Source organism: Medicago truncatula, chromosome 2 (assembly GCF_003473485.1).
Source record: "Medicago truncatula cultivar Jemalong A17 chromosome 2, MtrunA17r5.0-ANR, whole genome shotgun sequence".
Classification (NCBI taxonomy): domain Eukaryota; kingdom Viridiplantae; phylum Streptophyta; class Magnoliopsida; order Fabales; family Fabaceae; genus Medicago; species Medicago truncatula.
The window spans coordinates 1,887,601-1,996,949 of NC_053043.1; the positions used below are offsets into that span (position 1 = coordinate 1,887,601).

General features: G+C 32.0%; 12 protein-coding genes, 1 long non-coding RNA gene and 1 other non-coding gene across 16 annotated transcripts in view; 6 read left to right on the plus strand and 8 right to left on the minus strand.

The window, feature by feature from the left end:
- LOC11420638 (pyruvate decarboxylase 1) overlaps positions 1–2,099 on the plus strand; it is a 3,269-nt gene extending 1,170 nt beyond the window's left edge. The window contains exons 3-6 of the mRNA XM_003593196.4: positions 108–758; positions 836–953; positions 1,441–1,629; positions 1,714–2,099. Of these exons, the coding sequence (XP_003593244.2) occupies positions 108–758; positions 836–953; positions 1,441–1,629; positions 1,714–1,884 (1,129 nt within the window). The 3' untranslated portion in view covers positions 1,885–2,099. The remainder of the gene's footprint in view (positions 1–107; positions 759–835; positions 954–1,440; positions 1,630–1,713) is intronic.
- Positions 2,100–4,717: 2,618 nt separating this feature from the next.
- LOC11428537 (root phototropism protein 3) lies at positions 4,718–8,298 on the plus strand. The gene is made up of 4 exons (XM_003593197.4): positions 4,718–5,165; positions 5,276–5,345; positions 5,650–6,957; positions 7,582–8,298. The coding sequence occupies exons 1-4, from the start codon at positions 5,053–5,055 to the stop codon at positions 8,146–8,148; spliced, it is 2,058 nt and encodes a 685-aa protein (XP_003593245.1). The 5' UTR covers positions 4,718–5,052; the 3' UTR covers positions 8,149–8,298.
- A 3,448-nt stretch (positions 8,299–11,746) lies between these two features.
- LOC11430352 (transcription factor bHLH143) lies at positions 11,747–15,440 on the minus strand. Its single transcript, XM_024776254.2, has 3 exons — positions 15,300–15,440; positions 14,070–14,403; positions 11,747–13,869 (listed from the first exon to the last, which is right to left on the minus strand). Exon 3 carries the CDS (start codon positions 13,665–13,667, stop codon positions 12,633–12,635), a length of 1,035 nt encoding a protein of 344 aa, XP_024632022.1. The 5' UTR covers positions 13,668–13,869; positions 14,070–14,403; positions 15,300–15,440; the 3' UTR covers positions 11,747–12,632.
- Positions 15,441–20,838: 5,398 nt separating this feature from the next.
- On the minus strand, positions 20,839–22,999 carry LOC11430753 (peptidyl-prolyl cis-trans isomerase FKBP12). Its single transcript, XM_003593202.4, has 5 exons — positions 22,813–22,999; positions 22,617–22,650; positions 22,311–22,372; positions 21,757–21,809; positions 20,839–21,154 (listed from the first exon to the last, which is right to left on the minus strand). Exons 1-5 carry the CDS (start codon positions 22,898–22,900, stop codon positions 21,053–21,055), a joined length of 339 nt encoding a protein of 112 aa, XP_003593250.1. The 5' UTR covers positions 22,901–22,999; the 3' UTR covers positions 20,839–21,052.
- Positions 23,000–26,825: 3,826 nt separating this feature from the next.
- On the plus strand, positions 26,826–26,897 carry TRNAH-GUG (transfer RNA histidin (anticodon GUG)). The gene has a single exon. It is a non-coding gene; the product is annotated as a tRNA-His (tRNA).
- Positions 26,898–36,974: 10,077 nt separating this feature from the next.
- Positions 36,975–37,253, minus strand: LOC11421172 (proline-rich receptor-like protein kinase PERK2). The gene has a single exon (XM_003593208.3). The coding sequence runs from the start codon at positions 37,251–37,253 to the stop codon at positions 36,975–36,977; it is 279 nt and encodes a 92-aa protein (XP_003593256.1).
- Positions 37,254–41,344: 4,091 nt separating this feature from the next.
- On the minus strand, positions 41,345–46,395 carry LOC112419082 (uncharacterized). Of its 3 annotated transcripts, XR_005644041.1 has the most exons (9): positions 46,061–46,395; positions 45,336–45,407; positions 44,807–44,901; positions 44,613–44,711; positions 43,799–43,933; positions 43,018–43,288; positions 42,722–42,804; positions 41,821–41,891; positions 41,345–41,619 (listed from the first exon to the last, which is right to left on the minus strand). It is a non-coding gene; the product is annotated as an uncharacterized lncRNA (long non-coding RNA). The 3 variants fall into 3 exon arrangements; XR_005644042.1 differs by having other exon boundaries at positions 42,722–43,288; positions 45,340–45,407; XR_003009130.2 differs by having other exon boundaries at positions 42,722–43,288.
- Positions 46,396–51,020: 4,625 nt separating this feature from the next.
- LOC11434820 (protein PELPK1) lies at positions 51,021–51,656 on the minus strand. The gene has a single exon (XM_003593210.4). It carries the CDS (start codon positions 51,569–51,571, stop codon positions 51,287–51,289), a length of 285 nt encoding a protein of 94 aa, XP_003593258.1. The 5' UTR covers positions 51,572–51,656; the 3' UTR covers positions 51,021–51,286.
- A 7,539-nt stretch (positions 51,657–59,195) lies between these two features.
- On the minus strand, positions 59,196–62,780 carry LOC11433869 (beta carbonic anhydrase 5, chloroplastic). The gene is made up of 9 exons (XM_003593212.4): positions 62,504–62,780; positions 62,364–62,422; positions 61,564–61,728; positions 61,422–61,470; positions 61,150–61,263; positions 60,700–60,753; positions 60,172–60,254; positions 59,978–60,080; positions 59,196–59,625 (listed from the first exon to the last, which is right to left on the minus strand). The coding sequence occupies exons 1-9, from the start codon at positions 62,582–62,584 to the stop codon at positions 59,425–59,427; spliced, it is 909 nt and encodes a 302-aa protein (XP_003593260.1). The 5' UTR covers positions 62,585–62,780; the 3' UTR covers positions 59,196–59,424.
- A 7,384-nt stretch (positions 62,781–70,164) lies between these two features.
- LOC11433870 (uncharacterized) lies at positions 70,165–72,330 on the minus strand. Its single transcript, XM_003593214.4, has 2 exons — positions 70,741–72,330; positions 70,165–70,377 (listed from the first exon to the last, which is right to left on the minus strand). Exons 1-2 carry the CDS (start codon positions 72,328–72,330, stop codon positions 70,165–70,167), a joined length of 1,803 nt encoding a protein of 600 aa, XP_003593262.3.
- Positions 72,331–86,200: 13,870 nt separating this feature from the next.
- LOC11424218 (probable ubiquitin-like-specific protease 2A) lies at positions 86,201–96,367 on the plus strand. Its single transcript, XM_003593219.4, has 17 exons — positions 86,201–86,449; positions 86,543–86,590; positions 86,689–86,996; positions 87,102–87,210; positions 87,321–87,370; positions 88,177–88,374; positions 88,444–88,519; positions 89,068–89,176; positions 90,304–90,381; positions 91,185–91,316; positions 91,607–91,807; positions 91,912–91,967; positions 92,060–92,153; positions 93,108–93,198; positions 93,285–93,404; positions 94,051–94,449; positions 95,248–96,367. The coding sequence occupies exons 1-17, from the start codon at positions 86,290–86,292 to the stop codon at positions 95,890–95,892; spliced, it is 2,874 nt and encodes a 957-aa protein (XP_003593267.2). The 5' UTR covers positions 86,201–86,289; the 3' UTR covers positions 95,893–96,367.
- Positions 96,368–97,532: 1,165 nt separating this feature from the next.
- On the plus strand, positions 97,533–99,429 carry LOC11425139 (magnesium-dependent phosphatase 1). The gene is made up of 3 exons (XM_003593221.4): positions 97,533–97,862; positions 97,948–98,064; positions 99,002–99,429. Exons 1-3 carry the CDS (start codon positions 97,575–97,577, stop codon positions 99,188–99,190), a joined length of 594 nt encoding a protein of 197 aa, XP_003593269.1. The 5' UTR covers positions 97,533–97,574; the 3' UTR covers positions 99,191–99,429.
- Positions 99,430–100,607: 1,178 nt separating this feature from the next.
- On the plus strand, positions 100,608–101,524 carry LOC112419235 (uncharacterized). Its single transcript, XM_024776414.1, has 2 exons — positions 100,608–100,948; positions 101,002–101,524. The coding sequence occupies exons 1-2, from the start codon at positions 100,608–100,610 to the stop codon at positions 101,522–101,524; spliced, it is 864 nt and encodes a 287-aa protein (XP_024632182.1).
- A 1,876-nt stretch (positions 101,525–103,400) lies between these two features.
- LOC11419789 (uncharacterized protein At4g38062) lies at positions 103,401–107,641 on the minus strand. Its single transcript, XM_024776551.2, has 3 exons — positions 107,470–107,641; positions 104,232–107,019; positions 103,401–103,667 (listed from the first exon to the last, which is right to left on the minus strand). The coding sequence occupies exon 2, from the start codon at positions 107,003–107,005 to the stop codon at positions 104,276–104,278; it is 2,730 nt and encodes a 909-aa protein (XP_024632319.1). The 5' UTR covers positions 107,006–107,019; positions 107,470–107,641; the 3' UTR covers positions 103,401–103,667; positions 104,232–104,275.
- Between the last annotated feature and the right edge of the window lie 1,708 nt (positions 107,642–109,349).

Below are 109,349 nucleotides of genomic sequence, written 5' to 3' on the forward strand. Positions count from 1 at the left end.
TGACAACAATTTAGATGATTACCGCAATTCAAATACTTGATTACTACGTTCCCCGGATGGTTAATAATAATAATAATTAATGAGCCCACTTTCGGTTTTTTCGTCAGAGTGACTAATCAAATGAGTTTGGAAATTGCTGTGGAAGCAACAACAAAATTGTTAAACAAAGCAACCAAACCAGTAATGGTAGGTGGTCCAATGATGCGTATATCGAAAGCTAGTGAAGCTTTCATGGAAGTAGCAGATGCATCAGGTTATGCAATAGCAGTCTTACCTTCAGCAAAAGGTATGGTATCAGAAAATCACCCTCACTTCATTGGCACCTATTGGGGTGTAGCTAGCACTTCTTTCTGTGCAGAAATTGTTGAATCTGCTGATGCATACTTATTTGCTGGTCCATTATTCAATGATGTTATCACAATGGGACACTCACTACTAATCAAAAAGGAAAAGGCCATTACAGTACTTCCTAATAGAGTTGTTATTGGAAATGGACCTACTTTTGGAAATATTTCAATGAAGGAATTTTTTAAAGCGCTTACGAAAAGACTCGAACGCAACGCGACTGCTATTGAGAACTACAAAAGAATTTTCATACCAGATGGTTTTCCAGTTCAATGTAATCCTAAGGAGGCTTTAAGAATCAATGTTTTGTTCAGACACATAGAAAAAATGTTGTCATGTGACAGTGCTGTGATTGCTGAATGTGGTGATGCTTGGTTTAACAGTCAGAAGTTGAAACTTCCACAAGGATGCGGGTAAGAAAATTGTTTAGAACAAATTTAAGAATATAATAAAATTGTGACTAGTAACATTTGGCTTTATATTATTATAGGTATGAATGTCAATTGCAATATGCATCATTAGGCTGGTCAATTGGTGCAACTCTTGGATATGCAAAATCTAATCCCCAAAAGAGAGTCATTGCATGTATTGGTGATGGTTGTTTCCAGGTGATTAATTTTTACTCTTTGATTTGATCATACTTTAGTTTATGATTTGATTCATCCAAGTCTCACCGTGTAAAAAATAGAAGGCGTGAAAAGTCTTAAAATTTGGGTCATGGTCCAACTCAAGCCTACAAAATCAATTTCTAAGATGAGGATTGTTGACCACTTATAAACATAGTTTTCGGTCATGGTTCATCTAATTTCAGACTTTTTAACACACCCTTCACGTCTAGGATTGAACATCTAAAGTCTGACCTGAGTGACCCGACAACGGTTGGGTCTAACAGATCTTGGAAAGACTCTGATACAACCTAGAATTTGGGATGAGCCTAACTAAACTCAAGAAAACTACCTTGTGAAGTATGGATTGTCCGCCACTTATAAATACATTTTCACATCATATTTCTCAATAAAAAGAATTTATGAAAAATCTAGAAACACCATCAACAGTTTAAATGATTAACCTACTAAACTTTGAATTATCTTGCAGGTGGCTGGACAGGAAGTCTCAACAATGTTGCGATGGGGACAAAATGTCATCATCTTTCTAATCAACAATGGTGGTTACACAACTGAGGCAGAAATTCATGATGGGCCTTACAATGTGATAAAAAATTGGAACTATGCTGGACTAATTGAAACAATAGACAATGGTGAAGGAAAGTGTTTTACTGCCAAGGTGAGACAATCTTAAAAAACACTTGTAAACATCAATTAAGAATATCAAATTCATAAGCTTTTAACATTAATGCTCTACTTGAAGGTGCATTGTGAGGAAGAGCTAATAGAAGCAATAAATACAACAATGGAGAGTAAAAAGAATTGTCTATGTTTCATTGAAGTGGTTATGCACAAAGATGACACAAGTAAGGAACTGCTTCAGTTGGGAAATAGGCTAGCTGCTCTCAATGGACGTTTGCCTCAACATAACTAAAGATCATAAATAATATAGTCTTGTCGAAATAATAATGGTGCACCGTACTTCTGAAAAATTCGCGGTCAATCCAAACATGCATTTAAGTTCTTCCGTAGGAATAATATGTTCGGCTATATGTTATTTAGCAGGAAGAGAGTTCCCTGCATGGTTTCACATTAATTCTTATTCAATTGCTAATAAGAAAATGTTTCATTTTTTTTTTCATCTCTCAATTCTGTTTTAACTTTCCAATTATAGATGATGTTCTAACCTTTTATTATTGTGACAATTTCTTTGTATATTTTCATTGCCTAGCACCTTTTGTTTTGTCAGAACTTTTAATTTTGTTCTTTCTCTCAAATTTTAGTTGTAATGTTGGTGAGAATTGAGATCATAAAAGTTACACGTATACTCCTTCAAAATAAGTTACACGTATACTATTTTTTGGGTGAATATTTGTATTTTGTGATATGACCTCAGTGACTTCTTACATGATGTTGAGTCTTACATTTCTTAAGAATCCAATTAGATTTCTTTTGTTCAAAAGATTTAATTAAAAAAAGATTTTAAGTCTTACATAAATAAGGTTTTGTGTCCAAAGTTATTTTGTCAAGATAGTTGTTTTTAGACACCTCAAATTTGCTCCCAATCTAATTTTGTTTTATTTTGAAATTCCTTCTAATTTTTTTTAGAAAATGTTCCATGAATGTGTAAATATTATTTTTGATTTTTTTTATAATGTTTTTCGAGTTCTTACTAATTTTGATCTTTTTACCCATATTTCCTAAGTCACTCAATTCATACTATTATTCTTGCAGTAAATTTCGTCGAAATACGGCGATTAAAAAGTTGTACAGTACATACTAGTCTTATAATTTTATCACGTGAGAATAAATAAATTAAGTCATTTATGGTAGTAGTTCAGATTACTAGGGCCTGGTATTTCAACTTTTAACATCCTAAATTTCAAATACTATTCATTAACATTTTTTATTTTATTTATCTCTTTGTTCTTACAATATTTACATCTATCACATTATTATTTCTATCTCTTTCTTTTTCAAGATGTTAAATGGTTTTGAGTGTATTTTATCTTTTCCCGAACATATTTTCTGCATGGCAAAACCAAAACCATCCATTTGAGAGGGGACATTAAAAGAGACAAATTCGTACACTCTGCCACGTCTTGAAGTTGAAACTTAAAAATTTAGTACACAAATGATTCCACTTGCTTGTTTTACACTAAAAACTTGATATAATTTAAACATGTGGTTTAATATGTTCAGATAAACTTGCTCAACACAATTTATATGGTCTGATATTCTGACACAAATTCGACAGCAAAATTCTACGATAATTTATATGCTCAACACAATACAAATATGTGGTTAGTTATTTTCAATTACAATGATGTCTCATAACACATTAGCCATTCATTGAATATAATTAATTACAATTTAAAAGAGTTTTGTTATCTGATGCAGTCCTACTCGACTCAAGATATTAGTGTTTGCAGTTGCGTGCATTCACACAAAAAATTAATCACGACATTTAATGTCATTAATCATGATTTTTCAAATATTCACATATATATGATATTCATTAATCACAATTTGTGTGTATAATTATTCTTAATCCAAATTTTAGGTAGCCTGGTATACAACCATGAATTTGTTTACAATAAAACAGTTTTAGTGTACTACTACGTACGTAATCCTCCAATCATTCATGTGTAATTCTTCAAATAGTATAAAAGAACATTTATTTATTTATTACCACATTTGTGGAGATTGGTATAACCAATTAATATAAGGTTGTAAAAACTCAAATTGTCGATTTTGGTGTACAAGTAGGACGAAACATCTAACCACACAAGTCACATTCACTTTGCTTCCCATCCCATCATCCACCGCCTCTTTGTTTTTCCTTTTTTACTACTCACTCATTCTCTTTTGTTTACACCATAAATATACTACCACCTTTTATATTTATTAGATGATTAATTTAAATACTAACGTTGAAATTTGTTAACCATCATTTTGAGAAGTTTAACTATAGATAGAACTGAAAGCTTGAAAATTTGTGGTAAATGAGCTTTAATACTATCATTTAGCGAAGTTTGGTAGTTGAACCGATTTAAGCTAAAGATTTAAGGAGTTGGAAGTTGCGGGTTCAAGTTGAGACCGATGAAAAAAAAATATTAATCTTACAATTAATTACTAACATTGATCACTTAAAAAAGATACCTTGATCATTTACTAACATGATTAATAAATTAACTAAACTCTCCATTTAGATTATTTTCGCGAAATATGTTCAATTTTGATCGTTCAAATAACAAAACCATTTTTCATGTTAGCCCTTTTGTTCGGTTAACAACTACTCCATCCGTTCCAAATCATAAGTTACTTCGACCATTTCACACAAATTAAGAAATATAATTAATTTTGCATAGGAAAAAAGTTATGGATTTTTACAAAATTATCTTTCTTTGATTGTATGAGAGATAAGTTAAAGAATTTTAAGAAGATAAAATAAGAAATAGTTAATTGTATAATATAAAAAATAACATTCATCAGTATTGCTAAAACCAATTGCAATTTGTGACACCTTTCTTTTTTTCTAAAACAATCTATAATTTGGAACGAAGAAAATATTAGAGGTTGTCCATACTTTCACTCTCATTATTAATTAGTAATGAACTAAACCTATATAAGGCCAAGTGGCATATTTTTAATCATAAGAGGAATGTTTTTGTGACATAACAATATTGAATAACCAACTAAAAGAATAAAAAAAAGTGAGCTGAAAATGAAAAGACATGTATGGTGAGGCATAAAGACACTGAAACTGGCATTGTCCTTACTTATACAGTTATACATACATTTCTATCATCCAATCCAAATCTAATATACTCATAACTTCATTCACTGTTTAACTCATTAGCATTACTACTATATGCCCATTTCATCACAGCCTGTAACACCTCCAACAATTTTTTGTTCTATGTTTTAACAAGAAACCGACAATTCTTTAAGATAACTTAAAATACTTCCAACCATTCCATTCCATGTGTTTCTTCCTATTTTCACTCAATTTTATATATTTTTGGTTTTGATTCTTAGTTAAAGCTACTTTCCTTTTAGAACAGTACATTCTGTGTGAATCTAGTTTTATCCATCCAACATGTGGGAATCTGAGAGTGATTCAACTGCAAGACACAAATATGGAGATGGAATTCTCACTTCAAACAAACATGGTGTCAAGACTGAAGGATTTCTTCAAAGAGGTCACTCTTGGTATGTTTATTAAAATAGTTTAGTATTCTTTGAAATGATTTTAAGAATCTAGTATTTTTGAATGATGTCATTTAATATATGCTTAAAAATCTAGTATTATTTTAATGCAGGTATGTTGCAACTGATGTTCCAAGTGATTTTCTTGTTCAAATTGGTGAAGCTAACTTCCACTTGCATAAGGTACCTATCTAAATTTTGTTTCCTATAGTTTTCAATTTTTTCAAATTTCAATCTATGATTTTATAATTTATGGAGTTAAATATATTTTTAGTCTCTACAAAATTCACGATCTTTCAAGTTTATTCCCTGCAAAAAATTGTTGCATTTTAGCCTTTACAAAATTTTGTTGCATTTTAGCCTCTACAAAATTTTGTATGGATTAAAAACATATTTAATCATGTTTTTTATACTAAGAGATTAGGCACTAGTTAATTTGTACTACTGATGAATTATTTGTGTTCATTCTTTCCCTTTGTTGTGAAAGTATCCTCTTATATCTCGAAGTGGAAAGCTGAGTAGAATCATATACGAATCACGCGAACCGGATGTGAATAAGATAGTTATGGATGATATCCCTGGTGGATTTGAGGCATTTGAACTTGCAGCTAAATTCTGCTATGGAATTGCTGTTGATTTAACAGCGGGGAACATTTCTGGACTAAGATGTGCTGCTGAGTATCTAGAAATGACAGAAGATTTAGAAGAAGGGAATCTTATATTCAAAACAGAAGCATTTCTTAGCTATGTTGTTTTATCATCTTGGAGAGACTCTATAGTAGTGTTGAAAAGCTGTGAGAAGCTTTCACCGTGGTCGGAGAATCTTCAAATAGTTCGAAGATGCAGCGAGTCTATAGCTTGGAAAGCTTGTGCTAATCCAAAAGGGATAAAATGGTCCTACACTGGAAGAACATCATCAAAAATTTCAAGTCCAAGATGGAATAATAATGATATGAAAGATACAAGTCCAAGTAGGAATCAACTAGTTCCTCCTGATTGGTGGTTTGAAGATGTTTCAATCCTTCGGATTGATCACTTTGTTAGAGTCATTACTGCTATTAAGGTAAAGGGAATGAGATTTGAGTTAATTGGTGCTGCAATAATGCATTATGCAACTAAATGGCTACAAGAGTTGGTTAGTGAAACATCAATCACATTCGATGAAACGAGCAATTGCGGTAATAGTAATAGTAGTAGTAGTGGTAGCGGTAGCTGGATTAAAGGCGGCGGTGGACTTCACATGATTGTAGCAGGTGGAACTAGAGACGAAACTTCAAGTCTTCAAGCTAAAGAACAAAGGATGATAATTGAGAGTCTTATAAGCATTATTCCTCCTCAGAAGGATACTGTTTCGTGTACTTTCCTTCTTAGGCTTCTGAGAATGGCAATTATGTTAAAGGTTGCACCTGCATTGGTTACTGAATTAGAGAAAAGGGTTGGAATGCAATTTGAGCAAGCTACACTTGCTGATCTATTAATTCCTTGTTATAATAAAGGAGAGACAATGATGTATGATGTTGATCTTGTTATGAGGCTGCTTGAGCATTTTCTTGTACAAGAAGTGACTGAAAATTCTAGTCCGAAAAGACAGTCATTTTCTGAGAAACATATGGGATTGGGATGTAACCTTAATGCTAAAGCAAGAGTAGCAAGACTTGTTGACAGTTATCTTACAGAGGTTTCAAGAGATAGAAACCTTTCATTGACAAAGTTTCAGGTACTTGCTGAAGCTTTGCCTGAATCAGCTAGAACCTGTGATGATGGACTTTATAGAGCTATTGATTCCTATCTTAAGGTAATTACTTTCTGTTTCTAGGATTTGCTTATTTACCTTTGGCTTTTCAATGGTTTTATGTCATCTAGAGTTACACATTTGGTTTGGTAAAAAAAATGGTTGATCTTATTTTAAGTAGATAAATATACATAGAAAGTTAACTCATAGTCACATAATTTACTGCGGCCAAACGTGAATTGGTTTGCGAGTAGCAATTTGCAGTACTTTTTCAAATTGGTTCGCACTTAATATCCATTATATGGAAATGAGTAGATGAAAAGCAAAGAGTGAAATACCAATTTGCCTTTGCAATTGTAGAGATCGGACAATTTAGTTTTTGAAATTTGATGGAATTTCAAAATAATTCTTGAAATTGGAGATTCTCGATGAAATTAATTTCTGTTGAGTAATTTTAGTAACTAAATTGACCGACTCAAAAGGAATAATGTGGTCGAGGATTCTCAATTCAAAGACTATTTTATAGACTAAGTTGACAATATCGTATTATTTTAGGGACAACTTTGGTGATTCACTCAAATATTAGGATCAAAAGTATATTGATGATGAATGTATGGTAGCTCAGCTTAAATTTTATTACATTAGATTTCTGCTGCTGGATTTCTTATCAGTGAAGTAAACTAACAGGCACATCCAACACTTTCTGAGCATGAAAGGAAGCGACTCTGCCGCGTAATGGATTGCCAGAAACTCTCAATTGATGCATGCATGCATGCTGCACAAAATGAAAGGCTTCCATTGAGGGTAGTTGTGCAAGTCCTATTTGCAGAACAGGTAAAGATAAGTACTGCACTATCCAACCCTTCTTTGAAAGATGTTGAATCCTTTACTCAACCAATGGTTACAAACCGAAAAACACTTCTCGAGGCGACACCACAATCATTCCAAGAAGGATGGACAACTGCTAAAAAAGATGTCAACACACTAAAGTTTGAGCTGGAGAGTGTGAAAGCTAAGTACTTAGAGCTTCAAAATGATATGGAAAATTTGCAGAAACAATTTGATAAGATGTTAAAGCAGAAGCATACTTCAGCTTGGAGTAGTGGATGGAAGAAACTGAGCAAACTTACAAAGATAACAAATGTACAAAATGTACAAAATCATGATCATGATAATTCACCTCATAGCAATATTCCAGCTGCTCCAGAACAGAACAGAAAAACTACTAGAAGATGGAGAAATTCAATATCTTGATTCCTATAAGATAAGAAAATCTTAATTGATTCTAGCTAAATTGTAATTTGTTATCAAGTCAATCACTTTTTTCAAGTATGAATTTTATTGACACTTCAATCATTAAATTGATTTTGATATATTATATGTAATCTTTTAAATGTCTCTTAATTTTATCTTCGTTGTTTTCATTTCTAAGTAACAGATTCAACTAGTGAAAAGGGAGAACAGTAACAAAATATTTATAGATGATGTCTTTTATTCTGAGTCCAAAGAGCAAAGAAAGAAACATGATTTGATATTTCAACATAAAATCATGTGACCATGCATAAATAAATAGATAGTGATACAGTTGTCATGTGACATGATAAGAGCCTTCTATACTAGTAATTACATTGAATTATGTAAATTTTTCAAATTATTAACTGTGTTGGTGTCCATGTCGTATCCAGTGTCCGTGTCTGTATCCGTGCTTCATAGCATACCACACATTACAACATTTTATGCTAGTATTCATGTTTTTCCGTATTGCTGATATTATCACTCAGCTGACACTTGATAGATATATGACTTTATTTGTTCAAGGGAATATGAAAGATTTTGTTAATTTTTTGATAATGTGAATATGAATGATTTGTAGGCCTTCAAATTAATAAGATACTAGTGATGATGAGCTTCCAGAAGCTGTCACTGCAGTGTTTATGGTCATCTCAATGTCAAATGCTTAATAATTGCAAGTTGTGTTTGCTAAGGAGACGACATGAACTTAATTTTTGGTATTGTTTATTCTTAATTCAATTTCTCCAAAAATTACCAAAACAAAGTTCGAATATATGCCGTGAATGAAAGTTGGTTCAGATGATAAGAAGTTAGTTTATATTCCGCAAAAAAATAGATTTAACTTGTATCACGGCATGAGAATCTATTTAATAAATGATCTATAAATATTTTAGCCAATGATATTTAAACATTGAATGTCTCCTTTTCCAGACTCAACTTACCTAACTTTTTTTTCTATATAAAATAAAAATGAATATATGCCTAAAACATCATTGTAGACTAGACTTGTAGTGCCCCCAATTAATAGCATATTTAGTTCAGATCCGCTATGTATGTTTTTCTTGGATTTTATTTTATATAAAGGTATTTTCTCTGGATTATAATATATAGTCACAGATGGTATTTTTCTCTTTAACTTGTCATAAAATTAATTCAAAAAGTACGATACTATTTTCTCCTTTCGAAATTGTGGATGTTAATAAAGCTGGAAGAGATGAAAAAAGTTCTTTAAAAAATAAAAAAATTCTCCTCTTCACCCAACACATTTCGCTCGAGCCTTGCACATTTTTCAAATATGATCTTGCGTGAGTTAAGTCACGCAACGTCACTTAACACACGCACCTCACAAGCTCTGCGTGACTTAAGTCACGCCCAACTGATCATATGCGCGAGTTAACTTGCGCAAGTTGCCCGGTGGTAAAAACTGAAGCACAAACGTTTCTTGGACGGTAGTCAATGGTTTTGATTGATTTTTACACGTTTTTCTTAAGTTTTTCACACGTTTTTGGACCTCATTAAGTGCTATATACCTTATACCACCTATAAAAACCCTCACATACTTCCTCTTTTCCTCACATTTTCTCATCCCACTCTCTCCCCCTCTTTCTCTTCTTCTTCTTCTTCTTTGTTTCTATAGTCTCTATGGTCTTTATACCCCTTTAGATAAATACCGGTGACTTTTGGGGGAAGTAGTGGTCCGTTAGGTTGGGAAAAAAGACATCATCCCTTGAGGTAAAATTAGGTTTGCTTCCTTTTACTTCCAAAATCTTTTTACCGTGGGTAAAAAGAATCATCATGGGGTATAAAAGGAACCAAATTTAAATTTAACTCAAGGGGTCTTGATGTCATTTTCTCCAACAGGACGGATCACTATTTTCCCCAACAGAAGGGTAAAATATATGTATTATATATTGTAATGTTTGAATCATATTAATAAAATGAGAATTATATTTATTAATTTTATTTTTTATTTGTATTTATTTTCGCATTTATTTTATGCTTATGCTTATGTATTGAATAAATAAATATTGAATAAATAAAATCGAATTTATTTTCTAATTTTGTATTTAATGAATAAATAAATTAGAATGAAAATTGAATTAGTATAAAATTGAATTTATTTTAAGTGCATAAATAAATTAGAATAAAGTGACTAAATAATTTAGAATAAAATAAAATGAAATAGAATTTATGTTTAGACTTTGCGCCATATTGAATAAATAAAATAATTTATTGAATCATATTGAATAAATAAAATATTTTAGACTTTGCGCTATATTGAATAAAGTAAATAAAATAATTTATTGAATCATATTAAATAAATAAAAAAAAGTAGGCACTTTGCGCCATTTAACGTTCGCACTGGTTTACACTTGCGCCACTTAACATGCGCTACACTATTTAACTTGCGCACAAGTTTACACTTGCGCTAATTAACTAGTGTATGTGCATGATTGCAAGATGCGCTGGGTGAAGAGCAAAATTCAAAAAATAAAGTCTGCTACTATTCACGCTTTAAATTCGGTGTTTAATACCGTTGCTTTTTGTCAACAAATGAGCAAAATGTGGACATAAAATAAAAGAGAAATGATATTTGTACAACCACTTTCTGACAATTTTTTGACAACTTTCTCTCTCATACTCACATTATACTCTTATTCTCTCTCTTCCTTTTTCTCTCACCATTGTTTTTGACCAATGAAAAGAGAGAAAAAAGAAGTTGTCACATAAATTGTCTCATTTGATTGTTCAAATAACATTACTCAAAATAAAAAGTTAGCTAGAAGGCCAAAGTTGCCTACATCAGAATTGTTAATATCAACTATGAGGGGCCTTAATTAAATAAATTAATATTTTCATAAAAATACATTTCACTTTCGAAATGATGGAGGCTAATCTAAGCAAATGCCACACATCACAAATTTTGTTCAACAATAATTTTTACAGGCACCACTTACTTTTATATTTGAAGTGTCGACAACATGACAATGAAAATGAACAACCCTTTTTATTTTGGTGCAAAAATGAACAATCCTTTATTTCCCTTCTTTTTTTGTTAAATAAAGGTTTACCAATGCTTGAATGAAAGAGTTAATTTACATGTAAATGTTGTTAATTATCTTTCAAAAAAAAATGTAAATGTTGTTAATTAGTTATTCACAATAATTTTTTTATCAGTAGGAATCGAATGTTGAAGTTAGTCCATTTTCAAAATTCATAATTATCATGTATCTTCATTAGAAAGCTTAGCACGTAATGTCATTCATTCACAACATTCTCTATAAAGTCACGCCCTTGTTTTGTCACTCTTAATCACCTTTATGTTTCTACGAGAATGATCAACACAAGTCATTAGCGCATCCTTAAAATCATCTCTTGCAAAACTTTGTCCAATTCTCATTTATAATCAATCATATTTTTAGGCAACTTAAACATCGGATACTTAGATTTTGTTATGTAACATCCGGTAATAGAATGACTAATGTTCAATATTTGAGAAAGATAAGGAACGAAAACGAATAAAAAAAATAAATGACCAAAATAAATATTTGGTAAAAGATAAAAGACGAAAAATATATTTAAGCCAAAATGTAAACTTGAGTCGTCAAAATAGTACACAATCACACAATGAAAGCTAGAATAGACCACCATCCCAACATGGACACTCCAATTATTCACACAATCAGATCACTCATCCAACAAAAAACATACATAATAACATCATGAAAATGAAACCTGAAATAGATTACTCAACAGACAAACACACCTCTCAATGACAACGTAGAAAATGGAATTGCCTATGATTCCACCCACAACACGTAAAACAAAGTAACCTTAAACTATAAATAAATGTCATATTCAACAAAAGGGTCCCATCAACTCATGATGAAATCAAACACCACGCTCCACATTCAACCTCAAGCACTAGCCAACATCAGAAACTTTCTTGTGCCACTTTAGAGTCTACTCCAATATGTGATTTGCGTGCAAACTTTGATTGAAGAGAGGACAAAAGCATACAATCCAGAATGAAAAGGAGGGTGGAAAGTGGGACCCCAGGTTACCTAACGCGCATGCATATAATCACAAACAAATTTCAACATTTGTTTAGGGAAATTAAAGTAAGTGTCATCATTTACAGCACACCCATCCACTAACCACTCTTCTGTCTATTCAATCTTTGCCCTTTAATATCCCAAAGCTAAAAGATATAAAGTTTTGGTCAACAATTTGAAATCCCAAATCCAATTTTTCTTCATTTGCATTTTACTACAGTGCCAAAGTACAGTACTTGCAGTACTGATATATTTTACCACTTTATTTCTAAAACATAAATATACCTTGAGAATGAGGATAACAGAAGAAAGCATCCTAAGTTCAGACTTACCATGCAACAAAGTTAACAACACAACACAACCAATACCACCTTTTCGATGGCATATTATTTAGTGATATTTCACCCCAAGCATGCCGGTTTGGGACATCAAAGATTTTAAGTAATCAATAGTTTCATCGATGACTAGCAGTGGATGCTTTCCTTTTGCTCCAGGAGTTAACTTCTCGAGAATTCTCAATGTTTCACGGATTTTATCCTTTTTCAATTGAATATCACCAACTGCTGCTGAATTATCTTCAGTTTGTCTGGCAAAATACATTTGGCCATCAGAATGCTTTGATTCGGCATCCCTGACACATTCACACGGTTCATTTAGTCTTACTGAACTAGCACTGTCTACGAGTGGTGATAATTTTGTGTACCCACCATCAATCAACTTGTGCCTTTTGTTTGGCCAATCAGAGCTAGCAGTATCCTCCTCTGTGTCCTCGATTTGTTCTTGTATCAAATAAGTCCTTTCATCAGCCAATGGAGAATGGCCTGTACTTGTTACCTCATCATCGTCATCAGAGTCATAATCATCAGAACACAGCAATGCATTGATTTCTTCTGTGTCTTCATGCATTTCACTTTCTTCGTTAACAACATGATCCTGCTCTGACTCTTCAGGCAAACTGTATTTCGGTAAATGTTTTTGACCGAAATTAGTTGCATGTCTTTCCTGATTTACATCATAAGCTTGAGTGAATTGTGTGGTAGTAACAATTGGACTCTGAACAAGTGGGAAGACAGGGCTATAAAACAACCTTGTCTTCTTATCAGACCGGTCAAAGATAATAAATTTCTTCTGCAAAAATGCAGGATTCGCATTTTGCATAGCCATGTTATTTGCTTTCAAACATGGTTCTGTTTTGGGATCCTGAAGGAACCCTTGCTCTTCATTGGTCTGATCAGTCAGCAGGCTTGGGGTAGCAGGAGCTGTGAATCCTGGAAATGCACCGACATCGGGAAAAGTGCATGTACTAGGAGTAGGATATGCCGAATAACCACACAAACTGGGATCCGACATGCGGGCGCCATTGGAATAAAGTGACGGCCAGGCCACAGGCTGTGGGCAAGGCCAAGACTCGTGGGCCTTAACCATCCAACCAGAAAGAAAAAAAGATCCTAAAGAACAATATATCAATCGCTCAACGCTTTGGTTCTTTGATATGGGATCTTCAATAACTTGCTTCTTCTCTTCGTAACAAATGACAGAAAAAGAAAACTACAAATTCCAGCTTTAAGAAAAAATGAATGCAGAACAGTTAAGTGATAGGCTTAAGCAATTGACGGAAGTACTCAGCCTGCAAAGAGTTCGAAGATAACATTCATCATACATGAGCTCATAAAATTATCACACTGACACAACTGTTAACAAACAACCTTTAGAAAAATTATACATGAATAAAAACTTTCATTAAACAGCTACCTTAATAATCATGTCAAGAATTATTAAAAAAAACAAAAATTGGAAAATACCAAGTATTAGCAACACATTACTAACCTGACAATCTTGCAAAGGTTGAAAGCATGCTATCACTCTAACAATTATTGTTGGTTCACCTTCAATGCCATTACAATGTTTTAATGCCCGAAATCCTTTTTGGCTTGCTGCTCGGCCTACCATAACTTTTGATTCTTACCAAACTACTCGGTTAATCTAAACGCGATGGACACACCACGAGAATGATGATCTAGAGAATAACTTTACAGTATAAATTCAAGCGTACAACTTGGCGGAATACATCAACTAAAAGACCCAACCAACGCATGCTGATTTGTTCTTGTGTTCGTTGAGATGTCCAGAATCACTTATGTTATGCCCTCCACAAGTTTTTCTGAAACAAGATTAAATAATCCAAATGAAAATTCATTTCTGCAGATAATAATGATAAAGAAAGTGTAATGCTAATAGAAACCAAAATCCCTCAAAATTAAAGTAAAACATTTTGAATAAGAAAATACTAATAACTAATGTAACAAACAAGGCTTTAAATCCGCAATTGCGTAAAATTGCAGTCAAATACAACTGCAGCCACAATTGTGGTCGCGGAAACAAAAAACATCGCAGCTGCAGACCAAATTTTAAAACCTTGGTGACAATACAAAAACTCATTGCAGCATCCAACACAACCATTCATTTTTTTTTTCTTCCAAAAAAACCTGCAGAAGAAGCCTCACCTTTTTTCTAATTTTCTTATTCAAATTGAAGAGAAGCTCATTTTGGCTTAACAAGGGCCACTGTAAGATATCTAAAGAGAAAGCTCACATAGGGCCTGTTTGGATTGGCATATTTGAGTTTATCATAAGCACTTGTAGACTGTTTGAGAAAACTTATGACATGTACATAAGTTATTTTCAGCTTATTTTCACAAGTTCTCCAAGATAGCTTCCGAAAACAGCTTATAGCTTTTACGAAATAATTTAACTTTTGCTATCAAAATAGCTTATATATAAGCACTTATCAAGCTATAAGCTGCAGATTAAGCAGTTTATCCAAACAGGACATAAACCCAGTAAGATTATTGCTCAGTTTCTTAATTTAGTTCCTGAAATTCCTAATATTTTGTAATTAATATTAAATTAATCTAGAATTGTGAAATTCCATGGAAACCAAACAATAAAAAAGATAAAAGAATAAAAATAATAACATGAAATCATCTTCTATTACCTTGCAATTTGAAAAATTGAGAAAGCGAAAAAAAAAAGATGAATGAGTTATGAAAAGACTTACAGATGGAATGGAAAGAGAGAGAGTGAGGAAGTGCGCGTGCTTGCGAGAAGAATGAATAATTTAGAAAATGTCCAAAAGAGGTACTGCTAATTCAGCATGCTCACATTATATACACAACCAAATCTCCCTTTTACCCTTCATTTCCACCTAAAATACTTGTAAACAATAATCATCTACTACTACTATAATATTATTCCCTCAAAAATATAAAAAAAATCGTCTATTATTCTTCATTTATATATAAATAAATCAACTGCTCATCGTATCATTCCAAATTTTAAATGAGTTTTTGTATAAAATATTCATAATATTACAATAATCTCTTAAAAAATAAATTAGAATTTTGTAATAAAGCATAAATTGAATATGAATTTTTATATTTTTGACGTTTAAAATTTTATATTTAGTGCAAAAATTATCTTTTTTTTTTTTGGAGATTCTTATGATATTCTTTTTTGGCTTTAACTGGTTCCTAGAAAAAGAATCTTAATTATGGTATTCTTTTTCGACGTTAGTTATGTAAAGTTTAACAAAAAAATATTTCCATCACGAATTGAACTTGATCATTATGTTAATCACGAATATTTATAATGTAAAAAGTGGTTAACGATACGTTAATGATGAATATTTATAATTTTATTTAAAGTTTGTCATTAATATACTGTCAACCTCTCATTTCTCTCATGTTTCTTTTCTTAATATTTAGTTTCACTTTTGTGTTAATCTTATCGATATGGGGCTTGTGTTTTGAAAGGAAATGTCAAACACAATAAGGGGAAAAAAACTTTTGTTGTCAATGTTTTCTCATATACAAGACCATATAGTAATATCATTGTTTAACTTAAAATATTGATTTTGTTCAAAATGAACTTAAAACATTAATAAATGGGTAATTTGGAAACAATCACACATAAAAATTACACCGAAAATGATAAAATAAGTGACAGAGCTAGTATTATCTGTTTTCCTCAAGTGTTATTTTAGGCATCGCCTATTTAGTTTGGACAATATATAAAAAAAGAGTTAGTAATATACACTCATATATTAAATATTTTTATGGAAAAAGCTAAAATAGAATTTATTAAGATAGCAATGAATTTTAACCAGCACAAGGAGTGTTAGGCTAGGAGTCTTACGGTAGCAACAAACAAAGGATGATGGGAATGGAGAATCCATACACCCGTGAAAATAAAGAAAAATCCAAAAACTTATAGAAAACGTCTCCTAACAAAGAGCTATCTTCGAAATCAATAAATAGAAACATCAAAACAAAGCTAACACCACGTTCAACGAAACAACATAAAAAAAAATCCTCAAGCATCGTCACAACTGCCACAAAAACAACTTCTACCACCCACATTCCGTTGCTCACACACAACCTCTGAACACCAACTTAAAAACCTACACCACAACCAATAACCTTTGAAAAACAGCCGGGAAAAAACCCTAAACACCACCATTAGCTCTCCTAAGCACCTTCATCCAAAACAAACCTCATAAACAACCGCAAAAGCCAACCAAAAATCCTTGTACCATCACCAAAAAGCACTACAAACACCACCACAAAAATCAACACCATCACCATCACCAAAACTACCATTGAACACCACAAAAATCACCATTAACCCTCACCTAAAAGCAACATCAGCCACCACACGTAGCACCACCCAAAACCGCCATAAGCATCACCACCAAAAACCACCACGAGCCCCGCCACAAAAGACCCAAAATCAATACCACCAAGAAAACCACCATGAAGTACCACAAACCAACACAACCAAAGATCCATCGAAACCATATAAGTTCATAAGCGAACCTAGATATGACTCATCACCACCATCATGACCGATCAATCACCACCTATGTTGCGAGCAGACATAACCTCCACCACAACCAAGAGAGAAAAGAAATCAAATAGTCTGAGACCCACAAAAACCAAACAACCACCGACAAGCATCCAACGACACACCACAAAATCCACCAACGTCTCAGCCAAACGAAACAAATAAAAAACACCAAAAACACAAACCAACCTTTACGACGATAGAGAGCAACCGCACGTCGGAAAGGTATGGTGAAGTGGCGGATTTGAAATTTGTGTGAGGAAGAAAGGAGTACGCCGGTTCTAGGTTTACCAAAAAATATACACTCATATAAATAAATATATCAAATTTATTTCCTATTATGAATTTATAACAACCTTGATTAACAACACACAAAGTTGCTTTTGAAAAGAATGGACCAATGTCCTCATTCATTCTCAATCTTATGCGCAGACAAGGAAAAAAAAAGAGTTTGCTTGAAAATGAATTGATGTTTTATTACTGAAAAAGATAAATTGATATTTTGTGGCCCTGATTAATTAATGTGACTATCAAAGCATGAGGATACTTATCATACAGTTGAATTATTCATAATTATAATTGATGATAAATTGATAATAACATTTTTTTTCTTTTTTGAAGGAATGATGATAATAACATTGGTGAAACAGAAGTATCAGTTAAGAGACATATACATGTGCAATTTACTCACACAGATACTCATTAGCAACCTAATTTGTTCTTAATTAGCACAGTAGCAATTGAAATTCAACCAACTTAAGGGCCCAATTGCCCCCACTTAAAGTAAGTACATTAGCACGAGGTACATGGAATGAATCATGTAATACATCTGACAAATAAAAATAAAGAGAGAATTATGCAAAATGCTACATCCATCAATTGCAACACCCATTTTAAACCCACTAACTACAATCATACAGTCTAATATATTACACCCGTGCATTTGTTCAAAAGCTAAAAGAAGGATATAAAGACTTGAAAATTTAAAAGAGAGCAATAATTTATGTATAATATGTGAATTATATGCATATGGTGCTATGCTACACCATTTTGCTTGGAGTGGAAGAGGACACAAACACCAAATACCATAAATGTATGATGAGGTCTTCCCTTTCGGTTACAACTATACCAAAGTGCGGTTGGATTTCAGAGACTAAAATGCTTGAATTCAGGGATTCCCTTTAACCCTTTTATCATCAATATTCACTAAAGAACATTATGGACTTGATTGCTTTCTGATTTTTTTTTTCTTTTTTAAAGACAAAGGTAAATTAAATGCATGCCCTTTTGCCTCCTCTACATTTTCTCCTTTGAATGAGCTTTATCAGAAGCACCAAGAGTAGTAGTTGGCCACAAAATAGATTTGTGAGCAAACTATATGATGACTATTATACTATACAAGATCTTCTTTGTTCTGAAATATACACTGCCTTAAACCCAAATTTTAGATATGTATTCAAGTTCAAACAAACTCTTGCCAAAAATATAAATCCGGGCGGTATACATAAATGAATTGTCAAAAATGGTTATTCTATAGAAAAGATGTGAGCCTTTTGTGATGCATAAGTTAGCTTAATTAATCCCTAAAAAAAGTTATAGATTAAAGGTTTTTTTCTAGATTACCTTTAAAGAATGGTGGATAATTTAACTGCACTTTTTTTTTTTCAGGAAAAAACCTAGTCCCTATTTTCAATAATGGAAGAAAAACTATGAATGAGATTTTTTCTCAGGCAACTAAATTAACTCGATTCATTTATCAAATAGTCATAAGACAAAATGGAATATTATAGACAATTTGACAAATAGCATAGGACAATGTCACTCTAGTTCACAAATGAGTTATATTGTTTGCTTGCCTTCGGATAAAAGTTATAGTAAAGTTTGGAAAACAACGAATAACAGTTTTAAAACCACATAAAATAGCATCAAACTCTAACTTAAGACTAGGATACCCACTATGTCATCCAACAACTACCAAATTCATAAGCAAGAGAAGAGCTTGCATTAAACCCCATGCTTCAGCCTTTTGAAAATTTGGTTGACCAGTTTTCCATGTTGTCTCCGCACATATGAATTTGTCTTTGTCATCTCTAACACAGATTTTATCTTTGAAGATTGTTGCGCCCAAATTACATTTTACTTCCCCTAGCATCAGAACAATGTTGTAGTTCCTCAGACGTGACCCTCTCGGCTTGTTGCACGATTTCTGCTTACTGCACTCGTTTTAGCCTCATTAATTAGCACATAATCTTCACGGGCAGCCTGGACATTCAGACCGCACGCATGACTTCCTCCACCTGCAAATTTCTGCTATCGCACACACGCCGTGTATGGTAAAAAACCTCTAGAGTGTTTATGTAACATTTCTATCATTATGCCCAAGGTTTATATAACTAAAAAATACGGGAGCTAGAGATTTATATAGGCAATTATGAATTAGAATTTTTTGTATTTGGTTATTGTTAACATTTTATATAGTATTTTCACTAATACTTATATGTTATTTATTACTAACTATATTGTACATATTATATATAACAAACTACCTATATATTATATGTATGAAGTTTTATATTTATAAAAATGATAATTCTTCTCCGTGCGTTGGTGTTGCACGGTTGTTAAAACTAGTAAACAACATACAAAAGAGTTATTTCATATCTAGCTTGAAGCTTATACTTTTAGCATTGTCATCTGAAGAGAGTTGGTGTAACATCAAACCTCTAGTACAATTTGATACCTTTTGTAACTCAAGGATTACACAACAATGTATACTGCTCCACTATATGTATACCTTTTGTAAACTACTCCACTGCTTTGTTCATTCCATTTAGAATCTAGGAGTTCATCATATTAAGTTATTATGGACTTCTTTTCTCGAATTTTTAGGATAATTTGTTTCTTGCTATGGTCTTAACCATCATAATTACTGACCAAAAAGTTTATTAAAAATAAACCATTAACATTGTTTTGTTTCACATCAAAATAGAAACTATGGATAAATAAGAGACTTATCAACCATCAAAGTAAAGAACTTCGTGAGACAAAATATCAACGTCTGAAATAAAACCGTGTCAAAATGGCAAACTCTTATGTGAGAATTGCATGACAAATTGACAACTAAGCCTAGATACAAGACAAGGTGCTGAGGTTTCCCACAACAATAAGCCCTTCATATATGTACAAGGGGTGTTTGGGTAGTTTACTTTCTAGTTTTTGCCTTTTAGAAAAGCTCCTTAAAGAGCTTAAACAAAACCTTATTCCAAGAACTTCTTTATAGTAGCAAAATAGATCTATTCTATATGGATAATTTGAGTATAGAACAAATAGATGTATTAAACTCATATACATATTGGATGGTTCCTTATATAGTAGCGCTCTCAAAAGAGCTTATGAGCAGGTATCATCCAAACACACTAAGCTTATCAAAATGCAACTTTTCACATAATAATTTCTAGGAAAAATATATTTTCTTGTACGCTCTTCTACATAATCTTCATCCAATATAGACTTCAGTAATAATTCTATTAATTAACAAATATGGGGACAAGATAATTAAGTTGGGATTATTGACCAAGAAATAAAAAAATATATATATAATATCTTTAGGATCCACAAAAACGATATAAACTGAAGACTTTTACTCGGAAGCAGAAACCAAGACCATGCATTGCCAAATAATATTGATCAACAAATTGATAAAGAAACAGGGAAGATATATAGTAAACACTACAAAATATTAATATTGGAGAGTTTGAGATCAGTGGAATTTTATTAAGTATTCAAGTTCAACATATCAACCACTGCAGATATCACTCAAAGTGCAGGGGTAGCATTATACATGTCCACAGAAATGTAGGATACTCAACTCATAATAATAATTTACCGAATGACAAACTAAAGAGGTTTTCATTCTGCACTCAAGACCTCAATCTCAAACTCCAAGACAGAGTTGGGTTGTATTCCCCAAGCAGGAAAGCCACTAGCACCATAAGCATAATCAGGAGAGCACTGCAAGAATATCAACATGGTCAATAACAGGGATTAATCAAACTGGCAACTATTTAACAAAGTATCGACTAGCTTTTAAAATTGCAAAAATTTATAAACTAGACATGCTCAATAATAAGTGGATAGAATTGAGTTAACAATTGAGTTGATAGAATTTAATACAATTCGAATAACTGAATAAGTGGATTTTCACCTTGTATGTGTGTGAGTAAAAACAAACAGCAAAGGAAATTCGCCATATTAAGGTCATGTTTGGATGCGCAGTTCAATTAAGGGATATACCATAAACACTTATCACAGAAATGCTTATGTATAAGCGATTTCTATAATAAAGTATAAAATAAAGTCATTATTTTCTTATAAGCTATAAGTTGTTTTCATAAAAAGTCAAATTGTTTTCGTATAAGCTATAAAATGTTTTCATAAACTATTCTAAAGAGTTTATAAAAATAAGCTAAAAGAGTTTATGGACATGAATGTGATAAACTATTTTCACAAACTCTCTCAAACATTATCACAAATGTTTATGTTAGTATCCAATTCAATCAAGCCCTAAGAGGCAACAAGTTATAAAAAGTAAGAGCAGAGAATAGATATTATACCCGAAGACGAGCAACTTCTCCGATTTGCATGCCAATGACACCTTCATCCCATCCTAAACAGACAGATGGTTGGAATAAATCATATAGTGAATGAGTTGTCAACACGTCTAAATGTACATTGCAGCATTATCATGTGTAAAGAAACTAGGAATAAAGTAAAAGTACTAATATTAACACTAATTAGTTATCATAATAATAATAATGTACAAGTATAATTTTCATGCATTGTTAGTGTGAACAGTTTTACCCTGTCAACAATCATACTTGTGAGATTTAGAAGTAGTTATGATAAAAGTCAAATGTTTCTATTGATCAAGACAGTTATGATTAACCGATAGTGTAAAAACTCTACACTGATAGTAGTGTGTATGTATTAAAATTGAACCATAATGTTATAAGGGTTATGTTAACAAGTGCCCTAGTTAAAATTCAAAAAAGGAAAAATTGTTAAATTTCATGTAGAATGCACAATTTCTAAGATAAAATTACTACTTTAAGCTTCTTATCAAGTGTCCTTAGGGCACTTGTTAACATAACCCAGGTTATAATAGTACCTTTGATGACAGAACCTTTGCCGATTTTGAAAGTGAATGGATTCTGGCCAGGATCTTTTGTACTGTAAGAAAGTAAATGAATGAACACAATATTATTATAGAAAAGTAACAAAATATAAAATAAAAAAAGTGGAAGGAGTCTACAAGTTCCAACTCAATTGACAAAAATGCCGAAGCTGGACATCACGACCGGGGGTTTGAACCCCGGCTCCTCCATTTGTAATTGTGTGTGCAATTTCAATGTTTATTTGTCATTTTGTCTATCTATCTAAAAATATGAAGGAAAATGGTAAACGTGTAACTAACCTCCAGAACTTCTGAGAAAGGTCACGGTTTTTCCCTGTTCATCATCATCACAATCAAAAACAATTAGCGCATGAATCAATAAATCAAAGCCAAACAAAGAACGAGTGGATCTAATTAAATTAAATTATAAAGGGTAATTAAAATGAAAAATAAGAAATGGGGTTTTTGGTTTTTAGGGTTTAGAGAGAGTGCGCACCGTATCCGGTGCAGTGGACAGTAACGTTTTGACCAGGAGTTGGCTTAGGACCGTTTCCAGGTCGAACGATTTGCTTCTCAACTCCCATCTTTCTTCTTCTTCTTCTTCTTCCTTCTTTCACTCGATTGATCTTATGCAGCTACTTCTACTCTGATCTGATTTCTTTTCTATTCACTTATAAACGAAAAAGAAGTAATATTTATTTTCTTTTTAAGGAGAAAAAGGAGTAATACTCATTTTGATCTTAAATGTGAATATAAGACATTCGATTGATACTCATTTTTAAAAATAGTTTTACGTGTAATAGATGTGATCATGAGTTTAACTCAGTTAGTATGAACAATGCATAAAATATATATGGAGTTCAAACTGCGGCCACCAAAAAAAAAATACTATAGTTAAAATAGTCAATGACATTAAATCACTTTATTAATATTGTCATATTAATTTTTCAATATATTTATTTATTGTCATATCAATCTTTATAAGTACTAACTTGTCCACAGATTCATGCTCGACGAATTGTGGGAGTTGTGGTTCTGATTATGAGGATTTAAATCATTTGTTGTTTGAGTGCCGATTTGCTATTCAAGTTTGGAATTTTGCTGGTGTGTGGTATGATGTTCAACATGCTGCCATATCCACATATTTTGCTCTCAATTCCATCTTCCATATGCTTCAGAACCTGCCTCCGAACATTCAACAACGCATTGCAGTAATCTGTTGGAGCTTGTGGAAGCATCGAAACCTCAAGATTCTGGACCTTTTGTTTTAGCTAAAGTGATGCCTTTTGATCGGGTATCTGGTAGGTGTTGGCGAAGTTTTGGGTCTTTATCATGCCATTCAATAGATGCAAGACATGCAATTCGACAACATAGATTTCGAGCTTGATTCTAAAATAACGAGAGATGCTTTCCACTCCTGTATGACATATATCACAGAATTTGGCAATATTATTGATGAGTGAGTGTCGAGAGCAATTTTCCCTTCCTTCACAAACTCTAGGGTCGAGTTTATTAGGCGACAAACGAATATGGCAGCTCATGCCTTAGCAAGAGAAGTCATTTCCTTAACTAGTCCCACTATTTATTATGCATCCCACAATGTACTGAATCTATTATTATTATTATTATTATTATTATTATTAATGAAATGCTATAAGCATCTTTTCTTAAAAAAAAAAAAAAAAAAGTACTAACTTGTCATTTTAATCCCTATACAAAAAGAGTAATGCACAGTTATATACTATTTTAAAATTTAGATACATTGTGAAACTATTGTGACTATTTCTTACACATTTACGGATCAATATGACTATTACTCAGAAACATATATGTACAACTATTGACACCAACTTTTTTTTTCATACTCACGATTTTACTTTTTCTCTTTATTATTTTTATTTTCGTATTCATACTTTTTTTTTGTAAGATTATCACATAAGTTGTGGTACAAATGGTCATTCAGATAACACACTTCTACAAAAAAAATATCATTTGTACAAGTACAGCAAAGATAAAAAAAAAGTTGTACACTTCTTAATTCTATTAAATTGACTATCAATCCCTAAACTATCACCCTTTGATCTCTAAAATCAACTATAATGTCCTTAAATTATACCTGTAATTTGGTCTTTGCGAAAGCATTTAATTCAAGACGAAAGTACTCCTTAATTTAAGAACTTTTTAGTAGATTTTAATAATTTAAAATCAAATTGACTAAAGAATGATAATTTATAGGGTTAATAGGTCTTTACCCCCCTGTAATATAGGGCACTTTTGGTTTTGCCCCCTGTAAAATTTTTTTTTTAGATTCCGTCCTTGTAAAATGAAGATTCTTCAAGATTGCCCCCTGAGCCCTGTGACTCAGCAGAATCTATGATGTGGCGCCTACATGGCTTTTTCTTTTTCTTTTTTATTTTTTTTTGCTTGCCACGTGTAACAAATAGTTTACACGTCATTTTTATTTAAAAAAATTAAAATAAAAAATAAAATTTAAAAAACCAAAAATCATATTTTAAAAAATCTGAAAATTAATTTCCAAAATTTTAAAAAATCTGAAAAAATTCAAACTATTTTTTTAAATCGAAAAAAAATTAAATTTTTTTTCCAAAAATTAAAAAACATTTAGATTTTTTTTTCTGAAATAGAAAATTGTCTTATCTTTTTCGAAATTAAAAAACATTCAGATTTTTTTCGAAATAAAAATGTTTTTTTAATTTTTTCTACAAAGAATGAAAATTCTGGAAAATATTTTAATTTTTAAAAATTTGGATATAAATGTTTTTAAATTCCAACTATTTAATCTGGAAAAAAAAATTGATTTTATTTAAATTTTTAAAATCTTAACTTCAGATATTTTCGAAAATTTTAAATTTAGAAAAAATTCTGATTTGTTTTTGAAATTTTTTATAAAATTCAGTTTTTTTTTTTAAAAATACTTCCTAATTTCAGAAAAAAAAATGATTTTTTTTTTAAATAAAAAATAAATTCGTAAAAATTCAGGAATATATTTTTTTAATTTTTTTCAAAATGCTAACTTAATATATTTCCCATCAATGACAGGAAAACCCATATGGTATACCGTTTCCATTCTCGAACTTAATATATTTTCAAATTTTCCAAAAAATTTATACTAAATTTAAAAAAAAAATCCGAATTAAATTAAAATGATTCAATTTGGAAAAAAAGTATTATCTAATTTTTTTGAATTTGTAAAAAATATTTGAATTTTTTTCTAATTATTTAATTTCAAAAAAGAATTTATAAAATTTCTGGAATAAAGATTTTGAAATATATTTTTTTTTTTATTTTAAAAATTAAATTAAAAAAATCTGAATGTTTTTTCTGATTTTAACAAATATCCGGAACTTAATTTTTTTTAAAAATCTGAATTTTTAAATTTTTTTCGATTTTTTAAAAAGAATTAGGAAGTATTTTAAAAAAAATCTGGAACTTTATTTTAAAAAAAAATTTCAATTTTTTAAATTTTTGAAAAAAAATTTCTATTTTTTTTCTGATTTTTAAATTATTTTTCGTTTTTTAAAAAAAATAGATTTTTTTTAAATTTAAATGACATGTAAATTATTTTTTACACTTGGCATCCAAAAAAAAATGCCATGTAGGTGCCACATCATAGATTCTGCTGAGTCATAGGGCTCAGGGGGCAATCTTGAAGAATCTTCATTTTACAAGGACGGAATCTAAAAATTTTTTTTCACAGGGGGCAAAACCAAAAGTGCCCTATATTACAGGGGGGTAAAGACCTATTAACCCTAATTTATACGCTAAATTGACTGTTTAATCGTTCTCTTTATTTTATTTTTTTTGGTAAAATGACAAAAGAAAAAGAAAAAAGCAAAAAAAAAAAACCCTAAAAACAGGGCTAAGCCTAGGGCATCAAGCCTCAAGACTGACTTCAATTTCGATGGGGAGCATGCCAAAAAAGTCACACCTGATCTTGAAGAGCGCCCAAGCTTGGCCAAGAAATCTACGCAATGGTTGCCCTCTCAAAGCACATGTTGGAAAGAAATGTTACGAATATGCTCCTTTATCCAAAAAATATTCACCAATAAATAGGCGTACACATGCATATGAGGTGATCTGGATCTTGAAGAAGACGGAAGACTTCTAAAGAATATGTTTCGCAAATAACTCGTTGAATAAAGTTGCTGACTATAAAAAAGCCCTTTATTTAATTCGCACTCAATCACGTTTTCTATTTTGATTTTGTAATAATTAAGACTAATTTTAATCCTCACAACTTTTTTATAGTCAATTCATTTTTGAAAAAAAAAAATATCAAATTAGAAATTACATTGGTCTATTTGTTAGTTGAATTGAAGGGTTAATTTATCTTTGTTTTTTAAAATTGATTTGAATAGTTTAGGGAATAGTGATGTAATTTTTTTATTTTTTTTTCTAGTGGCAAAAATAAAATAAAAATAAAAAACGTATAGAGTGTATTTGTAATCTTCTAATTATATAATATATGTTAGCAACCATTGACATGAAGTGGCTGTAGTTTAGTGGTAAGAATTCCACGTTGTGGCCGTGGAGACCTGGGCTCGAATCCCAGCAGCCACACACTTCTCTTTTTTACCTTTTTTATTCATCGCTTGTTATATTCAGTTATGATTAGTATTATTGTTTCCGCATTGCATTTTGATTCTGTTATTTTAATGATAGGTAGATTTGATTGCCACCTGGAAGAAGAAGAAGAAAAAGATGATTGATGATGAAGGAAGGCTTGGGATTCATGGCCAAACTATCTTGGCATCTTCATTTTTGCGTTGGTTGTCGCATATCACTTGGTCATAGCTGACCCCAAATATGAAGCCAATAATTAGATACTATGAAAAAAAGGTAGTAAAGGTACTAGATGGCTCATTCCCCCAATCAAAGGATTAAGGATAGCTAAAACGCAAGTAAATTAATGCTTGTTCCCGGACCAATATTTTACTACAAGAATTCTGGAAATACATGCAGTACATTATGATTTATGCTTAATTTGTCTTCTGTGAAGCATACTTGAACCAAATTATCCATGAGGGTTGGTGGTTCACCGTGGGAAAGGGAGGAAAGATCAGGTGATGAAAGTCGTTCAGCTCGAAGTGTGTATGTCGATGCACCACGGCCACGGGTTATGAAACGTGAGTTTCCTATGATCCAATAGAATTTTGATTTCTTCCTTAAAATTGATTTTGATTTATTCCTATGAAACTTGGACTATATGTGATGAAAGTTTGAAAATTGTGTTTTACATCAAATTTGTTTTATGTAAAAACATCCTAACATGAATGACTTTATTTCAGTCATTTTTAACCAAATTAATTTTATATATTGATTTCATTCACTCATAATTGATAGACACTCAGAAAAGGAACTATCATATTTATGACATTTTCATACACAACAACACCAACTATGTAATGTGTAAAGCATGAAAGGTTGGAATAACACATTTCTGGTTTAAGTGGTAAGAAGTTTAGTTTTCTTTTAACATTAACGTTAAATTTTCTAAAGTAGAAGCATACATCAAAACACACACAGAGAAGGAACAAAGAATACTGGAACCTGAAAATCGAAAGAAGTGCTTTTTAAATCGGTGATGAGAGAGAGAGAAAGAATTTTGAACAACTTCTTGAATCAAATACTCTCTGAATTGGGAAATTGAAGAGGCACCCATTCATTTCTCAACAATGACTTAGAGACCATATTTCCAGGTTCAATTAAATAGTTGAAAAACGTGGAATTGGAAAATTGAAAAGGAAATGAATTATGAAGATTGTTTGTCTTTCCTTTGGTATGGAACTCGAAATGAATGGGTGCATCCGAAGAGAACGGAAAGAGAATTGAATAGACACATTTTTATCTTCCATGTAGCATTGAAATTATAACTAAAATTTTAGACAATTAAGGAAACATTAATTTGATTTATTATAGGCTTAAATATACAATGTCCATGTAATTTGGACGCGTTTTGATTTTCCTTCTTGTAAAAAAAATAATTTAAAAACATCCTACAATTTTTTTTTTTGTTTTAAAAAGGTCCTTGGCCCCACTTTTTTGCTGACATGGGATGACTTTGGCCACGTGGCAGTTGCTGACTGTGCAACTTTTGCAACGTGGGCCTGACGTGACAATCCACGTCATTATAAAATTATTTTTTTAAATCTGAAAATTATTTTTTAAAATTACAAAAACTGAAAATAAATTAAAAAATCATAAAAAAATTCCAATTTTTTTTTTTTAAATATGAAGAAAAAAATTGGAAATTAGTGTTTTTAAAATCTAGAAGTAAAATTTTTGAAAAATAAAATTAAAAATTATATAATCTCAAAATTTATAACTTTTGAAAATATAATTTAATTTTCAGAATTAAAAAAAAATGAATTTTCGAAAATTTAATTTTCAGAATTTTGAAAAAAAAAATTTTTAACTAAAAATCGAAAATTTAATTTTCAGATTTTTTTATGATTTTTAATTTAAAAAAATGAATTTTCAGAATTTTGAAGAAAAAATTAATTTTTAATTTTTTTTATGATTTTTATATTTATTTTCGGATTTTTAATTTAAAAAATGAATTTTTTAGAATTTTGAAAAAAATAAACAAAAATTAATTATGTGGCATGCCACGTGGCAAAAGTTGCACAGTCAGCAACTGCCACGTGGCAAAAGTTGCACAGTCAGCAACTGCCACGTGGCCAAAACCATGCCACTTCAACTGAATTGTGGGGCTAGGGACCTTTTTAAAACAAAAAAAAATATTTACAGGGATGTTTTTAATTATTTTTTTTACAAGGACGAAAATCAAAACGCATTCAAATTATAGAGACAGATTGCATATTTAAGCCTTTATTATATTGTATGAAATATTTTTGTTGATCTACAAGGTTTGAAACCTTCCTGTCAAATCGTTATGGCTGGGAACATTGTTTTTGTCATGTAATATGTAATAGAGTTGTGTTATTTGAACAATCATTTAGATGACAACTTGTATGACAACCATAAATTTACAAAGAAAAAGCGGAATTGACACAAAAATCAAAACAATAGAGAGAGAAAGTAAAAACATAATATAAATATGAGAGATAAAGTTGTCACAAAAATTATTAAAAAATAGTTGTACAAATATTATTTCTCTATGTAATATGTGTTGCCCAAGACACCAAGAAAATGGTTTGTTTGATGAATGTGTTCCTACACACATTCATAAGAAATGCATTGCTACTTATATAATCATTCCTTGTGAGTGGGGTGTAACTATTCCCATGCAACAAAAAACTTGCTAGAAAACTCGATAGCATAGTTAATAATCTCCATCACGATCAAGTCAAGTATTTTATAATGTGTTGTGGGGTGATTTCGATGTATCATTCCTTCCACCAATTCAAGCATACTTTTTCCGACGACACTTTAAATCCAATAGGTTTTTTCAGATGACGCCTTTGTCGTGTCCTTGTTTCGTTGAGTGACGCCGACATTTTTTGTCCCTTTGCCACCGCTTAAGGCTTTTTTCCCTTTACTTTCTCCATGAGAGCATTCCCTTCATTTTGTTTCCCCTTTTGTAGTCGTTGTTTCGTCGATTAGTGTCTCCCCTTTGTTGCCGCTTATTTCCTTTTCCTTTCTCGGCAGAGCCTTTCCTTTCATCTATCTAGAACTTACTAACTTTTTAACAGCTCATGAATAGAAATGGATATATGATTGCTATGTAATACTCCCTCCGTCCCAATTTAACTGAGTTAGTTTAAATTTTCACACAGATTAAAAAAAATGTACTATAAATGAAATAGAGAGAAAAATGGTTTTGAGTGTCTTTTGCAAGTATTAGTGCATTCTTCTTTATCATAAATGTAAAGTAGAATATATTGAATTGGAAGTGGTGAAAATAATATTAATTAGAGTTATAATTGAAAAAAAGTAATTAATGTTGTATTGAAAATTGAAATGGATCAAGATTCCTAGAACAATATTTTTTTACAAATGGTTCAGTTATCACAGAACGGAGGGAGTAGTAATAATGAGAAGTTATATGAGTATTGATTTTGTATTATTACTAGAAAGCAAGGGTGTTCGTGGGGTAGTTTATAATTATTTTAAAGCAAAAAACTACTGAATCCAAAGATAAAATCACATGCATTTTGGTTTGGTTTGGATTACTTATTTAAAAATAACTAATTTGATCTAATTAAATGTCAACTTTGGGACAACCAAACTACAAGTGTAAGAAGTTATACCAATACTAATATTATAAAGACACAAAATCAATTCGTTTTAATATACTAAAATTACTATTACAAAATAACAATGATCGAATTATGTTTGAAATATATGTAATAATAAAAACATATTAAATTAAGCTAATAAGTATTATTAAAAAGAAAACAAATAAATACATAGATTTATGAAATATATCATACTAATAACATAAATTATTAAAATTTAGGTATGCGACATAGTTTTAAAAAAGTGATATGAATAAAAAATTTGTGTGTGTTTTATTTTTTTAGACCTAATTATAGTTTTAATTTAGATCGGTTTAAATATGATCACCTCTACTAATAAGATAATGTGCGTTCACACAAGTATTTTTATTTTTACGCATGTGTGTAAAAAGAAGAAAATACAAAATAATTGATGAATAAAAATGAAAGATCAAATAAATAAATAATTGATGATGTTCCTCATTCACATTCATAGAGGTCGCTTATGAAATCTATAATTTTACCATAAGACAATGGAACATATTATAAAATTTATGCAATTATATAAAAAAATTGTTTGATAGAAAATCGATGAATATAGTACATAAAGGTATGTAAGGGTTAAGTTTACACTAACTTTATACAACTATAACATATATAGTATTCATTCGCATATGAGATGCATGACTTCAAAAGCCGTATCTAATACATGAAGAATGAGGGAGGGAGATAAAATTATGGTGTGATAACATGTAGTTGGTGGTGTTTTAGGTGATTAGCATGCATAACTCCAATAGTGATATTTACTATGATTTTACATGAAAAATATGGTTGATATATGTCGGCGGAGTGGGCCATGTAGTTGATGGTGTTGGTGATTAATATGTACGACTCCAATAATCAAATTTAGTTCAATGAAGGAGAATAATTTACTATTTAATTTAGAAAGATTTATTAATTTTTTTAAAGATATTAATTATGTTTTTATCTTTTTCCTTAATATTAATATATAACACTTAAATTTATAAATTAAAAAGTAAAATTCTCAATTTTAGATTAAGTTCAATAATTTAGTAAAGTATCCATGTTTTAACTCTAATTTTAACAATACTTTGTTGATTTTACTTACTTCGCAGCTATATTTTAAATTTTACCAGTCTCTTTCTCGGTGAACCCTCTTTCTCTTAATAATTTGAGGGATAAGAGGGAACGTTAAATTGCTATACTACTTTCAAAATTTAAATATTATCATCCTAACTTTCAAAAGAATTAACAAAAAGTTAAAGATAAAAAGTTCAAAAAATGAAATATAAACAAAAAATAAAAAATATTCTACGGAAATAACAAAAAAAAAGAATATCAACCATATGAACGAATTAGAGGTAAAAGTATTCAAACTAAATTCCAATCTTAAAGTCTCTTGATCTCTTTAAAATGTCTTAATATTTCTAACTCTTTTTTTTTTTTTTTTAAGGATTAATATTTCTAACTCTCTTTAATCTTTTTTTGACTACTTAATCATCATCAATAAAATAATCTCATTGTACTTGTTCCGTCAATTTTGTTTTTGTGTCATTCTCTATCCATTATAGCAAAAAAAAAAAAAAAAAAATACTTTAATCATTTTTTTTTAATAAAACATTGAGTTTGCCGAGGACTCTTTTTACTATCGGTTTATAAAAAAAGACATTAGTATTGATGTAACTATAGAACTAGTAAACTATTTGATTAAGTCGTTGAAAAAACTGTAAAATTGATTGTACCTTATTTTTTTGATAATGGAAGTTTTTGTCCCATGGTTTTTTATTCTCCAACCTTGAGATGGGTTTTCAAGGCTAAAAATTGTGGCGACCTTATTTACAACTTTGACACTTTTTATTGTTGTTAATGTTGATATGTTCCATCAAGAGTTGTAGCTCAAGTAGCAAAAATGTTAAAATTATTAGGCCGGATGTTATGACCGGGGTTCGAACTCCGATATCTCAATTTGTGTGTGTGAATTTATAATGACTTTGCCATTTTGTCTATCTACCAAAAAAAATGTTGATATGTTCATTTTGTTGATTAGATTAATTCCGCAGGAAAGAAATATCTAACGATTCTGTATATTTGAGAGGAGTTTTCCACATCAAAATTGAGGTGTCCTTATTTATAGCTTTATGAATTGGTATAGTTTGTGTTGGTTGTATCTCGTAATTTTGTAATATTGTTGATAAAAAAAGAGATAATTTAACTATTGGTATATTCCGTTGTAATTAAATAGCCTTTCTTTGATATCTAGCAAAATGATTTTTAAAAAATATTAATTATATAAATAGATTATTAGTGATCTTGTAATAAAAAATGCAAGGATGCAAGCTATGGGTTGAACCACCAGATTCCATGGTTAGCAATTTCATAATCCATCATCTTGTTATATTATTATTACTCACAAAAGAATGAAATTAGAGGTCATAGCATCATACGTGTATTAAGACGTTAGAAGAATTGAGAGAATGAGACATCCCAAGTGTATAATATAGAATAATCAATCACAAACCATAAATTAGTTGCTACATTTTTTTTCTCCATAATACTTGCTACATTTATTTATATATTTATTTTATCATCATTTCTCATGCAACATATGGGTTCCATTATTACATATAACCGGTGCATTGCACCGGTATATAACTAGTATTAATATAAGAAAGTAATCAAACTATATATATATATATATATATATATATATTGCATGCATTCCACGTACTAATTAAACACACACTGTGTAACCTTGTAGAGTACAAAAGTCAAAGGAAGATGAACAAGTGAAAGTGTGTTTAAGGACTGGTGGTGGAAGGTGGTGGGGTGAGGAATGGGAAAATGGTTGAAAATTTGGGGATGGAGGGAATGTTTGGGAATGGAGGACAATCTGGCTTAGGCAGTGGTGGAAATGAAAATGAAGGCAATGGTGGAAAGCCTGGGAAATTTGTTAAAGCTTGTTCAGTAGTACTTGCTTGCAAAAGATTTCTAGCTGCTAGGCTCAAGCTCATGTTTGAGAAGCTTAAAGCAAAAAAGAAAATTATGATGAAGGATTTCTTTGAGGCCATGGTTAAGAATGAAGAGGAATGTTGCAAAATATGCAAATGGGAGATATGGTTTGAAATTGTATGTGAGGCTAAAGGGGAATGTTTGGTAAATATATATAGAGTTAGAGTGAAACTAATTTAGTGAACAAAAAAAAAAGTCTTAGCAATTTTTGTTAGCTCACCTTTGATAAGCACTAATGAGATGGGGTTGTTATTAAGTTTGTAGCCCCCAACTATTCAAATGTAGGATGGTCACTGAAGATATTTACTTTTCGAAGCATTAAATCTTCAGTAATTAAAATCACTATAAATACAAATGTGACTCAACAAATTCTGGTAACCGAATGAGAGAATAAATATTTTGGCGGTTCACTGCGACGGGGGTAAGACACATAGCAATTTTTACAAAAAAAAAGACAGATTTTTCTCGACTTAATTGACTTGTTGGTTTGATCCATGTTATATGTGTAACACCCACGGTTGACGAGGACAAGGGAGTGATCGCCAGTGCACAAGGTACGACAATGAGCGGCTCTCAACAGCTTTTAGAGGAACTGAATCACATCGGAATGAGAGGGATCCTGAGGTTATGTAGGTATGAGACTACATGGTTGAAAGTAGATTTATAAGAATTGTTTGGTACTACCTATATCAACAAGATGCATCTTCTTTTGGTAGCCCATTCCATAAGAACTCCACAGTTAAGCGTGATTGACTTGGAGTACTCTTTGGATGGGTTACCTACCGGGAAGTTTCTCGGTAAGCGTGCGAGTGAGGACAAAACACGTTGAAAAGACTCGTGTTGGTTTGTAGAGTCAGTCGGCAATGCTTAAAGTCGTCTGGGATGTTACAATATGTACTTCGGGTCTTATTTATAAGAAATATTTGAGTCAAAAAAAGTTGATATATCTATTTAAAAAATTAGACTAGATACATCAACTTTTGTTGTTCCAAATATTTCTTATAAATAATAGTCTTGTTTAAATGTGGTTCAGTTTCAAACGGATTCAAATTAAAATCACAAATTTATCAACAATTATTTTTTTGAAAAATCAACAAAACTAAATATTATTAGATGTATTTGAGCATCTTTTTGTGAACATCGTTCGGCTGGTAGATGGATGATGGTTTCTTGATAGTATTTATCGTGTTTGTGGGTATTCCTCTTTGTTTTGAAAGGATCCATGGGTGGATACAACAACTCTTTGTGTTAGATTCAGACGGCTTTATGATTTATCTCAATATAAATTGACGACAGTAGATGAGATGTATTCTTTAGGATGAGGGTTGAGTGGGGAGGTGCGAAGGTGGCGGGGGAGGTTGTTTGCTTGGGAGGGGAAGTTGGTAGGGGAGTGCGTTGAACTGTTATCTTTAGTTGTTTTGCAGGTTAGCGTGGAGGACCGATGGATTTGGAAGATACATTTTCTTCCCATCGTTATATTGTGAGTAGAGCTTATAATATTTTGACAGTGGTGGATCGTGATAATTATTCTGAGAATAGTCCAGCTTTGTGGCTAAAAGCGGTGCCTTTAAAAGTTTCTCTTTTTGCTTGGTGTTTGCTTCTCAACCGTGTGCACAAAGGAGGATAACTTGGTCCATCGTAGGGTTATTTCTAATAATGATCAAATATGTTGTGGAGCTTGTGGCATGAATGAAGATAGCGACCACTTATTTTTTAAATGCGATTTTTATGGTACACTTTGGTCCTTGGTCTCAGGTTGGTTAGGTTTCTCAACAGTTTTTCAAGGTCATTTACGTTATCATATTGTTTAGTAATTTGGTGGCTTGGGAGGGTCGTCCAAACATGTTTGGATGTCTCTTCATATTATTTGGCTAGCGTGTGGATTATTTAAAAAGAGAGGAATAGACATGTCTTTCAACGAAAGAAGGAGCAGCTTCAGTCGTTAAGTGAAAAGGTTAAACTTCTCCCTTTTTAACGGTTGATATCGAAATATGTCATGTTCGATTTTCATTACCAAATTTGGAGGTTTTACTCCATTTTCCGTTGCAGAATTGTTTCTTAGTTTTTTTGTTTACTCTTTTTGATATTGTCCAATGTAATTGTTGATATTTCGTTAAGTTCTCTATCATACCTTGTAGGGGACTTGTTTTTTTTTTGAGGAAATTGTAGGGGAGTTATTGTTCACTTAGTAATAATATATTTCATTTTGCCCTTTAAAATAAAAAAAATATTTAAAAAAATATTAAACCTTAGCGCATTTTTTTTTTTTTGGTAAGAAACCTTAGCGCATGATACATCATATTGTATGAAGTAATATGATATGTCATGGCTATGTATAGAATGAACATATAAAAAAAATTGGTCTATCACCAAACATTTTTTTTTATCTCTTACCGCCGTTAGACTAGATGATCGAACAAATTTGAATATAGTCTAGTCTATCCACACAAAACTTAACTCACCAACTCCATCCTTCTCATTTCATGCTCTTTCAGTTCCCAAACAGTCAAAAAATATAACATTATTCTTCGTCAAAACAAATATAAAATAATATCATTTATTAATTTTTGCTTCATATATGTGTAAAATTTTGAGACATATTTGAGACAAAATATATAAGCTTGTTTATCACGTTATATTTAGTTTTGTTCAAAATGTGTGTGAAATATTGGGATAGATTTTTTTATAAAATATGCAAATTTCATGCATTTTTTTTTTTTTTATGTTAAATTTTTTCCAAAGGTGTTTCAAACTTTGAAACAGAGTTGGGACGATATATAATATAATTTTCTGATTTTTTTTTTTTATGAAATTTATCCTAAATTTGTGCAAAACTTTGAAATAGATTTGAGACAAAATATGTAAGTTTCTTTATCATTTTATATTCGGACCTGTACTCTAAAACAAGTGCAAATATTCAGACAAATTTCGAACCAAATATTTTTTTTCTTACATGGAAAAAGAAAAGAAAAACAAGGAAAGAAACTATTTCCTAAAAAAGGACACAACTGGTAGACAGTAATCAAAACATGATGTGGTAGACAGTTTGGTTAAAAATTCGTATGTGATTGGGTATAGATTGTCACATAAAGCACCAAGATCAATTAATTTAATCTTGTAATAAGTCCACTCAAATTATGTCAAGTTCGAAATGCAAATAATAAAATTTCCGTATAACTTAGCAATAACATAGGAAAATAAGCATGTACGTACATTATGAAATAAAACTTTTATTTATTATCATATAGTGTACCTATTACAACATATCTCCAAGTACATAAAATAATGAAAAAAAGAAAGGGAATATATAACATCCCATGCACGCAAGTCTGAAGAAAAATGAAGGCGATATATGACACACACCCAACAACTAATGAACAATGTATAATATGATAAATATATCTATAAAACACACTTGACATGAACTTCAAGGGTTGGTTTTTGAAGGTGGTGGAGAAAAGAAAGGGAATATTGTCGGCAAAGTGTTTGGAAGTGGTGGAAGAGTGAACTGGGGAATAGATGGCTGAGTAGGTTTTGGCAATGCTGCAGGGATTGTTGGCAAAGGTGGCAGCAATGTTGGTTTTGGAAGTGTAGGTGTAGTTGGATTTGTTGTCTGAAGAAGATTGCGAGCTGCTAGGGTAATGTCCATGTTTGAGAAGGAAATAGCAATGAAAATTGCCAAAATGAAGGAATTATAGGAAGCCATGGCAAAATTAGGGCTTTGTGATGAATGTTTAGTAGATTTTGCTATGAGTTAGTTAACTAGCTTGTGTTGTGTGCATATTCATGGGACTAGTGGAAGGCCTTTTATGGACAAAACCTTTTGAGTGTTTTTCCATGTTGGTTTAGCTAATTAACCTTTCCTTTGGTGGTGGTGGTTGCCGTTGGATACTATAAACATATTAGAGTCTCAAAAGTTGTTGGACATCAAACTTTTTGATTGGTTTTGAAAGAGATGAAAATAGATGATTAATTACTTGTTTGTGGGTTTACAATGTGTTTGGTAATCCAACAATGACATAACTTATGGAAAAATTATATAAGCATGTATTCATATATATATATTGAGAAGCAGTTTCAAACCATAAATAGTTTCACTAAATAAAAAGAAATCTATAAATAGCAGCTGTTAAAAAAAAAACCGTTAAAAATCGTTAATAAGTTTTCATATTAGTTTGCAACTTCATGCTAGTGTGCAATTTTCATATTAATAACTTCACTAGACAACAATGCTATTGCTAGAACAATTCATTCACTTGCTACATTATCAAGATATTTTTGTTTTCAAATCTTAGTGTAACATACTACTAGTACAAACACCGGTTCTTGTCGAATTTAAAAAAAAAAAAAAAATATACACTTTTTATGTAGAGGAAAAAATATATACTACATGTACAAACAGAAATTCATAAAACTTAATCAATAATTTATTTTTTTTCTAAAGCCTAACAAGAAACTCACACACACTAGGTGTTTAAAAGTTAAAATAATGTAGATTTAAATTCGCGCCCTAACATATCAAATGTTTTTGCAGGTTTTTAATAAAAAAGTTAATCGTAAATTTACTATTCATACCTAAAGGAAGGTGCATAACTATGTCTGATTATTTGTAATTAGACCATTGACCCGTGCTAACGCACGGGTCATTTTAAGAAGTTAATATTCACTGTAAAAATAAAACAATGTAGTTCGCTTGAATGTAAAAATTATCGTGAATCAAAGAATAATGTCAATTACCATAGACTTTGTTATTGTTCCATAATTCTAAGACGCAGTTCCTGTTACTTTAACATAACATATAATTTTAAAAGGGAAACTGAAGTTCGTTGACATGCAAATAGTTTCAATAAGTAAGAAAATGAATAGTACACAAAAAAGTCCTACATATTATGGAAAACTTCTATGTAGACCACATTTGATGCAACATTGGTATCATCGTTGTCCTCGTCATTAATCAATAACTTTAAACCACCACTTGAGCAATACGTGTGAGTAGGATATGATGGTTGAGCAATAAAGAACATTACTTATCACGATAAGCACAAAATAGTGGAACAAAATTAGGAATGCCCAACATTTTAGGATAAAGATTAATATGAATAAAATGAAATTAATATTTTTGATGGGACATTTTTTTTTACTTAAGAATTGGCATGTAAATAGGGAGGGCGCAGAACAAATGGATGCACTTGAAGTGGAATAAATTTAGGAAATGCCCAACATTTTAGGATAAAGATAAATACAAATAATATGAAATTAATATTCTTGATGGGGCAGTGTGTTTGACTTAAGAATTGGCTTGTAAATAGGGTTTAGGGGCGCAGAACAAATGATTAGGATAATTGACTCGGGCGAAATGTAGTAGTTACTTGAATGAGAGAAATTGGGATTTTACTTTGTTTCCATCCAAAATATACTTTAGAGATGTTGATGAAATCTCTTAGTTACTTGAATGAGAGAAATTAGGATTAGGATTTTAGTTTGTTTCCACCCAAAACATACTTTAGAGATGTGGATAAATCTCTTACTTATTTGAACGAAAGAAATTAGGATTTTAGTATATTTCCACCCAAAAGATATTTTAGAGATGTGGATGTTATTTCTTAACTACTTGAATGAGAGAAATTAGGCTTCAATTTATTATTGTCACAAAAAAAAAAAAAAAAGGAAGGGCGCATACCCCTTAAAGGAAGAAAAAAATCTGCCATTGGTGGAAAAGGTTTGCAATACATTTTTAAAGGATTCTAATGTTGACTAAAAATTCCCATTTTAAGTTTAACATATTACAAATAAGACAATTAATTATTTGAAAATATGCTCTTTCAGGAATGTTACTAAAATGAAATAATTGTCACCAAAAGGTAGTAATTGTTAGTAATAATGTTACTAAAAGTGTCACCAAAAGGTAGTAATTGTTACTAATAATGTTACCAAAAGCCATGTTACTAAAATGTTTCAGTAACACAGCCATGCTACTAAATTGATTCAGCAACACAAAAACATACACACACATATAAGTTTCCCTTGTTAGCAAAATTCACGTTACTGAATTGTTTGAGCAGCACAAACACAAATATATAAATCAAAAAGCAAAGCAAGCAAGGCTAAATTATTTATGAAATTCAAGGGACATTTGCTAAATTCGAAGACAAAAAAATTAGAAGCTTCCAATACTCTAAGAAACTAAAACTTAAAATTCAAACTGGAAAGGTCTTGCACAATTTATCTAAACATGGACTAATTGTAAATAACATCAAGGTAAATGGTATCATGTGACCCAACCATCGGAGCACCCCCTCTAATCTTCACACCTTCATGGAGCCTGCGAGCTTCCACAAACCTTTTCCAACGCCATCCTATCTTGAAGTGTTCATAAGGAATAGTTGCAAAAGTTAGCTCACACATCCATATGTTACCGCAATCGTCAATAATGTTCACAGTTGTTAAGAGTGTATCAAGCATCTGCGGAACATTGCCGGTGTAAAGTAGAATCTGCAAAATTAGAAATCCATGTAACTTATATCAACTAAACGGAAAAGGAACAAAAAAAGTTAAGGTGGACACGAAAAGTGTATCATACCATGCAACCTTTAGTAACATCATACTCAGTTAATTTTTTTTTCGAAATAAAGAACCATGTCACTGATATTGTGACGATAAGCGAGAAAAGATGTTATTGGGGGGAGATAGTCATCGAAAGTTGCATGCAAATTCATCTTGTCAAGAAGGAAATGCATAGGGGGGTCAAAAATCGGGTAGAGGATACTCTTGTGAAACCTGTCAGTCAACCGTATATCAAATTGTCCGTCACCCACAAAAACCAAGGTAATCCAGGCACCAAGACCGATTCCGTAAAAGTCACGAATCGCTTTCCATCCCTTTGTGAGAAAAAAATACTCCATTTACTTTGTCGAACAAATACTTCAAACTTGTTGGACTTAGGATCAGTCAAGATTACATAGCGTCCAATTTGATCTCCGAAATCACCGCCAAACATGTTTGGCAAGCACACTGCACCCTAAAAAAACAACAAACAAAAACATCACAAACATTGATAAAATAGAATGCAAATAATTAAGAATATGTATATTTCGCAGCAAACACATACAACATCAATGTCATATTCAACGATATATGATCTGTATTTCAGTCTCAGCTTGTTGATTACTTTGTCAAGATCGAAAACAAGGTTTTTCACCAACGGACCTACAAAAGATTGAAAGGGATTGAAAGAATGATTTATACTTTAAACAAGTGAGGAGTAAGTGCAAAAGTTTTGATAATTTATATACACTACAACATTTTCATCTTACGACAACGCCAAAAAAACGTAGCAAAATGTGAAAAAACTGTTGCTGTTGTCTACCAGAACGCTTTTCTGTCTGTGGCAAACTGAGGCGTTGTCTTATCCTTCCAGCACGGTTTTCTTCACAAAGGGTAACGATGTGGGATTAACCGTAGTTTTAGTGTTTAAAAGAAAACGGGTTTCAAAGGTAAAAACAACAACGTTATTTTTCCGTTATGAAGAACAAAAGCGTAGCAATAGGTATCCTTTGGAAACGCTTTTCTAGGGGATGTCGCTATGCCTCTCACCGTTGCTATTGCTGAAACCGTTCTGAAGACCTTTATCTAATTGCCTTTATATAAGTACGCCCAACAGTCAAAAAGTGTTGCAAAACACTTTTTTTTCAAAAAAAAAATTATCTCGTAAATAAATTAAAAAAGAAAATAAAGTCTGAAAAAAGCAATAACATAGATAAAAAAAGAACTTTATTAATATAAAATTGTAATCTCATACTAAATAAATATATTACAGAAAATGAAATAGCTGTCGATCATCATTGATCACAATGAAAGTAACATTTACACAATTACATACGTAATAATATTTTTGGATTTCTAATGAATACCCTTGGAGATAATGACAATTATCATTAATCACATTCAATATAACATCTTCAAAGTGACCACCAATATCCATCAGGAAAACAAAAAAACAAGCACCAAATTTATATATCTTCATCTTGTTCTTTCAAATCTTGAAATTCTTCGTCCATATCATCAATATTCTTCTAGAATAAAATGAAAATGTTCAATAAGTTATGTGTACAAAAATTCCCTTGGACAATACAAATTCCAAACATGGTAATAGCAAATAGAGGCAAAGAACCATACACGGGTAAACTAAAATGTTATATTTGAGCACATAAGATTATTACTTTTCTATATCATAAGAAACTTAAACAGATCAAAACAAAGAGAGAGATGAAAACCTTATTTATTTTTTGCTTTAGATGTATCAACTTGTCGAGCCTCATTGAAGGCTACAAAATTGATGATTAACCTGCCAATAATAATAATAAATCAGTGAGAAAACACAAATGCAACAAAATAATTAAGGCAATATCGGTGAGATAGCACAAATACAGCAATATAGGAAACCAATTGAGATATACAGGACACCGACTTAGATTTTCAATGTAAATCTCTTGACGTTCAGGTGTCACTCCTTTTCCATTTTCATCTAAAAACCAAAGAAACAAGTTATATGTTTATTTTTATGAGGTTTGAAAGGAACTTATGCAGCTTGAGAATAAATTTGAAAGCAGGTAAACAATTTTTAAACAAGTGACTATCCAACACTCAAAATCACCCAACACCCATGTTTGTTCACACACAACATATCAATTCAACTCAACCCATCACAATCAAAAGAATATATCTTATATGTCAAAGTCAGAAAAATATAAAACCAGTATCACAGCAACATAATATATGATAAAAAGAAGTAGCTCAATTAACATATTCATTCCCCCTTATAGCTGCAATTCAAAAAGAATTTGCCACTGAAAAAGAAACATCTCACATACAGTTTAAAAATATATATATATATATTACAATTCTATAGTTTCCAATTAACCAAATTATAAAATATTATTAAAAACCAAGTAAGCAAATGAGAAAAGTCACGACCTCCAAAATTTAGTTATGGAACAAGAACATGTTAGTGCTTCAATTATATGGCATGTTAGCAAGGTACTTAAATTCACTCTAACTATCACATGTTTGTTCTATAATAACAGCACCATAAACTTTTCAAACTAGTATCAATTAGAGATTGCTCCATTGTTTCAAAGATAGTCATAAACTAGTTGTGATAGAGACACGTCACACCTGGCAAGACACACCACAAACTCAACTCTGAATATCCATATACTTCTTGGTAAATTGCACACATCAACAATGAAATGAAGTTCCTATGACATCATAAAAAATTAACACCAATAACTTTGTATTTAAGCTGATCAAAATTTTCATCCGTGAAGAATACTAGCAAATATGTGTATAATATATTATAAAATTCACTAAACTTAATTTGATTTAATTTTAGTTGCAGGCCTTTGAAGTAAAATACACAATTTGTACAAGGGGTGAATACTAAATAATGATTACATAGTTAAGATTTTTACCTGCATGCCACATGTTGGTTTAACATCAAAGCTCGTCAAATACCTTCAAAAGCTTATAAGACATTGAGTGTATATGAGTAGTCCATGAATATGTATTCCACTCTTTTCAAACTTCAAAATTACATGTTCTTTCTTGGCAGGAAAAATATGAAGAGACGTATTAACATCAACTTTTTGTTAATGTTCCTGATGAAGATAAAAACAAAGCTCGTAGAAACAAATACCCGTTGGATGCTCTCATGTGACATTTCCTCAACCAACAAGCATATACCTACGAAGAAGCAATTAAAAAATGAATATGCCAGAATCAAATATCAGAAAACACCATGAATAACACAAATTTTAGCAAACCAATAACCATAAAATACCCAAATCAGAACTTTAACACAAGCAAAATCATTCTAAAAAAAAAAAAAGGCATTAGATCTCATATTAGAAGACAAATGTGAATATTAAGGTTTTCAAAAATGGGGATTTTGGGTTTCTACAAAATCTCTCCCGATATGTGAAGAGGAAAAACGACAACAAGGAAGGAAGGAGATGACGGTGGCTCTCTCACATGACAGCAAAGGAAACGGAAGGATACTATTTTCAACTCCTAAGCATAAGCAAGTATATCTTTTTTAATTCTTTTCAGCAACGTGTAGACTCCATCTACTTTGAATTAATTCTATTGACTTATATATGGTACAAATATCAAACTTATTTGGGCCAGGAAAAAAGAGGAAGAACATAAAATAAGCAATCTACAAGAAAAAAATGAAAGCTGGTTATGTAGTACCCTATGTTTGGAACCTAATTTCTTGTAATCACCAGGATCTAATCCCTTGCAGTCAATCTTCACAAAACGACTTCGTCCAAAAGCATCTCCAGCATCCTTTACAACTTACAAGCATTATGTATACTCCATTTTTGACTGCAACAAGACAGAAGTAAATGAGATGTTTAAATAAAGAAATAAAATCTATAACCAATGTCTTAGAAAATATGAACGAACACCAAAGAAATTGAAATCAACAAAAACTTTGCAGACAATATTCAAATAAGCTTGAAATAAGCTTGGCACCCACCATTTACTCTACTAATCAAGAGTGTGCTAAAACAGTCAACAAATAAGATTGAAATAAGATAACATATTTCCCTAGCAAACAGTATTACTGCTACACCAGCTTCCAACACAAGTTGTCGTTCCTTTATTTGCAATTTTGGAAACTTCTTTCTCTACAATTTATCAAGAATTCTTCCCACTACTAGAAGTCAATTTTTTCTTATTGTTGTTCCTTGGTCCTATTATAAAGTGGATTCCCATCATAATGACTACTGACTGATAAATGCATAAAAATATGTATATCAGGGAAATGCAATTATCTAAAATCTAGAACTAGAATTCTATCTATGACATTCCAAGGTTGATGGGAGCTAAGTCTTAGTGTCATTGGTTACATAAATCTATCCAAAAGCATTTAAAAGTGAAAACTTAAAATAACAAAAATCATCATCATTTTATAATTCAAGCCAATTTTCAATTGCCTCAAAAACAACCTATTACAGTTATACAATCAATGAAAATCAAGAATAAACGAAAAGGAACTGACCCAAAATTTCCATTTCAAATCAGCATTAGCTGCTTGTAGAAACCGACTCTTCTTTTCAAAAATCAAAAACATCTTCACCTACTGAGAGTTGAAAAAACACTGAAATAAACCATCACAAAGTTAGGGATTTGACAAAAAAAAAAACTTCGTAAGAAACAAAAAATTGAAAAGGAAACAAGCTCAGAATAACTCACAAAGGGCTCTTTTAATAGTGATTTTGGTGTTGGTAATGGCGCTCCATCACCGTCGAGGTCGTGTCCTTCTATGTCATAAATACGTTTTTCGGCAACTTCAAAAGAGGCGAGAGAGGAAGAAGAGACCATAAAGGAAGAAGAGAAGAAGATCAAGATTTGTATGTGGATATCAAATATAGCCATAGATCTAACACTAGAATCATCACTAAGTTGTACATAATTGTTTTCACTATTCTTAATCCCAATTTTTCATTGAAATCAAAAGCACCAAATCTAACATTCTCACAAATCAACATCTAACAATGAAAAACATAACATTCTCAAATTTTCAGCATAAAATCCCAACAAAAATAAAATAAATGAATCAAAAAATAGTTATCACGCAACTTATACAAAAAATAGTTATCATGCAATTTACACAAGTTTCTATTGATTTGTCTATTGTTAAGAGATCTAAGACCTCTTTTCTTTTCTAGTAGTCTATCTGTTTCACCATAAAACAAGTAAGTAAATTTTTTTCAAGTAGTACCTACAAGAGTACTTGAACAACATGCTTTTCATTGGTGTGATGAACTCAAAATGCATGCTTAGCTATCTCACTCTGTAAAATCAAAACCCCCAAAAGTTATGAAACTAAAACAGTAAATCAACTGAAACAACACAAATTGGATGAAATAAATTGGATCATTATGTAACTCTACAAGAAATAACCATACATGTATATATCCCTCATCATATCTAACACAACAAGCAAATTTTAAACCAAGAAAAACAAAGCATACTATAAAAAAAAGGAGAAAACTTAGGTACAATTTCTTAGGTGCTTTTCGTATGGTTCTTAACTAAATTCACCATGATTTCCTCGAATCCATAATTTTCTCAAAGTTTGTTATATCCAAAAAAATATGTATTTTTAGTTAAGAACCATACGAAAAACACCTAAGGAATTGTACCTAAGTTTTCTCCTAAAAAAAATACCCAATACCTCAAATTTCTTAGAGAATCTCCTCAAAGTCACAATAAATTTAAGATTTAATGAACAGGAGAAAAACCAAAACCTAACAAAAATAAAAATCTAAGTATGAGTTTTTTTAGAACGAAATAATAGAGATTTTGCGGTTTTTACATATGTGATGTATACATATTGTTGTTTTTGGGGGTTTTAGAACATAAATACAACAATTGTCGAAAATCAGTACAATTGTTGATAACACACCGAGCCAGCAAAAGGGTTTTGAATCAAAGAAGACTTACCGTGATAAGGTCGGGAAGAATACAGAAACATGTGCGAGCAATCAAAAGGGTTTCAAATGGGTTGAGGATTCAAATGGTTTCTGCATGAGTTTCAAAGGGGTTCTGAGATTCGAATTGGTTCGAATCGGTTGAAGCTTTTGAGATTTTCGAATGGGTTGAAGAATTATGATTTTCAGGTGGGTTGAAGATTTCGGAGTTTCGAAAGTTCGCAGAAGATTAAGGGTTCCAACGGATTGAATCTTTTGAGATTTTCGTTTGGCTTATGAGGTTCTAATGGGTTGAGCGTTTGAAGGGAAAGTGAGCTTCTGAGAATAGCTTATGCGTTTGGTTTTGGTTTTTATTGATTAATTGAGTTTTTTTTTTTTTTTGACAAAAATGTTTTTTTCTTTTAAGAGGAAATTGTTTGTTTTTTTTTTTTTTTTTGACTAGAGGGCTGTTGGGTATTTTTTGAGGAAAATTATCTTTCATCAAAAATAGCGCTAATTATTAGTTTTTTAAAATAGTAATTTTTTTTGTTATATTAAAATTTTTTTGTTATAATTTTTAAGAACGGTATTTAACAAAGTAGTTACTCATACTTTTATTAAAAATAATTAAAAATTATACTAGAACGGTTAATACGTGTTGACGAAAATAACAAACAAAAATCTGTTCTCGTTTCTTATACCACAACGCTTTCGAGTTGTTACGAATAAATTGAAAAAATATTATACCCTATTACAACAGAATCAGAAAATCGTTGTTCATGGGACTCTACCAAAACGGTTTTTTTACCTTCCAAAATTTAGGCGTTGTCGTAGGGCCAAAATGTTGTAGTGATAAGTGCAAAAGTTTCAAGTTTCAAGTTGATTACTAGTGAGGGAGTGGTATGACAGCAAAGTCTCAATGTTTCTGGAAGCCATGTTGATTAAGAAATTTCAGTTTAAGAGAAAGGTATGGGTTTTGAAAAGAGATTTCGGTTTTGATAAGTGTTAAATGCAGAAGTTGTTTAAGATCAAGGAGAAAGAGTAGGAAGTTGATAAGGGTTAAACCAGAAAGAAAGAAAGAAAAAAGTACAATTTAGTATGAGATTTATCATGGTTAGGGTTTGGAGAAGGGGAATTAGGAAATATGGTTAGGTTTTGAAGGAGAGAAAAGTGGCTACAATTTTTTAGGTAAAAAATATGGAAAAAGAAAATATGGAAATCAATTAGGTAGGTTTTAGGAGGAGGGAAATTAGGAAATAATGGTTAGGGTTTGGAGGAGGGGAATTATGAAATATGGTTAGGTTTTGAAGGAGGGAAAAGTATCTACAATTTTTTAGGTTAAATATTAGGTGGAATTAGGGCAACAGTGTTAGGTTTATAAATAAAAGATTTACTCTTTGATTTTGTTACATCAATTAACTGATTCCATCTTAAGCTGGCCTTCTAATTGATTATGTTTTTTCTACTAGGCTGGGTTAACTCTCTAATGGCCTTCTACTTACTAGATTGGGTTAACTCTCAAATGACCTTCTAATTAATTATTTATTTAATTTTTTTTCTTTCATTTATTGCTAGTATTTTACTATTTTAGTTAAAATTTGTTGGTGTTGATGACTTACATTTGAATCTGATTTGTTGACGCCATCTGAAATTTCATAATTAAACTAAGATCAGTATTATACATCTTGATTGCCAAACAACACGCAAGTTCCTCATCGATAAAATTTGTTTTAGTGGAGGTTTTTTTTTTTATTGGTCATGAAAATCAATGCTAGGGCACTGGTTGAGGAAGCAAAAAAAGAAAATTTTAAATAAAAAATGAAACTTTTTAAATTTTTAATGCATTGATTACGCAGTTTTTAATGCAAAATATTATTAAATTAAACTTCTTAACCAATGTCCTGGGTGCCTCAAGGCACTGATTAGCATTTCCCTTTTTTTATTATTAGAGATAGATAAAAAGATATTGTTTCTATCAAATATGATTTTAATTGAGTTGACAATATGACTCTTCGTCGGAAGAAGAATGTGTGTATTAAAAATCGTGGTTGAGCCTAACACAATCCTACAAAACCGATTTGTGAGGTGAGGATTACCCCCACTTATAAATAAATTGTCTAACCAACTCTTAACCAATGTGGGACTCTTAACATTGTGTTTGATTTGTGTAGTCATTTATTTGGGAGTTAACCGAGCCATATATGTAATAAACAAAAACAAACATATCACGGTACTAAAAAAAAAAACAAATGTATCATTGTCAACTTGATGATTAGTCAAACTCAGAGGGCCTAGGGATAAAGATACCTTCAGGTGTTTAATGAGGTTTAAAGATCCTAATTATTGTCTAATAAGGTTGCAAAATTGTTACTTTTACGTAACAGCTAAAACTCATACACACGATAAGATTTTGAGTTCAAATATAAATGAAGATGTTCAATTTAACAATATCGACATTATCACTCTCGTTTAAAATAGGAATATGTGAAGTCGGCATCAATTCTAAAATTATAATATAACACCTACGGATTCCAATCACAAAATTGATTAAAGTTTACGGTTCCCAACCAATCTTTTCTCTCCAGCTAATTTAAGAGATAAAACATTGTCTCATATTGAAGATTGAATCCACATCCACATAAAGAGATTGGTATTGAATAATGTAATCATCACGTGAACATGAAAATATAATCTTGTCCCTCTACGGACAATTACAAAATATATGTGGCTTTTTGTAGAGGTTGGCCATGTGATAAAATATTTTGTGAGCAACAAATCAATTATGCTTGGCACACATACTCACATAAAAAAGTTTAAGTGAGAAATTATTTAGTTATATCATTTAATTCTTTCAATTTTTTTATTTGTGTCCAAATGTTTTTTATTTGAAGTTGTGATTAAACTGTATTTCTCATATTTTCTTATGTTAAGCAACTAGATTTATGTTGAATTATTTTTTACTACTTCTTATTTTAAGTACTTTTAAAGGTCGTTAGATTAATCTACACATGTGATAAAGGATCGAGTGACTATGCAATTTTGTTGTTGATTTGAACAATCAATTAGATTAGACATTTGTGGAAGGTCAACAGCCTTGCTAGGAAATTCTAAAATATCTCGTTAACTGACCCGTCTTTCATTGTAAAGGAGCAGTGTTGATGCAACACAACAGAAGTGTATGATGCTTATTTTTTAAAGAAGTTAAAATGAATTTGATTACTATTCTTAAGCATTAGGTGTGTTAGATAAAAATCAAAAGGTCATAAGGTTAAGTTATAACATAAACAGACTCCACAAAAAATAACCTGAAAAATAACATAATTAACCTATGTTTGTGCACAATAAAGGGTTAAACCACCACCATTTATGATAATAAAAAATAAGGTTTCTAAAATTTTGCTTTTAATCACAAAAATAGAAAAAAAGTTTAACGCTCTCAATAAGCTGTAGCGTGAAAAGTTATGCTATTTCCGTCCTTCCAAATAAAAGTTGAATTTTTTTTAAGGAGTAAAATTAAAATTCTGAATATTTGCATGGGTCATTTACTTAAATAACGTGAAAATTTATTTATATAATAAATTGGACATAATATTTAGGATATATGGTTATTTTCAAATGAAAAAATAGAAGAAAAAAATTGCTTTAAAACTCAATACAGATAAAGTATGATACCAACTTAAGGAATTAATGTAGCTAAATTGTGAACTATTCGGGAAATTGTTCTCGCGATATCAAGCATTTCCATAAAGAAATAACATCAGGTGATATGGAGACGTGATACTTTCTTTCTAAAGAGGTGGCACTGATGTGGTTGACTCCACATCAAGTGTCACATATTTATTTAATGGGACACATCATGTTCTTTAGCGATTGAATTTAACAAATAAATCTTTTTTATTGACATGTTACAATTTTAGGGACAAAATTGATAATTCGTAAAAGTCCATGACTATTTTTGTTAGTAACCATGTTTGTACAGTGTCTCGAACGACGTTGTCAATGGTTAATCTTCGTTGAATAACTTGATTGACCATATTTAGTGAGATATTCTCTACCAACCATATTTTTTCCCATCAACAAGGCTCGAATCAGAAACCTCAAGGAATTCAAATTCATAGCTCTACCCTGACCAATATAATGTTGGTCTTAGTAGCCAAGAACTAATTTGACAGACGTCTATGCTTAGAATCTCAGTCTAAAAGATTAGTAAAATTTCAATAATTTTTATGTATGCCATAAAAATAATCGTTGCATTAAGTTCTCTAATGCTTTGTTTGCGGGTTGAGTTTCGGAGGGGAGGGGTGGGAAAGGAAAGGCTTATGGAAAGGTAAACTCTTGTTTGGGAGTTTTAAAAAAATAGAGAAAGGTTTTGAGGGATTTTGAAGGGCTTCATTTGTCCAATTTTAAAGTTCCCCCAAATTAGGGGGTTAAACATACAAATTGACAATTTTGTCCTCATAATAACTCAAAATTCCAATTATAATTTACAAGATAAATTACAAAGTATAAAATAATGTATTGATTTTAAGAGAAAAAAAATAGTAAAATAGTAAAATTATCATCACATAAGTCCTCTATCTCCTTTCCTTGTTGGTTTCTTTAACTCCCGAACAAGGGAAAGATTTTCCCTCCTTTCTCCCTTCCCTTCCCCTCCTAAGTCTTTCCTTCCCCTTCTCTCAAAACTCGCAAACAAAACCTAAAGAAACAGATATTGTCTCTTAATCAGTTCAGTTGTCTTCCATTTTATTTTAGTCATAAATAAGTATAAAGAAACATCAAATCGCTACAATTCTACCACTATATTTTAAATCATTTCAAATAATCAGTCCTTGAAAAGCAAAATTGATGGCATTAATTATCCAATTTGTTTGATGAATAAGGGACCAATGCGATGAGTATATATATCTCTAATTTGGAAGACCAAAATAAATATTTACCCTTAGATGATGAGAAAAGATGTAACCAAAAAAAAAAAAATATGATGAGAAAAGATATATGAAATTGAATATATAATAACAATAGCTGAATTAGGCCACATTAATCGGATAAATACAAGTTACACAGTACACACTACATAATATGTAGTAGTGATAAAATATACCCAAATAACATAAAAATTGAACCCAACATATGCTTCAATTTGGTACATAGTCATAAAGTACAAATGAAACCCCCAACAGAAACATCCTCGAATAACATAAACAAATTTTAACAAACACATAAACAGTTCAGATTACTAGAACTCATGAACTTTAGGTACTTATGGTTTAGGCACACCAGGCACACCAGGAATCTGAGGAATTTGTGGCACACCAGGAACAGTAGGAATCTGAGGAATTTGAGGTACAGTTGGTACTTGAGGCAAAGTTGGAACACCTAAGTTTGGAATTGTTGGCAATTGTGGCTGTGTTATCGGCAATGGCACTGGCAGATTAGGTAGTGGTGGCAACTCAACAAGGTTACGTGCTCCTTCAATACTTGTCATTGATGAAAATGTTATGAGTAAAAGTGATAAAATGAATGACCAGAAATTGATGGAAGCCATTTTTTTGTTTGGAGCTAGAGAACTTAGTATTAGTCTTTACTAATAGTTGTGGTATGCTTGAGTTGAGGTAATGGTCTATGTGTGTTGTGGGCTTTTATAGACAAAGATGTGCATCATGTGATTGTGAAGATTGGTATTGTATGGTTTGAGAATTTTTTAAGGTAAAATCAAACATATCTTGAATATGATTAGTTTAATTTCTTACATGTACATTATGTTAATGTAAATATAATTCATTAATATAGTTCTAAAAAAATATATCCTTTCATTTTAATAGGAAGAGCATATCATATACAAATATATATTCAAAATCGTTAAAAAAATGAAAATGTTGAATTTGCGAACAAAATCACAACATTCAAATTAATAGCATAAAACAGTCAAATGTCTACAAATAAATTATATGATAAAATTAAAGTGATTAGAATATCAATGTCTTTGAATCTCCAATGCTGACGACATAGTCATTAGTTGAATTAGTAATTGATGGAAGTTAATATGTTGATCTAAACCAAACGAATATCACACTAAAACGGAAAACCAAACGAACACCCAACTAAGACAGAAAATCAAACAATAACATTTAAAACGACGAAATAAAAAAAAAAAATAATAATAACTTGATCAATATGAAGACTACTAATTTAGATTAATGTAGGAGAAAATAGCTCCAGAGTGTATTCACTTGTAATTGCAACTTTTGGTAGAGAAATGATATAACACACATTTTTCAAGACACTCTTTTTGATTGGTTAAAATTCACATATGTTCCATCAAATTATGTGGGTCCCATATAAATTTGGTAGGTCTCGTGTAACTTTTAGCCAATCAAAAAAGTGTGTTGAAAAGTATTGGAATGTGTGTTGCTAGCATTTCTCTTTTTATATTGTGACTCAACCTCATATGCTGACTTAAAACTCTTTTTTTTTAAGGAATGCCGACTTAAAACCTTGTATAACACTTAGTCAAATCACACTTTTAACATCATTGGGGTCCCCAACCTTAGACAAGTCCAAAATCAACTGCAATTACTCACATCACCTTGTTCATTTAGAATGGACATCTAAAATACGTAAAACGTAACTCAACTAATAATATTGAAATTGTTTGGACATTTTCTTCTAAATTTAAATCTAAAGTCTTTCTTCCACGGTTGATAGGAACGATGCATAATGTATGCAAGGTTTGGGGTTCGGGGTTCAAATCCCAAAAAAAAAAAATCAAAAGCCTCTCAATTGTTTGTGTGAAAGTTCTATCGATGTTTACCACTTCCTTTGTAAACCAAAAATATATATGGATTATTGAGGAAAATATTTTCCATAAAGCTGGCACGGCATATAATTAATAATTATTGTGGATTGTCATTAAAATAAGGTCTTGATGTTCCTTCATATATTAAAATCAGAATGAATTTCTTCTTAGTAGTTTAAACAAGCCACCGCCTTTCTATCTATGGACGTTTTCCTTTTCAAGTATGGAGCAAAGATGAATCCAGCATTCTGATATACTATAAAATTCAAATAGGGATTCCTTTTCTCCTCAAGAGAAATCTTCTTACAACAAGAAAATAATTAACTAAGAATTATGAAGCAATGATTTCATTGATCAAATTGGCTTGTTTTATTTTATTATAGATTAAAATAAAAATGATTTTGTTCGTAAAATTTAGCTCAACTGACAATGTCAAAATTAAATTAAGTTTGACGCCTTTAATCAAGTTTGAACTTAGGATCTTACATTGTGTGTGAGTTTCAATGGTGTTTACCACTTCGTCTACCTATAAAAAAAATGATTTTGATATAAATAATTTAGATATTTTTAAGAATAGGCATGATCAAAATTATAAGAAGGAATTTTATATTTCTCTCTTTGAAAAAAAAAATCTTCAAAAACTAATCAAATTACCTTTCCATTTTTAACATTGGAAGGGTTTTTATATTTCTCTCCCTCTATACATAAGAAGAAAAAAACTTATATTAACGGCAATTTTTTTGCTTTTATATCATTCATTTATTTATTTAAAAATTCATTAAGCTAAATAACATGCATGTTTTTTTTTTTGTGGTGAAATAACATCCATGTTTAGTTTCACTTTTGAGAGAATGTGATGTGATTTTATGACCATAGAACTTATTTTCATATATGTTTTTTGTGTATTAAAAAAGAAATGTTTTTTCTTTTAGTTTTTGGCTTAAATATTTGTTCAACTCAATTTAAAATAAATGTATTCAAACATAAATGATTTAACAATAATTCAGTTCTTAAAAAGTTCTCCTCAAAAAACAATAATTCAGATTTAATGAAAATGAATTTTCATCGTCATATAATCACACACAAGATTCCAACATACCCAGCTAATATTTTCAATTTCAATCATGTGATTGAAGCAAGTGGTGCCCATCTTACAACTATTAATGTCATTTGTTTTTATCAAATTGTTTACAATGAAGTGTAAGCACTTGAGTGGAGGAATGGAAAACTGAATTGATAGAGGATGAACCTCTAACATCAACAATGAACTTATACCTTAAAAACTTAGGCCAGTTGGTAACAATAAGGCAATAGAGATAAGAACATGTTTGGCTATAGTATCTCTTTTACCCGTGAAATATTTTGTCATATTTGAGACAAGAATAACAGAATGATGCTGGTATGTAAAAACCACAAGAATAAGGTAAGATGAGTTGTGGCCTGTGTACAAGTTATTATCATGATAAACTATTTTAAACTTACATAGAACCACATGTAAACCAGCCTATCAGACTCTCTTCTTTCTATCCATAGCTGCATTTGTTGACCAAGTACATTTACTATCAATTACTCTTCAATTTAATACTATGTGATAAGAAACATAACTGGTTGAGAGAATTTGTGCTAAGGTATGTGGCTTTAAATAGAACTCCGTTAATGAACGGTGAGATTGATCGCCTTTTAGATTAATCGGATGTCAAAAAATATATAACTACAACAAAAAATTCCACATAAAACTGAAATGTCGCGGATGGATAGGTTGACACGTGGTCTAACCTGGATAATTTAAATGTGTTTTATTAATAGTATAATAATTATTAGTACTGGTTCATACAAATGTCGTTCCTATTAATTATACTATTGCAGTTTAGCATCAGCAGTCACATAAATATTCTCACATGAGATAAATACTTGATTTGATTTCCATCACCAATGGTCTCCAAGTGAATATTTCAACACTCCATTATTAATTAGAAGAAATAAATTTCAGTCCTCAAAGGCCTTGTCTCCTGTACCTAACATCAACTTGTTGTACTAATCAAACTTCTTGGTTTTTGCTGAAATGACACACTTGTTCGTGTAGGGCTGTGGTTCTTGAAATTCTGGGATCAAAATTATTCATGGTAACTAGTGACCTCAAATGAGGATGATGAAATTACAGAAACTTTTTAATGGAATGGCAATATAATTACATGTATTAAACAGGACTAGTTAATAGTGCAAAATACTAGATTAAGTAGTATAGCAGCTGGGTTGGTTGGGATTAGAATTATCAGGAAATTTAGCCACTTCGGCAATGTTATAATTTCCAACATGCAATTTTATATCCAATGTAGCTGCAAGACTAAAATGATAATAAAATTATGAGTGCTATATGAAGCACAAAATTACAGAACTTGTTCAATATAAAAATGAATTAACTTGTTCAATCAAGAAACTTCGAGAAGAACTTTATGTTTTTCTTACCATGTCATAATAGCATTTTATGTGATAACATCTTTTGCCATACCGAAGAAGATAACCCCTGGCCGATATGTCATCGCTACATTTTGCATACAGACACAAAGTCATGCAGCACCTATATAGCAGTCAAGAGCTTTGGAAGAAAACTAAAACAGGTAAATCTCAAGGTTTATATTTTTAAGAGTAGCTAACTGTTATGTCTCTGTAATATGTGATGTGTAGTAACTGAGAAAGTTCCACTATTTCTACAAAATTTGTTGTAAGAGTATTTCCACTTGGGAGTTTAACTTGCAATGGATCTGTTGGAACATTGATGTGATGTTGGATGAAAAATTGAAAGATTAAACACCAAGTAATTATACTTTGATCTAATGTTGTGTGAATTGAAAAAATAGAGTGGGGAGGTCCCACATAAAATAGAACACACTTGTGGTATTTAATTTTAAATACTTGATAGTGATAAAAATAATAGTAATTATTATTTTATTAGAGAATATCACTTTCCATAAATTTAGCTTATGGTGGTTGTGATAAGAATAATAATTTAATTATTATTATATTTTCTTCATTCAAATCCAATAGTTTGGTTCCTCCACTTTTGTGGATTTGTTTCTTTTGATCCTATCCATAAGTGTTGTTGAACTGATTAATGGATAAACTTCATTTTAATCTTATCCACTAGAGTAACTGTTGTCGCAATTTTTGCTAAAACAGTTACAGAATCTCTATATAAATAGAGGACTCCACTCAGTTCAAAAAAACACACCAAAGAGTTTCATTGAGTTGTCGGGAACTCTTTCTCTCTTCTCCCTTTCTTGACTTGTGTTGACGAGTCTTTCTTCTCTTCATCTCCTTTTTCTGTCCCTTCGGATTTAAGAGTGTTCTTAAGACCATAGTCGCTTTTCGGTTTCATGTCCCTTCGGAATTAAGAATGGTCTTAAAAACATAGTCCCTTCGATAAATGTCCCTTCAGAATAAAGAATACTTTTAAGATCATAGTCCCTATTTGGAAGAACAATGTCCCGTCGGAATTAAGAATGATCTTAACGGTATATATAAAAAGTATTTCAATATTTTTTATTTGAGGAGAAATGGTGGTATCACCATATATGAGTGATCGTAGTACCATATTGATAGTTTGGAGAACTTAAAGTTAGAATGGTATGAACACCATATTTGAGTGGTCTCAGAACCTTAACAGAGTGGTAACAATACCATATTAAAGTGGTTTCAGTATTAAAGAGTGGTCTTAGTACCATATTTGAGGGTGTAATTCTCGAACGGTTTTCTACAGTGCATTAGTTAACCGCACAGTTGCAGCTGGGCTTGTTTTATCCTGGAGGCGGCGTGGTTGATAGTCTGTCTTGCACAATTTTGGGCAGTGCCACGAAACGTCTTAAAGAGAGCGACCTGGTCGTGACTCAACCTAGTAACAACTTCGGTAGATAATAGAATTTGGAAATCCAAATACAACAGTTTGAAAATTCAAAAACAACAGGATCTATCCTTATTTATGAAGTGAACCAAACCATAGATGTCATGCTAGACAGAATCAAGTTTGAGTTACTTCGTGGCCATTTTCACCAATTAGAGTTGCGACGTGAGGCTAGCTGGATGAATCCACTGATGCATGCTGAATCAGTTTTAACAATCTGACATAGTGCTCCTGAGCAAAGATGGTTTGACTTGAGGCATCTGATTACTTCAAAGAACTATGATCATTACCAAATTTTCAGCTGCATTGATCAAGACTTTTTGGTTTGTCTGAAAATTCTGCACACGTTTTGTTGTTCCTGCGTTAAATGGCGGGAGCCGAGAGTGGCTCCATGAGTTATATCTGTGAATGCACCCTAATGAATCCCATAATTGATGATGAAACAACAGTGACTTGCTCATGGCCAAACATGCATGTGGTACTCCACACATGCATTATAGAATTGGCCTACAGCGTTTCCAATTCTTCCCACAAGGTTTTGAATTCAGTAAAATATCCAATAACGTATACCTGTAAATTAATAGTTTCACGGCAACCGCAGTTAGACTCTCATTTGGACATAGTATGAGCTTGCCAACTTAGAACTTACACTAGAAATGTGGTTTGTCACCATAGAGATAAGACCAGTGCGCAGAAGAGCTCGTGTAAAAGAGCTCTAATATCACCTATGGACAGAAAGAATGAGCTCATAGAGATGAAAAGAAGCTCTACTCATCCACCTATCTGTGCAGTGTAAAGTCATGTATATGTACAAGCTGATGAAAGCACATGAATGGTGGCTTATCTGCTAACAGATCATTAACTAACATTCTTAAGCTAATTGGTGTTGTTGAGAGGTCTGGAGTTTACGGTTGATTCCACGCTCTCATCTCCGCATGTAGTGTCATGCGTCCGCAGGTTGAGCAAGCTCATGCTTATGAAAAAAAAAATTAGGGGAAAATATGAAAGGAGTCATATAAAAGTTAGAAAAACCCTACCTGTTACAGGAATGTTGGACACGGTTGGCATATATAGTTTTAAATTTTAAAAATTAAAACAACTAGAGAGAAACAGCCATGCTGTCATTTCTGTCATAGTTAGACTGCGTGTGATTCAGGAGTTCATTGTTCTGTCATAAAATTCATCAGGATGTTGCTATAACGTTTAAGGAACCAATATATGAGATTAGTTGCACGACATTGATTTAGCGAAAATTGTCTGCCGTATCTAATAAAATATTGCAATTTGTATATGTTTTGTACTAGGCTTTTAGATTTTCACGTCAATATGTGGCTGGTTTCACTTCCTGTTACATGCTGCATGACAGACACACACACACACACACACTTCTGCAATAAACACAAACACAATCTTGGTGCTTTCTGTTAGTAGTAAGGTTAAACTCACGTTTTTACTGTAATAAGGACATCACATAAATGCTTAGTGCCTAAAAATATTCTCTGCAACTAGTAGTCTCAGAATTGTTATGTAAATATGTCGTTAAGAAACAAACCACCGATCATATGAATACAAGAATCAACAATTATAAACTCAAAAATATTGCTGATTGAACACAGTTCTAGGTTCATGTTAAGCATTGCCTCCCTTGGTGCAGCAGCGAGGCCATAAAATTTGGGAGTAACTCGGTCTGATTTTTAAGCCCAAGGCCTGCATTTTATCAAGCTTATTTGGGCTGACCCATTTTGCCAAATCACAACAACTATAGATGGACTCTCATTTGGACAGGCAGTATAAGCTTGCCAGATTTGAGGTCAGATCTTTGCACTATTATGAACTCAGAACTTCCACCAAAAATCTGAGTTTCTGTTAGGACTTAGAAAAAAAGCCTCAAGTGCAAGGCCGTCATCTTTATTATAAACCTTTTGTATCTTCTTTCAATCCTTATTATCCCCATTCAATTGACAGTAACAGAAAGATATTCAAAGAACTCTTCGTTTCTCAATTTTGTTGATCAATCTTTATTCTAGTTAGAACCGTTCTCTTGTTTATTCACTTCTGCCCAGTTTAGGAAATTATTTCAACATACCAAAAGAAAGGTTCCCAACAGTTTCTCGCCATATACATAAGACCCGTGTAAAGCAGAGCTCTTGTGAAACAAAGAATGAACTCATAGAGATGAAAAGAAATTATATTCTGTCATCCATCACGTGCATGGTAAAGGCGTGTGTGTGTGCCGCTAACTGTTCCTTAACTAACATTTTTAAGCTAAATGATACTATTGAGATACCTTTGAGTTTGCAGTTGATTCCATGCTCTCATCTCCGCATGTAGTGTCATGTGTCAGAAGGTTGAGCCAGCTTGAACTCAATGTCATGAGTTTATGGGTGAAAGAAATTAGAAAGGAAAAAAATTGCAAGAAAGGAATCATATAGTAAATAGATAGATAGCAAAATCCTACCTGATGGAATCAATAGAATATGTAAAGGAAAAATTTCATCACGGACTAAAATATCTGTTGTACATTATTCATTAAGTACAAATCTACAGACACGTGAAATGGTTGGGGTTTGCTCAAATAACTTAGGTTACAATATTTTGTAATTATTGTACAAAAAAACATTATTCAATCTATGCTTTTAGTCCCAGAGGTATAAATTTTAGACACACGAATTGGTACATCGATCAAGGAAATAGAAGTAAAAACTCAGGACCAAAATACTTTATTTTTTGTAACAATTCTGCCATTTTCCTCCAGCTTGGTTCCCCTATAGTCCAATGTCCATTTCTCAAACGAACAATTAACAAAGTCATAGTAACCACCATGAATAGAGAGTTCTTCGTTCTCCACCTTTTCTTTGATCCAAGGGTAACTAAGTAGGTTTACTAAGGAATGGTTAATTGATTCCTGTAATATAAAAACAATTTAAAGCATTAAAATCGTGAAAGTATTTACATAATCAAGTTCTTATTGGATTAACATTTGTATGACTCCTACTAGTTCATATCATTCAATTTTGGGTTAATAGTGTTTTATCCCCCTGTAATATAGGTAATCTCCAGTTTTACCCCTGTAAAATATTTTTTTTGCATTCAATTAAGCCTTCAACTTACAAGGATGAAATTCAAAAAAAAATATTTTACAGGGGGGAAACCGGAAATGACCCATGTTACAGGGGGTAAAACACTATTAATCCTTCAATTTTTCAAAACCTCAACAGTGAATTTATACATTAAAATCTAAAAATATAAAATATCACCTTCTCGCAATGCGTACACTGGTGATCAAAGTCGAGGTTGGAAGCAGAAACCTTGGTTTTCACTTTTGCATTTTTTCCATGAATAACCCAACTTTTGATAAAGCTACACAGAAAAAGAAAATATTCAATTGAGAAGTGTATAGAACATTTTTATCAAAGAAAGAAAAGGAAAACCAATAACTAGAATTATGTACCTTGTACTGCCATCATCTTGCATACCCATAAGGGCGCGTATACCCCCACAGCAGCTGTGGCCAACAACTAAGATGTTCTCAACCTGCAGGAAAAAATAATATGTATGTCCTTAACAAGAAGTAAATAACTCGCAGTTTTCTGACCAATATTAAGAAAGCTAATAGAGTATTTTACACTTTTAGCAGCTGTGTACAAATATTTCTTGATAGCACTAACTTTTAGTAGTTATGTCATGACCTTATCATATTGGTTGATTTCACTTGCGCCTATGGTTAATAAGCATTTTACAATATACATAATAATGCTGAAACGAAGAAAAAAAATCCCTCAAGCTTAATTTTCCATACTCCACTCTTTAAATTCCACCTTTCTAAGGAAATTGTTGTAGTTATCATGAGATTTGATGTTATTGTAAATTTGTAACCAATATTCTTTTATAATTGTAACATATAAATGAATAGAAGCGTTATAAAGAAGATAAATCATGCCTTGCAGTCTTGCACTATGTAGGTAAAACAAATTCTTACCAGAAGAGTGTTCACTGCAAATTCTAATGCAGCATTTGTTTCGGAGGGTCCACTCTGTATCAGGAAAAGAGAATTAGAAGAAGCAATTAGGGTGTCTTTTCTATTCACAGCATAGCAATGATTATAAACTGGTGACTACAAACAACTAAATAAGTCGATAGAAGTGAAACTTCGGGCCTGTTTGGAATAACTTGTTCAAGCTTATCTACTGACATGAACATTCTGTTTTAGAGAGATTGTAATAACAACTTATGACATGTCCATAAGCTGTTTTCAACTTATTTCCATAAGCTCTCCAGTATAGCTTATGAAAACAGTTATAGCTCAATATGAAAATAGTTTCACTTTATTTTATCTTTTGTTATAGAAATAACTTATATATGCGCTTATAAAATAATTGTTTATGCTATGAGCACTTAACGAAGTTGTTTATTCAAACGAGGCATATACCTCAAAGGTAGGAACCAAATTAGCAACATTGCGGATTGTGAATGCGTCTCCTGGTTGAAATCCCAAAATATTGGAGGGGCATACCCTGGAATCTGCACAGGCAATAACCATGAACTGTTCTTGGAAAAGTTAGCATAGATTACTAATTTCTGTAATATTTTAGTACAAAATTGAAGAAGGAACTTAATGGAATAAGCAACAAACAATAAATCAACAAACAGCTAAAGGCTTAGCCAGAAGGTTAATAATAGAGAGTAAGACTAAACAATTACCTTTGGCGTTTGAACCTTGGCAAGACTTTCAAACTGTTCAGGATTTTCCCTGACAATAAAACAGGACTAACATTAATTAAGTTGCTTCTTTAATTCAGACACAAGAAATAATGTTTCTGACCATGGATTTTCTGAAGCTTACATGTATACATTCTTCTTAAAACTTAAAAATCTATCCTTCAGATCATTAAATATATCATCACGTCCGTCTTTAACTTCTGCTAAAGTATCTAACTTGCTGTTATTGAGTTGCTGAGTAAATCCTGGAGATCCCATAGAAGCCTTTAAAGAAGAACACTGACTTCTCCTGCAAACATTAGAACTTTGTTTAGAAAGCAGAAGCCACATAAAGAAAGAAAAAAGAGATTTCATATTTCTTACTTTAAAAGAATAGATGCAAAAAATGGAAATTAATCAAAAATATTAAAACCAGTGCCAACACATTTAGATCACAAAGAATGAAAACCATAGCCACAGACTCTATTTGATTTGATCAAAAAAATATTCATCACTCTCATTTATAGAATAGTACTTCATAGATTTGAAGTTATCAAACAATTAAATTACAAACTTGACCAATAAGATAGTGTTATACCATGCAAAAATTTGTTTTTCACCATTGGATCAATAAGTCTCGGACTTAGATCAAGTGAGATATGGTGAGACTTATTGATCCAATGATGAAAAACAAACTTGTGTATAGTGCAACACCTACCTCACATGTGCACCATAGGACTAGCCTGAATTACAATATCAGTATGCAATTACTCAAAATCTCAACTTTTTCCTCAAGATTCAAACATTTTTTTTTTAAACTCGGTATCCAGACCGTCGATACGGTGAAGATTCAAACTTAATAACCACTAAAAACACCTCAATTAACATTAAATAAGCAAATTCAACAGCAATCAAACAGAAAAGAACAAAAATTTGGACACACACCTTAATGCCGTCAAATGGGTCTGCTCAATTTTAGCCGTAATTTGCGCAGGAACAGAGATCTGTCACAACAATGTCACTTCAATTAGCTCATTAACACAAAAATAAGAAAACAGAGTAAAAACAGAGGAATGAATGCATACCCTTGATGGGTTATAACTGGAAGAAGATAAAGGTAGAAACTTTGAAGCAAATGGATCAGAGATTGAAGAAGGAATTGCCATTGAAGAACTCAAATGAAAATAGTGAAATGAATGAAAGAGTTATAAACATAGTTGGTAATTGTGATCAATTCATTAATTAATTGATTAATTAATCAAAAATTATAAAGAGTGTGTGTGTGTGTGGATAAAGTTAGTAATGTTGGTAAACAACATGGAATAGGTTTTCTCCAAGAAAGACGGAGAAACCAAGGTTTAAGGATTATTATATAGTGTTTTGTTTTTTACAGTAGAATAAAAGGACCACGATTTTTACCTCATTAATCATTATTATTCTGTCATGGTTGAGAGTTTTTGACTTTGCTACTTTTTTGTTTGTTAGCATTTTGCTTTAATGGACATTTGTGGAATAGCTGGTGAGAGTGGAAAGTCCATAAAGGGAGTGAAAATAGTGGTTTACAAATAAAGGCATATTAAAGTAAAGGGATAGATCAAAGATGTATCACATCAATCAACTATAGGCCATTACCATTATTTGTTTTTCTTGAAAGATAGAATTTATTTTAATTCACTAATGGAAGGTTGGATTTGTTGGAAAGGACTATGTTATAGTTGAAACGATAATTGAATTTAGATTAAGAAAGGTACTCAATCATATCATATTATATAATGATAAGCTCCAGATAAAATTATCTCTTATTAAGAGATGAATCAACAAAAATATTCATTTCATTCAACGAAAAATTATAGGTATTTACTTTTCTTGCACCGTGTATTTCTTGTGCTCCTAATATTTGTCGAAAATGTTTTTGTGTATTATCAAATTATATAATCGAAACCTAAGTTTTTCCCTATATTTAGGTGAAAAATGAGTTTTCACCGATTCGGATTACAAAATCCGAATAAGTAAGTAGTTCGGATTTTGTAATACGAACACCCAATAATAGGGCGTTCCTTAGCATATAAGGAACAAATGGTTTAACTGTTTGAAATATATTGAGAGTATTAATTTCATGGTGTCCCACATATATAGGGAGGGGGAGGGGAATGTTTGTGCAGATAGGTTAACTCATATAGGTTTATCACTAACCTCTTTTCAGTATTTTTACACTTTGCCTTTGGAAGCTAGAGAAGCTTATGTTCACAGCAGACTAGGGTTGCCTGGTTACATATTTTCTTTTGGTTGAGAAGGTCAGGCATAACCCCCCCTTCTCTTTTTGTAACAATCTTATTTTGGTATATATTTTGGTGAGTGTGCTCCCTGCACCTCACTAGTTTAAAAAAAAATAGGGCTTTCCTTGTTTTTTTGGATTGTAAGATCCGAACCACCCTTATAACTCCTCTTGTGCCAAGAATTTAAGGGAAAACAAGTTCGGATTATATGATTCAAATTGTATCAACACAGAGACTGATTCTATTTTTGACAAGAATAGCCCGTTTAAGAATCATATTAACCATCTTAACACCATAATTTTGTTTTAGGTCGTTGTTAGTTGTTCCAATCGTGTCGTAAACGAAAATCCAATTTTCAAGCTATTTGAACGGATCACTCCGAAATTTGCCTAGAAAAGCAAGAAAAAAAATCAAAGAACAAGACTCTCGTTTAAGGAACTTCTTACAGGATTCCACCTTCAAAATCCAAAATTCATCATTTAGACCCATTTTTTTCATTATTCTCGGAAAAATCCGGAAATAAAAAAAGATCGTATTAGCTTTATTTGATTTTTAGAATTTTGTAGTATTTGTAAATTTTATTTGATAGATTTTATCATGTTTACTTTATTGTTTGATTGTGTTTAAAATCGAAATTTGCAAGTGCTTAAATGGAATGAATTTTTATTGTTGTTTATATATAAGCATATTTTGGATTATATAATTCGAACAAATGATATTTTCGTAAAAATAAATAAATAAGAAGTGTGAGAAACACAGGGTGGAAAAAGTAAATCATGGAAACGTCTTACAAACCTTGTTGGGTTCAGTAAGGGCAAGGCCCAAAAAATAAATCGGTCAAAAGAATCATTTATCTACTCACACCGACAAACTTAACAGAATATAAGAGGAAAAACCTAAAGGTTTAAGCCAATGTTCCACTCTTAACCTCATATGAGATCTAGGGCACAATTGCGGACATGCGCCTTCATTGCCCTTTTCAACCCATATCTCGAGCTTTAGATCTACCACCTCAATCATGTTTGCATGATCGAGATTTGACATCTCTGCTTCATGCGAGATCTAGGGTAAAACTGCGAGACCTGCACCTCCACCCTCAAAAATCACAATTTCAAGCACATTGTCCTTGTCAAACCATATCTCGAGCTTCAAATCTATCACATTGATCATATTCGCATCATCAAAATTGGACGTCTCTCATATAATCGACCGCTGCTATCTACCCTCGATCGCCTCAAATCACCCCATCTTCCTTCGATCAAAATGGTAAACATCAACATTAATTTTGAAAAAAGAAATTGGAAAAGGACATTGAATTACTTAGATTTCAATTAACACGTTTTTTTGTTTTTACAGATCTTACACTTTGCTACTCATCTAGGACTGTTGCGGGTATGAAAATAATGCGTGCAACAGGTACCACAATCCCTTCAAAAACATTTATTATGAGCATAACCGAAAGTCATAAAATAATAATTGTTCTTGTATTTTAATTCTGTACTCGCTCCGTCCCCTAATTATAAGACCCTTTTGAGAATTTTTTTTGTCTCTTTTTATAAGACCCCTTTGTTATTTCCAACTACATTAATTATTTCTTTACATACATGTCCCTATTTATTATACATCTTTTTCTTCAATCAACAATAAATAACATGTTGAAAACATAAACTAACCATCTTTCTTAAAGGATAAAATTGTAAAAACAATAGTGATTACAAACAACTTTAATACAAATATCCACTATCTTAATTCACGTGATTTTGACAAAAGGGTTTTATATATAGGGACGGAGGGATTAGCATTTTTTAGAGTTAAATAAGTTTTTCGTCCTTATAAATATAATAGATTTTAATTTTAGTCCTTATAAAATAGAACGAGGTGTTTTCTTCCTCACAAATTTTTTTGTTTTGTTTTTGGTCTTTAACGAAAATAATGTTGACGTGTTCTTAACATTTTTTTAACATAATATGAACATACAAAAGTTGAACATAATACACGGACATAACATGAACACATTTTGAACATAAAAGACTCATAATTTTGACATTCATATTAACATAAATTGGCCATTAGGGACTAAAAACAAAATAAAAAAAATTGTGAGGATGAAAATATCATGTTTAATTTTTTAGAGACTAAAATCAAAATTCGCTACCTTATTTAACCCTATATTTTATGGTTATTGAAATTGATTCTCAAAAAGAACCTCAAGCCACTAAATGCGATGAGTTTTTTTTACATTGAACTTCAATTTCCTGAAAATAAAAAATGTCAATAACTTTTCATTACAATTTTTGTTAGAACAAAACTTAGATATCGATCTCGATGTGTGTTTTTTTTCATTTGTGATTTTCCTTAATTACATTTTTTTTTAGAAGAAATTTTCCTTTTTAACAAAAAAATATATGGAAAAACACACTTTAATAGCGCTGCAAATGGTGAATCGTGTTAATTGAGATACTCCCTCTGATCCTATTTACAAAAGAAAGTTGACTTTTTAGATACATTGAATAATGTATGTATCTAGTCAAGAACCTAAACCAAATTCATATATTATTTAATGTATCTAAAAAGTAACTTGTCTCTTGTAAATATGACTGGAGGGAGTAGTTTACAATAGATAATTTTAGGGAAATGTTAACAGGTGTTGTAAGGACACTTGATAAAAGTTTAAAATGAAAATTTGTCTTGGAATTTGTGTATTCAATACATTGAAACATTAAAAAGTAATTTTTTCTGTATAAAAGTTATCAATTGTTTATATTTTTGGAATCTTTAACAAATACCTAAGAGGCACTTGTTAACAAGACCCATAATTTTATTCACGGGAGTAAGATGATTTTAGTTTTGAAGCAAACAATTAATTGTAGACCATATTGGTGAGTAGTGTTACCCATTATAGAAATTTATGTAGACTAAGTGTGTGTTTGGTATGGCGGCGGGGAGAATTGATTTTGATAGAATTGAGTTTGAGAGAATTGATTTTGGTTAAAAGTGAGTTGAATGTGAATTGATTTATGTTTGGATACACTTTATTAAAAGTGATTCATGTGGGTTGATGTTGTTTGGATAGTTTGAATCAAAATTGATTTGACGCAGAAGCTTAAACTTGTAGCTTCTGATAAACCTGCGTTTGGGACTGTTTTCACGGTTGGCAAAATTGCTTTTGCAGGTATCCAAACACCAAACTTTTTGGTGAAACTGTGTTTTAAAAAGTAAACCCACGTTTGAGGGTTTCAAACGCAATACCAAACAGAGGTTAAGTCTTACATGTTGGCTTTTGAAGAAGCAAAAGGTCAATTGATCCATAGGAGTTGAGTTATTTTTGGATAGCACTTGGATGATATAAAGTTGGGTGACATTGGTGATATTGGTCAATTACAATGTGCTTGTGAAAGAGAGAAAAACTTAAGCATTGTAATATTGTGATTGGTTAATGTCACTAATATCACCCAATTGCTATCCGTTATTTTCTACCCTGAATCAAGTTGCAAATTAAAGCCAACTGTCACATATACATATTGTTCGATTGAGTCTCTCAAGTTTATTTGTTCATCCAATTTCCATGTGTACTCATAGGCATATGTAGTTTAAGTTCTTGGGTTGCGAGATTATGTTGTTGAGAACGCAGCAAAAAAAAAAAAAAAAAACATGTGTCACGAAATAATGAATCTCATTTTAAGAAAAAAAAAATTATTAAAAACTTGATTCATGACGAACAGAGACCGGTAACCAAGATTACAAAATAAATGTGTCATATATAGGCGAACACCCAAAAGAAATACCATAAAAGACACAATACAACCATCACCTAACCAAAACCTACTTTCAACACTCAAACGAACAACAACCACCAAAACTCCACTTCACCACCTAAATCAAACTCTCCATCATAAAACGGCCACTAAAAAACGAAATCCAGCGAGGGAAGGGGGTTTATGGATTTCGTTTTTTAGTGGCCGTTTTATGATGGAGTTTGATTTAGGTGGTGAAGTGGAGTTTTGGTGGTTGTTGTTCGCTTGGATGTTGAAGGTAGGTTTTGGTTAGGTGATGATTGTATTGTGTCTTTTATGATATTTCTTTTGGATGTTCCATCTATATACAACGTCTTTGTTTTTGTTTTGTAATCTTGGATGCCAATTTTTGTTTGTCTTTGGCAGGGATCCAGTTTTTAATAAATTGTTTCTTTAAAAAAAAAAAAAAAGACAAGCAACTACTCTTACAAGGAAGGTGTGGGAACGTATCAAAAAAGAGTTGAAAACTAAATTTAATAAGCATTGCAACATGGAACAATTCAAAAACAAGTTCAATTCGTTGAGAGCTAAATGAAAAAATTTACTAATTCAATTAAAATGGAGATTGGAATATGGCATAATTAATCCATAGGACAATAATACACATAGCTTCTTCCACTCGTCATCTAAGGCATTAATTTGTCTTGTGGATGAATTGTACCCTTATCCAGTCTCCATTTTAATCAAATAAATAAAATATTGTCATTTTGCTCTCAACATATTGGATGTGTTCTTGAATTGTTCCATGATGCAGTCCTTGTTAAATTTAGCTTTCAACTCTTCCTTGATATATTTTCACATCGTCCTTTTATATTCTTCTGATAAAGCTATGAATTGAGATTCGTTATTTGGTGGTCATATATCTTTGTTTTGTTGTTGCATTGTCAACCACATCATCTTCAGCTGCTTCATTCTTTGGTTTGCATATGATAAAGATGTGAACGACGTCAGAAGATGTTATTTCATTAAAATTACAGGTTCAATCATTTTTAAGATTAACTTTCTCTATTCACTAAATCCCTCTTTCTTAATTTGATGAATAACATATATGCAACATTTATCATAATATTAGTATCATAATTGTATGGCATGAAAAAAATACATAATTGGTCATTAGACCCAGTGTTCAAGGAACAAACACAAGGAATTAAACTACAAATATGCCAATACACATGAAAATAGGATAAACCAATAAACTTGATAGGCTCAAAGAACAATATATGTATATATGATAAAGTTAGGTTCAATTTTCAACTTGATTTGAGTGGAAAATAACCCATCCGAAAAGAATGGAAACATCAAATAGGTTTTTTTTTTTTTTAAAAAAATACACAGCCGAGTCCAGGTGACATCTAATGTGAAATACAGCAGCAGAAAGAAAAGTAACATGCTATTCCAATTTCCAATTTCATTATCCATTGCCTTGTCACAAATAGTAGTGAATGTGATGGTCACAGTTGAATAGCTGATGATAACTAGTTGACAAAAAAACTGGCTTATGAAAATAGTAATAAGACAACTCATCTTGAAGGCAGCCTGCCAAATCTTTATGAAAACATAAATACCACTAACAACCCATCTGAGAAAAATTAAGTATATGCTCCCAAAATATAAACACATCATAAAAATCAACAAAACAGTAATAATATCTATGATCTATCAATGACTGTCATAATCCATGTCCATGACTAGTTTCTATATTCATTATAGACTCTTAACCACTAAATGAAATGTTGAAAGTATGAAACTTTTCTGAATTTCCTGACCAAATTTGCACTTAAAATCAAGTTAAAAACAATATGCTTGAAGCACCTGGCAAATATGCCATATTTGAACCAAGTAAAAGACATGGACAAAACAATATGATACTGATTGAGACCTGAAACAAAGACTTCAAGATAAAAGCTCCCCCAAGAGAAATTCAATTTCTTTCAACTTTTTCAATAGACAGTACATGAAAATATTGAACAAAGGGGACAGACTAGCAAATATATAAACATACTTATCAGAAAATCTTTGTCCTGCTAAAATTTATAAAGGAGCGTCACTATATAAGTCTATTTCTGAAAGGGAATAGAAGCCCAAGCAGACGACCCAGATCCTGTGCAGCTGCAGCTTGGTCCAACACAGTATCAGCCTTCGGATTCGTTCGGCTGAACCAAGCGAAAGAGAATCAATTTTGCAAGCAGAGGCAATGTTGTCAATCACAGAAAATGACGGCTTGTTCAAATTCAGCTATGCTAGAGTAATATAGCAGCGTTATATAACCGCTGTTTGACAACATTTTACACTAAATAGCAATTCATATTCCGCTATAGTGCCGCTATTTAACAACATGACCACAAGTCATACAATTTGAAGATGACAATAAGCAATGTGTCGTAAATGTAAAACAATATATACCAAACACATACCACATTGGACTCATGGGCAAATACCGACACTTTGAAAAGCAGAGGCAAGTAGTTCCAAGTTTAGGGATGGAGGCAGAAGACTAACAACGGACCATGATTAGATTAATGAAAAAAAGACGAGGGGAAACAACAATATACGGCATGAGAGCTCCAAATAACACTTCAAGATAAAAGCCCTCTAAGAGAATTTTAGTTTCTTCAACTTTTTCAGTTGATGACATTTCAACAATTTAACAAAGAGAAACAACTAGCAAGATATAACTTAATTTTCAGAAACACTCGGCTTACAAAACAAAAAAGCAAAGCCACAGATACACCAAAGAAGAACACGGTAGAAGAAACAACGTTTAAGAAAGAAATCAAGCCTTGTGAGTTGTGATCTCTCACTAGGACAAAACATGAACGACACAACGAAACACACAGATGCATTCAGAGAATCACTAATAAGCATGGTTAGTGTGCCAATAGATAATGCCTGCACATAATAAGTAAGAATTAAAAGACCGAGTAAAACAGCAAACCAATAATAACTCATGTTTATTGGCGTGAGCACGTGTGACGTGATCAAAACATGAATGAGTAATATATCGTGATCAAAACTTGAATGAGTAATATATCCTTCCTAATCTAGATGAGATAAATTAACCACCCTTGCATTTTTCAAAAAACAAAGTACCAAGGTTGTTATGAGACTAACAAAGACAATAATTCACAGAATGTCAGGCAAGTTCAGCATGAATCTGTGCAGCCAGCAAGTAACAAAATACAAGTAGCACCTACATTGTATTGTACAACAACAAAAAGAAAGCAGGCGCCTAAACGACTAATGACACTTAACCTTGTCGTCTGCAACAACATTGAGAATTGGTAAGCTATTAAGGAACTCATCAAGCCCTTCAAAAAACCCAATCCCTTCAATATTATCTTCAGCATTCCCTGTCCCATTCACGTTCCCTTGTCTCACTCCACTAGCAGAAGCTTCTTCCACCTCATTGCTGAACTCCACATTCAAATCCAACTTACCCAAATTTCCAGCACCCTTCCTCCTCGAACCACCCACCACGGACTTCTTACCAGCTTCTACATTTGACACCATTGCAGGTGCAGAAGTAGCATCAACAGCCTCACCATCAACCACAATGTCATCACCACCGCCATTGTCATTCTCAGCATTACCATTTTGTTGAACCCCCCTCCTAGGCCTCTCGATCGGTCTCCTTTCAACATCAGCACCACCACCAAAAGCCTCGCTTCTTCTCCTCCTCCTCCTCCTTCTACCCATCCTACTCCCTTTGGTACCCCGCCAATCACCATCACTGCTATCATCATCATCAGTATCATCAGAAAGCTCCGCAAACGCTGCACAGGTATCATGATCATAATAACTAACAGGCCCCTTCCGAGCATTCTTCTTCGCACCATTCATAGGGCAATGAAACAAAGCAGACATAGGGTTCCATTCTGAAGAAGACCCATTGATATCCTTAAAATTCCCACTAAACCCTAAAGGAAAATGCCCAAAGCTACAGAAATAACCACCAGCCTCTCCCTCACCACCGTCTTCTTCAGTCACCTCCGGTGGTGCCCGTACAACCACTGCATGAAAACCCCTCTTACAATTCTGACACCGGAGTGTACAATCAACATAAACCTTAGGATACTCAAACATGCCATAACAGTAAGGACAAGCCGTCCAGAAAGTTTGACCGTCAGTTTCACTCGGCTTAGCTCCAGCAGACTCCGGCCTGGGCCTAGGCCCAGTGGACTGATCAGCATTGCCATGACTCGGCCCGTTGTTTTGTTCCTCAAACACCCCAACAGATTCATTGGTTGACCTAGGGTTTTGGTTTTTTCTCTGTTGTTGATGATGATTGTAATTGTCGTTGACTTGAACTGAAGGAGGAGGTTGAAAATGTTGTGGTGGTGGTTGTTGTTGTTGTTGTAAAGGAAATTGGATAGGTTGCGGTTGTTGCTGTGGCTGTGGTGGTGGTGGTTGTGGTTGCGGCGGCGGTGGTGGTTGAGTAAGAAAATGAAGCTGTTCATCATACAAAGCTTTCTTATGTGGATTTGAGAAAATGGACCAAGCATCATGAACAAGAGAGAAAGCATGAGCAGCATAAGCAAACGGGTTACGGTTCGGGTCAAGTAGAATAGCGAGACGGCGATATTGATCGGCGATATACTCAATATTCTGAGTATAACGAAGGATTTGAAGAATGGCGTAATAATCGATTTGTTCTTTGATTCTAGCTTCACCGGCTAAGAGAGTGTCGATAACCGCAAGAAGAAGTTCAGTGGCTTCGAATCTCGGGTCGGATTCTTGTGCCCGAATGGCGAAGGAACGGGCGCCGTGTAAGTCACGCGCGCTGAGTAGTTTGTTGGCTGTGTATAACCATCGTTCAGCTTCACCTCTGTTGCTTCCATCCATTCAGAAAACGTTTGTGTTTGTGTCTTTGTGGTTGCTAAATTAAATGTGAGTGAGTTTGGTGGAGTGAGGGATTTAAGAGTGAAAATGAAAATGCATTGGAAAATGGAAGACAGTAGAGTGAGATGGACAAGAAAGTACATGGATTGACTACATGCAAGGGTTGAGGGTTAGGGTAGTTTGGTCATTGAGGTGATAGTATACAAACGAGTATCACATGGCAGTGGGAGAGATAGAGAGAGAGTGTGGTGACATTAGATTGACCTTGACTTTGGGTTAACTTAACATGAAAAAACATACACACCCCTTTGTGGGTTGTGGTAGGTGGATGTAAGTAAGAGAGACAAAGTTAGAAAAGGGTACCAAATGTATTTTGTTGGTAGTTTTTAAGAGCGTAATATAACTATAAAGGAGATCTTCAATTTTTAGTACTTAAATGAATTATATATATATACATCGCTTATTTATAAATTTGTGTAATATTAATTTGATTGATTACTAAAAAACATTATATTATATTGAAATTTCGATAGATTTCATTAAATTAAGTAGTTTTACATAAATTTAGTTAGATTCGTTTCAATTTCAAACAATTATAGTGTATTAGATAATTTATTGTTTTTACATTTCACTTTTAATTGATGATGATCGGAAGTATACCATAAGCAATTTTGAGATGATTCGTCTTTCAAAAAGTTGGTTAGATAATAAAAGATCATACATCTCATTTTAAAGGTGAATTATATGATGATGATTCAATTAAGTCCATCATCAATTGAGTCAAATTTAATCAATGGTCCATATATATTCTTTAAAATAAAAACAATAACATATATGTATGTTCACACTCGATCATGCCGTAGTCTTCCCCGATTTATGTGATGGTCTCGCCTCTAAATGGTGCTTCTACGGTGAATTTAAGGTCTATTTGTTATGGATTAAAATAAAAAATGATTCTGAATATTGAATAATTTAGAGATTATTTTTTAGTGATTGTATAAAAAATCATAATATATTTTGTGATTGTTTATTGTAGTAAAATCACTTTTTTTTTTTAAAATAATAATAATTTTGTTTGTTTCGATACAACTACAAAAATGAATTTTTGTTACAAGACTACCTCAATCTTTTAACACTTATTTTCTCTCTCATTTAAAAAAAAAAAAAAAACTATTTTTGATAAGTTACTCTTAATTGCTTCTCACTTTAAACTATTTTAAGATTTTTTTTAGATTCTACTTTTTTTAAAAACTGTAACAAACACATGCAATGCTCTTAAAAATAATTATTTTATTAAAAAGATATATTTTTCTCAAAAAAAAAATCTATAACAAACATGATCTTAACAATATCCAATTTTTTCTCTAAACTTGTTTTCTTTGAAGGAATTTTTTCTCTAAACTTAGAAACCACTTTTCCAAAATAAAAAACAATTGAAGGCTTAAAACTCAGAAATATTAGATTGTCGTATTCTCCATCAATCAATCAGTAATTCGTATTGTTGAATAAGAATTTTCTAGGAATTTCTATGTATTTTGCTCGAGGGAAATGGGGTATATAAGACAAACAACAACAAAATTAAAGAAAGAGATGTCAAGATCGTTAGACGAGATAACACGCGTCTCTTCTATCTTAACTAAGGTTTTACATTTGAATTTAATTTTGGACATGCAACAATGTTAAAATTCTTACGGTGAGTTTATCGCTCATCTAGATCTCATAAGGCTCGATGGAACATTATTTGCAGTTGTCGTACGCAGAGGATATTTAATTTACACGAAACAATAAAATGTTAGAAAATGATAATGAGGGTGTCATTGTTAGTTATAACAATATCTGACTCACCAACTGAAGCATGACGACGTTATCATTATATTTAATTCTTAAAAGATAAACTTTTATGATGAAAATAGATTTTTTTAGATTTTTAAGAAGTTGACTTCACAATTTCTAATAAAATATTAATATATTAAGTTTTTTTACAAGAACATACTAAGTTCATTGACAGATGTATTTGTTTCGTCCCCATGAGCTTAGTCGGTTAGTAGGAATATCACATATTATATGCATCTTGATTTCGGTAGTCCAAACCATAAGAACTTCATAGTTAAGTGTGTTTGACGTTGAGCATTTTTGGGATAAGTAACCTTATGGAGGTTTCTTGAAAAAACGTGCGAGCAGGGACAAAACACGCTAAAAAGATTCTTGTTAGTGACAGAACACGCTAAAAAGACCCGTGTTGGTTTGTGGGGTCAGTCGGCACTCCTAAAAATAGTCTGAGATGTAACAAATGGTATAAGAGCATATCTCTCCCAATATGATATGGTTCGGGGACGAACCAAGCGGAAGCTGGTGGGCATGTAACGTCCCCGCTTGGTGGGCATGTAGCACTCGAGGATGATGAGGGCAAGGAGTGGTCCGGCTTCTGACAGCTTTTGGCAAAACCGAATCACATCGGAATGAGAGGGATCCTGAAGTCGTGCAGGTATGAGACTGCATGGTTGAAGGAAGACCTATAAGAATTGTTTGGTACTACCTATATCAACTAGATGCATCTTCTTTTTGGTAGTCCAAACCATAATTACTTCATGGTTAAGCATGCTTAACTTTGCGCTATTTTGGGATGGGTTACCTTTTAGGAAGTATCTCAGAAAGTATGCGAGTGAGGACAAAATACGTGAAAAAACTCATGTTGGATGGTGGAGTCGGTCGGCAATCATGAAAGCAACATGGGGTGTTACATGTGGACACCCCACTTATTCACAAAAAAAAAAAAAAAAAGTTCATGTTTCCTTAAAAAAAAAAAAATCAGAATTTTTCTTCATCGTATTCTCTAACACACATTATTTTCAGTGTATGTTGTTTGATTGGTTATTCATGAGAAAACACTATAGTGAATTTTGATCACACACCGTAATGAATTTCATCATTCCTATAAATTAAACATTATTTTAGAGGTTGTTGATTTTAATTATACACAACAACACTAACTATATATGCTTGAACCACACTAGCACTAACTACATACACCAACAACCACTATATCTTGCACACACAAAAAATACACATCTCCCTCGTTCTTTATGTGTAGAATACAACTCTTTGAGTCATACATGTCGTATGAGAATGAATAATATAAGTTAGATGTTATGTGCGAATAAATAATATATGCAAAAAATACAAAGTGATTATAAATTTTACTCCAGACACATTTCTATTATGTATATATCATCTATCAAATAACTAACGTTTTTTATTAAAAAGTTTAAGTACATTTTTGTAATATTATGTTATTTTATGGACAAACTATAAATTGCATCATCTACTACTTTGAAATTATACGAGAAACATAAAAATAGTTAATTATTTGATTGGTCACTCTCTTGGATTCACATTTTTTTTTGTTGCATTTTCTTATTTTTCTTTAGTTCTTTTTGCATAAATGTGTATAAGAAAGGATTATCTTCGGTGCCAAATTTTGACGCATTAGTTTGGCTTATTAAAAAAAAACTTATACAAATGCAAAAAAAAATAATGATCCCTCTAACTATTAACGACCAATGTTATAAAATATACAAATGAGTTTTATTTTATAAAATATCCTTTTATTTTCCTAAAGATTATTATATTTTTAAATTGAATGATACAACTTGAACCATCATAAATAACTCGATAACAAGATTGCTTGTTAGTTTCCATGTAGGCTTTATATTATACCTGATACTCCCTTTTATTAATTCATCATGGCCCGATGCAGGGGCGGAGCCACCCCCAGCTAGCTCGGGCTCAACTTCTGACTGGAAAGGCCCTTACAACGGCGGAGGAAGAAAAGGGTCGACGGCGAGAGGATAAAGAAAATAATAGACCAATGCAAAAATCTCGTCGAGGGGATAAAGAAAATGGTGCTACTTTTTTATTTTGGTGAATGTGGCGGCCGGAATGGAGCCGAAGATGGGGGCCGGTGGTGATGAGTTTAAAGAAGAAAGAGAAGGAAAGGAACGCGAGGAAGAAGAAGGAAAGAAAAATGGATGGCTTTCTCTAAAAAAAAATTGTCTTTTTAGCAATGAAAATGTCACTCCTCTTAATACTAGTTACAAAACTGTCATTAATAATGAATTGACCCCTATATCCTTCTTTTCCATTTGGAATGAATAATATATTTTCTTCCAATCAGTCTTGGTTAAACCATCCCTAACTGTGATTAATTGTCTTCTCATCATTAATTATAATTTGGGTTGTTACAGCATTTACTTTCTAATTTTATTTAGCACGTTATTGACAGATTATATTTCATCTCTCTTATTTCAAACTGTACTTTTGTTGAAAAAATGACGAACCTCTTTTATCTTGATTTGTGATTATTTATATATATGATGTTACATATGAATTTGCGATAAATTTTTTGTCCATACTCTAAAAAATTTCTGGCTCCGCCACTGGCACGATGTTGGACTTATATTTCTGTGTGATCATATTTAAATAATTTAGTATGTTATAGAGTTTATGACTCAAGCGGATTTTGAGGAAACTTGTACTTTATATATTCCCCGTATATGTCATGTTAGAAATTTCAGCATGCGCAATGACGAACCAAAATCTTTGTTGCTTGTTAATAGTAATCTTGAGAAAATTATTGCTAAGATAACAAAGTTGTGGCGAGAGGTGTACCAATTCCTTGGTGCTTGTTAACGAGCTGGATCGCTCAAGTTCCTCCCATGGGAAATCTGAAAACATCTTTGGGGTTGGTTAGCAACCTGGTTTTCTCCTCTTGTGATAAGTAGTGTTTTTTTATAGATTTCATATTCAGAATAAACTCAATATTAAAGGCTTAAACTCAGTTTATAAATTTATGTTTAAAGTTCAGTGCAAAATTAAGTATATAGACAGAATTACATACAAAAACTTGCACATAGGAAAGAAAGGAGATGACATCCTCTCATATTCCATTGTCACACTTTCAAATTCATTCATCAAAATTATCACAGCAAGCAAAACACAATAAAGTTATATATAAAAAATTATTCATTTTTTCATATCTAAATTCATTAGACGGCTTCATCAAAAAAAGATAATGAAACACCAATCAAAACCAATAATTATTAAACACGTAAACATTTTATCAAACACTTACAACACATTTCATCCCATTTCTAATTTCAGTCCCACCAAACTATCAACCTATACAATTTCAAGAAGATTAACACCTAAAAGTTAATAATAGCAGTTAAATATTAAAATGTCATAACACCAACAAAGTCTACTTCAACACAGCCCAAATGAATTTATACCTTTGTTTTGTTTTGTTTGGAACCTACATCCTGTTAAACATTAATAGATTGAATTATTTAATCAAAAACATGAATAAACCAACGTTGAATCCAATAAAAAATAGATCAAAACTCAAACATCATTTTGCAATTTAATCATTAGAGAAATGTGGGTTGAAAAGAAGAATAATGAAAAAAAAATTGAAAAAATAAGAGAGAAAAAACTGATTTCTCCAACTCTGCAATGAGTGATCTAGGAGTTGTAAGAGAAACTTTTTATTAATTAGTCAATTTCTCTTTTGTTTATGTTGAAATGGTGTCATTAACCATCTAGAAGGACCGATGAAAAATTCACCTTATATACCATTTACTTATATATATATATATATATATATATTATCATCGTTAATCCATTAGAATCAAATTATGTCATGTATGTTGTTCCCTTATATTGTGGATGGATCCTGAGCATTATAACATTGTCAGAGGGTTCGTTTTCTTTTTCAAAATTATAAAAAAAAAAAAAATTAAACATAAATTCTGAATTCAGAATTAGTTCGCTCATTGATGAAAGACAAAGTTACAATGTCTCGTGCGCGAAAATTATGTTGTTGTTAGGGCAACCATTGCATGTTGACAGTCATAGAATCGGTATGTCTACAAAGTATATTTCTTTCAAAGAGACTTTGACCGCTTTTGAGATATTTTAAGTGTTGCTTTTGACATCTTATATAGATGTATTGTTGAAATTGAGTTGAAACCGCATAATAAAAGAGTTGAAATTTTGTATATGTTACATGACCAAATTTTGGTACAGCTTAAAACAATAATTAAGATAGAAAATTAACATAAGATGTTTTATCTTATAGATATGATTAGATGTAAACTGCATTGCAATATGGATTGTTTGTGTAATCATTTTGAAGAGATAATTTAAGCGACACATGTACTTTTAATTTTTAAGAAAACATTGTTTTAGTATTGCTGCACCTTTAACTTTGACATCTTCAATACCACCCACCATATAAAATGTTTCTTCATGAACAGTGTTTCCAATCAAGCATTTTCTATAAGTCAAACAACAACAATTAAGTAATTATCTTGATAATTTTTTTTATATTTTAATTTAAACAACATATTTATACAAGATGTCAAAAACAATCCTTAAAATACCTCAAAAAACGGTTCTTTTTAAGGAAACATACTTTCTAGGCATATCAATTATATGACTATCAACATGCAATGGTTGCCTTAACAAAACAGAATTTTTTGCGCATGAGACATTGTAACTCTGTCTTCATCAATGATTAAAATGCATAATAATTTTTGAGTTTTTATCTAATTTTTTTATTAGATCTAACATTGATTTATTCATCTTTTTTATGGAAGAATTACATATATTAATGTTTAACATGATATATGTTTCAAACAAAACAAAAGTATAAATTTATTTGGGTGATGTTGAAGTAGACTTTGTTGGTGTTATGACAATTTAATATTTAAATGCCTATTTATAGAAAACAATAATAGTCTTCATGGTAAAACCGTAAAAAAAGATTACACATTTTCACATTGAATAAATGCAAGACATAACAATTTAATATTTAAATGCTTATTTATAGAAAACAATTACAGTCTTCATGGTAAAACCGTAAAAGAGATTACACGTTTTCATATTGAATAAATGCAAGACATGAGTCCACGTTTTCTAATCCAGTAAAAAATGTAATTGCCCATTAATAGTATATTTTTATTTAATGTGTAAATTTGATTTTATTTATTTACTTATGATATGATTTTTGTATATTAAAAAAACATAAAGAAAATACATTAATCAAGTTTGAATTGAATAATAAAATGAGTTGAAACCGCATAATAAAAAAGAGTTAAATTTTTGTTATGTTACATGACCCAATTTTGCTACAATTTAAAACAATTATTACGGTAGCAAATTAACATAGGATGTCTTACCTTATAGGTATGATTGGATGTAAAATGCATTGCAATATAGATCCATTGTAAAATAATTAATTTTGGAGAGGTAATTAGAGTGATGCATGCACTTTTAATTTTTAAGTAAACATTATTTTTGTAATGTTGCACCTTAGCTTCTACATCTTCAATACCGTCCATCATATAAAATGATTGTTCAGAAACATTATCGTGTTTTCCATCAAACACTTCCTACAAGTTAAACAACAACAATTAAGCAGTTCTCCTAATAACTTTTTATAATTTTCAATTTAAACAACACATCTATACAAGATGTCAAAAACAACACTTAAAATATCTCAAAAGCGGTCAAAGTCTCTATTAAAGAAATATACATTGTAGACATACAGACTATATGATTGTCAACATGCAATGGTTGCCCTAACAACAACATAACTTTTCGCGCAGGAGACATTGTAACTTTTTCTTTCATCAATGAGCGAGTTAATTTTGAATTCAGAATTTATGTTTATTTTTTTTTTTTTATAATTTTGAAGAAGAATACGAACCCTCATACGATGTTATAGTGGGCAATGTTATAATGATATGGATCCATCCACAATATAAGGGGACAACATGGCATATATATATATTACAATCGCTAATTGATTTGTTGTTTTTAGTATTAATCATCGACAGATGAACCATATCATTGATCCATTGAAATCAAATTATATCATGTTGTCCCCTTATATTGTGGATGGATCCTTATCATTTTAACATTCTCCACTATAACATTGTCAGAGGGTTTCTATTCTTCTTCAAAAAATTATAAAAAAAAATAAAAAAATTAAACATAAATTTTGAATTCAGAATTAGCTCGCTCATTGATGAAAGACAAAGTTACAATGTCTCGTGCGCGAAAAGTTATGTTGTTGTTAGGGCAACTATTGCATGTTGACAGTCATATAATCGGTATGTCTACAAAGTATATTTCTTTAAAAGAGACTTTGACCGCTTTTGAAATATTTTAAGTGTTTCTTTTGACATCTTGTATAGATGTGTTGTTTAAATTAAAAATTATAAAAAATTATTAGGAGAACTACTTAATTGTTGTTGTTTAACTTGTAGGAAGTGTTTGATGGAAAACACGATAATGTTTCTGAACAATCATTTTATATGATGAGCAGTATTGAAGATGTCAAAGCTAAGGTGCAACATTACAAAAATAATGTTGAAATTAGTCGATTTCTCTTTTGTTTATGTTGAAATGGTGTCATTAACTATCTAGAAGGACCGACGAGAAATTCACCTTTTATACCATTTACTTATATATATATATATATATTATCATCGCTAATTGATTTGTTGTTTTTAGTATTAATCATCGACAGATGAACCCTATCACTGATCCATTATAATCAAATTATGCCATGTTGTCCCCTTATATTGTGGATGAATCCTTAGCATTATAACATTGTCCACTATAACATTGTCAGAGGGTTCGTATTCTTCTTCAAAAATATAAAAAAAAAATATTAAACATAAATTCTGAATTCAGAATTAACTCGCTCATTGATGAAAGACAAAGTTACAATGTCTCCTGCGCGAAAAAGTTATTTGTTGTTAGGGCAACCATTGGATGTTGACAGTCATATAAAAATAATGTTTACTTAAAATAAAAATGCATGCATTACTCTAATTACCTCTCCAAAATTATTATATGGATCTATATTGCAATGCATTTTACATCTAATCATACTTATAAGGTAAGACATCCTATGTTAATTTGCTACCGTAATTATTGTTTTAAATTGTAGCAAAATTGGGTCATGTAACATAACAAAAATTTAACTCTTTTTTATTATGCGGTTGCAACTCATTTTATTATTCAATTCCAACTTGATTAATGTATTTTCTTTATGTTTTTTTAATATACAAAAATCATATCATAAGTAAATAAATCAAATCAAATTTACACATTAAATAAAAATATACTATTAATGGGCAAATACATTTTTTACTGGATTAGAAAACGTGGACTCATGTCTTGCATTTATTCAATATGAAAACGTGTAATCTCTTTTATGGTTTTACCATGAAGACTATAATTGTTTTCTATAAATAAGCATTTAAATATTAAATTGTTATGTCTTGCATTTATTCAATGTGAAAATGTGTAATCTTTTTTTACAGTTTTACCATGAAGACTATTATTGTTTTCTATAAATAGGCATTTAAATATTAAATTGTCAGAACACCAACAAAGTCTATTTCAACATCACCCAAATAAATTTATACATTTGTTTTGTTTTGTTTGAAACATATATCATATTAAACATTAATATATGTAATTCTTCCATAAAAAAGATGAATAAATCAATGTTAGATCTAATAAAAAAATTAGATAAAAACTCAAAAATTATTATGCATTTTAATCATTGATGAAGACAGAGTTACAATGTCTCATGCGCAAAAAGTTCTGTTTTGTTAAGGCAACCATTGCATGTTTATAGTCATATAATCGGTATGCCTAGAAAGTATGTTTCTTTAAAAGAGACTTTGACCGTTTTTGAGGTATTTTAAGGATTGTTTTTGACATCTTGTATAAATATGTTGTTTAAATTAAAATATAAAAAAAAATTATCAAGATAATTACTTAATTGTTGTTGTTTGACTTATAGAAAGTGCTTGATGGGAAACATTGTTCATGAAGAAACATTTTATACGGTGGGTGGTATTGAAGATGTCAAAGTTAAAGGTGCAGCATTACTAAAACAATGTTTTCTTAAAAATTAAAAGTACATGTGTCACTCAAATTATCTCTTCAAAATTATTACACAAACAATCCGTATTGCAATGTAGTTTACATCTAATCATATCTATAAGATAAAACATCTTGTGTTAATTTTCTATCTTAATTATTGTTTTAAACTGTACCAAAATTTGGTCATGTAACATATACAAAATTTCAACTCTTTTATTATGCGTTTTCAACTCAATTTCAACTTAACTAATGTATTATCTTTATGTTTTTTTATAATTTGTGAAAATAATATCATAAATAAATAGAAAATGAAATTTACACATTAAATAAAATTATACCGTAAATAGGCACGTACATTTTTTACTGAAGTAGAAAACATGAACTTTTATGTCTTGGATTTACTCGTTGTGAAAGCAATTCATCTCTTCTACCATGAAGACTATAGTTGTTTTCTATAAATAGACATTTAAATATTAAAATATCATAACACCAGCAAAGTCTACTTCAACATCATCTAAATGAATTTATACATTTGTTTTGTTTGAAACCTATATCCTCTTAAACATTAATAGATTTAATTCTTCAATCAAAAACATGAATAGATTAATGTAGATGTAATAAAAAATTACACCCTCCGATCACTATTATAAGCAAAAATTTACATTTTAGATTTGTTTAATTAATGATGTATATGGTCTTTATTATAGACCACATACATCATTTAATGAATGAATCTAAAATGTTGATTTTTGCTTATAATAGTGACCCGATGGTGTAGATCAAAACTATTTTAATGCACTATTATTTTTCTTTCGCACAACAACATATTATTGAAAACACAATTTCAAACTCTAGATAAACTCAAAAAGATCATATACAAAGTACATAACCATTGCACTAGAAGCAGATAAATTCTAATACTAGCAAGCAATATCCCGAGCATAAAGTCAAGTCATCCTAATATAACCCTAAACCCACTAAAACAAAAACTCTTAGAATGAAACCAATACTGAAAAATCACTTTTTTGAAAACTATAACAGAGGTGTTGCGATACAAAGATGGTAGATTGAAATTCACAATTGATCCAAATTTTGTGATTCACGGATATTTTGAGTGCAAATTTTGAATAACAATATGGAAAACCGTGATTTTTTAAACAAACTTTATAAAGCATACAAGTACAGGATTACTCTGATTTCAATAAAATCACAACAAATAACAATGCAAAAGAGTGCATGGAAAACCCTGGAAAAGAACAATAAGGAACGAAGTAGACGAATGAGCAATTGTATTTGAAAATGGTGTGAGTCAGGGACACAGAGCTTCACAAACATTGAGCGACTAAAAGAAATCAACATCTCTTACCCTCAAGTGATTGAACGAAATATTTTTATATGAATACCGTGAGGAAATATTATAATTACGAGTATAAATAGTGGAAATCACGCCGATGGTATTTGACATTAAGCGTTATATAAACGAATAATAAATTTACATTGTTACTTCAATTTTAGTAAATAATAAAGGTTTAATAATATTTAGCCCCCTGTCATTTGGGCGAATTTTGATTCAACCTCCGTAAAAGACAAAGGTTTAGATTTCACCTTTGCCATTTCAAGATTATTTGATTATAGACCTTAAACTCGTCTGACTAGACAAATAAGATGACATGACGTGTTGACGGTTGAAAATAATGACATGACATTTGATTCAACCTTTTTTAATTAGTTTCCATTTTTAGCTCAATTTTTTCAAAAGAATCACATCACAAACTCATAAAAATTACAAATCTCAACATGCTTTTTACTCTCTTCCCTTTCGTCACATTCATCACCAAATTCATCATCAATACGAGTAAGACAATTCTCCTTCATCTTTCTCAAATAAAATTCTTCTCTTCACACACATACATTCATCATACTTGGAAATTGAAAAAAAAATATTGGAGATGAGGGAGAAGATTAGAGATTCTAAAAAAAAATTGAAAATGAAATGAATTGAAGAATGAGTAGGGATTATGATAAATTAGAAGGGAGTTTTGAGAGAGAAAGACATATGAGAGAGAGAGAATTTGACAACTACAAAAAAATGGAAGGGAGTTTTGGAAATTAATATTAATTAACAATAAAGGCATCTAGAAGTTCCCCTGATCTTAACTCACTTGGTAAAGGATAATGCATATTGTATGCAGGGGTCGAGGTTCGAACTCCGGACACCCCACTTATTCATCTTTAAGGTGAATTCTCTAGTCGCTAGGCTACTTGACAAAAGAAAAAGACATCTAGAAAAAAAGTAAATGAAAAAAAAAAAGAAAAAAGCCAAAATGAATCACTACACAATCCGCGAGCCACCTCCTAAGATTGGATTTAGTTGGAATGCGATTTAGAAAGGCTTTCCAAGAAAAAAAAAACTACACCTTCAACGAAGCCGGGCTCTTCCAAATACTACCAAACACCCTCTTTTCATCCTTATACCACCTATCCTTCGCCAACATCAGACCTATCAACTTATCACAAGTTGATTTCACCGAAAAAGACCCTATTCTCCGTAAGCTTCCAACGCCATCTATCCCCCTTTAAGGGGATCACACAAAACCGTCCAACTCCTCTTTCAACAAATTAAACAATTGTTCCTCCCATTGAAAGAAACGTCCTTTCAACACAAACACCCAATCCCCATTACCACCCATATCCATCGCACAAGCCTCCTGTTGATTTGAAATTGAGAAGATTCTAGGATATTTTGCTCGATACGGTAAACCCCCTCTCCAAGCCACATTCGAAAACTCGTTTTCAATCCATTTTCAACCTTCCTCACGACCTCTAAATTAAACCAATTATCACCCACTCCCTATTCTAGTCTAACAATGTCTCGATACTAAAGCGCCTGAAGCTTCCATAAAATTTTCCACACCGTCACCATATTTCTCAACAAGGACCTGTTTCCAAAGAGAAACATTTCCATCCATATGTCTCCATCTATACTTTGCCAAAAGGCTCACATTAACCACCCTAACATCTCTAACTCCTAACCCTCAGTTCCTCTTTGGTTAACAAATCGACTTTCAACTAACCCAAGAGATCTTCCTTCCCCCATTCACCCCTCCCCAAAGAAACTCCCTTTGAATGCACACAATCTTTTTCCATACTAACACTGGTAGCTTTAAGAAGGAAAGGTAAAAAATCAAGATCGAATTCAGAACGGAATTAAGGTGTACCACTCTACCACCAAGGCTAATAAATCTACTTTCCCAAGAGTATAAATTCTTACTTAGTTACTCTAAAAGAGGTTCCCAAGCCGCTAGCCTCTTCGAATTTGCACCCACCTGAAGGCCCAAGTACTTAAACGGAAGGCAACTTTGACTACAATTCAAAAAGGAACTCGCCATGTCCATAAACTCCAATGGAACATTAACACCTATCAAACAAATTTTGAAGAAGTTCACCTTCAACCCCGAAACCATCTCGAAACATCTCAACAAGACCTTCAAAGTCCAAAGATTCTTCAATGTAGGTTCCCATATGCAAATAGTATCATTGACATATTAAAGATGAGAAACCGCCATCCCCTCATCTCTAAAGCGAAAACCTTCAACCAACTAAAACCCTCTACCGGAAACAAAAAGGAGGCCAAATGGTCATATTAGTTAACACTAGAAATAATGAGTAAGAGTCCCCGTGAACTTAGCTTAATTGGCAGGGACATTGCATAATTTATGCAGGGGCCGGGGTTCAAACCCCGGACACCCCACTTCTCCATATTTAATTGTGTGAGCTATTGCCACTAGATTACTAGACAAAAAAAAAAACAATAATAATGAGTAAGAATCCTCTCCATTTATCAATCTAAATTCTCTCTATTTATGAAAATAAATGGCATCATAAAGAGATAAGCACAAAAAATAAAGCTCAAAATTTGAAACGACAAAAACACTGTTTCACCACAAAACTCGCAACAAATACCCTAACATTTCAGTAATCTCACTCACTCGCTCGATGACTCAGCGTTCATCTTGTTCATCCTCTTCCCCAATCAACAAATTCGACGTCTTCGATTTCAGCGAAGATTCGAAAACTGAGAAAATGTTCAGAAAATTCCGAACCCCTATGAAATCTCCTTCTCCTCCCATTTCGAAATACGAATTTCTTCAAGCATGTAAGTCACACTTCTCCCTCAATTCCTCTTTCTATTTCCTCAATTTCGATTCGTTTTTTGTCCATTCGTTCATTCAATTTGGATTCTATGCAGTTGCCGATGGTTCAAAACCTCAATCGAGGATTGTTTCCATTGATCTAGGTATCGTTCATGCAAAAACCTCTCCTACATTTTCAATTGCATGATTTAGGTTTTTATTTTATTTTTTATATCATCTCAATTTCGGTTTGATTTTGAAGATAATGATGATCAAGAAGATGCTAAATGTTCGCCAGTGAAAGTTTTGAACAAACCGTTAGAGATTGATGATGACGAGGATGACACAGACGATACTGGTTTCAATAAACTGTTAGAGGTTGACGATGACGAGGATGATGCTGGTTTGAATGAACCGGTAGATGTTGACGAGGAGGATGATGATGCTGGTATTGATGATGATCGAGGGAAAAATGTTAATGCATGTTCAATGGACTCGCCATTGCAACATTTTGCTGAGAAAGAGAGTGACCGTGATGCTGAGTTTGTAGATAGTGATGTTGACTTGGAAGTAATTACTCAATGCTAATTGTTGATTATTTTCTTTTAACTTGATTGCGTATTTTGTTTACTTAGTGTGTTATTGTTTATGACTGTTAATTGAATTTTGTTTCAGAATCAGGTATTTGATATGCGTTGTGATGATGATGATGAGGACGATGAGGATGATAGTAGTGAAATGAGTTCGTCTTCAAATTCTACTTTTGATTCTTCAAAATTTGAAGGTATTTTAAGTAACATATGCAGAATTCTTATTATCGGTAATAGTGGAAGATTATTTTTTATACTGGTCTTCTATTTACAAATTGCTAGATTTTTTTCCTTGTGATTTCAGATTGCTTTGAAGATCACCTAGTGGAGGATGATTCCACTGCATTTAAAATTGTAAGTGTATTTGTCATGTTTATATGGTCAATTGCTTAGAGTGTTACCTACCTGCTGATGATTGTAATCAGTGGAGGCAAAATGTAAAATCTTTGGTTACATTATGAAAAAAAATCAAATTTGTTCTGCCTTAATATCTCATTTTCTTTAGGGGTAAATCAAATCAAAGAAAATGTTAACAGGACATGTTAAACAATAGTGTTTTGACAGTTGAAGTGACATAGTCAAAGAAAGAAAGAAATGAGGTACAAGTAAGAGACCGGGAAGACAACAAGCACGAGTGTGTTGTAATAAACGATATTTATTTCCTTCTTTCTAATGTTATGGAAAATGCAACAGAGTGATATTCATAGTTTCAAAATTTACGTAAATTTGGAACATGTAACTTAGAAGAAGTGTAGACTATAGATAGAAAATAATTAAATCAAATGACCTGAAGGCAGGTGTAGTGTTTGTTTGGCAATGGAACTTCATTCTGCACTTCCTTGTTCTGTTTCTCTTATATATGTTCTTTTTCTTTTGGTTCCTGCAATTGGTTTGGTCAGCTTATGTGATCTAATCTGGTAGCTCAGGTTATTTTAAAAACAAAGTACCTGAACAACTAAATTTTAGTTGTGTATGTAAGTGTAGGTTTTCAATTGGAATTATTTTTTACTTTGTAGTGAAATATTGTGCTCAATCTTGTTCTTTCATGCATCCGAAATGTAGAATGTTATATCACAGGGACATCTTGTTTTTTTTTTGTTTTTTTTTTAAATGTTAGATATCTCTGGTTAACTGGCCTAGTTGCTCTTGTCAATGTGCAGGATGACAACGAAAAGGTGGTCGATGTCTTCCCTGATTTTATTCAATACGGGGAATTATATTCCACCAGTTCTCGGTTAATATTCTCGAGCAGCTCCCTGAAACTCGAAGGCCCAACAAACAATCAAACTGGGAAAACTTTTAAAATTGAGTGGGAAACTGAAGATATTATAAAAATCGAATCATGCTGGTTTGAAAAGGTAAATTGCTCGTCTATTTCTTTTTATATTAATCCCTTTATGATAAATTTGACCGTCTTCTGTCTGTAGATTAAAACAGCATGGATCAACCTTCTCCTTAGATCAAAAGATTCAGAAGACATTGGCAGTACAAATGAAAAACCAGGTGTGACCACTTTTGTAAATAATATCAGCGATCTTTTTATGTGTCATTATGGGTCCAATATCCCTATCCTTGATTTGCTTACGAGTGACACTAGCATAGCAGGTATACTTTAATCAATTGGTTGGCTATTCTTTGCCAAGTTAATTTGAATGACAGAATGAACAAAAAGAATAATATGTCTTATGCCCTTGATAGTAATCATAGTTTCATGCCTTTTAATTTTGTGTTTTTGATAAATCTCGCCATAGTTGAAGAATTTGTATCATTGTGGATTTAGCCTCTGGTTCTCGGCTTTTGAAGGCTATAATGAATGCATGTATTTTATAGGCCTCTATAGTTTAGGACCAAGTTGATTGCTTAGACAATTAGGCAATGGATGGTATGACTATAAATGTTCAATAGAGAATAATCAACCTATTAATTGTTCCTTATTCACTTATTTTTAAATTTAGGAACGTCTATAGTTACTTTTTCAGTGTTCTACAATTTCCTTTATGCTCATGCGATGCTTTGCCTCATCACTTTTCATATGATTAATGTTCATGCAGGCTTTAGGCTGTTGAAATTTGCTGTTTATGATTCATATTGGTCCAGGGCAGAAGAGGCTATCAAATTTTTGGATATGAGATACACAAGTATCTGGAGTACAGTTTTTGAGTAAGAATTTTATTGTTTAAAACACCGGGCTGTAACATATTTTTTGTTAGTGTCACGGTGTTTGCCTTACTGCCTAATTATTTTTTGGGAAGCATACAAATTGTATCACCATCATTGATGAAGAAAATGAAAATAAAAGCTGAAAGGGTATCTAACTGCTTCATGTGTTCTGATTAAATTCATATTTGATTCAATAGGGTATTCAATTCCAAATTTTCACAAACATCTGTATTGAATTTTAGAGTCTTCAAGTTTTTTCACGAGATGCATTCCATTAATGGTTTATGTTTTCAGTGTTCTTTTTATCTGGAATATTGGTGCTTTATTAATACTAAAATTATGAAACCCTAATACTTCAAAATGGAAAAGTATCGGTGTCTGATACCAATACATGCCTGATACTTCCTGATATGTATCCAGAAAGTATCCAATAATTGTTTTAGTTCTTTCTAAAAATATTTCCATTGATATTTCTTAAATACATCTTTGATACTTCTTACTAATTAAAAGCACAATTATCTACCTACCAACATAGTATGGCCCAAGTGGTAGATACTTGGGTCCATTAACCATTTGGTCTGGGGTTCGATCCCTGGCCGGTGCATATGGAAAAACATTTGCTAGGAGATGTCAATCGTGTATCTCAATTAGCTCGATGGGATTAGTCTCCACAGTTGCGCCCAAACGATACATTTCTTTTACAAAACAAAAAACACCGTTATCATCTAGATATGATACATCTTTGACTTGTCGTACCATTTAGAGACTCAAAATTGTATGTTTATCTTACACATTTTTAGTAGAAAGAATATATTCTGATATAGGTGGGGGAAAGATATATAACTGTCAACTTGTTATGGTCACACATATTTTTTTCTTCTGTAAATGCCTTTCAACATATATTGACTACTGATATGTCTATGTACTAATGAATAATTAGCAATCTCTCTCTCTCTCTCTCTCATTTTGAATGCATCCTATCTTGATTTTTAAGAAATTCCCGTATGCTTGTGTCATATCCACATCATACTATGTATCTTAGCTTCTTAGATACTTAACTATAGAAAAGGCTGTTGCACAATTGGTAAGGTGTTGGTTGATATCATTATTATATTTCCTTCATGCAGCGTTGATGCAAATAATTATGGAAATAATTCTATACTGGGACAGGACAGTTTGTTCTCTCAGAGGCATTATTTTCCCATGTAAGTCGAACAAACATTTCTACTTCCATTGTTTGATATCTGTTGAACTACAATCTGTGTCTTAAGTCTTTAAATGTTATTTGATAAAAGAAATTTTTAATTTTGATTCCTTGTTATGTTATTTTTTTTGTTTTTTGTATGGTTATTTTGATTTGCCAGTGCTGCTCGTTTATGTTATTTGCTTTGATTGTTAGCCAGAATTTCTTGAGCCCTTGGTAACTCTTGAAAGTATAGTTTTTTGTTTTACTGCCATAGTATTTTTTTTGTAACTTTTAGGGCTATAAACTATGTATGAAAACCATGAATGAGACTGCACCTAATTCGAATCCTTGTGCTTTTTTGTTCTTGTCATAGTATTAGAATTTAGAACCTCTTTAGTCATGCATTGAAGAGTTTGATCCTTGTCGCCGATGCTCATGATCCCAAACACATTGAATTTCAGCCCAAGAAAAGGTGGGCTTCGGGCTCAGGTTCCGACTTTAGGTCCATTTATTTATTTTTTATGGAGGGGGGGCAGACATACATATATAAAAAACCATCGCGAGCATGTACTTAATACGCAAATTTTTTCAATGGTTAACTAATGATTTCAACATCACATTGCGTTCTTAGTTCTTACACCTTTAGCTTGTTTCTGCCTGCCACTCCATGAAGCTTGGTTTTTACGGTTGAAACCCTTTTAACTTTTGTGTTTTTTAACACATCCTGTTTTTGGTAATTGGACATTTTTATCGGTGATGTATCGAATGATAGTTGTTAAAGGAAAATTGCTTGTTAATGTAATATAAAATCATATAATACAGTTTTGATGAAGCATTTGAGGAGGTTATTTATCCAGAGGGGGAACCTGATGCTGTTTCTATTAGCAAGAGAGATGTTGCACTTTTACAGCCAGAGACATTCGTCAATGACACTATCATTGACTTTTACATCAAGTACGTATGATTAAGAAATTGTAACTTTCCGTTGGTTTCCATTGATATAGCAGTGTTCAGTGTTTACCCTCTTTTTGTGTCTCATTCATAGTCATTATTATCCCATCACTTGTACTCTTCTCCATCCTTTAGATTGAAAGTTGTTTAAATTAGTTCTTCTTGATAGTGCTGCTCACGTATTTGTCTTACCATTTTCTTTTCAAATGGAATAACTCCTCAAAGGTTTATATATGCCTCTTTATTTGAGGCTTTATATGGAATGACATTTGCTGAATCTGGTGTATCTCTAGGTATTTGAAAAATAAACTGCCCACTGATGAGCAGGAGAGGTTTCACTTTTTCAATAGCTTCTTCTTTCGAAAGCTAGCTGATTTAGATAAAGACCCAGAAAGTGCTTCTGATGGCAGAGCAGCTTTTCAACGCGTGCGTAAATGGACCAGGAAAGTTAACCTTTTTGAAAAGGATTATATCTTGATTCCCGTAAACTACAGGTACACTAGAGTTTTTTTTTCAACGCCTACAATATTTTTTTTTTGATAGCGAATATCGCTTCTGTAGCATCTTAAGAGTAATTATTTATGTATCTTGATGGCAGTCTTCACTGGAGTTTGATTGTCATTTGTCATCCTGGGGAGGTGCCATCCTTCAGAGGTAAGATATCTTTCATTTAAGTTGTTATTTTATTGAAGTTGTTATTTTATGATTTATTTGGCCGATCTTCATTTTATTTGATTTTCTTGCAGATGAAGAAATTAAAGAATCTTCCAAAGTTCCTTGCATCTTGCACATGGACTCCCTGAAAGGAAGTCATAAAGGTCTCAAGAATCTTTTCCAAAGGTAGCTTACTGATAGCCAAGTTCGATACATAATCAACGTCTGTTTTATAGCTTATGATAATTCGGGGGTCTGATAACAAGGATCTATTGCCCTTTTTATTTTCTTCAGATTTTCATTCCAAATTAATATTCTCCTTTGATGGCCCAAATTTGAGCTGTTTACCTTAATGCATTAAGATGCCAAATAAGGCAGGATAGGATGCTTAACTAAATTGCATTGCATCAACCGATGATAATTTTTTTTGGAAGATCTATAGTGAAACAAATGCACCAACACCCAGTCCTGAAGAGTTTTTTATTCTCTCCAGCCTGGGCATTGCCATTTAGTTGGAAAATTATTTTCATTCTTCAGAATATCCGTATGCAAATGTTGAGTTTTCATGTTTGGTACAATATGTCATAAAATCTCCCATCCAAATTTTTTGCTTGGTCACTCGCTTTCAGTCTTGTGGGGGAAGTGGGTGTGCTCAATTCCCGTGGTACAGGAACACTTCCTATTGTCATGTTATCAAAATCGTTTTCATTTCTTTGCTTGTTCCAACCGTCACCTACCCTTAAGAGTGGCTGGTGACTGGCCACTTCCATCTGACAACCCGTCACTGTCGATGATCATTGTCATTCCCTTATATTTTGTCAACCAAACATGCCATTGAAGTCCATATTAAGCTAATAGTTACCTTGCAAGTTATTGATGTCTTTACATTGGAAGTTTCATAATCGGTGACCAAACAGCATAAAGCTTGTATTGATATTTTATCTGAAGAACCATGAGCTTAGATGGTTTCACAAGGTTTCTTTGGCTGAGTTATTTCATTGAGCCACTGCAGAAAATTGTATAAACACATTGTAGTAAAAATGAAACTCTAATAAAGTAAAATCTTGTTTAAGTGCATTTCATTTGCTTTCTGTTATCAGAGTCTGACATTGCTTTCTTCCACATATTGTGAAATGACAGCTACCTGTGTGAGGAATGGAAAGAGAGACACCCCAATATGGCGGATGATTTTTCTTCTAAATTTTTACAGCTGCGGTTCATCTCACTAGAGGTATCCTCTCTCCAAATGAATCTAACAAATTCAGTTGAACTTTTTATTGACTTCTGTTTTTCCTTACCCCCTTTTTTTTTTTCCAGCTGCCTCAGCAGGATAATTTTTATGATTGCGGTCTGTTTTTGCTTTACTTTGTGGAACGTTTTCTGGAGGAAGCTCCTATCAAATTTAACCCTTTCAAGATAACAAAGTTCTCCAAATTTGTGAGTGACTTCGTATTGGATTATAACATGAATCAATGTGATATATAGTTTCATTTTGAATTTTCAATGATATAATGTTGACTCTTCATTTTAATTTATATTTCAAGCAGCACTATTGTTAGTGGTATCTGGCATTCATGATTCTCTAATCTGATTTTTCCGATTCCATTGAGTGCTATGTTAAATTTTAAAATTTTAGTACGAGGTCGATCATGACAATATACTTGCTGCTATGGTCCTCTGCCTTTTCATGGTTATAAGAAGAAAACTGTAACTGAGTAATAGCAGTGTGTATGAGTTGTGGTCACAACCTTGTAAAAGTATTTTACTAGAGAAACTGTATAAGCAATTAATTTACTTGTATTGTAAGCAATGATGTATAATTGTTCCTTGGTTCAGAAGTTATTACATGAAATGCATGGGTTATACTTTTACTTTTGGTACTTGGTTCTTTTCCCTTCCCTGTCCCAATCTCTTGACGATTGTAAGGCAATTGTATGCCTAAAATGTTCTCTACATTATTGTATTATACTTTTTTTACTTGAGCCTGTCATATCAGATTGTATCTCGTGCTGCTCAATCATATTTTTTATGGACAACACTGGCTTGCAGCTCAATCACATTTGAATTTTCTTTTCATTCTCAGTTGAATAGTAACTGGTTCCCTTCGGATGAGGCTTCTCTGAGACGATCTCATATACAGAACTTAATTTATGATATATTTGAAAATGGTTCTTTGAAAGCACCCCCTATTGATTGCCGTGGCAAAGGTCCTCTCTCTGAACTTCCTGGTGTTATCGAGCACAAAGTGGAAGCAGATTCCTCTGGAGCCAGCTGTTACCCTGGTATATGGCATGGGAATCTTTCAAATGGCTCTACTGAGACTGATATTCAGTTCCGACCTGTTTCACCTGTAAGAGCTGCATCATGTTCAAGAGATCCTGGAATTGTTTTCAAGGACTTGCAAGCAGCAGTTGTACCTCCACATTTCGATTGTCGGCAGATGTCTTTGTGTCATCAAAGTGGATTCTTGTCACCAATAGAGGTATTTGAAACATTGCAGTGATAGATTACTGTGATTATTTCGTATCTATTTGGCTGTAGCATATTCCAACTCTGCTGGAATGTGTTTTCAGGTTTTCTACTTGATGTTTAATCTACCTTGAGTGAGAACCTTGGGTTTCATGGTTGAGATCCATTATATCGGCCATGTACCAATTTCCCTTCACACCTTTTTACTAAAACATAAAAGGAAGGGATTAAATGAAAGAAACCAAAGTGCCTCGTATACAATAGTTGCATTTTGTGCTGCAAAGCTCCTAACTTCTGATAATATGATTTGGAGTATATAGAAAATGAGAGAATTAAAAGAATTATACAGTCAACACAGTTTAGCTTAAGCTTTTGTGCACCCTGGGTTAAATGTGATGGCTTGCCAACAACCCACTCAAACTCAAGAATATTACAAATTTTAATCTAAAAATAAAATGAAATTGTTGGGCCTTTTCATTTGTTTGTAATTAGGATATGCTTGTAATATATTATTTCAGAGGGTAATGCAAAAGAAATATTCATAGGGTAGAATGTGAAGTTTAGACTCCTATCATGTGTACAGGAATAGTTCTCAATTTCCTTGTCCCCTCTTTTCTTTTCTTTTTCTCAAGCAAATTAGTAAATTAAAGAGAAAAGTAAAATGTCTACCCAGTACCCGGTTATTTATATGGTTAGAGCTGTTAAATTGTTGGGAGTATACATGAAGCAACACGCAGTAATGTGTTTTATGCACACGCAAAACTGTTTCAAGACAACCTGCAGAACTTCACATTTCATTACTATGATGCAGGAAACAGAAGAGTTTGGCAATGAAGTTTCTAAATCAATGGAGAGAGCAAATTCTCAAGTAGGCATTTTGGCATCGGATTTCCCATCCACATCATATATAGGTAAAGATCATAGAGCATCAGAAACAACACAGCAGGGATTCCCTATGAATTTTGTAGAATCTGTTGAGGGCATTCCATATTCAAATTGGATTCAAGATTCTCTTGAAGATCAGCTTTTGGAGAAAATTGAAGAGTCCAACTTTCCAAACAAGACAGCACTTGAGGAGATTGCAGACTCTGTTGTTCAAGATTCTCAAGAGTCAAATGGTAGGCATGAGATTTATATTGTTCAAGATTCTCAAGAGTCAAACGGTGGGCATGAGATTTATGTTGTTCAAGATTCTCAAGAGTCAAATGATGTGCATGAGGTTGATGCATGTGTGAAATCTCATTCCTCTTTCCAAGATAACATAAATTCCATGACTCATCAAATATTGGATTTGGCTCAGAATACTAGTGTTGAGAATGATAGTTTAGCTGGCAAGAGAGAACAACCAGCATCTGAATCTCAGGAACAGAATGATAAAAAGCGGAAGCTTATGAGTGAAACAGGTGGTCCAAGTCGACGACTCACAAGGAGGATGTTAAAAGAAACATGTGTTTAATACCATGTCATGTGAATAATTTAGCAGCAGCAGAAAATGTTACTGGAAAATTAAATGTTAATATTTGGAAGCACTAACTCTGAACTGAAGACTCAGGTAGAAGAGAAGTATGAGCAGTAGATTAAAGGTACCAATGTGGCCCTTAATTTGTAAATCTTTTTGCGTAGTCACTAGCCTGAGCTGCCTCGCATCTGCAGGATGATGTACAAAAATGTTGATAGCTCTTTTTTTGGGTAGTTTTGGTGGGACTAGAAAGGTAGGCATGACCGCTGAAACTTGTGTTAATATATCCAGTGTCCTATAGGAAATTCGATATTGTATCACCAGAATGGGTGAAAAATCATGGGTCTGTCATATGCTCTTTTTGACCAAAGGATTGATATTTGGTGAACAAACTTATATATCGGCAGTTAATAGATTTATTTGAGATGCTACTTAAACCATTGTTTGAGCTTATAGTTTTATTTTTATTATACACTCTCTCCCCTTTTTACCCTTTTGTAAATTTAATTAAAGTTTAAATCATTGGTCAATATAAAAAGTTTAACCACCCAAACACAAGTTATTGTTCTATATCTTTTCAACAGTTTTTATTTTTATTTTTAATATGTACTTAATATATCTTATTTTCTTTTGAGTAATATCGGCTATATACGTAATAAGCAGTACTACTACTACTATCTTTTTATTTTGGTTACACGAGGAAAGGAAAAAAAAACAAAAGAAAACAAAAGAGGGAAACTAAGTCCATGGAAAGGACACTCCCAAAGCATCATTCTCAATAGAGCAAATGATAAACACGACAGAGGTGAGAGCTCTCAGTTTAGCAAGAACAGAGTTTCAAATGGGTTTCAAGAGACTTACATAATGATGGAATATCTCAATTGCTTAAGGGTGCAACAACCAAGCATTTGTCCCATCAACATAAACAACCAATTGATACTCTTTTTCTTCTTAGCAATTACAGGTTTCACACTATTTTTTTGATTGCAATGTACACATTTAGGCAATATTGGATGCATTCAAATTGTTGGTGCCCTATCACGCATACTGTTTTTGTTGTTGACAATGAACTTCCAAATTTCTGGAAATTTCTTTCTCAAATCATAGAACATTTTGAACTTTTTTTGGCATCTCTTGCACTGAACTTCTCCATCAACATTGAGATTTTTTTATATATATATATTTTTAAATATTAAAACTTGGGTTAACAGTGCTTTAACTCCCTGTAATTTAGGTCATTTCTGATTTTCTCCCCTATAAAATAATTTTTTTGAATTTCATCCTTGTAATATGAAGATTTTTTGGTTTTGGACCTTCATGAAAAATTTCACCCCCTGTAATTTGAGAAAATTTAGGTTTACCCCCTTGTAATTTGAGCAAATTTCGATTTATCCCCTGTTAATTTTAGCAAATTTCGGTTTACCCCCTGCTATATCTTCGATTTTGTACAGTCAAAATTCATGAAGGTCCAAAACCAAAAATATTCAAATTACAAGGACGAAATCCAAAAAAAATATTTTACAGGAGGTAAAACCGAAAATAACCTATATTACAGAAGGTAAAACACTATTAACCCTTAAAACTTTTTTCACCTTAGACCCACTTTGTGGCTTAAATTTTTTGTATATTTCCCTTTTGAAAATTTATATCGCTCAATCAAATTAATCGTTGGGGGAGAAATGGGAGAGTCTTCAGAGAAGGCGAAGTCAGAAGCAGTGAAGATAATCGAATCATTCGAAGTTGTTCCAAAACTCGTTGTTTTCGATCTCGATTACACTCTCTGGCCTTTCTACTGCGAGTGTCGATCGAAGCGCGAATCTCCTTCTCTCTATCCTCACGCCATGGGAATCTTGTTGGCTCTTAAACACAAAGGAATCGATATTGCAATCGCTTCTCGATCTCCAACTGCAGATATTGCGAAAGCTTTTATTAATAAACTGGGAATCACTTCGTTCTTTGTGGCTCAGGTTTGTGTTGTTCTTGTGGAATGAAATTCTGTTGATAGAGTTGTTATTGTTGAAGTTTTGACCTAATTTTTGTTGTTTTGTTCAGGAAATATATTCGAGTTGGACTCATAAAACGGATCATTTCCAGAAAATTCATTCTGCTACCGGAGTTCCATTTAGCTCTATGCTCTTTTTTGATGATGAGAATAGGAACATCCAAACGGTAACAATCATTAATCATATATAACAATGATAGTGTATGTTTGGATTGATGGTGAATTTGACTTAATGATATGCCAATGTGATTTTAGTAAAAATAAAAACTACTACTAGAGTTTGAACAAAAGTTGAACTTTTGGAGTAGAATCAGTAAATTGATTATGCATTTATATAATTGATTTTACGTTTAGGGTTGTTTTAGCTTGAGATTAGAATATGGAGTTTTTACCTCTATAATTGTTTTTAGCATTGAATTTATTATTGTTTAATTCACTTCTATACGATTGTATCAAAACATAAATTATTTTACCTTTAACTCACTATTTGGACAAAATCAATTTAAAAATTGTTTTTGAGTGAATTGATTCTGGCTAGAATTGAGTTGAAGGTAAAGCGACTTATGTTTGGATACATTCATGTAAAAGTGAGTTCAACAATAAATTTGAGTGTAAAAAAATCAATTCTAGAATTAGAAGTTACAATTCTAGTTTATAGTAGAATCAATTTTGGAGACAAAATCAATTCTACTTTTAAGAAAGCAAACATGTCAAAATCAATTTCAAACCTCTAGAATCAATTTTGGCTCCTCCAAAAGTGGAAACAATTTGAGCTTATCTGCTGTAAGCACTTGTGAGCTATGACACACTTATGAAAACAACTTATAGATTATACAAACATAGTTTGAATTTCCTTTATTCATAAGCGCTTATGTTGTAAGCTGCAAAGTTAGTTGTTTATCCAAACACGGTCTTATTCATAATCAATTTTTGTCACTGTAGAACTAAGCACACACAATGCCACCATGATTTTGTCAAATTCACTTTCAATCCAAAAATGATGAACATGATATAATAGTACTAGTGATATTACTAGAGTATTTTTTTTTCCCATTTTTCCAACTAAGTGACTGCTACATAATTTGTTTATATCATTCCATATAGGTCTCTAAAATGGGAGTGACTAGCATTTTGGTTGATAATGGGGTAAATCTTGGAGCCTTATCTCAAGGTCTTACACAGTTTTCTCGAAACTGGAATACATCACAGAAGAACAAGCAGAAATGGCTATCCGATTATTCTAAGAAGCCAGATACTTCCAACCCTGCCCCATCAAATTCAGCGTCCAAGTAAAAAAATTCTTTGGATTTTATTCAAAATCTAATTCATTGATGAATTTGAATATATGTTGTATAATTGTCATGAAAGTCCTACTTGAATTGTAGTCTCATTCAAATTACTGACGGCCAAACATGTTACCTCTGTCGTGTATAATTATTAATTGTGCACGTGTCTCATCTTAATTCACCTTGATATTCATGTATGAAGAGCCCTGTTTTCTATAATCATACTAGTTTATAGCTTTTCTTTTCTGTTCCTTTTGTCGTTCTTTCAACTTTGTATTCACCAAAATTAAACAACTTTCTGGTATTATCAAATTTAGTTATGTATAGTAGAGCAGTGGTACTCTCAGAGTCTCAGGCACGGATGCAAGAGGGTTTTGGGGTCAGCTGACCCTACTCTTTGTCAATTTTTTTAACCAATAATACCATATTTTTATATGTTTGATCCCACTATAATATTCTTCTTTAAGAAAACTCCACTTTAATTTTTTAGGTTGCTCACACATAACTCAATTTATACACTTGAGAACAATATAAACTAGGCTTAATTACATTTTTGGTCCTTGTGTTTTGGCCTACTCACGAAACTGGTCCTGCCCTTTTAAAACAGAACAAAACGGTCCTTCAATTATCATTTTTGTTGCATTTTTTGTCCTGTCCCCCATTTTATTCTCCAAAAACGCAGAGAAATGACAGTTTTAGACCTACCCCATATGCTCAACCATGAAATAAACAAGGAATAAAACATGTGGGTACAAAGAATCCACTTTATTCAACACACTAACCAAAAAAACCCTAATTTATAACATATGTTTCAAATTAGGGTTTTTTTGGTTGGTGTGCTGAATATAATAGATTCCTTGTGCCCACATGTTTTATTCCTTGTTAATTTCATGGTTGAGCATAGAGGTAGGTCTAAAACCGCATAAAACTGCCATTTCTTTGTGTTTCTAGAGTTTGAAAATAGGAGGTAGGACAAAAAATGCAACAAAAATGATAATTGAAGGACTGTTTTGTTCTGTTTTAAAAGGGCAGGACCAATTTCGTGAGTAGGCCAAAACACAAGGACCAAAAGTGTAATTAAGCCTATAAACTATTATATTATATTTGTTAAAAACAGTAGTACTACATTTACTCTATACATTAAAAAAAATATTAAAATAAAATTAATGGTCACAAACTCACTAGAAGATGAAAAGTAACTTTGCAGATTGGCCTAACGGTAGTATTTTATAATTGTACCAAACAAAAAAAAAAAGATGAAAAGTTAAATAGCTGATGAACTAGGGTGTGGAGAAATTTCCAACGGGCGTGGCTTGAATCAAGAAAGTACAATAACAAGGGCTGGAGATACTAGATGGGGATCATATTATGGTACATTACTAAGGTTGGCTTCTTTGTTTCCTTCTGTGTGTGATGTGCTTAATATGATTTTGGAAGATAGCTCAAACTCAGACCATCGAGTTGAAACTCGTCTATTGTTGAATAATTTGCAGTCTTTTGAATTTATTTTTCAACTGCTTTTGATGAGAAATATATTGGGAATTACTAATGATTTATCTCAAGCATTGCAAAGAAAAGATCAAGATATTGTAAATGCTATGTCATTAGTTAAAGTTTCAAAGGATAGATTGCAAAAGATGAGAGAAGATGGCTGGCATAATTTACTATGTGAAGTGTCATTGTTTTGTGAGAAGCAAAATATTGACATTGTAAATATGGATGATGCATTCGTGTTACAAGGAAAACCAGGTGTAAACTTCAAAAGGTTTCAAACTTGCATCACTTTCAAATTGAGGTATTTTATCATGTGATTGATAGACAACTTCAAGAGCTTAATAATCGATTCACCGAGGTGAGTAGTGAATTGCTTATTTGTGTAGCAAGCTTAAATCCAAGAGATTCATTTTTTGCATTTGACAAGGAGAAGTTGGTTAATTTGGCTCGATTTTATCCATCAGAATTTTCTTCTTTGGAGCTTACGGGAATAGGCAATCAACTTGAAAATTATATCAAGGATGTTCGTTCATGTGAACAGTTTTCTAATTTAGATGGGATTAGTGATCTTTCAAGAAAGATGGTGGAAACTAGAAGACATATTGTTTATCCAATGGTGTATTTACTTTTGAAGTTAGCATTACTTTTACCTATGGCTACTGCAACCGTTGAAAGGAGTTTCTCTGCTATGAAATTTGTGAAGAATCAAATGCGCAACCGTATGGGAGATGAGTTTTTGAATGGTTGTTTGGTAACATACTTTGAGAGTGATATATTTGATAGTGTTGAAAATGAAAAAATCTTGCAACGCTTTCAAAATATGACGTCACGAAGAGGGAAATTGTAATTCTTCGTGTCTTTAGTTTTTTGATATAGTCATATACTTTTTGTAGTTTTCACTATTTTGCTTAATGGTAATGACTTCATCATTTTAATGGTTATGATTTTATATATTTTTGTTTAAATATTTATGATAAACGATCTTGACCCCACTTTCTGAAATTTCTGGATCCGTCCCGGGGTACTCTACTACTAATAATATAATAATAATGCAACTACTGCTCAAAATCTGAAAATATTCAACCATTGTACATGGACCAAGGATCAGAGAATTTTTCTAACATTGTTAAACAGACTAAACATGAGAGAAGATTCTCAGCAATCACGTAAAAAACTTAAAATCTTCAATCCCAAACTTGTTCTCGTCCATTCCATACACTACATATTTATAGTCAATCGTCTTCTCAATTTTATAGACATTTTCAATGTGGGACTTTCTTTGTTTTAAAGTTTACGTGGAACTACTCTTACTCTTGTAAGAAGGTTTGGCTTCGTTTGTTTTAATTTTACAGAATAATCAATTAGTATTAGTCCAATAATGTTCACATGAGAATATTTTCAGACTCCTATTTTCACCATTTATTATTTTTTACATCTTATTATCATGTAAATGCAATCTGTTGTTTTTAACAGTCTAGATTTGAGACCATAAAAGAGCAGCCAGAACACGTTCTTTTGTTTTCAAATATGTGATTTTGCTTTCGTAGAGGGAAACAAAATACCATTTTTTATTAATAACCTCCCCTTGGACTTCACACACACAAATTTGCGGTCTTATTATGCACGTTAACTTTTAGTGATTTTTTCCTCTTCAAACTTTTTGTGGTTTTTCTTTGCCTCTGATTTTTTTTTTTTTGCTCACGTTAATATAATGTTGAGAGCAACAAACATTCCGGCATCATCATTAAATGATAATTGCTTTTACGAGTAGTAGTAGTCAAATCCAAGAGCATATAAATTAGAATGCTAATTTTTGGAGAACTAGTATAATTTATATACGTGAAAAAAGAATAATGTTAACTGTACTCGTTTGAACACACTCTTTTTAATATTTATTTTTTTATTGGGTGAAATATACACCCTCCGGTCACTAATATAAGCAAAATTCCACATTTTAAATACATTCAATTAATGATTTATGTGGCTTTATTATATGTCACATACATCATTAATTGAATGTATCTAAAAATGAGATTTTTGCTTATATTAGTGACCGAAAGTTGTATATAGGTTTCACCATTTTATGTGGAACACATTTCTAAAGTGTGAGCTACATGTGTTTCATCCAATAATAAAAGGATGGATGTTAGAAAAAATATTTTATCCAATAATAAAAGAATGGATATTAGAAAGAATGTGTTAAAATGAGTGTTGTTAACATTACTCGTAAAAAATTCTTCTGAAAATGTTTTATTATTAAAATATTTACAAATCAATATGAATTTTAGCTAAAATACTTTGAAATCAAAATGGTACTTTCAAATCTTTTAAGTTCATAAAAACACTTTGAAATCTTAAAAGTGTGCTATAAATCCATCAAAATTATATTTCTTTTGGGTACTCAATCTTACAATTATCATAAAAAGAATGCAACCGAGGCGTAAAATCTAAAAGGATTCAGTCAGTCTTTGAACATGTTAGTAATAGTACACAAACATTGGTTCATATGTCAAGGTGATTGATTTGTCATAAGAAAGGGCTCCCCATTGAAGAACCCTCGTTTCTATCTTTTCTTTTCTGTTCCTTTAAAAGAAAAAAATTACTCTGTATTCACCAGAATTAAGCAATCTCTATACTATTATCAAATTTATGTAGAGCGAAAAATAATGCAACTACTGCTCAAAATATGAAAGAATTCAATCATTGAATAGACTTAGACCACATGGACCAAGAATCCGAGATTTATTTTGATATTGTTCAACAGAGGTTTTTTTTTTTTTTTTGAGAAAATTGTTCAACAGAGTTAACATTCAACTAATCCATACATCTCTAAAGCAAACGTGTGTCAATTAGTGAAACAACAGAATAGATCATACACGAGTGATATCATCTTATTATCTTCCACCCTTCTAATGCATATCATAGAGCAGATGTAAAGAGTATACAAAGTTGCCAGCACAGATTCAGCTTGCTTGAGAAACAATCAACACCTGCATGTTCAACAAGAGAATTTCTCAGCTCACTTACCAAGGGAAACACAAGTATAGCATTGAGTGATAATAGGCCAAAAACCGATCATCTGCTATGCATAACAAAATAGCAACATTGTCAACACTTTATGAGTTTTGAGGTATATCCTGGCCTGGATGAGGATCCAGATCCAATTTGCCTAAACTCTTGAGTTTCAAAACAAAAAAAACAAAAAAAAAAACTACATTTTACGCAAATCAGTTATGGGAATATTATGGATGCATCAAGAAATCGCAATTTCTGCTAGTCTGCTTTGAAGTTAGCCTACAATTTCTTGTTGTCCGAGAAAGTATCATGATAGGTTATTAAATGGGTTTGCAGTTCTTGGAAAAATGACAAGTAAAAGGGTTTTGCTTTGCTAAAAGAAAACGGTGGCATATGAGGCTTAGAAAAAACATTATTATGAGCTTCCTATAGCATGTCTTCAGACATATTCTTCCTTAAAAGACAGCTGTTTGTAAACATTTTGCATAAACAACTAAACATGACAATATGAAGAGGTGCTTATTTCTGAATTTGTATACCTTAAGGCATTTACTTCAGCAAGAACGCAAAATTCTTCTCTGGTCTACATATGCAAACTGTTAACCTCTCTCAATGGCAATCGGCCATCAAAATTTTCTTCAATTTTTTTATTTGTGCAAGGAAAAAGAAGACCATTTGCACTATCTTGAGCAGAACCATGTAGCTTATCACAAACTACTGAATCCATTGCTGTTTCATTTTCCTCATCTATAGAAGTGTTGAACTGCATATCCTCACTAGACAAATCACCAATTTTGCCATAGATGTACTCTATATGTGCCAACATATCTTCCCTTTCTGTCGATAACTTTGTAATATCTAGAAGCAAATTTCCATTCTCAAACTTGATCTCTGCAATCATCTGTTCCATCTTCTGCTTTTCATTCGTCAACTTTTTAGTTTCTAACTCCATGGCTTCTAATGATAATTGAAACTGCTTCGCTTCGTGTTTTAAATGGCAATATGATTCTTCAGTCTGTGCCAAATTCTCAAGCAAACTTTTAATTTCCAATTCTGATTTAATTATTCTTGTGCTCTTCTCTTCAATTTCTAGCTTTGTCAGGTATTCTGCATTCTTCAAAGCCTCTGTAACCATGCTAACCTCAACCAACTTTTCCACTTGAATTGAAAACGAGAAACACAGGGCCTCCAAAAAATCTTGTTCTGATGCTTTAGCTAGCTCCTGAAAGTGCTTTATAGTTTCATCTTTCTCGTCTTTAATCTTCCAAAGAAGATCTTCCTCCTGCTGAAGGGCTTTTTGTGCATCTAGTTGAGCAAGAACTGCATCTTCTAATTCTTTTTTTATGGATTCTTGCTTCAGGCTCGCAACGGCTATATCTTTCTCAAGATCTTTTATGCAACAATCCTTCTCCATCATTGTTTGGACAAGTTCATCTTTCTCTTGCTTAAATCTCTCGGCTTCCTTTGCTTTCTCTGCATTACAGGATTCCAGTAAAGCTATCTGCAGCTGAAGGTCTTCTGTATCCCTCTCCTGATCCTTGACAATGCAGAGAAGGTTTTTGTTCTCCAGCTTAAGGGCTTGCTCATTTGCATCCCGTGACAGAAGAGAAGTTTCCATCTCTTTACACGTTCCCTGAATTTCTTGATAGGAAACTCTAAGAGTTTCAACAGTAGACTTCCAATGCCGCGCTTCACAATCTAATCGAGATAGTTCATCATTCTTACTGGCCATTTCATGTTTTAGCATTTCTAGAGCCTCAAATGAAACTTTTCTTTCATGTTTTAGGGTGTTTTCCATCTGCAAGAGCTGTTCTTTCAATATGAGTTGGCCTGCAGATGATTCCTCAAGACATTTCTTCTGGTGTTCAAACTCTTCCTCCAACAGAAATTGTTTTTGTGCCATAGTTTTTAGAGAATTATCTTTCAATCTCAGTTGCTCACTAAAATTTAGAATCGTATCGCCATTCTCTTCGACACAAACTGCTTTACCGGTTTCTGTACCGAATGATTTGGAGTAAGCATCAGCAACAGCAAGGACAGATTTAAAGATCAACAGTTCAATATGATTCTCTTCAATAGCACAATAACAATTTTCCAGTTCTATCTGAAGCTCCCTAATTTCTTGTTCTTTGTTGGTTAGTGCAGATTGATAACCAATAACATCTGCTTCCATCTTTGCTACCTGACAATCCCATTGAGATTCTTTAGACTTGAGAACTGAAGAACAGTTTTTATGAACCTCCTCCAACTTTCTAAGCTTGTTGCGAAGCTTAGATGTCATAGAATTCCCTCCCGCACCACGTATTTGAGCTTCTCTAAATTCTTTAAGCAAATCACCCACTTCCTGATTATCCTGTTCAAGGAGAACAATTTTCCTTTCCAATTCCTTCACAAGAATCTCTTTCTCTGCCAACGAGTTTCTTAGCTCGGCTATCTCATCATTCCTCCGAACGGTCAATTCTTCTATCTCAAACTTCTTTTCTTCACACTGACCATAAACATCCTCAAAACTAGTCTTGAACTCGGATATTTCAGCCTCCAAAAGCTTCCTCTTACTTTCTTCGCAAGCCAAAGCATGATTACACATCTCGAAACGTGATTGAAGCCCCTCCAAAGTTCTTGTCTGAGAATTCAAACTCATCTGCAAGGAAGATATTTCACCAACCAGCAAAGATCTCTCCTTTTCCCACTCCTCCTTGCTCAATTGAAACTGATCTTTAAGATGTTGATAAGCTTCTTCAAGATGCTTAAACTGTTCATTTCTCCATTTAATTTTATCTTGCACAGTAACATTTTCTTCCTCCAATTGCATTATCACATCCTCTTTCAATTTCATCGTCTTGGCTTGCTTAGCTCTCTCCTCAGCCTCAATACACTTCTTCTCAGCAGCCAATAACGACGACTTAAGGCGCGAAACTTCTTCGCTACTTTCACAAACATTCTTCTCCAAACAACTGTTTCTAGCAGTAATTTCATCCAAAGTCAAAACCAACTCACTATTACTTCCCTCCAATTTGAACACCCTCTCAGCAAACCTAGCTTCAATCTTGTTATTCTCCGAATTCAAATGCACAATGTACTTCTCTTTTTCGCGCAAACTAGACTCAAGATCCTCATTAATTCTCTTCAGTTCATAAATCTCCTCTGACTTGAGATCGAGCTCACGGGCATGTTTCTCAGCAAGATTTGTAGTTTCTCGGGCACGATCATTCTTCAAACTTTCAATTTGTTGTGTTTTGACTCGGCATTCTGCCCTAAGCTTCTCAAGTTCTGCTTTAGCATAATCTAAGTCAGTGTGCGAGCTATCCTCCATTCTTTAATTTGCCCCTAAATTACATACAGATTTGAGATTTTATGACTAAAGTTCTGCTTGGATAAACAACTTAAATCACAGCTTTTATCATAAGCGCTTATCATGATAAGTGCTTTTGTATAAACCATTTCTATATCAAAAGATAAAATTAGGTTAAATCATTTTAGTACAAGTTATAAGCTGTTTTCAAATGTGAGTAGATACATTCAAAAAAAGTGAATTCGAACATGCCATAAGAAATACATTGATTAACTTTAATAAATTGAAAATTACAAGAATTAAAAAATAAAATTAGATTTGTGCAAAGTATAAGTTGAAAAAATAGATCTGGTCCATAATAATGTAATACATAAATGCGTAAATTCAAGAGAGAATGATAATATATTAGTAATGTAACGGTCACAATAATGATAATAATGAAAATTTGTTGTTAAGATGGAAGAGAAATGAGGAAGGAGCGTTACCTGAGTTCGTTGTTGATGAAAATTGAGACCGAAACGGAACACAACAGAATCAATCAATTATGAGACTGTGTGTGTGAGACAAAGCGACCAGGACGCGGTCTTTTCTTTTCAAATTTGGGTTTTTTTTGTTTGGAAAGGTAAGGGGGAAAAAAAGGTTTAATAAGTAATTTTGACCTCTCAAGTTTTAGAATTGTGTGATTTTGACCTAAGTTTAAAATGTGTGATATTGATCACTTAAATTTACACTCTTTTGTGTTCACTAGTCTCCATTCATATTTTGATCAATTTTGAAAGGAAAAATGCTCGCGTGGTTAAATTTAATGATGTGGCATCTCCATGCATTCGTAAGTGTGAAAATTGAAAAATGTACGAGATTTCTAAAATAATGGAATTATTTTTGACTTATTAGAATACCTAAGATCAACTACATGATGTAAAACACAAGGAAAATGGGCAGAACACAACTTAAATGCGGGCACTCGGCGTTTATATGAGTGACAGGTGCAACTTAGGGTTGTCAGAAGCCTCTATTTTATGTGTTTTTGGGTTCCAATAGTAGTAATTCTTCGTAAATTTGATTGTAATGTATTGTTTCATTGTTATTACATAACTATAAGTGAACGAGTACATTTCTTGAATCAAAAGTAGTTCTGATTTCAAATGATTGTACATCTTCGTGAAAGGTTGTTTTCTCATATTTTAAGTGGTATGGATTTTGATATATACCTCAAAATCTTATGCAAAATTTGACGTCGAGTGTTCTTTTATTTTTTTAATTAAAAAAATATGTTATTTTTTTCGTTGGCAAACAATTGGAGATGCCACGTCGTTAAAATCATCAATTATCACATCTTATGTAAATTTTTGACATAATTTATCAATAATGGACAACAAATAAAATTAACATCTTTAAGCGCATCAAACTCACAGTATTTCATTGGTAAAAAAAAAAAAAAAACTTATAATATTACAACTACCACTAATATTTTTTTGTGTAAACTAATCCCTCGAACCTTTTGTTAATTAAAAAAATCTTTGAGTACAAATGTCATCAATGTTAAATGAATTGAATGCATCATTGAGATATAAAGTTTCACTAAATATAAATTCTACATGATAATTTTGCTCAATTGTCAACATCAGTGGACTGTGGATTGCAATTTGCACAATGCCTCACTACTTTGATTTGTGAACCGGCAACCAGGGTTCATTCAAAATATAAGACCATCTCCAATGGTTTATATTACCATTCAACACTATTCAACATTCACTTTTTCAATTCTCAACACTCCACATCATTTTCTATCTCTTATTCAACACTCATTCAACTTTTACCCTCTCCAATGATTTTTCATTCAACACTCTACCCCACCATTATTTTTTTTATTCTTATTTAATTTTTGTTTTTATAATTACATAAAATTATCGATTATAATTAAATTAAAATAATACAATTAACTATTTATTTTTTAGTATTTTTGGAAAAACAAAATTTTGTAAAATAATTTATTTTTATTTTCTTAATTTAAAATGCAAGTACAACAAACTAAGCACGCGGCACACAAATAACTCAAAATGCAATACAAAAAACTAAGCATACAACACTTAGTTTGCTAATAGAAAGATAATAATAAGATGAAGATAGTGAAAAACTTGATTTTTTTTTTACTGTGTCCAAATCAAATGAACCAAGTCTCTATTTATAGAGGAAAAAAAATCATGAATTTTGGTATTTTTAAAAAAAATAAAATAATTTACAACGAAATAATTGAGGTCCAATTATTAAAATGAAAAGAATCCGGACAACCAATTAAAACGCGTTACGTGTCCCTGTCTATCCAAAACTTGTTTTCTCTCTCCGCCTTCTGAACAGTCACGCA

What these genes read in the sequence shown, in the direction of transcription:
- LOC11428537 (XM_003593197.4), top strand. Translation starts at nt 5,053, where the DNA reads ATGTGGGAATCTGAGAGTGATTCAACTGCAAGACACAAATATGGAGAT. An exon ending in CTTCAAAGAGGTCACTCTTG is followed by an intron (nt 5,166 to 5,275) that starts GTATGTTTATTA and finishes ATTTTAATGCAG; the next exon opens with GTATGTTGCAACTGATGTTC. An exon ending in CTAACTTCCACTTGCATAAG is followed by an intron (nt 5,346 to 5,649) that starts GTACCTATCTAA and finishes TTGTTGTGAAAG; the next exon opens with TATCCTCTTATATCTCGAAG.
- LOC11430352 (XM_024776254.2), bottom strand. Translation starts at nt 13,667, where the DNA reads ATGGTTAAGGCCCACGAGTCTTGGCCTTGCCCACAGCCTGTGGCCTGG.
- LOC11430753 (XM_003593202.4), bottom strand. Translation starts at nt 22,900, where the DNA reads ATGGGAGTTGAGAAGCAAATCGTTCGACCTGGAAACGGTCCTAAGCCA. An exon ending in CTTTCTCAGAAGTTCTGGAG is followed by an intron (nt 22,373 to 22,616) that starts GTTAGTTACACG and finishes ACTTTCTTACAG; the next exon opens with TACAAAAGATCCTGGCCAGA. An exon ending in GAGAAGTTGCTCGTCTTCGG is followed by an intron (nt 21,155 to 21,756) that starts GTATAATATCTA and finishes ATATTCTTGCAG; the next exon opens with TGCTCTCCTGATTATGCTTA.
- LOC11421172 (XM_003593208.3), bottom strand. Translation starts at nt 37,253, where the DNA reads ATGGCTTCCTATAATTCCTTCATTTTGGCAATTTTCATTGCTATTTCC.
- LOC11434820 (XM_003593210.4), bottom strand. Translation starts at nt 51,571, where the DNA reads ATGGCTTCCATCAATTTCTGGTCATTCATTTTATCACTTTTACTCATA.
- LOC11433869 (XM_003593212.4), bottom strand. Translation starts at nt 62,584, where the DNA reads ATGGCAATTCCTTCTTCAATCTCTGATCCATTTGCTTCAAAGTTTCTA. An exon ending in CCAGTTATAACCCATCAAGG is followed by an intron (nt 62,423 to 62,503) that starts GTATGCATTCAT and finishes TTGTTGTGACAG; the next exon opens with ATCTCTGTTCCTGCGCAAAT. An exon ending in TTTAAGAAGAATGTATACAT is followed by an intron (nt 61,471 to 61,563) that starts GTAAGCTTCAGA and finishes TTTTATTGTCAG; the next exon opens with GGAAAATCCTGAACAGTTTG.
- LOC11433870 (XM_003593214.4), bottom strand. Translation starts at nt 72,330, where the DNA reads ATGGATGGAAGCAACAGAGGTGAAGCTGAACGATGGTTATACACAGCC. An exon ending in ATGTTGTTGCAGACGACAAG is followed by an intron (nt 70,378 to 70,740) that starts GTTAAGTGTCAT and finishes TATTATGTGCAG; the next exon opens with GCATTATCTATTGGCACACT.
- LOC11424218 (XM_003593219.4), top strand. Translation starts at nt 86,290, where the DNA reads ATGACTCAGCGTTCATCTTGTTCATCCTCTTCCCCAATCAACAAATTC. An exon ending in GATTGTTTCCATTGATCTAG is followed by an intron (nt 86,591 to 86,688) that starts GTATCGTTCATG and finishes TTGATTTTGAAG; the next exon opens with ATAATGATGATCAAGAAGAT. An exon ending in TAACAAAGTTCTCCAAATTT is followed by an intron (nt 93,405 to 94,050) that starts GTGAGTGACTTC and finishes TTTCATTCTCAG; the next exon opens with TTGAATAGTAACTGGTTCCC.
- LOC11425139 (XM_003593221.4), top strand. Translation starts at nt 97,575, where the DNA reads ATGGGAGAGTCTTCAGAGAAGGCGAAGTCAGAAGCAGTGAAGATAATC. An exon ending in CTTCGTTCTTTGTGGCTCAG is followed by an intron (nt 97,863 to 97,947) that starts GTTTGTGTTGTT and finishes TGTTTTGTTCAG; the next exon opens with GAAATATATTCGAGTTGGAC. An exon ending in AGAATAGGAACATCCAAACG is followed by an intron (nt 98,065 to 99,001) that starts GTAACAATCATT and finishes CATTCCATATAG; the next exon opens with GTCTCTAAAATGGGAGTGAC.
- LOC112419235 (XM_024776414.1), top strand. Translation starts at nt 100,608, where the DNA reads ATGATTTTGGAAGATAGCTCAAACTCAGACCATCGAGTTGAAACTCGT. An exon ending in CCAGGTGTAAACTTCAAAAG is followed by an intron (nt 100,949 to 101,001) that starts GTTTCAAACTTG and finishes TGTGATTGATAG; the next exon opens with ACAACTTCAAGAGCTTAATA.
- LOC11419789 (XM_024776551.2), bottom strand. Translation starts at nt 107,005, where the DNA reads ATGGAGGATAGCTCGCACACTGACTTAGATTATGCTAAAGCAGAACTT.